We start from the raw sequence: 144179 nt of genomic DNA, 5'->3' as shown, positions 1-144179 counted from the left end.
TGACGCCCTCTATGACAGGGTCCACCTCCTTCCTGCCCCCTGACCCCTTCTATTGACAGGGTGCACCTCCTCGCAGTCCCCCTAAGACCCCCTCTATGACAGGGTTCACCTACTCCCTGCCCCCCGGATCCCCTGTATGACAGGGTTCACTTCCACCATGCCCCCCTGACACCCTCTATGACATAGTCCACGTCCTTCCTGCCCCCCTGATCCCCTCTGTGACAGGGTCCACCTCCTCCCTGCAACCCTGAAACCCTCTGTGACAGGGTCCACCTCATCTCTGCCACCCTGACACTCTCTGTGACAGGGTCCACCTCCTTCCTACCCCCCTGAACCCCTCTATGACAGGGTCCACCTCTTCCTTGCCACCCTGACCCCCTCTATGACAGGGTCCACCTACTCCCTTCCCTCCTGATCCCCTCTATAACAGGTTGCACCTCCTTCCTGCCCACCTGATCCCCTCTATCATAGGGTCCACCTCCTCCCTGACCCCTGATCCCCTCTATGACAGGGTCCACCTCCTCCCTGCCCCCCTGAACCCCTCTATTGACAGGGTTCCCCTCCTCCGTGGCCCCCGGACGCCCTCTATGACAGGCTCCACCTAATCCATGCCTCCCTGATTCGCTCTATTAGAGGGTCCACATAATCCATGCCCCCCTGACCCCCTCTATGACAGGGTCCACCTCCTCCCTGCCCCCCTGAACCCCTCTATGGCAGGGTGCACCTCCTCCCTGCCCCCTGAACCGCTCTATGACAGGGTCCACCTCCTCCCTAACAACCTGATCCCCACTATGCAGGGTCCAACTCCTCCCAGCCACCCTACGACCCCTCGTGACAGGGTCCACCTCCTACCTGCAATCCTGACCCCCTCTATGACACGGTCCACCTCCTCCCTGCCCCCCTGAACCCCATTATGACAGGGTCCACCTTCTCTCTGTACCCTGACCCCCTCTTTGATAGGGTCCACCTCCTCCCTGCCTACCTGACCCCTCTATGACAGGGTCCACTTCCTCCCTGCCCCTCAGACCCCCTCTATGACAGGGCCCACCTACTCCCTTCCCTCCTGATCCCCTCTATAACAGGTTGCACCTCCTCCCTGCCCCCCTGAACCCCTCTGTGACAGGGTCCACCTCTTCCCTGACACCCTGACCCCCTCTATGACAGGGCCCACCTAATCCCTGCCAACCTGACTCTCTATGACACGGTCCACCTCCTCCCTGCCCACTTGATACCCACTCTGACATGGTCCACCTCCACCGTGCCCCGCTGAACCCCTCTATGACAGGGTGCACCTCCTCCTTGCCCCTCTCATCACCTCTATGACAGGGTCCACCTGCTCCCTGCCCCCCTCTATGACAAGGTCCACCTGCTCTCTGCCCCCCTGACCCCCTCTATGACAGGGTCGACCTCCTCACTCCCCCCGATCCGCTCTATGTCAGGGTCCACCTAATCCCTGCCCCCGTGACACCCTCTATGACAGGGTCCACATTATCCCTGCCCCCCTTTCCCCCTCTATGACTGGGTGCACCTCCTCCCTGCCCCCCTGACCCACTCTATGACAGGGTCCACCTCCTCCCTGCCCCCCTGATCCCCTCTATGACAGGGTGCACCTCCTCCCTGACCCCCTGAACTGCTCTATGACAGGGTTCACCTAATCTCTGCCCCCCTGACCCCCTCTATGACAGGCTCAAACTCCTCCCTGCCCCCCGGCCCCCACTATGACAGGGTCCACCTCCTCCCTGCCACCCTGACCCCTCTATGACAGGGTCCACCTCCTCCCTTCCCCCCTGAACCGCTCTGTGACAGGGTTCACCTAATCTCTGCCCCCCTGACCACCTCTATGACAGGATCAAACTCCTCCCTGCCCCCCGACCCCCACTATGACAGTGTCCACCTCCTCCATGTGACCCTGACCCCCTCTCTGACAAGGTCCATCTCCTCCCTGCCCCCTTCTATGTCAGGATCCACCTCCTCGCTGCCCCCCTGACCCCCTCTATGACAGGGTCTAAATAACCCCTGCACCCCTGATCCTCTCTGACAGGATCCGCCTAATCCATGCCTACCTGCCCCCCTCTATTACAGTGTCCACCTCCTGCCTGTACCCCAAAACCCCTCTATGTCAGGGTCCACCTCCTCCCTTCCTCCTATGAACCCCTCTATGACAGGGTCCACCTAATCCCTGCCCCCCTGATCCCCTCTATGACAGGGTCCAACTCCTCCCTTTCCCCCTGTCCCCCTCTGTGACAGGGTTCACCTCCTCCCTGCCCCCCTGACCCCCTCTATGACAGGGTCCACCACGTCCCTACCCCCCTGACCCCCTCTATGACAGGGTCCACCTCTTCCCTGCCCCCCTGATTCCCTCTATGATAGGGTCAAACTCCTACCTGCCCCCCTGATCCACTCTGACAGGGTCCACCTCCTCCCTAACCACCGGATCCCCTCTGTGACAGGGTCCACCTCCTTCCTGCCCACATGACCCTTCTATGACATGGTCTACTTCCTCCCTGCCCCCCTGACCCCCTCTATGACAGGGTCCACCTCCTCCCTGCCCCCCTGACCTGCTCTGTGAGATTCCACTTCCTCTCTCCCCCCCGACCCCCTCTATGACAGGGTCCACCTCCTCCCTGCCGCTCTAACCCCCTATACGACAGGGACCACCTCCTCCCAGGCCGCTGATCCTCTCTAGGAAAGGGTCCACCTCCACCCTGACCCTCTTTATGTCAGGGTCCATCTCCTCTCTGCCCCCTGACCCCATCTATTACCAGTTACACCTCCTCCCTGCCCCCCTGAACCCCTCTATAACACGGTCCACATAATCCGTGCCCCCGATCCCCTCTATGACAGGCTCCACCTCCTCCCTGCCCACCTGAACCCCTCTATGACACGGTCTACATACTCTCTGCCCCCCTGAACCCCTCTATGACATGGTGCACCTCCTCCCTGCCCCCCTGACCCCTCTTTGACAGGGTTCCCCTCCTCCGTGGCCCCCTGACGCCCTCTATGAGAGGGTCCACCTAATCCATGCCTCCCTGATTCGCTCTATTAGAGCATCCACATAATCCATGCCCCCCTGAACCCCTCTGTGACAGGGTCCACCTCTTCCCTGACACCCTGACCCCCTCTATGACATGGTCCACCTCCTCCCTGCCCACTTGATACCCACTCTGACATGGTCCACGTCCACCGTGCCCCGCTGAACCCCTCTATGACAGGGTGCACCTCCTCCTTGCCCCTCTCATCACCTCTATGACAGGGTCCAACTGCTCCCTGCCCCCCTCTATGACAAGGTCCACCTGCTCTCTGCCCCCCTGACCCCCTCTATGACAGGGTCGACCTCCTCACTCCCCCCGATCCGCTCTATGTCAGGGTCCACCTAATCCCTGCCCCCGTGACACCCTCTATGACCGGGTCCACCTCCACCCTGCCCCGCTGACCCCCACTCTGACAAGGTCCACCTGCTCCCTGCCCCCCTGACCCCCTCTCTGACAAGGTCCATCTCCTCCCTGCCCCCCTGACCCCTTCTATGACACGGTCTAAATAATCCCTGCACCCCTGATTCTCTCTATGACAGGATCCGCCTAATCCATGCTTACCTGCCCTGTCCACCTCCTGCCTGCCCCCCAAAACCCCTCTATGTCAGGGTCCACCTCCTCCCTTCCCCCCATGAACCCCTCCATGACACGGTGCACTTCCTCCTTGCCCCCCTGACCCTCTTTATGACAGGGTCCACCTAATCCCTGCACCCCGATCCCCTCTATGACAGAATCCACCTCCTCTCTGCCCCCCTGACTCCCTCTATGACAGGGTCCACCTCCTCCCTGCCACCCTGACCCCTCTATGACTGGGTCCACCTTCTCCCAGCCCCGCTGATCCTGTGACAAGGTCCACCTCCCACCTGACCCCCTCTAAGACAGGGTCCACCTCCTCCCTGCACCCCTCATCCCCTCTATGAGAGGGTCCACCTAAGCCGTGCCCCACTGGCCCCCTCTGTGACAGGGTTCACCTCCTCCCTGCCCCCCTGACCCCCTCTATGACAGGGTCCACCACGTCCCTACCCCCCTGACCCCCTCTGTAACAGGGTCCACCTCCTCCATGCCCCCCGGAACTCCTCTATTGACAGGATCCACCTAATCCCTGCCCCTGGACCCCCTCTATGACAGGGTCCACCTCCTCCCTGTCCCCCTGAACCCCTCTATTGACAGGGTCCACCTCCTCCCTGCCCCCCTGACTCCTCTATGATAGGGTCCACCTTCTCCCTGCCCCCCTGATCCCCTTTATGACAGGGTTCCCTCCTCCGTGGCCCCCTGACGCCCTCTATGACAGGGTCCACCTAATCCATGCCTCCTTGATTTGCTCTATTAGAGGGTCCACATAATCCATGCCCCCCTGACCCCCTCTATGTCAGGGTCCACCTCCTCCCTGCACCCTTGACCCCCTCTATGACAGGGTCCCCCTCCTCCCTGCCCCCCTGACCCCCTCTATGACAGGGTCTGCCACGTCCCTACCCCCCTGACCCCCTCTGTAACAGGGTCCACCTCCTCCATGCCCCCCGGAACTCCTCTATTGACAGGATCCACCTAATCCCTGCCCCTGGACCCCCTCTATGACAGGGTCCACCTTCTCCCTGCCACCCTGACCCACTATATGACAGGGTCCACCTCCTCCCTGCTCCCCTGATCCCCTCTATGACGTGGTCCACCTGCTCCCTGCTCCTCTGACACCCTCTATGATGGGGTCCACCTCCTCTCCGGCCCCTTGAACCCCTCAATGATCAGGTCCACCTACTCTCTGTCCCCCTGAACCCCTCTAGGTCAGGGTCCACCTCCTCTCTGCCCCCCTGATCCCCTCTATGACAGGGTCCACCTCCTTCCTGGCACCCTGACCCCCTCTATGACAGGGTGCACCTCCTCCTTGCACCTCTCATCACCTCTATGACAGGGTCCACCTAATCTCTGCCCCCCTGATCCCCTCTATGACAGGGTCCACTTCCTCCCTTCTCCCGTGATCCCCTCTGTGATAGGGTTCACCTCCTCTCTGGCCCCCTGAGCCCCTCTATGACAGGGTCCACCTGATCCATGTCTCCCTGATTCGTTCTATTAAAGGGTCCACAGAATCCATGCCCCCCTGAACCCCTCTATGACAGGGTCCACCTCCTTCTTGCCCCCTGACCCCCTCTTTGACAGGGTCCACCTCCTCCCTGCCCCCTGAACCCTTCTATGACAGGGTCTACCTCCTCCCTTCCCCCCTGAACCCCTATATGACATGGGCCACCTCCTCCTTGCCCCCCTGACCCCCTCTATGACAGGGTCCACCTAATCCCTGCCCCCCTGATCTGCTCTATGACGTGGTCCCCCTCCTCCCTGCCTCCCTGACCCCCTCTAAGACAGGGTCCACTTTCTCCTTCCCCCCTGACCACCTCTGTGACAGGGTCCATCTCCTCCCTGCCCCCCTGAATCCCTCTATCACAGAGTCTACCTAATCTCTGACCCCCTGACGCCCTCTATGACAGGGTCCACCTCCTTCCTGCCCCCTGACCCCTTCTATTGACAGGGTGCACCTCCTCGCAGTCCCCCTAAGACCCCCTCTATGACAGGGTTCACCTACTCCCTGCCCCCCGGATCCCCTGTATGACAGGGTTCACTTCCACCATGCCCCCCTGACACCCTCTATGACATAGTCCACGTCCTTCCTGCCCCCCTGATCCCCTCTGTGACAGGGTCCACCTCCTCCCTGCAACCCTGAAACCCTCTGTGACAGGGTCCACCTCATCTCTGCCACCCTGACACTCTCTGTGACAGGGTCCACCTCCTTCCTACCCCCCTGAACCCCTCTATGACAGGGTCCACCTCTTCCTTGCCACCCTGACCCCCTCTATGACAGGGTCCACCTACTCCCTTCCCTCCTGATCCCCTCTATAACAGGTTGCACCTCCTTCCTGCCCACCTGATCCCCTCTATCATAGGGTCCACCTCCTCCCTGACCCCTGATCCCCTCTATGACAGGGTCCACCTCCTCCCTGCCCCCCTGAACCCCTCTATTGACAGGGTTCCCCTCCTCCGTGGCCCCCGGACGCCCTCTATGACAGGCTCCACCTAATCCATGCCTCCCTGATTCGCTCTATTAGAGGGTCCACCTAATCCCTGCCCCCGTGACACCCTCTATGACAGGGTCCACATTATCCCTGCCCCCCTTTCCCCCTCTATGACTGGGTGCACCTCCTCCCTGCCCCCCTGACCCACTCTATGACAGGGTCCACCTCCTCTCTGCCCCCCTGATCCCCTCTATGACAGGGTGCACCTCCTCCCTGACCCCCTGAACTGCTCTATGACAGGGTTCACCTAATCTCTGCCCCCCTGACCCCCTCTATGACAGGCTCAAACTCCTCCCTGCCCCCCGGCCCCCACTATGACAGGGTCCACCTCCTCCCTGCCACCCTGACCGCTCTTTGACAGGGTTCCCCTCCTCCGTGGCCCCCTGACGCCCTCTATGACAGGGTCCACCTAATCCATGCCTCCCTGATTCGCTCTATTAGAGCGTCCACATAATCCATGCCCCCCTGACCCCCTCTATGACAGGGTCCACCTCCTCCCAGCTGCCCTAATACCCCCCGTGACAGGGTCCACCTCCTCCCTGCCCCCCTGAACCCCTCTGTGACAGGGTCCACCTCTTCCCTGACACCCTGACCCCCTCTATGACAGGGCCCACCTAATCCCTGCCAACCTGACTCTCTATGACACGGTCCACCTCCTCCCTGCCCACTTGATACCCACTCTGACATGGTCCACCTCCACCGTGCCCCGCTGAATCCCTCTAGGACAGGGTGCACCTCCTCCTTGCCCCTCTCATCACCTCTATGACAGGGTCCAACTGCTCCCTGCCCCCCTCTATGACAAGGTCCACCTGCTCTCTGCCCGCCTGACCCCCTCTATGACAGGGTCGACCTCCTCACTCCCCCCGATCCGCTCTATGTCAGGGTCCACCTAATCCCTGCCCCCGTGACACCCTCTATGACGGGGTCCACCTCCTCTCTGGCCCCTTGAACCCCTCAATGACCAGGTCCACCTACTCTCTGTCCCCCTGAACCCCTCTAGGTCAGGGTCCACCTCCTCTCTGCCCCCCTGACCCCCTCTATGACAGGGTCCACCTCCTTCCTGGCACCCTGACCCCCTCTATGACAGGGTGCACCTCCTCCTTGCACCTCTCATCACCTCTATGACAGGGTCCACCTAATCTCTGCCCCCCTGATCCCCTCTATGACAGGGTCCACTTCCTCCCTTCTCCCGTGATCCCCTCTGTGATAGGGTTCACCTCCTCTCTGGCCCCCTGAGCCCCTCTATGACAGGGTCCACCTGATCCATGTCTCCCTGATTCGTTCTATTAAAGGGTCCACAGAATCCATGCCCCCCTGACCCCCTCTTTGACAGGGTCCACCTCCTCCCTGCCTCCTGACCCCCTCTTTGACAGGGTCCACCTCCTCCCTTCCCCCCTGAACCCCTCTATGACATGGTCCACCTCCTCCTTGCCCCCCTGACCCCCTCTATGACAGGGTCCACGTAATCCCTGCTCCCCTGACTTCCTCTATGACACCGTCCACCTAATCCCTGCCCCCCTGATCTGCTCTATGACGGGGTCCTGCTCCTTCCTGCCCCCCTGACCCCCCTCTATGACATGGTCCCCCTCCTCCCTGCCTCCCTGACCCCCTCTAAGACAGGGTCCACTTTCTCCTTCCCCCCTGACCACCTCTGTGACAGGGTCCATCTCCTCCCTGCCCCCCCGAATCCCTCTATCACAGAGTCTACCTAATCTCTGACCCCCTGACGCCCTCTATGACAGGGTCCACCTCCACCCTGCCCCGCTGACCCCCTCTCTGACAAGGTCCACCTGCTCCCTGCCCCCCTGACCCCCTCTCTGACAAGGTCCATCTCCTCCCTGCCCCCCTGACCCCTTCTATGACACGGTCTAAATAATCCCTGCACCCCTGATTCTCTCTATGACAGGATCTGCCTAATCCATGCCTACCTGCCCCCCTCTATGACAGGGTCCACCTCCTGCCTGCCCCCCCAAACCCCTCTATGTCAGGGTCCACCTCCTCCCTTCCCCCCATGAACCCCTCTATGACACGGTCCACTTCCTCCCTTCCCCCCTGACCCTCTTTATGACAGGGTCCACCTAATCCTTGCACCCCGATCCCCCTATGACAGAATCCACCTCCTCTCTGCCCCCCTGACTCCCTCTATGACAGGGTCCACCTCCTACCTGCACCCCTGACCCCCTCTATGACACGGTCCACCTCTTCCCTGCCCCCCTGAACCCCATTATGACAGGGTCCACCTTCTCTCTGTACCCTGACCCCCTCTTTGATAGGGTCCACCTCCTCCCTGCCCACCTGACCCCCTCTATGACAGGATCCACCTCCTCCCAACCCCCTAAGACCCTTCGTGACAGGGTCCACCTCCTACCTGCAACCCTGACCCCCTCTATGACACGGTCCACCTCCTCCCTGCCCCCCTGAACCCCTTTATGACAGGGTCCACCTTCTCTCTGTACCCTGACCCCCTCTTTGACAGGGTCCACCTCCTCTCTACCCACCTGACCCCTCTATGACAGGGTCCAACTCCTCCCTGCCCCCCTGATCCCCTCTATAACAGGTTGCACCTCCGCCCTGCCCACCTGATCCCCTCTATCATAGGGTCCACCTCCTCCCTGACCCCTGATCCCCTCTATGACAGGGTCCACCTCCTTCATGCCCCCCTGAACCCCTCGATGACAGGGTCCACCTCCTCCCTGCCCCCCTGATCTCCTCTATGACAGGGTGCACCTCCTTCCTGCCCCCCTGAACCGCTGTATGACAGGGTTCACCTATTCTCTGCCCCCCTGACCCCCTCTATGACGGGACCAAACTCCTCCCTGCCCCCCGACCCCCACTGTGACAGGGTCCACCTCTTCCATGCGACCCTGACCACCTCTATGTCAGGGTCCGCCTCCTCCCTGCCACCCTGACCCCTCTATGACTGGGTCCACCTTCTCCCAGCCCCGCTGATCCTGTGACAAGGTCCACCTCCCACCTGACCCCCTCTAAGACAGGGTCCACCTCCTCCCTGCACCCCTCATCCCCTCTATGAGAGGGTCCACCTAAGCCGTGCCCCACTGGCCCCCTCTGTGACAGGGTTCACCTCCTCCCTGCCCCCCTGACCCCCTCTATGACAGGGTCCACCACGTCCCTACCCCCCGACCCCCTCTGTAACAGGGTCCACCTCCTCCATGCCCCCCGGAACTCCTCTATTGACAGGATCCACCTAATCCCTGCCCCTGGACCCCCTCTATGACAGGGTCCACCTCCTCCCTGTCCCCCTGAACCCCTCTATTGACAGGGTCCACCTCCTCCCTGCCCCCCTGACTCCTCTATGATAGGGTCCACCTTCTCCCTGCCCCCCTGATCCCCTTTATGACAGGGTTCCCCTCCTCCGTGGCCCCCTGACGCCCTCTATGACAGGGTCCACCTAATCCATGCCTCCTTGATTTGCTCTATTAGAGGGTCCACATAATCCATGCCCCCCTGACCCCCTCTATGTCAGGGTCCACCTCCTCCCTGCACCCTTGACCCCCTCTATGACAGGGTCCCCCTCCTCCCTGCCCCCCTGACCCCCTCTATGACAGGGTCTGCCACGTCCCTACCCCCCTGACCCCCTCTGTAACAGGGTCCACCTAATCCCTGCCCCCCTGACCCCCTCTATGACAGGGTCCACCTAATCCCTGCCCCCCTGATCTGCTCTATGACATGGTCCCCCTCCTCCCTGCCTCCCTGACCCCCTCTAAGACAGGGTCCACTTTCTCCTTCCCCCCTGACCACCTCTGTGACAGGGTCCATCTCCTCCCTGCCCCCCTGAATCCCTCTATCACAGAGTCTACCTAATCTCTGACCCCCTGACGCCCTCTATGACAGGGTCCACCTCCTTCCTGCCCCCTGACCCCTTCTATTGACAGGGTGCACCTCCTCGCAGTCCCCCTAAGACCCCCTCTATGACAGGGTTCACCTACTCCCTGCCCCCCGGATCCCCTGTATGACAGGGTTCACTTCCACCATGCCCCCCTGACACCCTCTATGACATAGTCCACGTCCTTCCTGCCCCCCTGATCCCCTCTGTGACAGGGTCCACCTCCTCCCAGCTGCCCTAATACTCCCCGTGACAGGGTCCACCTCCTTCCCACCCCCTTGACCCCTTCTATGACAGGGTCCACCTCCTCCCTGCCCCCCGAACCCCTCTATGGCAGGGTGCACCTCCTCCCTGCCCCCCTGACCCCCTCTATGACAGGGTCCACCTCCTCCCTGCCCCCCTGACCTGCTCTGTGAGATTCCACTTCCTCTCTCCCCCCCGACCCCCTCTATGACAGGGTCCACCTCCTCCCTGCCGCTCTAACCCCCTATACGACAGGAACCACCTCCTCCCAGGCCGCTGATCCTCTCTAGGAAAGGGTCCACCTCCACCCTGACCCTCTTTATGTCAGGGTCCATCTCCTCTCTGCCCCCTGACCCCATCTATTACCAGTTACACCTCCTCCCTGCCCCCCTGAACCCCTCTATAACACGGTCCACATAATCCGTGCCCCCGATCCCCTCTATGACAGGCTCCACCTCCTCCCTGCCCACCTGAACCCCTCTATGACACGGTCTACATACTCTCTGCCCCCCTGAACCCCTCTATGACATGGTGCACCTCCTCCCTGCCCCCCTGACTCCTCTATGATAGGGTCCACCTTCTCCCTGCCCCCCTGATCCCCTTTATGACAGGGTTCCCTCCTCCGTGGCCCCCTGACGCCCTCTATGACAGGGTCCACCTAATCCATGCCTCCTTGATTTGCTCTATTAGAGGGTCCACATAATCCATGCCCCCCTGACCCCCTCTATGTCAGGGTCCACCTCCTCCCTGCACCCTTGACCCCCTCTATGACAGGGTCCCCCTCCTCCCTGCCCCCCTGACCCCCTCTATGACAGGGTCTGCCACGTCCCTACCCCCCTGACCCCCTCTGTAACAGGGTCCACCTCCTCCATGCCCCCCGGAACTCCTCTATTGACAGGATCCACCTAATCCCTGCCCCTGGACCCCCTCTATGACAGGGTCCACCTTCTCCCTGCCACCCTGACCCACTATATGACAGGGTCCACCTCCTCCCTGCCCCCCTGAACCCCTCTATGGCAGGGTGCACCTCCTCCCTGCCCCCTGAACCGCTCTATGACAGGGTCCACCTCCTCCCTAACAACCTGATCCCCACTATGCAGGGTCCAACTCCTCCCAGCCACCCTACGACCCCTCGTGACAGGGTCCACCTCCTACCTGCAATCCTGACCCCCTCTATGACACGGTCCACCTCCTCCCTGCCCCCCTGAACCCCATTATGACAGGGTCCACCTTCTCTCTGTACCCTGACCCCCTCTTTGATAGGGTCCACCTCCTCCCTGCCTACCTGACCCCTCTATGACAGGGTCCACTTCCTCCCTGCCCCTCAGACCCCCTCTATGACAGGGCCCACCTACTCCCTTCCCTCCTGATCCCCTCTATAACAGGTTGCACCTCCTCCCTGCCCCACTGAACCCCTCTGTGACAGGGTCCACCTCTTCCCTGACACCCTGACCCCCTCTATGACAGGGCCCACCTAATCCCTGCCAACCTGACTCTCTATGACACGGTCCACCTCCTCCCTGCCCACTTGATACCCACTCTGACATGGTCCACCTCCACCGTGCCCCGCTGAACCCCTCTATGACAGGGTGCACCTCCTCCTTGCCCCTCTCATCACCTCTATGACAGGGTCCACCTGCTCCCTGCCCCCCTCTATGACAAGGTCCACCTGCTCTCTGCCCCCCTGACCCCCTCTATGACAGGGTCGACCTCCTCACTCCCCCCGATCCGCTCTATGTCAGGGTCCACCTAATCCCTGCCCCCGTGACACCCTCTATGACAGGGTCCACATTATCCCTGCCCCCCTTTCCCCCTCTATGACTGGGTGCACCTCCTCCCTGCCCCCCTGACCCACTCTATGACAGGGTCCACCTCCTCCCTGCCCCCCTGATCCCCTCTATGACAGGGTGCACCTCCTCCCTGACCCCCTGAACTGCTCTATGACAGGGTTCACCTAATCTCTGCCCCCCTGACCCCCTCTATGACAGGCTCAAACTCCTCCCTGCCCCCCGGCCCCCACTATGACAGGGTCCACCTCCTCCCTGCCACCCTGACCCCTCTATGACAGGGTCCACCTCCTCCCTTCCCCCCTGAACCGCTCTGTGGCAGGGTTCACCTAATCTCTGCCCCCCTGACCACCTCTATGACAGGATCAAACTCCTCCCTGCCCCCCGACCCCCACTATGACAGTGTCCACCTCCTCCATGTGACCCTGACCCCCTCTCTGACAAGGTCCATCTCCTCCCTGCCCCCTTCTATGTCAGGATCCACCTCCTCGCTGCCCCCCTGACCCCCTCTATGACAGGGTCTAAATAACCCCTGCACCCCTGATCCTCTCTGACAGGATCCGCCTAATCCATGCCTACCTGCCCCCCTCTATTACAGGGTCCACCTCCTGCCTGTACCCCAAAACCCCTCTATGTCAGGGTCCACCTCCTCCCTTCCCCCTATGAACCCCTCTATGACAGGGTCCACCTAATCCCTGCCCCCCTGATCCCCTCTATGACAGGGTCCAACTCCTCCCTTTCCCCCTGTCCCCCTCTGTGACAGGGTTCACCTCCTCCCTGCCCCCCTGACCCCCTCTATGACAGGGTCCACCACGTCCCTACCCCCCTGACCCCCTCTATGACAGGGTCCACCTCTTCCCTGCCCCCCTGATTCCCTCTATGATAGGCTCAAACTCCTACCTGCCCCCCTGATCCACTCTGACAGGGTCCACCTCCTCCCTAACCACCGGATCCCCTCTGTGACAGGGTCCACCTCCTTCCTGCCCACATGACCCTTCTATGACATGGTCTACTTCCTCCCTGCCCCCCTGACCCCCTCTATGACAGGGTCCACCTCCTCCCTGCCCCCCTGACCTGCTCTGTGAGATTCCACTTCCTCTCTCCCCCCCGACCCCCTCTATGACAGGGTCCACCTCCTCCCTGCCGCTCTAACCCCCTATACGACAGGGACCACCTCCTCCCAGGCCGCTGATCCTCTCTAGGAAAGGGTCCACCTCCACCCTGACCCTCTTTATGTCAGGGTCCATCTCCTCTCTGCCCCCTGACCCCATCTATTACCAGTTACACCTCCTCCCTGCCCCCCTGAACCCCTCTATAACACGGTCCACATAATCCGTGCCCCCGATCCCCTCTATGACAGGCTCCACCTCCTCCCTGCCCACCTGAACCCCTCTATGACACGGTCTACATACTCTCTGCCCCCCTGAACCCCTCTATGACATGGTGCACCTCGTCCCTGCCCCCCTGACCCCTCTTTGACAGGGTTCCCCTCCTCCGTGGCCCCCTGACGCCCTCTATGAGAGGGTCCACCTAATCCATGCCTCCCTGATTCGCTCTATTAGAGCATCCACATAATCCATGCCCCCCTGAACCCCTCTGTGACAGGGTCCACCTCTTCCCTGACACCCTGACCCCCTCTATGACATGGTCCACCTCCTCCCTGCCCACTTGATACCCACTCTGACATGGTCCACGTCCACCGTGCCCCGCTGAACCCCTCTATGACAGGGTGCACCTCCTCCTTGCCCCTCTCATCACCTCTATGACAGGGTCCAACTGCTCCCTGCCCCCCTCTATGACAAGGTCCACCTGCTCTCTGCCCCCCTGACCCCCTCTATGACAGGGTCGACCTCCTCACTCCCCCCGATCCGCTCTATGTCAGGGTCCACCTAATCCCTGCCCCCGTGACACCCTCTATGACCGGGTCCACCTCCACCCTGCCCCGCTGACCCCCACTCTGACAAGGTCCACCTGCTCCCTGCCCCCCTGACCCCCTCTCTGACAAGGTCCATCTCCTCCCTGCCCCCCTGACCCCTTCTATGACACGGTCTAAATAATCCCTGCACCCCTGATTCTCTCTATGACAGGATCCACCTAATCCATGCTTACCTGCCCTGTCCACCTCCTGCCTGCCCCCCAAAACCCCTCTATGTCAGGGTCCACCTCCTCCCTTCCCCCCATGAACCCCTCCATGACACGGTGCACTTCCTCCTTGCCCCCCTGACCCTCTTTATGACAGGGTCCACCTAATCCCTGCACCCCGATCCCCTCTATGACAGAATCCACCTCCTCTCTGCCCCCCTGACTCCCTCTATGACAGGGTCCACCTCCTCCCTGCCACCCTGACCCCTCTATGACTGGGTCCACCTTCTCCCAGCCCCGCTGATCCTGTGACAAGGTCCACCTCCCACCTGACCCCCTCTAAGACAGGGTCCACCTCCTCCCTGCACCCCTCATCCCCTCTATGAGAGGGTCCACCTAAGCCGTGCCCCACTGGCCCCCTCTGTGACAGGGTTCACCTCCTCCCTGCCCCCCTGACCCCCTCTATGACAGGGTCCACCACGTCCCTACCCCCCTGACCCCCTCTGTAACAGGGTCCACCTCCTCCATGCCCCCCGGAACTCCTCTATTGACAGGATCCACCTAATCCCTGCCCCTGGACCCCCTCTATGACAGGGTCCACCTCCTCCCTGTCCCCCTGAACCCCTCTATTGACAGGGTCCACCTCCTCCCTGCCCCCCTGACTCCTCTATGATAGGGTCCACCTTCTCCCTGCCCCCCTGATCCCCTTTATGACAGGGTTCCCTCCTCCGTGGCCCCCTGACGCCCTCTATGACAGGGTCCACCTAATCCATGCCTCCTTGATTTGCTCTATTAGAGGGTCCACATAATCCATGCCCCCCTGACCCCCTCTATGTCAGGGTCCACCTCCTCCCTGCACCCTTGACCCCCTCTATGACAGGGTCCCCCTCCTCCCTGCCCCCCTGACCCCCTCTATGACAGGGTCTGCCACGTCCCTACCCCCCTGACCCCCTCTGTAACAGGGTCCACCTCCTCCATGCCCCCCGGAACTCCTCTATTGACAGGATCCACCTAATCCCTGCCCCTGGACCCCCTCTATGACAGGGTCCACCTTCTCCCTGCCACCCTGACCCACTATATGACAGGGTCCACCTCCTCCCTGCCCCCCTGAACCCCTCTATGGCAGGGTGCACCTCCTCCCTGCCCCCTGAACCGCTCTATGACAGGGTCCACCTCCTCCCTAACAACCTGATCCCCACTATGCAGGGTCCAACTCCTCCCAGCCACCCTACGACCCCTCGTGACAGGGTCCACCTCCTACCTGCAATCCTGACCCCCTCTATGACACGGTCCACCTCCTCCCTGCCCCCCTGAACCCCATTATGACAGGGTCCACCTTCTCTCTGTACCCTGACCCCCTCTTTGATAGGGTCCACCTCCTCCCTGCCTACCTGACCCCTCTATGACAGGGTCCACTTCCTCCCTGCCCCTCAGACCCCCTCTATGACAGGGCCCACCTACTCCCTTCCCTCCTGATCCCCTCTATAACAGGTTGCACCTCCTCCCTGCCCCACTGAACCCCTCTGTGACAGGGTCCACCTCTTCCCTGACACCCTGACCCCCTCTATGACAGGGCCCACCTAATCCCTGCCAACCTGACTCTCTATGACACGGTCCACCTCCTCCCTGCCCACTTGATACCCACTCTGACATGGTCCACCTCCACCGTGCCCCGCTGAACCCCTCTATGACAGGGTGCACCTCCTCCTTGCCCCTCTCATCACCTCTATGACAGGGTCCACCTGCTCCCTGCCCCCCTCTATGACAAGGTCCACCTGCTCTCTGCCCCCCTGACCCCCTCTATGACAGGGTCGACCTCCTCACTCCCCCCGATCCGCTCTATGTCAGGGTCCACCTAATCCCTGCCCCCGTGACACCCTCTATGACAGGGTCCACATTATCCCTGCCCCCCTTTCCCCCTCTATGACTGGGTGCACCTCCTCCCTGCCCCCCTGACCCACTCTATGACAGGGTCCACCTCCTCCCTGCCCCCCTGATCCCCTCTATGACAGGGTGCACCTCCTCCCTGACCCCCTGAACTGCTCTATGACAGGGTTCACCTAATCTCTGCCCCCCTGACCCCCTCTATGACAGGCTCAAACTCCTCCCTGCCCCCCGGCCCCCACTATGACAGGGTCCACCTCCTCCCTGCCACCCTGACCGCTCTTTGACAGGGTTCCCCTCCTCCGTGGCCCCCTGACGCCCTCTATGACACGGTCCACCTAATCCATGCCTCCCTGATTCGCTCTATTAGAGCGTCCACATAATCCATGCCCCCCTGACCCCCTCTATGACAGGGTCCACCTCCTCCCAGCTGCCCTAATACCCCCCGTGACAGGGTCCACCTCCTCCCTGCCCCCCTGAACCCCTCTGTGACAGGGTCCACCTCTTCCCTGACACCCTGACCCCCTCTATGACAGGGCCCACCTAATCCCTGCCAACCTGACTCTCTATGACACTTTCCATCTCCTCCCTGCCCACTTGATACCCACTCTGACATGGTCCACCTCCACCGTGCCCCGCTGAATCCCTCTAGGACAGGGTGCACCTCCTCCTTGCCCCTCTCATCACCTCTATGACAGGGTCCAACTGCTCCCTGCCCCCCTCTATGACAAGGTCCACCTGCTCTCTGCCCCCCTGACCCCCTCTATGACAGGGTCGACCTCCTCACTCCCCCCGATCCGCTCTATGTCAGGGTCCACCTAATCCCTGCCCCCGTGACACCCTCTATGACGGGGTCCACCTCCTCTCTGGCCCCTTGAACCCCTCAATGACCAGGTCCACCTACTCTCTGTCCCCCTGAACCCCTCTAGGTCAGGGTCCACCTCCTCTCTGCCCCCCTGACCCCCTCTATGACAGGGTCCACCTCCTTCCTGGCACCCTGACCCCCTCTATGACAGGGTGCACCTCCTCCTTGCACCTCTCATCACCTCTATGACAGGGTCCACCTAATCTCTGCCCCTCTGATCCCCTCTATGACAGGGTCCACTTCCTCCCTTCTCCCGTGATCCCCTCTGTGATAGGGTTCACCTCCTCTCTGGCCCCCTGAGCCCCTCTATGACAGGGTCCACCTGATCCATGTCTCCCTGATTCGTTCTATTAAAGGGTCCACAGAATCCATGCCCCCCTGACCCCCTCTTTGACAGGGTCCACCTTCTCCCTGCCTCCTGACCCCCTCTTTGACAGGGTCCACCTCCTCCCTTCCCCCCTGAACCCCTCTATGACATGGTCCACCTCCTCCTTGCCCCCCTGACCCCCTCTATGACAGGGTCCACGTAATCCCTGCTCCCCTGACTTCCTCTATGACACCGTCCACCTAATCCCTGCCCCCCTGATCTGCTCTATGACGGGGTCCTGCTCCTTCCTGCCCCCCTGACCCCCCTCTATGACATGGTCCCCCTCCTCCCTGACCCCCTCTAAGACAGGGTCCACTTTCTCCTTCCCCCCTGACCACCTCTGTGACAGGGTCCATCTCCTCCCTGCCCCCCCTGAATCCCTCTATCACAGAGTCTACCTAATCTCTGACCCCCTGACGCCCTCTATGACAGGGTCCACCTCCACCCTGCCCCGCTGACCCCCTCTCTGACAAGGTCCACCTGCTCCCTGCCCCCCTGACCCCCTCTCTGACAAGGTCCATCTCCTCCCTGCCCCCCTGACCCCTTCTATGACACGGTCTAAATAATCCCTGCACCCCTGATTCTCTCTATGACAGGATCTGCCTAATCCATGCCTACCTGCCCCCCTCTATGACAGGGTCCACCTCCTGCCTGCCCCCCCAAACCCCTCTATGTCAGGGTCCACCTCCTCCCTTCCCCCCATGAACCCCTCTATGACACGGTCCACTTCCTCCCTTCCCCCCTGACCCTCTTTATGACAGGGTCCACCTAATCCTTGCACCCCGATCCCCCTATGACAGAATCCACCTCCTCTCTGCCCCCCTGACTCCCTCTATGACAGGGTCCACCTCCTACCTGCACCCCTGACCCCCTCTATGACACGGTCCACCTCTTCCCTGCCCCCCTGAACCCCATTATGACAGGGTCCACCTTCTCTCTGTACCCTGACCCCCTCTTTGATAGGGTCCACCTCCTCCCTGCCCACCTGACCCCCTCTATGACAGGATCCACCTCCTCCCAACCCCCTAAGACCCTTCGTGACAGGGTCCACCTCCTACCTGCAACCCTGACCCCCTCTATGACACGGTCCACCTCCTCCCTGCCCCCCTGAACCCCTTTATGACAGGGTCCACCTTCTCTCTGTACCCTGACCCCCTCTTTGACAGGGTCCACCTCCTCTCTACCCACCTGACCCCTCTATGACAGGGTCCAACTCCTCCCTGCCCCCCTGATCCCCTCTATAACAGGTTGCACCTCCGCCCTGCCCACCTGATCCCCTCTATCATAGGGTCCACCTCCTCCCTGACCCCTGATCCCCTCTATGACAGGGTCCACCTCCTTCATGCCCCCCTGAACCCCTCGATGACAGGGTCCACCTCCTCCCTGCCCCCCTGATCTCCTCTATGACAGGGTGCACCTCCTTCCTGCCCCCCTGAACCGCTGTATGACAGGGTTCACCTATTCTCTGCCCCCCTGACCCCCTCTATGACGGGACCAAACTCCTCCCTGCCCCCCGACCCCCACTGTGACAGGGTCCACCTCTTCCATGCGACCCTGACCACCTCTATGTCAGGGTCCGCCTCCTCCCTGCCACCCTGACCCCTCTATGACTGGGTCCACCTTCTCCCAGCCCCGCTGATCCTGTGACAAGGTCCACCTCCCACCTGACCCCCTCTAAGACAGGGTCCACCTCCTCCCTGCACCCCTCATCCCCTCTATGAGAGGGTCCACCTAAGCCGTGCCCCACTGGCCCCCTCTGTGACAGGGTTCACCTCCTCCCTGCCCCACTGACCCCCTCTATGACAGGATCCACCACGTCCCTACCCCCCGACCCCCTCTGTAACAGGGTCCACCTCCTCCATGCCCCCCGGAACTCCTCTATTGACAGGATCCACCTAATCCCTGCCCCTGGACCCCCTCTATGACAGGGTCCACCTCCTCCCTGTCCCCCTGAACCCCTCTATTGACAGGGTCCACCTCCTCCCTGCCCCCCTGACTCCTCTATTGACAGGGTCCACCTTCTCCCTGCCCCCCGATCCCCTTTATGACAGGGTTCCCCTCCTCCGTGGCCCCCTGACGCCCTCTATGACAGGGTCCACCTAATCCATGCCTCCTTGATTTGCTCTATTAGAGGGTCCACATAATCCATGCCCCCCTGACCCCCTCTATGTCAGGGTCCACCTCCTCCCTGCACCCTTGACCCCCTCTATGACAGGGTCCCCCTCCTCCCTGCCCCCCTGACCCCCTCTATGACAGGGTCTGCCACGTCCCTACCCCCCTGACCCCCTCTGTAACAGGGTCCACCTAATCCCTGCCCCCCTGACCCCCTCTATGACAGGGTCCACCTAATCCCTGCCCCCCTGATCTGCTCTATGACATGGTCCCCCTCCTCCCTGCCTCCCTGACCCCCTCTAAGACAGGGTCCACTTTCTCCTTCCCCCCTGACCACCTCTGTGACAGGGTCCATCTCCTCCCTGCCCCCCTGAATCCCTCTATCACAGAGTCTACCTAATCTCTGACCCCCTGACGCCCTCTATGACAGGGTCCACCTCCTTCCTGCCCCCTGACCCCTTCTATTGACAGGGTGCACCTCCTCGCAGTCCCCCTAAGACCCCCTCTATGACAGGGTTCACCTACTCCCTGCCCCCCGGATCCCCTGTATGACAGGGTTCACTTCCACCATGCCCCCCTGACACCCTCTATGACATAGTCCACGTCCTTCCTGCCCCCCTGATCCCCTCTGTGACAGGGTCCACCTCCTCCCAGCTGCCCTAATACCCCCCGTGACAGGGTCCACCTCCTTCCCACCCCCTTGACCCCTTCTATGACAGGGTCCACCTCCTCCCTGCCCCCCGAACCCCTCTATGGCAGGGTGCACCTCCTCCCTGCCCCCCTGACCCCCTCTATGACAGGGTCCACCTCCTCCCTGCCCCCCTGACCTGCTCTGTGAGATTCCACTTCCTCTCTCCCCCCCGACCCCCTCTATGACAGGGTCCACCTCCTCCCTGCCGCTCTAACCCCCTATACGACAGGGACCACCTCCTCCCAGGCCGCTGATACTCTCTAGGAAAGGGTCCACCTCCACCCTGACCCTCTTTATGTCAGGGTCCATCTCCTCTCTGCCCCCTGACCCCATCTATTACCAGTTACACCTCCTCCCTGCCCCCCTGAACCCCTCTATAACACGGTCCACATAATCCGTGCCCCCGATCCCCTCTATGACAGGCTCCACCTCCTCCCTGCCCACCTGAACCCCTCTATGACACGGTCTACATACTCTCTGCCCCCCTGAACCCCTCTATGACATGGTGCACCTCGTCCCTGCCCCCCTGACCCCTCTTTGACAGGGTTCCCCTCCTCCGTGGCCCCCTGACGCCCTCTATGAGAGGGTCCACCTAATCCATGCCTCCCTGATTCGCTCTATTAGAGCATCCACATAATCCATGCCCCCCTGAACCCCTCTGTGACAGGGTCCACCTCTTCCCTGACACCCTGACCCCCTCTATGACATGGTCCACCTCCTCCCTGCCCACTTGATACCCACTCTGACATGGTCCACGTCCACCGTGCCCCGCTGAACCCCTCTATGACAGGGTGCACCTCCTCCTTGCCCCTCTCATCACCTCTATGACAGGGTCCAACTGCTCCCTGCCCCCCTGACCCCCTCTATGACAGGGTCGACCTCCTCACTCCCCCCGATCCGCTCTATGTCAGGGTCCACCTAATCCCTGCCCCCGTGACACCCTCTATGACCGGGTCCACCTCCACCCTGCCCCCCTGACCCCCTCTCTGACAAGGTCCATCTCCTCCCTGCCCCCCTGACCCCTTCTATGACACGGTCTAAATAATCCCTGCACCCCTGATTCTCTCTATGACAGGATCCGCCTAATCCATGCTTACCTGCCCTATCCACCTCCTGCCTGCCCCCCAAAACCCCTCTATGTCAGGGTCCACCTCCTCCCTTCCCCCCATGAACCCCTCCATGACACGGTGCACTTCCTCCTTGCCCCCCTGACCCTCTTTATGACAGGGTCCACCTAATCCCTGCACCCCGATCCCCTCTATGACAGAATCCACCTCCTCTCTGCCCCCCTGACTCCCTCTATGACAGGGTCCACCTCCTCCCTGCCACCCTGACCCCTCTATGACTGGGTCCACCTTCTCCCAGCCCCGCTGATTCTGTGACAAGGTCCACCTCCCACCTGACCCCCTCTAAGACAGGGTCCACCTCCTCCCTGCACCCCTCATCCCCTCTATGAGAGGGTCCACCTAAGCCGTGCCCCACTGGCCCCCTCTGTGACAGGGTTCACCTCCTCCCTGCCCCCCTGACCCCCTCTATGACAGGGTCCACCACGTCCCTACCCCCCTGACCCCCTCTGTAACAGGGTCCACCTCCTCCATGCCCCCCGGAACTCCTCTATTGACAGGATCCACCTAATCCCTGCCCCTGGACCCCCTCTATGACAGGGCCCACCTAATCCCTGCCAACCTGACTCTCTATGACACGGTCCACCTCCTCCCTGCCCACTTGATACCCACTCTGACATGGTCCACCTCCACCGTGCCCCGCTGAACCCCTCTATGACAGGGTGCACCTCCTCCTTGCCCCTCTCATCACCTCTATGACAGGGTCCACCTGCTCCCTGCCCCCCTCTATGACAAGGTCCACCTGCTCTCTGCCCCCCTGACCCCCTCTATGACAGGGTCGACCTCCTCACTCCCCCCGATCCGCTCTATGTCAGGGTCCACCTAATCCCTGCCCCCGTGACACCCTCTATGACAGGGTCCACATTATCCCTGCCCCCCTTTCCCCCTCTATGACTGGGTGCACCTCCTCCCTGCCCCCCTGACCCACTCTATGACAGGGTCCACCTCCTCCCTGCCCCCCGATCCCCTCTATGACAGGGTGCACCTCCTCCCTGACCCCCTGAACTGCTCTATGACAGGGTTCACCTAATCTCTGCCCCCCTGACCCCCTCTATGACAGGCTCAAACTCCTCCCTGCCCCCCGGCCCCCACTATGACAGGGTCCACCTCCTCCCTGCCACCCTGACCCCTCTATGACAGGGTCCACCTCCTCCCTTCCCCCCTGAACCGCTCTGTGACAGGGTTCACCTAATCTCTGCCCCCCTGACCACCTCTATGACAGGATCAAACTCCTCCCTGCCCCCCGACCCCCACTATGACAGTGTCCACCTCCTCCATGTGACCCTGACCCCCTCTCTGACAAGGTCCATCTCCTCCCTGCCCCCTTCTATGTCAGGATCCACCTCCTCGCTGCCCCCCTGACCCCCTCTATGACAGGGTCTAAATAACCCCTGCACCCCTGATCCTCTCTGACAGGATCCGCCTAATCCATGCCTACCTGCCCCCCTCTATTACAGGGTCCACCTCCTGCCTGTACCCCAAAACCCCTCTATGTCAGGGTCCACCTCCTCCCTTCCCCCTATGAACCCCTCTATGACAGGGTCCACCTAATCCCTGCCCCCCTGATCCCCTCTATGACAGGGTCCACCTCCTTCCTACCCCCCTGAACCCCTCTATGACAGGGTCCACCTCTTCCTTGCCACCCTGACCCCCTCTATGACAGGGTCCACCTACTCCCTTCCCTCCTGATCCCCTCTATAACAGGTTGCACCTCCTTCCTGCCCACCTGATCCCCTCTATCATAGGGTCCACCTCCTCCCTGACCCCTGATCCCCTCTATGACAGGGTCCACCTCCTCACTGCCCCCCTGAACCCCTCTATTGACAGGGTTCCCCTCCTCCGTGGCCCCCGGACGCCCTCTATGACAGGCTCCACCTAATCCATGCCTCCCTGATTCGCTCTATTAGAGGGTCCACATAATCCATGCCCCCCTGACCCCCTCTATGACAGGGTCCACCTCCTCCCTGCCCCCCTGAACCCCTCTATGGCAGGGTGCACCTCCTCCCTGCCCCCTGAACCGCTCTATGACAGGGTCCACCTCCTCCCTAACAACCTGATCCCCACTATGCAGGGTCCAACTCCTCCCAGCCACCCTACGACCCCTCGTGACAGGGTCCACCTCCTACCTGCAATCCTGACCCCCTCTATGACACGGTCCACCTCCTCCCTGCCCCCCTGAACCCCATTATGACAGGGTCCACCTTCTCTCTGTACCCTGACCCCCTCTTTGATAGGGTCCACCTCCTCCCTGCCTACCTGACCCCTCTATGACAGGGTCCACTTCCTCCCTGCCCCTCAGACCCCCTCTATGACAGGGCCCACCTACTCCCTTCCCTCCTGATCCCCTCTATAACAGGTTGCACCTCCTCCCTGCCCCCCTGAACCCCTCTGTGACAGGGTCCACCTCTTCCCTGACACCCTGACCCCCTCTATGACAGGGCCCACCTAATCCCTGCCAACCTGACTCTCTATGACACGGTCCACCTCCTCCCTGCCCACTTGATACCCACTCTGACATGGTCCACCTCCACCGTGCCCCGCTGAACCCCTCTATGACAGGGTGCACCTCCTCCTTGCCCCTCTCATCACCTCTATGACAGGGTCCACCTGCTCCCTGCCCCCCTCTATGACAAGGTCCACCTGCTCTCTGCCCCCCTGACCCCCTCTATGACAGGGTCGACCTCCTCACTCCCCCCGATCCGCTCTATGTCAGGGTCCACCTAATCCCTGCCCCCGTGACACCCTCTATGACAGGGTCCACATTATCCCTGCCCCCCTTTCCCCCTCTATGACTGGGTGCACCTCCTCCCTGCCCCCCTGACCCACTCTATGACAGGGTCCACCTCCTCCCTGCCCCCCTGATCCCCTCTATGACAGGGTGCACCTCCTCCCTGACCCCCTGAACTGCTCTATGACAGGGTTCACCTAATCTCTGCCCCCCTGACCCCCTCTATGACAGGCTCAAACTCCTCCCTGCCCCCCGGCCCCCACTATGACAGGGTCCACCTCCTCCCTGCCACCCTGACCGCTCTTTGACAGGGTTCCCCTCCTCCGTGGCCCCCTGACGCCCTCTATGACAGGGTCCACCTAATCCATGCCTCCCTGATTCGCTCTATTAGAGCGTCCACATAATCCATGCCCCCCTGACCCCCTCTATGACAGGGTCCACCTCCTCCCAGCTGCCCTAATACCCCCCGTGACAGGGTCCACCTCCTCCCTGCCCCCCTGAACCCCTCTGTGACAGGGTCCACCTCTTCCCTGACACCCTGACCCCCTCTATGACAGGGCCCACCTAATCCCTGCCAACCTGACTCTCTATGACACTGTCCATCTCCTCCCTGCCCACTTGATACCCACTCTGACATGGTCCACCTCCACCGTGCCCCGCTGAATCCCTCTAGGACAGGGTGCACCTCCTCCTTGCCCCTCTCATCACCTCTATGACAGGGTCCAACTGCTCCCTGCCCCCCTCTATGACAAGGTCCACCTGCTCTCTGCCCCCCTGACCCCCTCTATGACAGGGTCGACCTCCTCACTCCCCCCGATCCGCTCTATGTCAGGGTCCACCTAATCCCTGCCCCCGTGACACCCTCTATGACGGGGTCCACCTCCTCTCTGGCCCCTTGAACCCCTCAATGACCAGGTCCACCTACTCTCTGTCCCCCTGAACCCCTCTAGGTCAGGGTCCACCTCCTCTCTGCCCCCCTGACCCCCTCTATGACAGGGTCCACCTCCTTCCTGGCACCCTGACCCCCTCTATGACAGGGTGCACCTCCTCCTTGCACCTCTCATCACCTCTATGACAGGGTCCACCTAATCTCTGCCCCCCTGATCCCCTCTATGACAGGGTCCACTTCCTCCCTTCTCCCGTGATCCCCTCTGTGATAGGGTTCACCTCCTCTCTGGCCCCCTGAGCCCCTCTATGACAGGGTCCACCTGATCCATGTCTCCCTGATTCGTTCTATTAAAGGGTCCACAGAATCCATGCCCCCCTGACCCCCTCTTTGACAGGGTCCACCTCCTCCCTGCCTCCTGACCCCCTCTTTGACAGGGTCCACCTCCTCCCTTCCCCCCTGAACCCCTCTATGACATGGTCCACCTCCTCCTTGCCCCCCTGACCCCCTCTATGACAGGGTCCACGTAATCCCTGCTCCCCTGACTTCCTCTATGACACCGTCCACCTAATCCCTGCCCCGCTGATCTGCTCTATGACGGGGTCCTGCTCCTTCCTGCCCCCCTGACCCCCCTCTATGACATGGTCCCCCTCCTCCCTGCCTCCCTGACCCCCTCTAAGACAGGGTCCACTTTCTCCTTCCCCCCTGACCACCTCTGTGACAGGGTCCATCTCCTCCCTGCCCCCCCGAATCCCTCTATCACAGAGTCTACCTAATCTCTGACCCCCTGACGCCCTCTATGACAGGGTCCACCTCCACCCTGCCCCGCTGACCCCCTCTCTGACAAGGTCCACCTGCTCCCTGCCCCCCTGACCCCCTCTCTGACAAGGTCCATCTCCTCCCTGCCCCCCTGACCCCTTCTATGACACGGTCTAAATAATCCCTGCACCCCTGATTCTCTCTATGACAGGATCTGCCTAATCCATGCCTACCTGCCCCCCTCTATGACAGGGTCCACCTCCTGCCTGCCCCCCAAACCCCTCTATGTCAGGGTCCACCTCCTCCCTTCCCCCCATGAACCCCTCTATGACACGGTCCACTTCCTCCCTTCCCCCCTGACCCTCTTTATGACAGGGTCCACCTAATCCTTGCACCCCGATCCCCCTATGACAGAATCCACCTCCTCTCTGCCCCCCTGACTCCCTCTATGACAGGGTCCACCTCCTCCCTGACCCCTGATCCCCTCTGTGACAGAGTCCACCTCCTCCATGCCCCCCTGAAACCCTCTATGACAGGGTCCACATTATCCCTGTCCCCCTTTCCCCCTCTATGACTGGGTGCACCTCCTCCCTGCCCCCCTGAACCGCTTTATGACAGGGTTCACCTAATCTCTGCCCCCCTGATCCCCTCTATGACAGGATCAAACTCCTTCCTGCCCCCCAACCCCCACTATGACAGGGTCCACCTCCTCTATGCGACCCTGACCCCCTCTATGTCAGGGTCCACCTCGTCCCAGCCCCCCTGATCCCCTCTATGACAAGGTCCACCTCCCACCAGACCCTTCTCTAAGACAGGGTCCACCTCCTCCCTGCACCCCTGACCCCCTCTATGACAGGGTCCACGTAATCCCTGCTCCCCTAACTTCCTCTATGACAGGGTCTACCCCCTCCCTGCCCCCCTGATCCCCTCTATGACAGGGTCCACCTAATCTCTTCCACCCTGATCCCCTCTGTGACTGGGTCCACCTCCTCCCTGCCACCCTGACCCCCTCTATGACATGGTCCACCTCCTCCCTGCCCCCCTGAACCCCTCTATTGACAGGGTCCACCTCCTCCCTGCCCCCCTGACTCCTCTATGTTAGGGTCCACCTTCTCCCTGCCCCCCTGATCCCCTTTATGACAGGGTTCCCCTCCTCCGTGGCCCCCTGACGCCCTCTATGACAGGGTCCACCTAATCCATGCCTCCCTGATTTGCTCTATTAGAGGGTCCACATAATCCATGCCCCCCTGACCCCCTCTATGACAGGGTCCACCTCCTCCCAGCTGCCCTAATACCCCCGTGACAGGGTCCACCTCCTCCCTGCACCCTTGACCCCCTCTATGACAGGGTCCCCCTCCTCCCTGCCTCCCTGACCCAGTCTATGACAGGGTCCACCTCCTCCCTGCCCCCCTGATCTCCTCTATGACAGGGTGCACCTCCTTCCTGCCCCCCTGAACCGCTGTATGACAGGGTTCACCTATTCTCTGCCCCCCTGACCCCCTCTATGACGGGACCAAACTCCTCCCTGCCCCCCGACCCCCACTGTGACAGGGTCCACCTCTTCCATGCGACCCTGACCACCTCTATGTCAGGGTCCGCCTCCTCCCTGCCACCCTGACCCCTCTATGACTGGGTCCACCTTCTCCCAGCCCCGCTGATCCTGTGACAAGGTCCACCTCCCACCTGACCCCCTCTAAGACAGGGTCCACCTCCTCCCTGCACCCCTCATCCCCTCTATGAGAGGGTCCACCTAAGCCGTGCCCCACTGGCCCCCTCTATGACAGGGTCCACCTCTTCCCTGCTCCCCTGATCCCCTCTATGACGTGGTCCACCTGCTCCCTGCCCCTCTGACACCCTCTATGACGGGGTCCTCCTCCTCTCTGGCCCCTTGAACCCCTCAATGACCAGGTCCACCTACTCTCTGTCCCCCTGAACCCCTCTAGGTCAGGGTCCACCTCCTCTCTGCCCCCCTGAACCCCTCTATGACAGGGTCCACCTGATCCCTGCCCCCTTGACCACCTCTATGACAGGGTCCCCCTCCTCCCTGCCCCCCTGAACCCCTCTGTGACAAGGTCCACCTCTTCCCTGACACCCTGACCCCCTCAATGACAGGGCCCACCTAATCCCTGCCAACCTGACTCTCCCTATGACACGGTCCACCTCCTCCCTGCCCACCTGATACCCACTCTGACATGGTCCACCTCCACCGTGCCCCGCTGACCCCCTCTATGACAGGGTCAATCTCCTTCCTGGTCCCCTGACCCCCTCTATGACAGGGTGCACCTCCTCCTTGCCCCTCTCATCACCTCTATGACAGAGTCCACTTCCTCCCTGCTCCCCTGACCCCCTCTGAGATCATGTCCACCTCCTCCCTGGCCCCCTGAACCCCTCTATGCAGGGTCCACCTAATCTCTGCCCCACTGCCCCCCTCTATGACAAGGTCCACCTGCTCCCTGGCCCCCTGACCACCTCTTTGACAGGGTCGACCTCCTCCCTGCCCCTTTGAACCCCTCTATGACAGGATCGACCTCCTCACTCCCCCCCGATCTGCTCTATGTCAGGGTCCACCTAATCCCTGCCCCCCTGACACCCTCTATGACAGGGTCCAGCTCCACCCTGTCCCGTTGACCCCCTCTATGAGAAGGTCCACCTTCTCCCTGCCCGCCTCTATGACAAGGTCCACCTGCTCCCTGACCCCCTGACCCCCACTATGACAGGGTCAAAATAATCCCTGCACCCCTGAGCCTCTCTATGACAGGATCCGCCTAATCCATGCCTCCCTGCCCCCCTCTATGACAGGGTCCACCTCCTGCCTGCCCCCCAAAACCCCTCTATAATAGGGTCCAACTCCTCCCTGCCCCCCTGACCCACTCCAAGTCAAGGTCCACCTCCTCCCTGCCACCCTGACCTCCTCTTTGACAGGGTCGACCTGATCCCTGCCCCCTTGACCACCTCTACAACAGGGTCCATCTCCTCCCTGCCCATCTGATCCCCTCTATGTCAGGGTCCACCTCCTCCTTGCCCCTCTCATCACCTCTATGACAGGGTCCACCTAATCTCTGCCCCCCTGCTCCCCTCTATGACAGAGTCCACTTCCTCCCTGCTCCCCTGACCCCCTCTGTGATAGGGTCCACCTCCTCTCGCCCCCTGAACCCCTCTATGCAGGGTCCACCTAATCTCTGCCCCCCTGACCACCTCTGTGACAGGGTTCCCCTCCTCCGTGGCCCCCTGACACCCTCTATGACACGGTCCACCTCCTCCCTGCCCACTTGATACCCACTCTGACATGGTCCACCTCCACCGTGCCCCGCTGAACCCCTCTATGACAGGGTGCACCTCCTCCTTGCCCCTCTCATCACCTCTATGACAGGGTCCACCTGCTCCCTGCCCCCCTCTATGACAAGGTCCACCTGCTCTCTGCCCCCCTGACCCCCTCTATGACAGGGTCGACCTCCTCACTCCCCCCGATCCGCTCTATGTCAGGGTCCACCTAATCCCTGCCCCCGTGACACCCTCTATGACAGGGTCCACCTCCTGCCTGCCCCCCAAAACCCCTCTATGTCAGGGTCCACCTCCTCCCTTCCCCCCATGAACCCCTCCATGACACGGTGCACTTCCTCCTTGTCCCCCTGACCCTCTTTATGACAGGGTCCACCTAATCCCTGCACCCCGATCCCCTCTATGACAGAATCCACCTCCTCTCTGCCCCCCGACTCCCTCTATGACAGGGTCCACCTCCTCCCTGCCTCCCTGATCCCCTCTGTGACAGGTTCCACTTCCTCTCTTCCCCGCTGACCCACTCTATGACAAGGTCGACCTCCACCCTGCCACACTGACCCCCTCTATGACAGGGTCCAACTAATCCCAGCCTTCCTGATCCACTGTATGACAGTGTCCACCTCCTCCCTGCTCCCCTGACCACCTCTATGACAGTGTCCACCTCCTCCCTGCCCACCTGACCCCTCTATGACTGGGTCCAATTCCTCCCTGCCCCTCAGACCCACTCTATGACAGGGTCCACCTACTCCCTTCCCCCCTGATCCCCTCTATAACAGGTTGCACCTCCGCCCTGCCCACCTGATCCCCTCTATCATAGGGTCCACCTCCTCCCTGACCCCTGATCCCCTCTATGACAGGGTCCACCTCCTCCATGCCCCCCTGAACCCCTCTATGACAGGGCCCACATTATCCCTGCCCCCCTTTCCCCCTCTATGACAGGGTCCACCTCCTCCCTGCCCCCCGATCTCCTCTATGACAGGGTGCACCTCCTTCCTGCCCCCCTGAACCGCTGTATGACAGGGTTCACCTATTCTCTGCCCCCCTGACCCCCTCTATGACGGGACCAAACTCCTCCCTGCCCCCCGACCCCCACTGTGACAGGGTCCACCTCTTCCATGCGACCCTGACCACCTCTATGTCAGGGTCCGCCTCCTCCCTGCCACCCTGACCCCTCTATGACTGGGTCCACCTTCTCCCAGCCCCGCTGATCCTGTGACAAGGTCCACCTCCCACCTGACCCCCTCTAAGACAGGGTCCACCTCCTCCCTGCACCCCTCATCCCCTCTATGAGAGGGTCCACCTAAGCCGTGCCCCACTGGCCCCCTCTGTGACAGGGTTCACCTCCTCCCTGCCCCCCTGACCCCCTCTATGACAGGGTCCACCACGTCCCTACCCCCCTGACCCCCTCTGTAACAGGGTCCACCTCCTCCATGCCCCCCGGAACTCCTCTATTGACAGGATCCACCTAATCCCTGCCCCTGGACCCCCTCTATGACAGGGTCCACCTCCTCCCTGCTCCCCTGATCCCCTCTATGACGTGGTCCACCTGCTCCCTGCCCCTCTGACACCCTCTATGACAGGGTCCTCCTCCTCTCTGGCCCCTTGAACCCCTCAATGACCAGGTCCACCTACTCTCTGTCCCCCTGAACCCCTCTAGGTCAGGGTCCACCTCCTCTCTGCCCCCCTGAACCCCTCTATGACAGGGTCCACCTGATCCCTGCCCCCTTGACCACCTCTATGACAGGGTCCCCCTCCTCCCTGCCCCCCTGAACCCCTCTGTGACAAGGTCCACCTCTTCCCTGACACCCTGACCCCCTCTATGACAGGGCCCACCTAATCCCTGCCAACCTGACTCTCCCTATGACACGGTCCACCTCCTCCCTGCCCACCTGATACCCACTGTGACATGGTCCACCTCCACCGTGCCCCGCTAACCCCCTCTCTGACAGGGTCCACCTCCTTCCTGGTCCCCTGACCCCCTCTATGACAGGGTGCACCTCCTCCTTGCCCCTCTCATCACCTCTATGACAGAGTCCACTTCCTCCCTGCTCCCCTGACCCCCTCTGAGATAATGTCCACCTCCTCCCTGGCCCCCTGAACCCCTCTATGCAGGGTCCACCTAATCTCTGCCCCACTGCCCCCCTCTATGACAAGGTCCACCTGCTCCCTGGCCCCCTGACCACCTCTTTGACAGGGTCGACCTCCTCCCTGCCCCTTTGAACCCCTCTATGACAGGATCGACCTCCTCACTCCCCCCCGATCTGCTCTATGTCAGGGTCCACCTAATCCCTGCCCCCCTGACACCCTCTATGACAGGGTCCAGCTCCACCCTGTCCCGTTGACCCCCTCTATGGGAAGGTCCACCTGCTCCCTGACCCCCTGACCCCCACTATGACAGGGTCAAAATAATCCCTGCACCCCTGAGCCTCTCTATGACAGGATCCGCCTAATCCATGACTACCTGCCCCCCTCTATGACAGGGTCCACCTCCACCCTGCCCCGCTGACCCCCTCTCTGACAAGGTCCACCTGCTCCCTGCCCCCCTGACCCCCTCTCTGACAAGGTCCATCTCCTCCCTGCCCCCCTGACCCCTTCTATGACACAGTCTAAATAATCCCTGCACCCCTGAGCCTCTCTATGACAGGATCTGCCTAATCCATGCCTACCTGCCCCCCTCTATGACAGGGTCCACCTCCTGCCTGCCCCCCCAAACCCCTCTATGTCAGGGTCCACCTCCTCCCTTCCCCCCATGAACCCCTCTTTGACACGGTCCACTTCCTCCCTTCCCCCCTGACCCTCTTTATGACAGGGTCCACCTAATCCTTGCACCCCGATCCCCCTATGACAGAACCCACCTCCTCTCTGCCCCCCTGACTCCCGCTATGACAGGGTCCACCTCCTACCTGCACCCCTGACCCCCTCTATGACAGGTCCACCTCTTCCCTGCCCCCCTGAACCCCATTATGACAGGGTCCACCTTCTCTCTGTACCCTGACCCCCTCTTTGATAGGGTCCACCTCCTCCCTGCCCACCTGACCCCCTCTATGACAGGGTCCACCTACTCCCTTCCCCCCGATCTCCTCTATAACAGGTTGCACCTCCTCCCGGCCCACCTGATCCCCTCTATCATAGGGTCCACCTCCTCCCTGACCCCTGATCCCCTCTGTGACAGAATCCACCTCCTCCATGCCCCCCTGAAACCCTCTATGACAGGGTCCACATTATCCCTGTCCCCCTTTCCCCCTCTATGACTGGGTGCACCTCCTCCCTGCCCCCCTGAACTGCTTTATGACAGGGTTCACCTAATCTCTGCCCCCCTGATCCCCTCTATGACAGGATCAAACTCCTCCCTGCCCCCCAACCCCCACTATGACAGGGTCCACCTCCTCCATGCGACCCTGACCCCCTCTATGTCAGGGTCCACCTCCTCCCAGCCCCCCTGATCCCCTCTATGACAAGGTCCACCTCCCACCAGACCCCCTCTAAGACAAGGTCCACCTCCTCCCTGCACCCCTGACCCCCTCTATGACGGGGTCCACGTAATCCCTGCTCCCCTAACATCCTCTATGACAGGGTCTACCTCCTCCCTGCCCCCCTGATCCCCTCTATGACAGGGTCCACCTAATCTCTTCCACCCTGATCCCCTCTGTGACTGGGTCCACCTCCTCCCTGCCACCCTGACCCCCTCTATGACATGGTCCACCTGCTCCCTGCCCCCCTGAACCCCTCTATTGACAGGGTCCACCTCCTCCCTGCCCCCCTGACTCCTCTATGATAGGGTCCACCTTCTCCCTGCCCCCCTGATCCCCTCTATGACAGGGTTCCCCTCCTCCGTGGCCCCCTGACGCCCTCTATGACAGGGTCCACCTAATCCATGCCTCCCTGATTTGCTCTTTTAGAGGGTCCACATAATCCATGCCCCCTGACCCCCTCTATGTCAGGGTCCACCTCCTCCCAGCTGCCCTAATACCCCCGTGACAGGGTCCACCTCCTCCCCGCACCCTTGACCCCCTCTATGACAGGGTCCCCCTCTTCCCTGCCCCCCTGACCCCCTCTACGACAGGGTCTGCCACGTCCCTACCCCCCTGACCCCCTCTGTAACAGGGTCCACCTCCTCCATGCCCCCCGGAACTCCTCTATTGACAGGATCCACCTAATCCCTGCCCCTGGACCCCCTCTATGACAGGGTCCACCTTCTCCCTGCCACCCTGACCCACTATATGACAGGGTCCACCTCCTCCCTGCTCCCCTGATCCCCTCTATGACGTGGTCCACCTGCTCCCTGCTCCTCTGACACCCTCTATGACGGGGTCCACCTCCTCTCTGGCCCCTTGAACCCCTCAATGACCAGGTCCACCTACTCTCTGTTCCCCTGAACCCCTCTAGGTCAGGGTCCACCTCCTCTCTGTCCCCCTGACCCCCTCTATGACAGGGTCCACCTCCTTCCTGGCACCCTGACCCCCTCTATGACAGGGTGCACCTCCTCCTTGCACCTCTCATCACCTCTATGACAGGGTCCACCTAATCTCTGCCCCCCTGATCCCCTCTATGACAGGGTCCACTTCCTCCCTTCTCCCGTGATCCCCTCTGTGATAGGGTTCACCTCCTCTCTGGCCCCCTGAGCCCCTCTATGACAGGGTCCACCTGATCCATGTCTCCCTGATTCGTTCTATTAAAGGGTCCACAGAATCCATGCCCCCCTGACCCCCTCTTTGACAGGGTCCACCTCCTCCCTGCCCCCTGACCCCCTCTTTGACAGGGTCCACCTCCTCCCTTCCCCCCTGAACCCTTCTATGACAGGGTCCACCTCCTCCCTGCCCCCCTGAGCCCTTCTCTGACATGGTCCACCTCCTCCTTGCCCCCCTGACCCCCTCTATGACAGGGTCCACGTAATCCCTGCTCCCCTGACTTCCTCTATGACAGCGTCCACCTAATCCCTGCCCCCCTGATATGCTCTATGACATGGTCCCCCTCCTCCCTGCCTCCCTGACCCCCTCTAAGACAGGGTCCACTTTCTCCTTCCCCCCTGACCACCTCTGTGACAGGGTCCATCTCCTCCCTGCCCCCCTGAATCCCTCTATCACAGAGTCTACCTAATCTCTGACCCCCTGACGCCCTCTATGACAGGGTCCACCTCCTTCCTGCCCCCTTGACCCCCTCTATAACATGGTCCACCTTCTCCCTGCCCCCCTGACCCCCTCTAAGACACGGTCCACTTTCTCCTTCCCTCCTGACCACCTCTGTGACAGGGTCCATCTCCTCCCTGCCCCCCTGAATCCCTCTATCACAGAGTCTATCTAATCTCTGCCCCCCTGACACCCTCTATGACAGGGTCCACCTCCTTCCTGCTCCCCTTCTATTTCAGGGTGCACCTCCTCTCATTCCCCTTAAGACCCCCGTGACAGGGTTCACCTGCTCCCTGCACCGCTGACCCCCTCTATGACAGGGTTCACCTCCTCCCTGCCCCCCGGATCCCCTCTATGACAGGGTTCACTTCCACCATGCCCCCCGACACCCTCTATGACATAGTCCACGTACTTCCTGCCCCCCTGATCCCCTCTGTGACAGGGTCCACCTCATCTCTGCCACCCTGTCACTCTCTTTGACAGGGTCCACCTCCTCCCTACACCCCTGAACCCCATTATGACAGGGTCCACCTTCTCTGTACCCTGACCCCCTCTTTGACAGGGTCCACCTCCTCCCTGCCCACCTGACCCCTCTATGACAGGGTCCACCTCCTCCCCACCCCCTTGACCCCCTCTATGACAGTGTCCCCCTCCTCTCTGGCCCCCTGAACCCCTCTATGCAGGGTCCACCTAATCTCTGCCCCCTGACCACCTTTATGACAGGGTCGACCTCCTCACTCCCCCCCGATCCGCTCTATGTCAGGGTCCACCTAATCCCTGCCCCCCTGACACCCTCTATCACAGGGTCCACCTGTTCCCTGCCCCCCTGACACCCTCTCTAACAAGGTCCATCTCCTCCCTGCCCCCATGTCCCCTTCTATGTCAGGATCCACCTCCTCTCTGCCCCCTGACCTCCTCTATAACAGGGTCTAAATAATCCCTGCCACCCTGACCCCCTCTATGACAGGGTCCACCTCTTCCCTGCCCCCCTGACTCCCTCTATGATAGGGTCAACCTCCTACCTGCCCCCCTGACCCACTCTGACAGGGTCCACCTCCTCCCTAACCACATGACCCTTCTATGACAGGGTCTACTTCCTCCCTGCCCCCCTAACCCCCTCTATGACTGGGTCCACCTCTTCCCTTCCCCCCTGACTCCCTCCATGACAGGGTCAACCTCCTCCCAGCCCTCCTGATCCCCTCTATGACAGGGTCTCTCTGCTCCCTGCCCCCCTGACCACCTCTATGACAGGGTCCACCTCCTCCCTGCCCCCCTGACCTCCTCTGTGAGATTCCACTTCCTCTCTCCCCCCGAACCCCCTCTATGACAGGGTCCACCTCCTCCCTGCCGCTCTAACCCCCTCTATGACAGGGACCACCTCCTCCCAGGCCCCTGATCCTCTCTAGGAAAGGGTCCACCTCCACCCTGACCCTCTCTATAACACGGTCCACATAATCCGTGCCCCCGATCCCCTCTATGACAGGCTCCACCTCCTCCCTGCCCACCTGAACCCCTCTATGACACGGTCTACATACTCTCTGCTCCCCTGAACCCCTCTATGACATGGTCCACCTCCTCCCTGCCCCCCTGCACCCCTCTATTGACAGGGTCCACCTCCTCCCTGCCCCCTGATCCCCTCTATGACAGGGTTCCCCTCCTCCGTGGCCCCCTGACGCCCTCTATGACAGGGTCCACCTAATCCATGCCTCCCTGATTCTCTCTATTAGAGGGTCCACATAATCCATGCCCCCCTGACCCCCTCTATGACAGGGTCCACCTCCTCCCAGCTGCCCTAATACCCCCCGTGACAGGGTCCTCCTCCTCCCTGCACCCTTGACCCCCTCTATGACAGGGTCCCCCTCCTCCCTGCCCCCCTGAACCTCTCTGTGACAGGGTCCACCTCTTCCCTGACACCCTGACCCCCTCTATGACAGGGCCCACCTAATCCCTGCCAACCTGACTCTCTCTATGACACGGTCCACCTCCTCCCTGCCCACCTGATACCCACTCTGACATGGTCCACCTCCACCGTGCCCCGCTGAACCCCTCTATGACAGGGTGCACCTCCTCCTTGCCCCTCTCATCACCTCTATGACAGGGTCCACCTAATCTCTGCCCCCCTGACCCCCTCTATGACAGGGTCGACCTCCTCACTCCCCCCCGATCCGCTCTATGTCAGGGTCCACCTAATCCCTGCCCCCGTGACACCCTAACAAGGTCCATCTCCTCCGTGCCCCCCTGACCCCTTCTATGTCAGGATCCACCTCCTCTCTGCCCCCCTGCCCCCCTCTATGACAGGGTCCACCTCCACCCTGCCCCGCTGACCCCCTCTATGACAAGGTCCACCTTCTCCCTGCCCCCCTGACCCCCTAACAAGGTCCATCTCCTCCGTGCCCCCCTGACCCCTTCTATGTCAGGATCCACCTCCTCTCTGCCCCCCTGCCCCCCTCTATGACAGGGTCCACCTCCTTCCTGCCCCCCATGAACCCCTCTATGACACGGTCCACTTCCTCCCTGCCCCCGACCCTCTTTATGACAGGGTCCACCTAATCCCTGCACCCCGATCCCCTCTATGACAGGGTCCACCTCCTCCCTGCTCTGCTGAACCCTTATATGACAGGGTCCACCTCCTTTCTGCCCCCCTGACACCCTCTATGACACGGTCCACCTCCTTCCTGCCACCCTGGCTCCCTCTGTGACAGGGTCCACCTAATCTCTGCCCCCCGATCCCCTCTATGACAGGGTCCACTTTCTCCTTCCCCCCTGACCACCTCTGTGACAGGGTCCATCTCCTCCCTGCCCCCCTGAATCCCTCTATCACAGAGTCTACCTAATCTCTGCCCCCTTAACGCCTTCTATGACAGAGTCCACCTCCTTCCTGCCCCCCTGACCACTTCTATTTCAGGGTGTACCTCCTCGCAGTCCCCCTAAGACCCCCCGTGCCAGGGTCCACCTGCTCCCTGCACCGCTGACCCCCTCTATGACAGGGCTCACCTCCCTGCCCCCCGGATCCCCCTCTATGACAGGGTCCACCTCCTCCCTGCAACCCTGAACCCCTCTGTGACAGGGTCCACCTCATCTCTGCCACCCTGACAGTCTCTGTGACAGGGTCCACCTCCTCCCTACCCCCCTGAACCCCTCTATGAGAGGGTCCACCTCTTCCTTGCCACCCTGACCCCGTCTATGACAGGGTCCACCTCCTCCCTGCCACCCTGACCCCCTGTGTGATAGGTTCCATCTTATCTCTGCCACCCTGACACTCTCTGTGACAGGATCCACCTCCTCCCTACCCCCCTGAACCCCTCTATGACAGGGTCCACCTCTTCCTTGCCACCCTGACCCCCTCTATGACAGGGTCCACCTCTTTCCTGCCCCCCTGACTCCCTCTATGACAGGGTCCACCTCCTCCCTGACCCCTCAACCCCTCTATGATAGGGTCCACCTCCTCCCTCCCACCTGATCCCCTGTATGACAGGGTCCACCTCCTCCCTGCCCACTGGACCCTCTCTATGACAGGGCCCACCTCCTCCCTGCCTCCCTGAACCCCTCTATGACAGGGTCCACCTAATCCTTGCCCCCCTGACCCCCTCTGTGACAGGGTCCACCTCCTCCCTCCCCCGTGCCCCCCTCTATGTCAGAGTCCACCTAATCCATGTCCCCCTGATCCCCTCTGTGACAGGGTCCACCTCCTCCCTTCCCCCTTACCCCCCATGTCAGGATTCACTTCCCCCTCCAATATTTGCCTCATGGGCCTGCAGTTTCATGAACCTGTAGTGCGCCTGGAAATAGCAAACTACTGTTTTCTCCTGACACTGCACTGACGGCTAGCTGCCTTCTGTTAGGAGCTCCCCATGGCCAGGCGAATACATGTGCTCCCATTAGGTGGAATATTCTCCTAGCTTGGTCAGAGGCCCTGAGCCAAGTGCTTTCCAAATCACACCACCTGGTCCTCCAACCATCCTCTTTAAGTCGAGAAATACTGTCTTCCTCGATGGATCAGAATTACTTTCCAGGATTTGAAACCAACCATTTTCATATAAAGCTTCAATATGGAAATGAAATTCCCATTGGAAGAAAATGCTGACCAAGAGCTTTATTAATTTTTGTTGGAGTGTATTTGCTTTACAATATTGTTTTCTGATGTACAGCAAAGTGAGTCAGCTATACATATACATGTATCTCCTCTTTTTTTGGATTTCCTCCCTATTTTGGTCACCACAGAGCACTGAGTTCCCTCAAGAGCTTTAACTCTTAAATTGGGCATGGGCGGGTGGCATGGTCCAGACACTGCTCTCCTTCCTTCTCCTCCTCTTTTTTTAAAAATTGAAGTCTAGGGGCTTCCCTGGTGGCGCAGTGTTTGAGAGTCCACCTGCCGATGCAGGTGACACGGGTTCGTGCCCCGGTCTGGGAGGATCCCACATGCTGCGGAGCGGCTAGGCCTGTGAGCCACGGCCGCTGAGCCTGCGCGTCTGGAGCCTGTGCTCTGCAGTGGGAGATGCCACAGCAGTGAGAGGCCTGCGTAGCGCAAAAAAAAAAAAAAAAAATTGAAGTCTAGTTGAGTTATAATGTGTTAGTTTCAGGTGTACAGCAAAGTGATTCAGTTATACAAATATATGTCTATCCTTTTTCAGATTCTTTTCCCTCATAGTTTATTGCAGAATGTTGAGTATAGCTCCCTGGGCTATACAGTAGGTCCTTGGTAGTTATCTATTTTAATACAGTAGTGTGTACCTGTTACCACTAATTTATCGCTCCCCATCCTTTCAACTTTTGGTAACCATAAATTTGTTTTCTATGTCTGTGAGTCTGTTTCTGTTTTGTAAATAAGTTCCTTTGTATCATTTTTTCAGATTCCACATGTAAGAGATATCATGGTATTTGTCTTTCTCTGATTTCACTTAGTATGATAATCTCTAGGTCCATCCATGTTGCTGCAAATGGCGTTATTTCATTCTTTTTTATGGATGAGTAGTATTCCATTGTATATATGTACCACATCCTCTTTATTCATTCATCTGATAGACGTTTAGGTTGTTTCCACGTCTTGGCTGTTGTAAACAGAGCTTCAGTGGACACTGAGGTGCGTGTATCCTTATGAATTAGAGTTTTTAACTTTTCCAGATTTATGCCCAGGAGTGGGATTGCTGGGTCACATGGTAGTTCTATTTTTAGTTTTTTAAGGAACCTCCATACTGTTCTCCATAGTGGCTGCACCAATTTACATTCCCACCAACAGTGCAAGAGGGTTCCCTTTTCTCCACACCCTCTCCAGCATTTATTGTCTGTAGACTTTTTGATGATGGCCATTCTGACTGGTGTGAGGTGATACCTCATTGTAGTTTTGATTTGCGTTTCTCTAATGATTAGTGATGTTGAGCATTTTTTCATGTGCCTGTTGGACATCCTTTGGCTTCTTTGGAGAAATGTTTATTTAGAACTTCTGCCCATTTTTTAATTGGGTTGTTTATTATTATTTTTGCAATTGAGCTGTATGAGCTCTTGATTTATCAATATTTTGGAAATTAATCCGTTGTTGGTTACGTCATTTGCAAATGATGATGGTATTTGCAAATATTTCTCACATTCTGTAGGTTGTTTTTTTCATGGTTTCCTTTGCTGTGCAAAAGCTTTTAAGTTTAATTAGGTTCCATTTGTTTGTTTTTGTTTTCATTACTCTAGCAGGTGGATCCAAAAAGATACTCTGCTCTTTATGTCCTCTATAAAGTATTCAGTCTTACATTTAGGTCTTTAATCTATTTTGAGTTTATTTTTGTATATGGTGTTAGAGAATGTTGTAATTTCATTCGTTTACATGTAGCTGTCCAGTTTTCCCAGCACCATTTATTGAAGCGGCTGTCTTTTCTCCATTGTATGTTCTTGCCTCCTTTGTCATAGATTAGGTGACCATATATGTGTGGGTATATCTCTGGGATTTCTATCCTGTTCCATTGATCTGTATTTCTGTTTTTGTGCCAGTACCATACTGTCTTGATTACTGTAGCTTGGTAGTATAGTCTGAAGTCAGGGAGCCTGATTCCTCCAGCTCCGTTTTTCTTAAGATTGCTTTGGCTATTCAGGGTCTTTTGTGTCTCCATACAAGCTAAACATTTTTTGTTCTAGTTCTGTGAAAAATGCCATTGGTAATTTGATAGAGATTGCACTGAATCTGTAGATTTCCTTGGATAGTATAGTTATTTTGACAATATTGACAATATTGACTCTTCCAACCCAAGAATATAGTATATCTTTCCATCTGTTTATGTTGTCTTTGATTTCTTTCATCAGCATCTCACAGTTTTCGGAGTACAGGTCTATTTCCTCCTTAGGTAGGTTTATTCCTAGGTATTTCATTCACTTGGATGCCATGGTAAGTGGGATTGTTTCCTTAATTTCTCCTTCTGATCTTCTGTTTTAAGTGTATAGAAATGCAACAGATTTCTGTGTATTAATTTTGTATCTGCAACTTTACTGAATTCATTGATGAACTCTAGTAGTTTTCTGGTTGCATCGTTAGGATTTTCTATGTGTAGTATCATGTCATCTGCAAACAGTGACAGATTTACTTCTTTTCCAATTTGGATTCCCTTTCTTTTTCTTCTCTGATTGCCGTGGCTAGGACTTCCAAAACTATGTTGAGAAAAAGTGGTGAGAGTGGACATCCTTGTCTTGTTCCTGATCTTAGAGGAAATGCTTTCAGCTTTTCACTGTTGACTATGATGTTTGCTGTGGGTTTGTCATATATGGCCTTTATTATGTTGAGGTAGGTTCCCTCTAAGCCCACTTTCTGGAGAGTTGTTATCATCAATGGGTGTTGAAACTTGTCAAAAGGTTTTTCTGCATCTAATGAGATGATCATATGGTTTTTATTCTTCAGTTTCTTGTGGTGTATCATCCTGAGTTATGGATACTGAAAAATCCTGCAGCCTTGGGAATAAATCCCACTTGATCATGGTGTATGATCCTTTTAATGTGTTGTTGGATTCCGTTTGCTAGTATTTTGTTGAGTATTTCTGCATCTATGTTCATCAGTGATATTCACCTATAATCTTCTCTTTTTGTGGTATCTTTGTCTGGTTTTGGTATCAGGGTGATGGTGGCCTCATAGAATGAGTTTGAGAGTGTTCCTTCATCTGCAATTTTTGGAAGAGTTTCTGAAGGATACGTGTTAGCTCTTCTCTAAATGTCTGATAGAATTTGGCTGTGAAGCCGTCTGGTCATGGACTTTTGTTTGGAGTTTTTTAATCAGTTTCAATTTCAGTACTTGTGATTGGTCTGTTCATATTTTCTCTTTCTTCCTGATTCAGTCTTCAGAGATTGTACCTAAGAATTTGTCCATTTCTTCTAGGTTGTTCATTTTATTGGCACATAGTTGCCTGTAGTAGTCTCTTATGATCCTTTGTATTTCTGTGGTATCCATTGTAACTTCTCCCTTTTCATTGCTAATTTTATTGATTTGAGCCCTCTCCCTCTTTTTCTTGATGAGCCTGGCTAAAGGTTTATCAATTTTATCTTCTCAAAGAACCAGCTTTTTAGTTTCATTCATCCTTTCTGTTGTTTTCTTAGTCTCTGTGTCATTTATTTCTAGTCCGATCTTTATGATTTTTCTTCTACTAACTTTAGGTTTTGTTTGTTCTTCTTTCTCTAGGTGCTTTAGGTGTAAGGTTAGGTTGTTTAAGATTTTTCTTCTTTCCTGAGGTAAGGTTGTATTGCTATAAACTTCCCTCTTAGAACTGCGTTTGCTGCACCCCAGAGGTTTTGGATCACTGTGTTTTCATTGTCATTTGTCTCTAGGTATTTCTTGGTTTCCTCTTTGATTTCTTCAGTGATCCATTGGTAGTTTAGTAACATATTGTTTAGCCTCCATGTGTTTGTGTTTAGTTTTTTTCTTGTAGTAGATTTCTAATGTCATAGTGTTGTGGTTGGAAAAGATGCTTGATATGATTTCAATTTTCTTAAATTTACTGAGGCTCGCTTTGTGGCCCAGCATGTGATCAATCCTGGAGAATGTTCTGTGCGCACTTGAGAAGAAAGTGTATTCTGCTTTCAGATGGAAGTTCTGTAAACATCAGTTAAGTACATCTGGTCTAATGTGTCATTTAAGGCCTGTTTCCTTATTAATTTTCTGTCTGGATGATCTGTCCATTGATGAAAGTGGGGTGTTAAAGTCCCCCACTGTTATTGTGTTACTGTCAATTTCTCCTTTTATGGCTGTTAGCATTTGCCTTATATATTAAGGTGCTCCTGTGCTGTGTGCACGTATATTTACAGTTGTTATGTCTTCTTCTTGGATTGATCCCTTGATCATTATGTAGTGTCCTTCCTTGTCTCTGGTAACATTCTTTGTTTTAAAGTCTATTTTGTCTGATATGAGTATTGCTACTCCAGCTTTCTTTTGGTTTCCATTTGTATGGAATGCCTTTTTCCATCCCCTCACTTTCAGTCTGTACGTGTCCCTAGATCTGAAGTGGGTCTCTTGTAGGCAGCATATATACGGTCTTGTTTTTGTATCCATTTAGCCAATCTATTTCTTTTAGTTGAAGCATTTAATCTATTTACTTTTAAGGTGATTATCAATATATATGTTCTTATTGCCATTTTGTTAATTGTTTTGGCTTTGTTTTTGGAGGTGTTTTTTCTTCCCTTCCTCTTTTGTTCTCTTGTGATTTGGTGACCAACTTTAGTGTTGTGTTTGGATTTTTTTCTTTTTTTGTATGTATCATCTACTATAGATTTTAGGTTTGCAGTTACCATGAGGTTTTGATATAGCAGTCTGTAGATAAACAGGATTGTTTTAAGTTGCTGGTCTTTTAATTTCAGATGCATTTCCAATATCCTGTATTTGTGGTCTCCTCTTGTCATGATTGCTAGTTTTGATATATTTGTGTGTGGATGATTTCTTACCTGTACTGTATATTTGCCTTTACCAGTGAACTTTTCCATTCATAGTTTTCTTGTTTCTAGCTGTGTCCTTTTCTTTTGTGCCTAGAGAACTTCCTTTAGCATTTGCTGCAAAGCTGTTCTGGTGGTCCTGAATTCTCTTAGCTTTGGCTTGTCTGTAAATCTTTCGATTTCTCTGTTTAATCTGAATGAGAGCCTTGCTGGTAGAGTATTCTTGGTTTAGGTTCTTCCCTTTCATCACTTTAAATATATCATGCCACTCCTTTCTGGTATGCAGCACTTCTGCTGAGAAATCAGCTGATAACTGATAACCTTATAGGAATTCCCTTGTATGTTACTTGTTGCTTTTACCTTGCTGCTTTTAATATTTTTACTTTGTCTTTAGTTTTTGTCAATTTGATTACTATGTGTCTCAACGTGTTTTCCTCCTTGGGCTTATCCTGCCTGGGACTCTCTGTGCTTCCTGGACTTGGATGACTGTTTCCTTTCCCATGTTAGAGAATTTTTCAGCTATTATCACTTCAAATATTTTCTCAGGTCCTCTCTCTCTTCTCCTGGGACCCCTAAATGCAAATGTTGGTACATTTAATGTTGTCCCAGAGGTGTCTTAAACTGTCCTCTTTTTCATTCTTTTTTTTTTATTCTGTTCTGCAGCACTGATTTCCACCATCCTGTCTTCCAGCACACTTATCCATTCTTCTGCCTCAGTTATTTGCTATTGATTCCTTCTAGTGTATTTTTCATTTCAGTTATTGTACTGTTCGTCTCTGTTTTTTAGTTCTTATAGGTCTTTGTCATACATTTCTTGTATCTTCTCCATCTGTGCCTCCATTCTTTTTCCGAGATCTTGGATCATCTTTACTATCATTTCTTTGACTTCGTTTTCAGGTAGATGGCCTACTTCATCTAGTTGTTCTTCTGGGGTTTTATCTTGTTCCTTCATCTGGGACATATTTCTCTGCCATCTCATTTTGTCTAATTTTCTGTGATGGTGGTTTCTGTTCTGCAGGCTGTAGGGTTGTAGTTCTTGCTTCTGCTGTCTGCCCCATGGTGGAGGAGTCTGTCTAAGGCTTCTGCAGGCTTCCTGGTGCCTCCATTTATATTTAATGTATTATGTTAAGGCTTAAATGTGCCATTTTACTTTTTGTTTTCTGCTTGTCTTTTGTTTCTATTTTTTCCTCCCTTCACGTAGTTTAAATTTAAAAGATAATCTTTTTTTTTTTTTTTTAGAGTTCTATTTGGGCATTTGTACAGATTTTTAGTGGATGCTCCAGGTATTACAGTATGCATACACATAACTTCTCAAAATCTACTGGTGTCAAGTTTTACCAGTTTGGAAACATTACTTTCTTTTACCTCCCATATCTATAATATAGTTATTTTATTTCATTTATATACATTGAAAACCATAAAACTTATGTAATTTTTGCTTCAACCATCAAATATAATTTAGAAAACTTAGGAGAAAGAAAACCCATTATATTTACGCATATTTTTGCTCTTTCTTTGTTCTTTTTTCCTTTCCGATGTCCCAAGTTTCCATATTTTAGTGTTTCCTTTTTGTTTAGAGAATTTTACTTTAGTCATACTTCTAAGGTAGGTCTGCTGGTGAAAACGTTTCAGTTTTACTTCATATGAGAATGTCTTGATTTCCCCTCCTTTATTTTATTTTTTCTTTGCGGTACGTGGGCCTCTCACTGTTGTGGCCTCTCCCATTGCGGAGCACAGGCTCTGGACGCGCAGGCTCAGCGGCCGTGGCTCACGGGCCCAACCGCTCCGCGGCATGTGGGATCTTCCCGGACCAGGGCACGAACCCGTGTCCCCTGCATCGGCAGGTGGACTCTCAACCACTGTGCCACCAGGGAAGCCCTCCCCTCCATTTCTGAAGGGTATTTTCATGGGATATAGAATTCTGGATTGACAGTTCTTTCAGCCCATGAAAAATGTGCCACGTACTTCTGGGGCCCTGGTTTCTGAGGAACTTGCTGCCATTCTGATTGTTTTGAACCTGGAGGTGATGTGTCATTTCCCTCTGGCTACTTTCGAGATTCTTTGCTTACGGCTTTAGTTTTGACTATGATGACTTGGTGTGGATTTCTTTGGTTTTATTTCATTTGGGGTTCACTCAGCATTTTGAATCGGAACCTTTATGCTGCTTTGCCAAATTCAGGAAACTGTCAGCCCTTTTCCTAGGAATATTTTTTTCAGCTCCCCCCTCTCTTCCTTGTTCCATGAGTATATTTTATGAAAACTGTGGGGAAGAAAGTCAAAGGAATGAATTTCAGAGGAACTCTAGATATTCCTATATTCTAGATATAGCAAGTAATGAGGTAAGAGAATTCTGGAGCCTGGGGCTTTGGGACTCTCCCTACCCACACTGCACAGCTGAGCTCCACCAAACTCCCTCCATGCCTATGCTCTTTCCTCAGTGCCTGGCTGTCACTGTTAGTGGTTCCCAAACAAGTCTCCGTTCACCCCCTCTCAGTAAATGGTGTCACTTAGTTCAGGCCCAAATAATGACAACTAAATATAAGAAGGCATCCTGAGTCCTCTCCTTCTCACACCATGCCCACTCTAGCATTGACCTTCAGTTCCAGAATCTTTTGGGGACCTTAGCACAACAAATAAAATAAAACCACAGCTTCCTTGGTCTGACCCCAGAGATTCTGATTGGAAAGACATGTCCAATTAAAAAAATAGATATCCCTAGGAGATTTAGAAGGACAGACAGGCAAGCCTAGTTTACCCTGGTTAGTATGGAAACGAGCACAGTGCCCCTGCTTGATGCTTTTATCCCCTTGGTGTCCTTGCAGCATTTGTCACTACCCCATGGAGCCAACTGACTCGAAAATGTGTAGCTTCAACTTCCTATGTGTTCTTCCATTTGTTATAAAAGGAATTAAAAAACCCTACCAGTGGGCTTCCCTGGTGGCGCAGTGGTTGAGAGTCCGCCTGCCGATGCAGGGGACACGGGTTCATGCCCCGGTCTGGGAAGATCCCACATGCCGCGGAGCGGCTGGGCCCATGAGCCATGGTCGCTGAGCCTGCACGTCTGGAGCCTGTGCTCTGTAACAGGAGAGGCCACAACAGTGAGGCCCGTGTACCGCAAAAAAAAACCCTACCAGTAAGCTCTACCACTAAACCTTGAAAGAATTCTTAGTGAAAATGAAAACTCTCAGTTTCTAGTCCACAGGTCACTAATGACACTTCCTTTTCTCCATCTGCTCCGTGCTTTCAGGGAAGGACACACAATGATTCTAACCCTGGGTGAGACCTGAAAATCTCTCCACACTGCAGTGAACACCGTTTGCACAGATTCAGCCCCAGCAGCACTGAAATGTTTCCACTATCCACTCATCAAGTTACATATTATACCAACCTGGATAGTTACAGAAATTTCTTTAAAATTAAATTCTCTAATGTTTTTCTTGGCCATCCGATGATGCACCATGCAAAGCAGAAAGCCAACCTTTAAAACTGAGAGTTTCAATATTTTATTAAAATAGCATATTTAACCACTGTTAACCAAGAATATGTTAACTTCCCACCCCCACCACGTGCAGCCCAACACAGTAGTGATTGATTTCAAATATCCTGCATTGTGATAACCAACAGAAACATTTCAAAGTCAAGTCTGCAACTAAAAACTAGACCTTGGAAAAATTCTGAATTAGAAGAAACATAAAGCCCTCAAAAACAGAATTTTTTTATCTGCCCGAGAATTAATGCGGGATGCCACCCACCTACCTGACAGTACTGCTGGTCTGCTTTTTTCCCTCTGTGCATAGTATAACGTCTCATTTATTAGTACCCACTTTATAAATAAATCGGCATTTAATCACCCCATTTAATGTTCCTTTTCAGCTTCACAAAGAAACCAGTAAATAAAACTGTCGATGACAGTCACGACATAGGCTCTCACGGCAAGGTAAAAAATTTGAAAATACGCAGAGATGCATCAATGCTATTTTACATAAAAAGACAGATTTAAAAAGTGCAAGGCAAAATCTGCAGTTTTTTAGGGAAGTTTTTAGGCACATCCATTTCTTAAAGCAAGCTTCAGAATGAATTCCAGTTTGTTCTTCATGATACCTGTTTAAGTCTTTCTTTAAAAAAAGAAAAATACATCTCATCAAGTGTGAAACAGGGCCTCTCCCGTCCCGAAAGGCGGGGTTTTCAGCTACGGCGCGTCCGCCCTCTTTTTACTCTTGCGGGCTTTGGTTTGGGGATGTACTGATTATTAGCCTGGTACTCGAGTTCTTTCCGGAAGTAGTGAATTGCTTTGTTTAACCCTTCCTCCAGCGGGACCTATTTAAAGAGAGAGCGAGAATGAGGGCTGCGGCCGGGTCCCCCGAGGCTGCCTGTGCACCCTGACAGAGTGCACTTGAAGGAGCTGCAGCCCCAGAGACCCACACTTCCTCCTGCAGGTTGGGACGCTGTTCCAGTTTGAATCAGTCACAAAAGGCACCCTTAAAATAATGCCCACATGCGCCCTTCCTCTCAGAAGTCTCCATGGAGGAAGACGCGTGGAAGCATCCGTATCCAATCCACATGCCTGATTCTCTGGGTGACACTTACTCTCTGTACTTTCACCCCCGGGAACCTACAAGGGACCCATGACCTGGGAAGCCTCATAATTTAGAGCTGCCCTGCAGCAAACAGAAACCGAATCAGCTGCCCATGTCCTCTCTGCAGACATGACCTCTAGACTGAGACCTGGAGGAAAGGAATGCACCAGCCGCAGTGGGGGGAGACCGTCAGCCTGGGGGACAGGCACCCTGAGCCTGATGGATTTCAAGGGCAACAGAAAGGAGGGGAGGCCCACCGTTACCCCCTCCAGCCTCTCACACTCCCACCCTGCTCCACCTGCGTAGGAACTGGGGTGGGTGAGCCCTGCACGTCCATGACACCCTGGCTGCGTAAAGAGAGGCAAGGCAGGGCTACCTGGGGCCAAGCCATTCCCCGTTAACAGAGGACAAGGGACACAGGCTACAAGCACCATGTGGGTCTGGAGAGAACACTGGTGGGGCCCCCCAGGCCACCCCACGTGGCAGCACCCCCAGGGAACATAGTGCAGGAGTGGAACCACCCCCCACTTACCACGGGCTCCCACCCCAGCATCAGCTTTGCTTTCTTGATGTCTGGTTTCCTTTTCTGGGGGTCATCCTGGGCTTCAGAGAGAAACTGAATTTCACTCCCGCTGCCTGTGTTGTTGAAAAAAGGTGAGAATCAGGAACCACTGGGATGCAGCTCTCCACATACATCGAAGGCAAGGCCCACGAGCGCAGGTACACAGGTGCAGATGGAGGGCTGTGTCCCAAGTCACCTGGCCCCCTCACCCCCACCCCCGGGGACGGTGCTGCTGGCCCACCCGCACAAGTATACAGATGCAGATGGAGTGCTGTGTCCCAAGTCACCATGCCCACCCCCCCCCCCCCCACGGGGACTGCTGGCCCACCAGTGCAGGTACACAGGTGGAGGGCTGTGCCCCAAGTCACCTTGCCCCCCCCCCCAGGGACTGCTGGCCCACCCGCGCAGGTATACAGGTGCAGATGGAGGGCTGTCTCCCAAGTCACCTCCCCCCTCCCCCCGCAGGGAGAGTGCTGCTGGCCCACCAGCACAGGTGTGGTGCTGTGTGCCAAGTCACCTCGACACCCCCCCCCCCCCCCGCGGGGACGGTGCTGCTGGCCCACCCGCACAAGTATATAGATGCAGATGGAGGGCTGTGTCCCACCCGCGCAGGGATACAGGTGCAGATGGAGGGCTGTGTCCCAAGTCACCTTCCCCCGCTGCCAGGGAATGTGCTGCTGGCCCACCAGCGCAGATGTACAGGTGCAGATGGAATGCTGTGTCCCAAGTCACCTGGCCCCACCCCCGGGAACGGTGCTGCTGGCCCACCCGCGCAAGTATACAGGTGCAGATGGAGTGCTGTGTCCCAAGTCACCTTGCCCCCCCCCCCCCCACCGGGGACAGCTAGCCCACCAGCGGAGGTACACAGGTGCAGATGGAGGGCTGTGTCCCAAGTCACCGCCCCCCCCCAGGGAATGTGCTGCTGGCCCACCCGCGCAGGTATACAGGTGCAGATGCAGTGCTGTGTCCCTAGTCACCTCGCCCCCCCTACCCCCAGGGATGGTGCTGCTGGCCCACCAGCGCAGGTACACAGGTGCAGATGGAGTGCTGTGCCCCGAGTCACCTCGCTCCCCCCCCGCCCCGGGACGGTGCTGCTGGCCCACCAGCGCAGGTATACAGGTGTAGATGGAGTGCTGTGCCCCAAGTCACCTTGCCCCCCCCCCCCCCCGGGGAATGTGCTGCTGGTCCACCCTCGCAGGTATACAGCTGCAGCTGGAGGGCTGTGTCCCAAATCACCTTGCCCCCCCCCCCGGGGACTGCTGGCCCACCAGCACAGGTGCAGATGGAGTGCTGTGCCCCAAGTCACCCCGCCCCCCCCCCCCCGGGGACAGTGCTGCTGGCCCACCCGCGCAGGTATACAGGTGCAGATGGAGGGCTGTGTCCCAAGTCACCTCGCCCCCCCCGGGGACAGTGCTGCTGGCCCACCAGCACAGGTGCAGACGGAGGATTGTGTCCAAAGTCACCTCCCCCTGCCGGGAAATGTGCTGCTGGCCCACCAGTGCAGGTACACAGGTGCAGATGAAGGGCTGTGTGCCAGTCACCTCGACCCACCCCCAGGGACAGTTCTGCTGGCCCACCAGCACAGGTACACAGGTGCAGATGGAGTGCTGTGCCCCAAGTCACCTCGCGCCCCCACCCCGCCCGGGAACAGTGCTGCTGGCCCACCAGTGCAGGTACACAGGTGTAGATGGAGTGCTGTGTCCCAAGTCACCTTGCCCCCTCCCCCACCACCGGGGACAGCTAGCCCACCAGCGGAGGTACACAGGTGCAGATGGAGGGCTGTGTCCCAAGTCACCGCCCCCCCCAGGGAATGTGCTGCTGGCCCACCCGCGCAGGTATCCAGGTGCAGATGCAGTGCTGTGTCCCTAGTCACCTCGCGCCCCCACCCCGCCCGGGAACAGTGCTGCTGGCCCACCAGTGCAGGTACACAGGTGTAGATGGAGTGCTGTGCCCCAAGTCACCTTGCCCCCCCCCACCCAGGGGCAGTGCTGCTGGTCCAACAGCGCAGCGATACAGGTGCAGATAGGCTGTGTCCCAAGTCATCTTGCCCGCCACCCCCCCCCCCCGGCAGGGACGGTGCTGCTGGACCACCCGCGCAGGTATACAGCTGCAGATGGAGGGCTGTGTCCCAAGTCACCGCCCCCCCCAGGGAATGTGCTGCTGGCCCACCCGCGCAGGTATACAGGTGCAGATGCAGTGCTGTGTCCCTAGTCACCTCGCCCCCCCCTACCCCCAGGGATGGTGCTGCTGGCCCACCAGCGCAGGTACACAGGTGCAGATGGAGTGCTGTGTCCCAAGTCATCTTGCCTGCCACCCCCCCCGCCCGGGGACTGCTGGCCCACCAGCACAGGTACGCAGGTGCAGATGGAGTGCTGTGCCCCGAGTCACCTCGCTCCCCCCCCGCCCCGGGACGGTGCTGCTGGCCCACCAGCGCAGGTATACAGGTGCAGATGGAGTGCTGTGGCCCAAGTCACCATGCCCACCCCCCCCCCACGGGGACTGCTGGCCCACCAGCGCAGGTACACAGGTGTAGATGGAGTGCTGTGCCCCAAGTCACCTTGCCCCCCCCCCCCGGGGAATGTGCTGCTGGTCCACCCTCGCAGGTATACAGCTGCAGCTGGAGGGCTGTGTCCCAAGTCACCATGCCCACCCCAGCCCCCACGGGGACTGCTGGCCCACCAGTGCAGGTACACAGGTGGAGGGCTGTGTCCCAAATCACCTTGCCCCCCCCCCCCCCCGGGGACTGCTGGCCCACCAGCACAGGTGCAGATGGAGTGCTGTGCCCCAAGTCACCCCGCCCCCCCCCCCCCCGGGGACAGTGCTGCTGGCCCACCAGCACAGGTGTGGTGCTGTGTGCCAAGTCACCTCGACCCCGCCCCCCCCCCCCCCAGGGACGGTGCTGTGGGCCCACCAGCACAGGTACACAGGTGCAGATGGAGGGCTGTGTCCCAAGTCACCTTGCGCCCCCCCCCCCCCCCCGTGGAATGTGGTGCTGGCCCACCAGCGCAGGAACACAGGTGCAGATGGAGTGCTGTGTCCCAAGTCACGTCGGGCCCCCCCCCCCCACGGAATGTGCCGCTGGCCCACCCGCGCAGGTATACAGGTGCAGATAGGCTGTGTCCCAAGTCACCTCGCCCCTCCCCCCCGCGGGGACAGTGCTGCTGGCCCACCAGTGCAGGTACACAGGTGTAGATGGAGGGCTGTGTCCCAAGTCACGTCGCCCCCACCCCCGGGGAATGTGCTGCTGGCCTACCAGTGCAGGTGTACAGGTGCAGATGGAGTGCTGTGTCCCAAGTCACCATGCCCCCCCCGCCCCCCCCGACGGGGACTGCTGGCCCACCAGTGCAGGTACACGGCTGTGTCCCAAATCACCTTGCCCCCCCCCCCCCCCCCCGGGGACTGCTGGCCCACCAGCACAGGTACAGATGGAGTGCTGTGCCCCAAGTCACCTTGTCCCCCCCCCCCCCAGGGACTGCTGGCCCACCCGCGCAGGTATACAGGTGCAGATGGAGGGCTGTGTCCCAAGTCACCTCGCCCCGCCCCGGGGACAGTGCTGCTGGCCCACCAGCACAGGTGCAGACGGAGGATTGTGTCCAAAGTCACCTCCCCCTGCCGGGAAATGTGCTGCTGGCCCACCCGCGCAGGTATACAGGTGCAGATGGAGGGCTGTGTCCCAAGTCACCTCGCCCCCCACCCCCGGGGACAGTTCTGCTGGCCCACCAGTGCAGGTACACAGGTGCAGATGGAGGGCTGTGCCCCAAGTCACCTTGCCCCCTCCCCCCGGGACTGCTGGCCCACCCGCGCAGGGATACAGGTGCAGATGGAGGGCTGTGTCCCAAGTCACCATGCCCACCCCCCCCCCCCACGGGGACTGCTGGCCCACCAGCACAGGTGCAGATGGAGTGCTGTGCCCCAAGTCACCTTGCCCACCACGGGGAGTGCTGCTGGCCCACCAGCACAGGTATACAGGTGCAGATGGAGGGCTGTGTGCCACGTCACCTCCGACCCCCCCCCCCCCCCACCGCAGGGACGGTGCTGCTGGCCCACCAGCGCAGGAACACAGGTGCAGATGGAGTGCTGTGTCCCAAGTCACGTCGCCCCCCCCCCCCCCCCACAGAATGTGCTGCTGGCCCACCCGCGCAGGTGTACAGGTGCAGATAGGCTGTGTCCCAAGTCATCTTGCCCGCCCGGGAACAGTGCTGCTGGCCCACCAGTGCAGGTACACAGGTGTAGATGGAGTGCTGTGCCCCAAGTCACCTTGCCCCCACCCCCCCACCCAGGGGCAGTGCTGCTGGTCCAACAGCGCAGCAATACAGGTGCAGATGGAGGACTGTGCCCCAAGTCACCTTGCCCCCCCCCCCCCGGGGACTGCTGGCCCACCCGCGCAGGTATACAGGTGCAGATGGAGGGCTGTGTCCCAAGTCACCTCGCCCCTCCCCCCGCGGGGACAGTGCTGCTGGCCCACCAGCACAGGTGCAGACGGAGGATTCTGTCCAAAGTCACCTCCCCCTGCCGGGAAATGTGCTGCTGGCCCACCAGCGCAGGTATACACGTGCAGATGGAGAGCTGTGTCCCAAGTCACCTCGCCCCTCCCCCCCGCGGGGACAGTGCTGCTGGCCCACCAGTGCAGGTACACAGGTGTAGATGGAGGGCTGTGTCCCAAGTCACGTCGCCCCCACCCCCGGGGAATGTGCTGCTGGCCTACCAGTGCAGGTGTACAGGTGCAGATGGAGTGCTGTGTCCCAAGTCACCATGCCCCCCCCCCGACGGGGACTGCTGGCCCACCAGTGCAGGTACACGGCTGTGTCCCAAATCACCTTGCCCCCCCCCCCCCCGGGGACTGCTGGCCCACCAGCACAGGTACAGATGGAGTGCTGTGCCCCAAGTCACCTCGCCCCCCCCCCCCCCGGGGACAGTGCTGCTGGCCCACCAGCGCAGGTGCAGACGGAGGGTTGTGTCCAAAGTCACCTCCCCCTGCCAGGAAATGTGCTGCTGGCCCACCAGTGCAGGTACACAGGTGCAGATGGAGGGCTGTGCCCCAAGTCACCTTGTCCCCCCCCCCCCGGGGACTGCTGGCCCACCCGCGCAGGTATACAGGTGCAGATGGAGGGCTGTGTCCCAAGTCACCTCGCCCCCCACCCCCGGGGACAGTTCTGCTGGCCCACCAGTGCAGGTACACAGGTGCAGATGGAGGGCTGTGCCCCAAGTCACCTTGCCCCCTCCCCCCGGGACTGCTGGCCCACCCGCGCAGGGATACAGGTGCAGATGGAGGGCTGTGTCCCAAGTCACCATGCCCACCCCCCCCCCACGGGGACTGCTGGCCCACCAGCACAGGTGCAGATGGAGTGCTGTGCCCCAAGTCACCTTGCCCACCACGGGGAGTGCTGCTGGCCCACCAGCGCAGGTATACAGGTGCAGATGGAGGGCTGTGTGCCACGTCACCTCCGACCCCCCCCCCCCCACCGCAGGGACGGTGCTGCTGGCCCACCAGCGCAGGAACACAGGTGCAGATGGAGTGCTGTGTCCCAAGTCACGTCGCCCCCCCCCCCCCCCCCACAGAATGTGCTGCTGGCCCACCCGCGCAGGTGTACAGGTGCAGATAGGCTGTGTCCCAAGTCATCTTGCCCGCCCGGGAACAGTGCTGCTGGCCCACCAGTGCAGGTACACAGGTGTAGATGGAGTGCTGTGCCCCAAGTCACCTTGCCCCCCCCCCCCACCCAGGGGCAGTGCTGCTGGTCCAACAGCGCAGCGATACAGGTGCAGATGGAGGACTGTGCCCCAAGTCACCTTGCCCCCCCCCCCCGGGGACTGCTGGCCCACCCGCGCAGGTATACAGGTGCAGATGGAGGGCTGTGTCCCAAGTCACCTCGCCCCTCCCCCCGCGGGGACAGTGCTGCTGGCCCACCAGCACAGGTGCAGACGGAGGATTCTGTCCAAAGTCACCTCCCCCTGCCGGGAAATGTGCTGCTGGCCCACCAGCGCAGGTATACACGTGCAGATAGAGAGCTGTGTCCCAAGTCACCTCGCCCCCCACCCCCGGGGACAGTTCTGCTGGCCCACCAGTGCAGATGGAGGGCTGTGCCCCAAGTCACCTTGCCCCCTCCCCACCCCCAGGGACTGCTGGCCCACCCGCACAGGTATACAGGTGCAGATGGAGGGCTGTGTCCCAAGTCACCTCGCCCCCCCCCCTCCCCCCGCGGGGATGGTGCTGCTGGCCCACCAGCGCAGGTACACAGGTGCAGATGAAGGGCTGTGTGCCAGTCACCTCGACCCACCCCCAGGGACAGTTCTGCTGGCCCACCAGCACAGGTACACAGGTGCAGATGGAGTGCTGTGCCCCAAGTCACCTCGCGCCCCCACCCCGCCCGGGAACAGTGCTGCTGGCCCACCAGTGCAGGTACACAGGTGTAGATGGAGTGCTGTGCCCCAAGTCACCTTGCCCCCCCCACCCAGGGGCAGTGCTGCTGGTCCAACAGCACAGCGATACAGGTGCAGATGGAGGGCTGTGTCCCAAGTCACCTTGCCCCCCGGCCCCCGGGGACTGCTGGCCCACCCGCGCAAGTATACAGGTGCAGATAGGCTGTGTCCCAAGTCATCTTGCCCGCCACCCCCCCCCCCCGCAGGGACGGTGCTGCTGGCCCACCAGCGCAGGAACACAGGTGCAGATGGAGTGCTGTGTCCCAAGTCACGTCGCCCCCCCCCCCCCCCCGAATGTGCTGCTGGACCACCCGCGCAGGTATACAGCTGCAGATGGAGGGCTGTGTCCCAAGTCACGTCCCCCCCCCCCCCCCCCGAATGTGCTGCTGGCCCACCAGTGCAGGTACACAGGTGCAGATGGAGGGCTGTGCCCCAAGTCACCTTGCCCCCCCCCCCCCACCACCGGGGACAGCTAGCCCACCAGCGGAGGTACACAGGTGCAGATGGAGGGCTGTGTCCCAAGTCACCGCCCCCCCCAGGGAATGTGCTGCTGGCCCACCCGCGCAGGTATACAGGTGCAGATGCAGTGCTGTGTCCCTAGTCACCTCGCCCCCCCTACCCCCAGGGATGGTGCTGCTGGCCCACCAGCGCAGGTACACAGGTGCAGATGGAGGGCTGTGTCCCAAGTCATCTTGCCTGCCACCCCCCCACCCCGCCCGGGGACTGCTGGCCCACCAGCACAGGTACGCAGGTGCAGATGGAGTGCTGTGCCCCGAGTCACCTCGCTCCCCCCCCCCCCCCCCCGCCCCGGGACGGTGCTGCTGGCCCACCAGCGCAGGTATACAGGTGCAGATGGAGTGCTGTGGCCCAAGTCACCTCCCCCCCGCCCCCAGGGAATGTGCTGCTGGCCACACAGCACTTGGCAAGGGTAGGACACCAGCCTGCGCCACCCGAAGGGAAAGGAGAGGGCAGGCCCAACGCCCACCATCCCCCTCAGCAGCCCAGCTGCGTGCCCACTGCCACCAGGGGGGCTGTGACCCTGATGCCCCGACGAGCCCCCCTCAGGTGTTCACGTCCTGAAGGAGCCCCTCACCTGCAGCCAGGCTCCCTTCAGCCCATCTAATGGGCAGAGTGCCGGGGAGTGACCGTTGGCCAGCCCAGGCTGACACCTTACGAGGCCCTGCTACCTACGCCCTGCCAGAGCCACCCTGAGCCAACAAAGGATGTCCAGCCACCCTGCTGGACAGACCTCAAGCAGAAGGACAGAAGCCCGGCTGCTCCAGCTTCCTAGGACCAACAGATCGAAGCCAGCCCCGTAACCACTGGCCAGGCCTGCAGAGGGAGCCCCCAGCCCTGGTCACAGAATCTGGAGCGAATAAAACAGCTGCCGCCTGAAGCCAGTGGTCTGGGGCAATGTGTTACACAGCCGTCCACCCAGGCTCCAGACAAACTTCCCAACCTCAGCGTGAGCACGAGCGCCTGAGGAGTCACCAAACGCGGATTCTGACCCCGGAGACGCGGGCAGGGTGTGGGACTCTGCATTTCTAACAAGTGCCTGATGGGGACGAAGATGCTGTGGTTTTCATCTCAGGAGGACCATCCCCTGTCCTGTCCGACTGTCCGGGCTGGACAGTGCCAGGAAGGACAACTGCAGAGAATCCAGCCTGCTAAGCGCAGGGTCTAGACGGGCCCACATCACGCTCGCCTGGCCTAGCCAACCCCACTCCAATCTGGTTGTGTCTGGACCCTGACTTCTTGATCAAACCTGGGAAGCAGACACCCCCCAACCCGAGCCCCAGGAACCTGACCCTGTGGCCAAGGGCACAGCCCGCAGACACCGGCAGCCCAGGGCCGGCTGAAAACACACAGACTTCTCAGGGCTTAAGAGCACAGCCTCGCGGGGGCCGCGCCCAGCGTCCACACTGCCTGCGACACCCCGCGGCCAGGTTGGCCCGAGCTGCACCTGGAACGGAAAACTCGCCACCGGATTCCACCAGAATCACACAAGCCCCGGTGTCGCTCTCCCGCTCCCTGAAATCCTGTGCTCGGCCCAGCTGGCGTCCGGAACCAGACAGTGGTCACCTGGGCAGAACTGCCGACCCCAGTCACGTCTCGAGCACAGAGGTCAGACGTACCATTTCTGCTCCACACAGACCTTGTCACAAGGGTGAACAAAGCTGGGCTCCTCCCCGCACCCCTTCATCTTTCCATCACTTAGAATCACAAAACGGTGAGGCCCTCCTGATCAGGTTCTGCTTTTCATCCAATTCGATTAGCGTGTCTTAATTACCCGCCGTCCAGGCGAGGCGTTATTAACCGACAGGGTAAGCGCGGCCGGTCACACGCAGCAAGGCCTCTGTCCTACTTACCAACGAGGTTTTTAATTAGCTGAGCGAATTCCAGGATCGTATGTTCTTCCGGGTTCCCCTAAGGAAGAAAGGTCTCTGGTTAGAGGTGTAAACGCAACGGCGACTCCACGCCCTCCCGCACCACATGCGCGCCGTCCCCGACGCCGGGGGGCGGGGGCGGGGGCAGGGTCAGCAGACGCCCGCCTGTGTAGCAGCGCATCAGGACACTGCGTCCCCTGGCCCAGGCACGGGACGGTTTCCAGACGCAAAGGTACTGTAGGCTCGGTGTCGCTCTACAGGAAAGCCTGGTTCTGTGAGCTCAGCTCTCCCAGGACACTCTTGCTTGCCCCTGGGGGCGCCGTGCTCGCCCCCTCGGTGATGAAGACGCGTGAGCCTGGACAGGAGTCCCAAGAGATGCGAAACGCACTCGCAGGGGGGCCCTGGGCAGCCGATGCGAGAGACAGGATGTGGCTCTATGACGGGCTTACTTTGGGGGGCCTCTGAACGCCCCTCCTCCTCTTCCTGCCATGGTACCTTCCAGCAGCCACGGCCCCTCCCCTCCCCGAGCCTGCTCGTCCCATGAGAGCGCACCATGAAGTCTGGCAACTGTACGTCCCAACACTCTTCATCCCCAATCTCCTGGTTTCGTCTGAGACCAAAGGTAAAAGAGGCAGGAAGGGACCCTAGGCCTAATTATGAGCACCCCGGGGCTACCGGCAGACACACCCCTGAAACAAGACAGGTTTCTACAGGAGTCGGACACTCCAGCACGGCCCTGTGCAAAGAGGCGAGAACGACGCGGCACTAAAGCAGGGAGTGGCTGCTTGGGGCGACCACTAAGACGCACACTTGGGTAAGGGCGGTGAAAGCTCAAGATGAAGTGAGGATTCACGAGACACGGCTTATGCTGTTTAACCACCTGTTCCTTTGAAAATGCATGAAAACAGTGCTGGCTGGGTGCTTGCGGCCGCCGGTACCCATAAATTGGTCAAAGGTCCCACAGGGAGTGACCTCTCCAGGGCCCGTCCTTTGCTGTTGGTAGGAACTCCCGCCTAACCCAGGAGAAATGAACGTTCCAGAGCGTGCTTCAGACTGCTGGTCATCAAGAAAAGTACAAGGAACGCTTTGCAAGTGAAGTGCTTTCAAGAAATTAGCAGGCACACCCACACCTGTGAGCTTAGCCCCTCCTAGGGAGGGGAGGTGGCCGAGGAGACCGAGGTGGTGAGAGGGGAGGGGCTCCCCCAATGAGCGGGGCGGGGGGGGGGGGCTCGGGTCAGCTGCCATCGGCAGAAGTGGGCCGTCTAGAATGACGGGCAGTCTACACTGGACACCTCGCATTTTAAACGGGGTGGAATGAAACCATTCAGGAGACAGTGACCGAAAGAGTCCGAGGGCTCTAGCCCAACGTGATCCCTGGAAGAGCTGGAGAGGAGACTGGGGAAGTCCTGGGGAAGCTGTCACATCACAGGGGCATAGACCAGCTCTGGGCGGGGAGGGGGGGCGGTGCCCACGGAGAAGGCAGGACAGTGGGCGGGCACACACAGGATGAGGTTTTACCTCTAAACAGAAGGAAAAACGTTCTGCCAGGGAGAACCGGCCAAAGACAGGACAAACTGCTCTGCAGAGAAACACATCCTCCAGCACCAAGAGTGAGCGAGGCCGGATCAGAGATCAGGCCAGGCCAGTTCCTGCTCCCTCCCGGGAGCGTCTGCGCTGCAGGAAGTGAGAGAGGAAGCGGCACGAAGGGGGTCTGGGCGCTCGCAGACGTGACAGTGAGGGAAACTGTCTTAGCCACTCCATCTTCTACAGCCCTGGAAAGCAAGCCTTATCGAGCCCAACTGCACGTTCAGTGATGGACAAAGAACACACAGAATGTCACCTACAACCACTGAAGGCTTCACGAATTTCTAGACCTGGCCCTTCCGGTGGATGGAGCGGGGTTAGTTTATCACGTGGCTCAGCCACGTGTCCCAGATCTTCTTTGTGGACTCCTGTTTTGTTCTATTCCGTGGATCTTCCTCTAGTACTGGGCAAGCAACAGACAGGCACGTGCCCTAAGCGTGCTGCCGGCGAATGAGCCAAGCAGGAAGCCGCCTGCTGGGGAGGGAGAGGGAGGGACTCACCAGGTTGACGGGGCTGCTGACATTGCTGTTCATAAGTGCCACGAGGCCGTTCACCAGGTCGCTGGAAGAGAGGGGAGGCTGCTCAGGTGCCCGCCGAGGCCTGCAGGTGCCGAGCATCGGACACAAGCGAGCCACCTCCCGGAAGGAAACCAAAACCCCCATGGGAGACTGGACGTCAAAATAAAACCCGGCACCTAAGAGGGCGCCGAGGATGCTCCAGTGTTTGCAGATGGGATGATGTGGCGTCTGGGATCTGCCTTCTGTGGGAGGGTGTAGGCAGATGGCTGAGCAGGAGATAGGGCTGAGTTCCCTAATTTGTATATTTCTGAAATCCTTCAGCAATTAAAAAATGAAAATAAAGTAGGCACACACCCCAAAAAAGATGGCGTTTATGCAAGTTTCTGAGGAAAGTCCATGTTTAACGGGAACCCAGGTAGTCGGCCCATATGGAAAAGCAGATGGTTTTTTTAAAAATAAGGTCTCCTGCAACGGAAGAACTCCAGTATGTAAGTCTCCTACTGGCAAATCACAGAGAAAGCCAGACAGCCCTGAGTGTTGGAACCAGCTCCCTGGACCTCCGGCCCCTCACCTCCCCCCCAGGAGCCCCCGCACCCGGATGGGACGGGCGGGGGCGTCTGGGTGTTGCAGACGGATGGTGAGCGAGTGGGCCGTGAGGGTGACGGTCAAGAGGCAAATTTTCCGCTTACCAAGGTTTGGTTCTTATTTTCAGAAGCGTTAAAGGGTGGTTCTGTCAAAAAGAAAGTGACTTCATAAAAATGACACCTGGCTACTACGCGAGCGTTTTACTAAAAGTCGCCAGTCACTTTCACCAGCTGTGTCTCACGAGGCTGTGAGGGTTCTTTCTGCTCCGGGGATGCAAATGCGGCCGCCTGGAACCCTCTCCCCTCCTCCACCGTAACCAGCAAGGAGCAGGTTACTGTGCTAAACTTCCAAAAGAAAACCTCAGGTTTTGCTTTCCTTTTCACTGAGAAACAATCTGGGGGTGGGGGGGAGGGTGTTATTTAGCAAACAAATCATTTTCTGGCATTTTATAGGAACACGCCTGAAGTCCGCTCTGCTCTCGCGGATCAAGCACAGATGCAAAGAACCGCTCACTTGAGATGATTCCTCGCTTCTAGAAACTGGCAAAAATCCCTTCATCACTATGGCCGTTAACGACCACATCCCAACACGTCCTCTGACAGCACACATCTCTGCATATTTGGAAAAGACGTTAAAATGTGCCATTCAGTAGCATCCACAAGCATTTTTAATGGGGGGGGTCCATATTAAGCTGGAAGGTGACAGACACTTATGTAGTCATCCTGGGGGGAGGGGCATGCATCTTTTATGCAAAAAAACTGGCAACTTTTAAGGCCAAAAGTGCACAGATCACATCCATTTAACCTGAAGCTCTTTAAAAGTGTCATTTTGACAAAGTGACTTTTTAAGACAACACAGCATGCCTCCGTGATGGGGTGAGGACGTAACCTGGCCACGAGAGCACCAAGCACGGTTATGCCAGGATGTCAGCGCACACGCCACCCAGAGACCGCAACGGTCACCCAGAAACGGTGCAACGCTACCGCAGGGCAACCGTGGATTTTGGAAATGGGTAATTTAGTTCAGTAAGTACAGATCCAAACATCGTGCATTTTTAACTGTGAAGTAAAAGAGCCTCAGTTTCTACAAAATAGCTTGTTTAAAACAGCCCAGCGTTGGTAAGTTAACTCTCTGGGCCAAGCCTTGAACAATGGAGAGCGAAAGCCGGGAAAAGCGCCTTCCCCGAGTCTGGTGAAGTCGGGGAGCCTCAGCACGTCAGAGCCCACGTTAACTCGAGATGTGAGACCAGCAGACGGCGCGGCCTCACGAAGAGAGGGTTTGCCCGAGGGCCCCACACCACTTCTAGTGATACCACTGAGGTCCTTCCAGGGTGCACCCTGGCATCTGGGTTGGTGACGGGGCGTGTGGGCCGTGCAGGCCGGCCAGCGAGGCATGTCCTGTCGGGGATGGAATGCAGCCCGTGCATCGCTCTATGCTTAAAGGATTTTAATCACCAGCAAAAAACAAGCACCTGAGGCTACTTTAAATGAATTTTGTATCTGATGCCTTTGAAATAGTAAAAACGGGTTGTAACTGATGCCCCTTTCGCCGCACAGTCTCTGGAATACTCCACGAGGTGGTATGGCTGGAGGAGTCTGGGGGCCTTGATGAGGCTGTTGGAGAAGATTCAATGTGACTAAGACGTCAAGACCCCTCCCCCCCAACACCTCGAGAAAGTGCGCACACGGGGGCCGGGTGAGGACAGGCGGGGTGGACACGTGTCACGATGAGAAGATGGTACCCGAGCGCAGGATCCCAGGAGCGCGGGCCCCAAACAGACACGGGCCGCAATCGCTTCCTTGCAGCGCACGGCTCCCGAATGAAGTGCTCTGACATGAGAACAGGCCGGCTAGCTCCTGGCTGAACCCCTTCTTAGACGATTTGGGCAACAAAGTGGGCCAGTGACGTGATGGTCCCAGGCTTTTGCCCTGCTAGACAAGAGATACTAACCGATCGGGAGAGAAAAACCACTGTTCATTGTAAGACACTTACTCAGCTTTCTTTTGGACTAAATGTGAAAATCCACACACACTTGCAGGAAAAAAAAAATCTACAGTGGTTGTGTTTAATTTTTTTTTTTCTTTTAAACCAGGCAAAAATTGGTGTGGTTGCTCGGGCCGAGGTGGGGTGGGAGCCCCCCAAGACCTGCCACCACTTCGCCCAACAGCATCCCTGGGGTGGCCGCAGGCCCCAGGGACAGCATTTTCTGATGGACAGGCACTCCAGGGTATTTGTACTGAAAAGTGCAAATACACGGTCCCAAAACATACAACTAGATTTTCCACTGATTTAGGACACCACAAACCTATGCGGGATTCACCACTGTGCCACGTGGGACATATTTTGGTAGATGTAACTGCTCATATAATAACTCTTCTCTCAGAACCCAAACCGCACTTTAAAACTTGCCACCAACTGAACTGGCCGACGACAAACTAGGCTGAGGAGGGCTACCAAGAAATCAGTAAATGTGACCGTTCAACAAAGTTCTTAAAATATTTTTATCTACATTTAGTTTGGGCACAAAATTTGTCAGCATTAGGCCACTTGACCTTCTTAATGATGACAACCTTGTCCACCCCAGAAGGCACATCTAAAGGGTCTGATTTCGGCATCTGCAGGTATGCTGCAAGCCTGAGGCTGTCGCCTCACTGGCCTGAACTGGAGGCCCTGGGTCACCTCGGGGCCGGCAGGTTGGCCGACAAGACACTAGGTGGCAGCAGGAGACCAGCACATCCGACCTCTCTTGGCAGAGAACCGGGATGGGGGGGCACCCAGGGATGAGCAGAACTAACAGTCAACCCAGCTGCTTCACCGGAATGAAAACAGCAAAACGAACAAGTGACCCAGATGGGACTGGATGGCCCTCACCCGCCTGGGGGGTCTTACCTGACGTACTGGAAGGCCCTTGTCTGCGACCCGGATCCGTACACCTGGGGGGAGACCACACGGAGGGTCCCGGAACCGCGGACTGCACGGGAGCCTTCAACCACCAGGGGCGTAGCCTGACCTCAGCCCTGACAACCCCAGGGTCCGGCTGCGCCAGGCCCTCCACCAGGCCCGGGGCCTCACCCAGGGGCACCCTGAGATGCCCTGTGGACAGAGACGCCCCTGGGCACAGTCACGGGCCAAGAGCACAGCGGGAGAGGCCTCTGCAGGCAGGCCCTGAGCCCGAGGCACCAGGGTGTCTGCAGCTCGGGGAGCAGGGTGACCTGAGTCCCGTCCAGGGTCACGGCTCCCGTGTGTTCCCTCCACGCACCGCCCCCTCCCTCCCTCCCTCCCTCCCTCCAAGGGCAGCAGGGACTTCTGACTTCAGGGCAGCCCCCCACACCACACGCCCGCCCGCCACCCACCGTGAGCGGCTCCCCCTGCAGCGCCTGCAGGATGAAGTTGCTGACCACCCGGCCGTCATTCATGTGCATTCGGGGTCCGAAAGTGTTGAAGATCCTGGCCACGCGCACCTCCACGCCTTCCTGCAACACAGAAGAGGGTGAGCCCGGCGCCCCACAGGTACCTCTGCTCTTCCTTCCAGACACAGGTGCTTTTCCGTCCTGATGAGATGCTCTGTTCTCTGTAATCAAATCTGGAGGCTACAAGTTACACCAAACTCACATGAGCCCCGATTCCCACCACCTTGAGGCCCACGGCATGAAACGTGCTGCAGAAGCCTGAGAGACAGTTAAAACAGTGCAAGGGGTTAATGATGGGTATACATTTTTCCCCCAGTAAATAAATATCTACTTTCTTAACTAGGACCGTGCTATGCATCTCTTTCACACAATATTTTGTATAAATTTATCACTCAACGGAGATTTAAATGTTAGTGAATGTTTAATAGCTGATTTGAAGAAAACAAGAGAGCACTTTGTCCTGGGAAAGGAGGGGCAGGTGAGGGTTCCGAAAGGGCTACATTGTACCTACTACATTCCCCAATCTGTTCTGCTGGAAAACTCATCCGTTCAGTGAAAAACCAAAGACAATCTGGCACCTGATACAGGCTATATATAGCTAAACAGCCTGGGAAGATGCCAACGTACCTTGTTTACAAAAACGGGTGCTCCAGACCTTCCCAGACTTTCCCTCTTGTACTTTTAATGTTTCTATTTTTATTACAATAAACATCTCTTACTTTTGTAATTGGGGAAAGCATATTTTCAAACATGCAGTCAAGGAAAGTATATTTTTTTAAACCCCAAAAGCCTTCTGCAAACTATCTTGCTTAATTATCAATTTCACAGACTGCTCTGTCAGTGATCACACTCTGAACTGGCGGACTCCTACAGCAATCCGTCACCCATCAGACAACAGACGCGCATTTCCGGGTGTCAGAGGGCTGGTGGGGTGGGCTGTGAGCCCCAGGGCTCAGTGGCCAGGCCGTGCCGGTCTCTCCTCACCGGGAGAGGGCGGGGCTCGCGTACAAGTCAGCCTCAGCGCAGGCCCGGTGATGACAGCTTAGCTGCTGCCGGGGTCCTGCTAGTCGGTACAGTTCTTTCCTGGCTCTACGTATCAGAGCCGGTACAGGCTGGGAACCTGAGGGACCCGTAGCTGATGGGGCTGATTTAGCACAGAACTTCTCCACCGTAAGTACAGCGAGTGGACCGGCCATGGGCTGCAGCATCCCTAGGGCCCCACCAGGCCTCCCAGTGGCTGGAGCTGCCAGCCACCTCCGCCCCCAGCGGCCTCATCTACGTCTCCACGTGTGCCAACGTGCAGTGGCTGGCAGGTGTGGATCCAGCGCACAGTTAGCTTTCAGAAACCGGAGCTGCCACATTTCTGCCAAGCCCCAGCAATATGCCATCAAGCCTTCCCAAGGGCATTCAGACTCCTAGGCCTAAGATGTGAGCTATGATTCCAGGTCCGGGAATAAACCAACCCTGATCTCTACTGAACTGACCAGGGGGCATTTCAGCAACGGGGGGTGGGGCAGGGACGAGCAGAGATGCTGCTCTCACTAGAAAACAGCTCCCAAGTGTCCGCCTGCATTTACTTGTCAAGATGAGAAAATCCGAAGTGGGTAAAGGTGGCTTTATTCCAAGAGAAGAAAAGCTCAGCACATTCACAGCGGTCAGGCCATGTGCCGGCAGGGCGCTTGGGGGGCTGTGCTTTGCTCCCTCCCCCCGCCCCCAGGAACGCTGGGCTCTGCACACATGAACTGCAGCACAGAGGGACCTGGCTGTGTGACCTGTCCACCTGGGTCCGGGGCCTCAGGGGATGGGCAGCTCCTCCCATCAGGTGCGCTGACGCGTGCTTCCCAGGAGCCCCGGCTCTCAAACTCGTTCACACCCTCTCCGCTGTGCCAGGCCTGCCCTGAGGGAGGCGCCCAGGACACGTTCGCCTGCAGGGAGCAGGACACACAGAGAGCGGGAAGCCCCCAGAGACGGCAGACCCCCAGGAGAAGGACACGCCATCCCTAAAGTAAGGGGGTCACGCAGCCCCGAAGGCTGAAGCACACAGTTCCCCCCGGCCTCTCATAAACATACCTTCGTGGGGTCCGCTCCCCGCCTGGGGATGAGACCGAGGCCATTACAACAGGCAGAGCTCAGCTGAGCAAGATGCCCGAAGGTGCGGGAAGTGTCCGTTCACGCTGGGTGGCGGCAGAGGGAGGCCACACAGGTTTGGGGACAGGGGGATGCCTGCCTGGTAACTGCCCTCAACGGTCCCGCCAGACCCTTAACACTCAGACCAGAGTGGTCACTAGGCCCAGGCCACGCCCAGGCTCAGCGCACGGCCAGCGGGGAGGGGGCACCAGAAACAGGCCTGCACTGGGGGTTCCAGGCCATGGGCTTAATCAGCCCCTTGGGGTGAACCCCGCTCACTGGACATTTGACGTCCTTCAGCCGGTTGCTGAACACTTTGTTAACTGAGGTATAATACACATCCCAGGCATTTAATTTTAAGTATTCTGATGCCAGGAAAAAAAACAAAACCACACCCTCAAGGCCCTGGACTAGAGGGTTTCTGAGTTTCCTGTCTTTCTGCTCTGCGGTCTGTGTTTTTAGGAACGGCGGCCTGGTTCGCAGACCCAGCCCCATGGGGGAGGCTCAGACGCAGGCGGGGCCATGAGCTCCGAAGCGCACAAGCGCCGACCGCAGCCTTCTGGACAAGTCTGCACGTTTACGAAACCACCACGTCCAAGGGCACGGACCAGCCCAATGTAACTTCTTCTCTGACAAGTTCAAAGTGTTCCTGAAAGATGCGATGCCCTTTGATCCCGACTGCCAGCTCAATCCACCCCCTGGAAGAAGAGTCCAGGGAGCTCCTCTTTATGTAGGAAACGTGCCCTGCAATGTACCTGCGATAGATTTTCCTGGGAAATCGAATTCTATTTTGAATACATTTTAGGATATTTAATTCACTACAACAAACCCAGAAGAGAATCCTTTAAGATCTTTTATAAAATGTGTCTTCATCCCTGGATTTATCTTGTTTATATTCTCTATCCTTATATATTAGATTTATTCAGAGAAAGATATATCCACATACCATATACGGTCTTTTCAATAAAATGATGATTTATACTTAAGAGGGGACATGCCTTTATGTATTAAAAAAAATTAAATTAACTAAAAATATGCCAAAGGCATTCTATTCCACCTGGTTCATCATTTTACTGGCCATTATTTTTTCATTTGCCTCCAGATAGCAAAAATTAACACCCAAAGTTTTGAAGCAGGAGAGCTGGAATACTGACCATCAGTTGCTTTGCTGTTTGAACTCCAAAGATGGTCTGATCTGCCCCAGACTGGGCTGTGCCCACAGGGGCCAGCCCAGCGTGGCAGGAGGGGCTCTGACTCACCCCTGCCGCAGCTAATATAAAGTCCCAAGTGAAAGAACTACCCTATTTTTCCCTTCCGTTTATCTCTGAATGGGACCGTGGGTGGTAATATTTTTTCCTTCTTGCTTATCTGTGTTTTCTTATTTTCTATCCTGGCAAAGCAACCTGCAGTACGAGAATCCCGACACCCCTCAACTGTGTGGTGTCTGCCCTGTGGACAGAGAGAGAAGATGCCCACGGCTCCCTCCCCTCAGCACGACTTGGACAAACGAGGGACAGCAAGCACAGGTACACTGTGTAGACCCAGGTGCGGTCACAGTCTCGGACCCACAGCTCTCCCTAGAAGGGAGCACAGTACGTGTAACATGAATAACAAGGCATGCGAGCTTTGAAGCTCACGCTGGGCCTTCTTCAAGGCCACTCAGAACCAGGCGAGACCACAGGGACCTCCACCCAGGCCCAGGCGCCCAGCCCTGCTGTCCCGCATCAGCCCACTGGCCTTGCAGCCACCAGAACCAGAGAGGATGCCGCCAGCCACAGGGCCAGAGGCACGGTCACTCCTGGACCTAAGGGCCAGCCAGCAGGAGTGGGTGAGGGACTGTGGGGAGAGCAGGACCCACACCTGCCTCCAAGGCCACAGGGGCAGGCCTTCCACGGTGCATTTCCAGATGCCCGGACGGCACTGCTCACCTGGGCAGACGGGAGTCCTGGGGCAGGTGTGCTGAGCAGAACCCACAGGTTACACAGTGCTGCTGGCCTAGACCCGAGCTTCACAAAAGGTGCTGAGCCTGTATCCGAAAGCAACCCTCGGACCTGACACTGTGACAGGGAGCAGTCTGTGCACTGTCCCCCTAACCACCGGGTGACTTTTGCACACAGGTGACATCACCTGCTGGGGCCCCTGGTGGGAAGCCCAGGCAGGCGGCCCCCGCAGCAGAGGCATTCTGCAGCGGCGACACCCTCCCGACAGCCACGGCTGGCCGGCTGCACACGGGGCTCCTAGAGGGTACATTACGGGGAGCACCATCTATGCGTGCCTCTCCCGAGACCTATGTGAGCAGAAATGCCAACGCTGACAGTCCCCAGGTATGGAGGGAGCTGTGATCCTGCGCTCACGAGTTGGACAGCACTTACAGATCCCGGGTCAGCACATGCGCAATGGAACCCACACCCTGGGTCCTGGCATCCAGTCAGTGCTCAATAAATGTTGGCCACGCTGTTACTAAACACCATAGTTATCATGAGCTCATACCTTAAGGTAATATGAATACTTACATTATTAAGTTATACTACTTATCACTTAAGAACTAAAAGTTCAATAAACAATGTCCTACTTGCCCGCCAGCTTCACCTACACAAAAACTCACGAAGAAGTACACCCACAGACCGAAAGCAAAACAGCTGAGAACCCTATTGATTTATGTCCTCTCACACACTCGAGTTAGTTTTCTTAGGCACCAACATACACAGAGGCTGTTCTGTGTACCTGGGAGACCATCTTATTCAACTTTTAGGTCAAGATATTCTGGGCTCCAAAACGATACAGTTTGTCTTTTCTAACACTGATTAAAATAAATGGGTACTACAAGGCAACTGCCCAAAGTGGCTTAGGAAAACAACCAGTTCTGCTCCTGGCCAAGAGATAAGGCAGAGAAACCTAAATACCAATGCCTACCTGGCACAGGATCATTCTGTGGGTCGTCAATATTGGTATTTCATTAAAAATATAAGAGAAAAGTCTCTGCCAGCTGCCCTCCGAAAAACAAACAAGGCGCTCAGCGCCCCCAGCCCAGCCATGAGCTCTCAGCACTGGGTACCCAGGCAGGGTCACCCATCACACAAAGCCCGTGGCCAGCTGACCTCCGAGCTGGCCGGCAGGAGGAACCCTCGGCCTGAGAAGGCTGCTCCAGGATATGGACGCCTGCTCGTCTCTGAGTCCCAGAGTGTGGCCGCCACGCCTCTGTCAGCAGCCTGTCCTGGAACCACCCCCATCCACGGTTATTCACTTACACGTCACTCCAAGGGCGTGTCTGTGAGGGTCCTAGAGCTGGTCAAGCACAGTGGATGGCCTGGCTGGGCCCCACCTGGACGTCTGATTGGCCCCTGCACAGCCCACAGGCAGGCAGGACAGGGCCCTGTGACCGAGGGGTCACGTCTCCGGAGTAGACAGTGGGGAGCCAGGTGGGAACCCAGACCCCCGCCTCTCGGCTGTAGGCTCTACCTGCCCCAGCGTGGAGGTGAGCAAATCTGTAACTTGGAAAGATCCACAGGCAAGCCCCAGCACAGCCATGACTAAGGAAGCAGGGAATCAGAGTACGTAAATAACCATCCCTGAAGAGACCTATATTAAAGCCAAAATGAATTATACCCATTAGAAAACAGAAAGAAAGGCAAAAAGAAAAGTTAAAAAAAAAAAAAAAAAAAAATTCCCCAATTCATAGGCTTTGGGAAAACAGAGGAACCTATTAACTGCTGGTGGGTGATCCCAGTCACTCAGGGGCATTCCAAACCTAAGGCTTCATCCCTGCAAAGCATTTTTCAAAAAAGGAGACACATGGGGAAAGCTGCTGATGGCACCATTAACTGATGACAATGGGAAACTGGGGAAACGCCCACCCCCGGGCAGGGTCAGTCACGGCGCTTTATTCCAGCACAGTCCTGGTCTACACCGCCATGTCTACACCGCCAGCCCCAGAGCCGGGTTAGATACCTGCTTCATGTAGGCATAGCACATGGTCTCGGCGACGCGCTTGCCTTCATCGTAGCAGGCTCGGGGTCCTATGGGATTCACGTGGCCCCAGTAATCCTCGGTTTGAGGGTGGACTTCAGGGTCTGCGGGGGGGTGGGGGGAAACAATAAGGAAGTGCTTTCAGAGTCTCCCTTTGTTCACGTTCATACACTTTACGAACAGTGGATACTGATGGTGCAAAAGGGAGCTTGGGAAAGACCAAGGTGAACATCTCACCTGGAGAGATACCTATCAGAGGAGCACCTTCAGCGCCCCTCGGTCCACCTCTAGTCCAGCAGGACATGCTATTCTGACCGCTCGTATCAGTGATGACAGTTTTTACAAGAAAAAAAATTAATTAAAAGAGCAAAGTCTCTCTATTTTAAGTCTCCCCCCTCCCGTAAACTGTTCTTAACTTTTAGATTACTATACAGACTAAATTAAACATCTATGTGAAAAGACATAGGGTCTAATTTCACATTTATAAAATATAGAATTTTATAAAGCATGGATTTATTGAAAACATTTTAAGAGCCTCTCTCTGGAACAGAATGGCTTTCACCTGTGCTGTCACCAGAACCACCTGACGGCCTCAGTGACACACCTGAGGACCTGGTCGGCCCTGGTCCTCTAAGCACGAGAATGAAATGCAAAGAGCTCTTTCCCCAGCACGCATTGTATACTTCCCAATGCCTGTTTTTTTGGTGTGTAAATCAATCACACTTTAAGATGTACCAGAGGAATGGACTATTTAAAGACACCTAGTCACAAATTATTATTTTTAAAAATATTATCTTGACTTTTTTATTTTTGGCTGTGTTGGGTCTTCGTTGCTGTGCGGGGGCTTTCTCTAGCTGCGGCGAGCGGGGGCTACCCTTCCTTGCGGTGCACGGGCTTCTCATTGCAGTGGCTTCTCTTATTGCAGAGCACGGGCTCTAGGCACACGGGCTTCAGTAGTTGTGGCACGTGAGCTCAGTAGTTGTGGCCCATGGGCTCTAGAGCGCAGGCTCAGTAGTTGTGGCTCACGAGCTTAGATGCTCTGCAGCGTGTGGGATCTTCCCGGACCAGGGCTGGAACCCCCGTCCCCTGCATTGGCAGGCAGATTCCTAACCACTGCACCACCAGGGAAGTTCCTAGTTACAAATTCTTTTTTTTTTTTTTTTTTTAACACAAGTGCATTTTTGGAATCAATTAATACCTGATTTATCCGGTACAGCAGGAATTTTACACAACTATGCTATGAAATGCATAAATCTTTGCCAAGAAACCTGGATAAGGTTCACCAGCCCCACGTTACAATTCCTTTCTGCTTATGTCAGAGCTGAAGCTCGTGGGCATGACGGGACGTGAGCCGGGACAGGACAGGACCCAGACCTCTGCAGCTGCCTCTGTGCTTAAAGTTCCCTGAGAAGCAGAACAGCTCAGAGACAAACAGGCCCGGAGAGAAGAAAACCAGCGACGGGACTTCACGTGGATGTGCTGGTGACTCGAGACCTCTTCGGGGATTTCTGCCGAGGGCTGGGCAAGCTGGACTCCCAGAGGGAGACCGTGAACGTGGCAAAGGACCAGAAAGAGAAGGCCCCTCGACTGGTACTGTCCGGGCGGACAAGCCCGAGGTTCACGACACACAAAACCACCTTGCTACGACAGAAGCGAGGGTGCAGGGGGACACCTTGTCTGGACCCTGTGTCTCCTGTTCAGCATTGGGGAGGCCAGCAGACCAGGCACGGAACCCACAGGAGGTGGGTGCCTGCAGACCGGGGCTGGCGGGGCCTCCGTGAGTTACCCCGACGTCACTCACAAGCCCTGAAGACCGCGAGCTGCCGTCAGAGATGCAATGCTGAGTGTGGGGGGGGGGGGGAAGACGTCAGGGGCCTGGACGGGTGCCGCCAGCGCTCTGAGACGGTGACAAGGACGCAGCCCCGACAGCGTCGGCACCAATGCTGTTGGGACGTGTGACACAATGGGCCGCCCAGTGCCACTTGGGGACCCGCTGGGCCTCTGCAGAGGCTGGAAGCAGGGAGCAGGGGGACGGGGAATAAAGGTCCCCCTGTGTGCCCCGCTCCCAGAGCCGAGGGGGAGCAGGTGGGAGGGGGTGGTGGGTGCTCTGCCTTCCCACGGGGGTGGCAAAGAGCAAAACTGCGTCAGTAGAACTACTGCCTCTATGGGTTTTTTCCAGCTGGTTCCCTTATTATTTTATTTTATTTTTTTAAAAAGGCATCTCTTCCCACGTTGCCTTCTCACTTCCTTTCCGCGACAGTAACGCAAGGAGAAAATCGCATCGCGGTAGCATCTGGCTTCTGCCGCGTCAACTAAGCATTTCTCCAGAACCCTGCGCCCAGTGGGCGGGGCTGAGCTGGAAGCCCCATGAGTGGACACGTGGTCCTCAGCCCTCTCCGGACGCTCACTTCCTCAAGGCCTGTGGAGGGCAGAGCAGGTGCCTGGGTTTTCTGGCTCCACCTACTTAAGACTCTTCCAGAACCCATCCTCCTACAGGTGAGGCAACCGGCACACGTCTCCCCAGCGAGCAGGCTCTAAAGCCGACCCCTGAGCTCCCGGCGGGGTTGGGGGACCCTGCTCTCACTGGAGCAAATGCTCCAGCTGAACTGGCAAAGTCCCCAAGGATCTGACTTCTGGGGCACCTGTGGAGCAAAGACACTTTCGTGGATTGGTAAGTGGCGGGTGCTCTCGGGCAAAGTGACACGACACCGTCCTCGGGGTGGTCCTTCAGCAGGAGAGAAAGGCTCGCCCCAGCCGGAGGAGGGAGCCCCTTGCTCCCATCTGCTGGAGAGCAAGAGCCAGCCAGGCCTTCCTGGAAATGGAGTCCAGACTCACTGGTCCCTTCTGCGCCCGAGATGGGATGCAACCGTCCAGGGCGCTGGAGCGACACCCACTCACCTCCGTACACCTCCGAGGTGGAGGCCAGGAGCAGACGGGCTCCGACTCGCTTTGCCAGCCCTGCAGAGAGACAGGACACCGTCACCTTCGGGGAACAGGGAAAACACGTGTGCACACGCTCATTTCTGTAGCCAATTTAAGCATTTTTTTAGTGTTAACTATATCTGATCATCAGTGCATCCTCAGTTACCCACTCTTATTGCATCTACTTTGGAACCAAAATTAAAATAGTAAGGAAAGCACGAATGAACCTCCAGAAGCACAGTATTTAGCTGGACACTTGTAACTATAAGCAGGGCCAAATGCAGAGTCTGTGGGTTTATTCTAAGTCATGACTTGAGGAGTTTCATAAAGATTCCTTCGCCCGAACGTACCACCCAGTATTTCGTCAGGTAACTCCGCCCCACCCCCACAGGGAGAAGGCAAGGCCCCTCGAACCTTAGCGCCCCCCTCACTGTCCCCCTCAATGGCCGGCCTCCTGCCCCCACTCCCCACAGGCCCCAGGCATCTCCAACTGCCCCCGAGCCCATCTCCTGTCCGGGCACCTCCGCCCCGCACCCTCCCTCCCTCCTTTGAGGTCCAGCTTCCAGAGCATCTTTTCCAGAGCAACTGGCCACATCCTCGTCCTGCTCTGAACCGTTCCCGGGTTCACACCCCTCCATGCAGAACAGACTAGAGCATCGTCACCTGCAGTGCTCAGGTAAGTCCTCCAGATGCTCTCACAGTCCCAACACAGCAGGCCCTGCCCCAGAGAAACCCACTGCCTGCACTCAACCCCCTGCTTCCCAAACGACTCCCCCACGGAGCCTCTGTGCACAGACGCCACAGGGCCGGCCGTGCCACTCGCCGGGCACTGCTCAGGGCAGAGGGCCAACTCGGGCCGTCAGGTGCACCGGAGGGAGAGGCTCAGGGCGCACGCCAGCTGTGGGCATCCCGGGGGTGTCGGGAGGCTAGACAGAAGGGTCCCAGCGTGAGTGTATAGGAGCATCTGGCGGAGCCCTGAGGATGCACAGCAAGAACAGAGAAGAGCGCTGGTGAAGGTGCAGACGCCACGACGAGCTCGAGGACAACGGCAAAAGGGCTGCAGCTGAAGTGGAATCTACAGGCTCACGGCACTGCAGGCCCATCTGCCGTGTTCCCACCCCACAGGCGCCGGCCAGATGGACCCCGCCAGACCCACTGCTGCACAGAGACGGTGGGAGTGCCGAAGGATCCTGAGATCTTTTTTTTTTTTTTTTTAATTAAACTTCCAATGTGAGAAAAGCGCAGATTCAAATGCAGTTGTTACAAGTAATCCAGACAGATGCCCTTCACCCGGTTTCCCAACGGTAACAATGTGTAAGAGCAGCACATCATCACAGCCAGGATACTGACAGGGATACAGTCACAGAGCACCCCTCACCACGAGGCCCCCCTCCTGGGGCGAGGCCGGTGTTTGCACTGAAACTGGACAAGGTTTCACCAAGACGCAGCCACGCTCAGGGCCGGCAGGGGGTGACGCCGCAGAGGGAGGGCCCCACAGGCTCAGAACACCCGCCCCAAGTGCGGAAAAGCTAGTGACACTGCACCCAGCTCAGAAAACCGAGTCTCACTGGGTCTCCTTCCAGCCTGGCCACCGTCCCCCTGCAGCCTTTGTCCACGTCGCCCCTGGAAGACCCTTCCCCACACCCCCTTCAGTCCTCCAGGCCGCCTTCACTCGGTTCCAGCCCCAGCCCGAGCCTCCGCCCTGGAGCTGTAAGGGCACTTCAGGGCGCCTGCTCTGGGAGCCTGTCCGTCCCCCGCGGTCGCCAAGCCCCTGAGTGCAATCCTCATCTGAGCACCCCCAGTGGACGGGACGGGTGGGAGGCGAGTCGTCTTTCTAAAGAACTCCGTGCACACGAGGCTGTTCCCGCACTGCGGCTGGCTCTGTGTGGAGGAGGGGCTGGGCGGCTGGAGAGGGGGCAGGCGCTAGCAGTGCCAAGAACGGGGCATCTCCACCAGGCGCACCTGTGAGCACAATCGGGCTCTGTCCATCTGCAGGCCGCCGCCGCCGCCTCTGGATGGGAGGAAGCACCCTTCCCTTCCTGCACAGCCGCTGCCCCGAGGGCTTAGTGTAAGAGACGGAGCGCCCGTCCCACTGCCCTTCACGCCTGTCTCCCAGCTTCACTCCAACTAAAACGCAGGAGAACCTGTCGTAAATGTTCCTTATTAAATCCACCTTTTACTTGACATTTAAACAAGTGGTTCCTCTCTTCCACTTTGCACTTAACCCAAACCTCTGGTTTTCTAAACCTGTGGGAACTGAAGCCCATGTGTACACGGCCCAGACTCTGGGCCTCAGGCCAGCTGTCTGTGGACTTGCACATGCGGCCACCTGGGACGGTGCTCACGCCCTCACCTCCCACTTCCAGGGCGAGTCCTGCGGTCAGTCCAGAGCCAAGAGTTCAGTCTCCACCACCCCATGAGGGGTGCTCTCCCCATCCCCCCAGGGGCAGCACCCAAACTGCGTGGGCTCAGTCCACCCGCCCCGTCCTGGATCAGAGCCGCCGAGGCTCACATGCCACGAGTCCCGGAAAGCGCAGGAGGGGAGGGCGGCCGCTCGGGGGCCAGGGGATGTAACTACCGCCCCCCATGACAAGTTCCGATGGCAAAGCAAGTCACACCGAGGGCACAGACGGAGATGGGGGGTGGGGGGCGCCGGCCGAAGACCAAGATCAAACTGGAACACAACAGTCAGTGACCGACGCTGGACCGAGACACCCCGACAGCAGATGCAAGATAAGGGGGCCACAACTCACCCAGCATGTTGAGCGTCCCGATGGTGTTGGTCTTCAGTGTCTTGATGGGGTTGTACATGTAGCTGGGCGGCGAGGCTGGAGACGCCAGGTGGTAGATCTGGTCCACTGTGGGGGCAAAACCACACCTGTTACGTCCACGGAAAACACTGAACAACTGAACTCCTAAGAATCAGACCGTGTAACACAGGTGTTCGTGTCTTCTGCTGAAATTCTAGTTGTCACGTTTCCTTCTTCTTACAAACTAGTTTATGTGTACAATGGGAAGAACTTTAAACAAAAATAGAAAGTCTCATTAATCTGGAACAGAAACGTGCCGGCCCCTGACGTGGCCTGTTCTCCTCTAATCAGAAACGGTCTGATTACCAAGCTGATTGCTTTCTGAGAAGATCTGTCCCAGATAAAGCTCTCAAATCAGAAGGCAGACTGATTCTTCAGACAGAGTTAAGCATGAATATTAAAATAAACAACACTTTAAATTTATAAAACAAAGCTGACACAAAGTACACAAAAGTCTGGGAGAAGAGGGACTTTTGCTCTGTTTTTATTTATCCTGCTATTATAAACAACAGACCCAGAGGTGACAGTCGGAGGGTGGTTTTTAAGGCCACGAATGGTGAAATGTTTGGATTCTGCACGACTCCCCTGGTGCACACGTAACCGCTCTAATGTCACCAACTGCGACCCTCACTCCCCAGGGTCAGGCGACCCCTGCCCCACAGCAGAGGCCGGCAGGGCCGTGTCCCCTGGGGGAGCCATCCCTGCAGACACAGCATCTGTGATGCCACCCACTGCGCTACAGTCAAGGAAAACCACCCCCACCGAGGCCAGCCAGGGGACGGGGTCCGAGACACCACTGCCAGTGGGACCCCTCCCTCCCACACGGCTCGGCCCCGACATGAGCGCCTGCAGGGACCCTGCCCCTCCACCCCTTGTCCCCGCATCCTCTTCCCAGCCAGGACCACTGCTGTCCTTTGAGGTCAGGGCACCTCAGGAGCCAGGTTTCAGAGATGACGGGTGGAACAGGCAAACTTGAAAAAAAAAAGTTCCCATGATGAATTCTGCAGTATGACGTTCTCAGAGACCAGCCCCCGACCAAACACTGCCCAACCTCCCCACATCACACACCCTTGTCCCCCTGAAAGTCTTCTGTCACCCCCGGGGTCGCGTGGGCATCACTGCAGTGCCATCCGGGACCCGGGGCTGTTTCCCGACACATCCACCCCAGGGTGAGCAGCGGACGACGCTTTCTCATCCTCAGACCAGGAGAGGCTAGTATTCCAGGCAGGGGGCTTGTTCTCCACTCAACTCACCCCAACAATCACGGTCTTTCAAGCCCTAGGGCGTCTGGGGGACGGAGGACACGTGAGCCACCAGGACCCGGATGGTTCTGTGCACACGGCGTCTTTGGGAAGGGGTTCTAGGTGAAGACAGACTCATGGTATAACCTGGTAACTACGGTTTTTCCTATACCAGGACCATACACCACAGGAGGCAAGAACTACATGTGCAAGGCTGCAGGTCCCATCTTCTGGGTGTTTACTGACGTGGCTTCTTGCTTTGCTAAGAGCTTTCCAGCAAACTCCTGATGGGATTTTTATTTTTTTAAGTCTTCTTATTTTAAAAACAATACTCTGCAACATCATCTCCATCAAAATCTCAACAGCCTTTTTTTTTGCAGAAACAGAAAAAAAATTCATCCTAAAATTCATATGGAATCTCAAGAGTCTAATCAAAACAATTTTGAAAAAAAAAAGTTGGACTCCCATTTCCTGATCTCAAAACATATTACAAAGCTACAGTAACAAAACAGTGTGTTACTGGCATCAAGACAAAGACCAATGGAACAGAATAGACAGCCCACAAACAAACCCTTCTGTGTATGATCACACAATCTCTGACAAGGGTGCTGAACCACTCAATGGAGAAAGGACAGTCTCTAGCAAATGATGTTGGGAAAACTAGATATCCACATGCAAAAGAATAAGACTGGACCCTTATCTTACACCACACACAAAAATCAACTCAAAATGGATTAAGTACCCAAGTATAAGACCTAAAGTAATAAAACTCCTAGAAGAAAACATAGTGGGAAAGCTGCATGACACTGAATTTGGCAAAGATTTCTTGGATGTGACACCAAAAGCAAAGGCAACAAACGCAAAAACAGACAAATGAGACTACATCAAACTTAACTTTTCTGCCAAGATCAAAGGGCACAATCAACAAAGCAAAAAGGCAACCTACAGAATGGGAGAAAATACTTGCAAATCACACATGTGATAAGCTAATATCCAGAATATATAAAGAACTCCTACAAACGAACAAAAAATAACCAAATTAAAAAATGGCAAAGCACTAAATATACAGTTCTCCAAAGATGATATACAAATGGCCAACAAGCGTATGAAAAAATGCTCAATGTCACTTATCAGAAACATGCAAATCAAAACCACAATGGGTATTACCTCACACCCATCAGATGACTACTTCAAAAAAATAAAACAGGAACAGAAAGTAACAAACGTTGTTGTCAAGGATGTGGAGAAATTGGAACCCTTGTACGCTGCCAGTGGGAATGTAAATGCTGCAGCCACTGTGGAAGACAGTATGACATTTCCTCAAAATATTAAAAATAGAATTAACATATGATAAGACATTTCGCTTCTGGGTATATAGCCAAAGGAATTAAAAAGCAGAGTCTCAAAGAGATATTTGCACATCCATGTTCACGACAACATCATTCACGACAGCCAAGACATGGAAGCCACCCAAGTGTTCACAGGCAGATGGACTAATAAACAAAATGAGGTAAATCCAAACAGTGGAATATTATCGTCTTAAAGTGGAAGAAAATTCTGACACATGCTACAAGACAGATGAACTTTAAGGACATTACTCCAAGTGAAATAAGCCGGTCACAAGACAAATGCTCTACGACTCTATTACGCACACGAGGTCCCTAGAGCAGTCAGATTCACAGACAGCGAGTACCGACAATTCGCCGGGGCTGGGGGACGGGCTTACTGTTTGGTGGGTACAGGGTTTCAGTTTTGCAGGATGAAAAAGTTCTGGGGCTCTAGTTCACAACAACATACTTCACACTGCTGGTTAGTGCACTTAAACATGGTGACGAAGGTAAAAACAGAAAAAGAGGCTTAGGAGTGGTGAAAGCAAACGCAAAAAGGGGATCAGAGCCTCTACCAAAGTGGAGGTGGAAATGAGTAGTTCTGGTCTGTGCATTTGTTCCCCCACTTTCTACCCCCGACCCTGCCGGCCAACAGAGGATTCTCCTCAGTCCTCGCTCTGCAATCAGAGCCCCCCAGGGAAGCTTCTGAATGAAAGGTGCCCAGACCCCTGGCATCCTGCCGCAGACGCTCCAGGCGGGGAGACTCTGGACCTTTACTTACATGTGTATTATTTATGTATTTTGTAAAACCACGTTTTAAAACTACTGGGTTGATTTAAAAATGGAACCCATGCTGTTCAAAGAATAATCCTTTTTCAAGAAACTAAAAAAACACAAAACCTTTTAAAATGGTTTACAGTCTGTCCAAATGGGAATTCATTGAAGGGGTTGATCTAATTAAGAGGAAAATCCTGTGACTGCTTTCTGACCCCCAGAAGTTTTTCGGAGTTAACACACAGATTAAAAAAAACCCAAACAAACAGAAGTTCTATGCAAATTGTAAATTAACAAGATAGTTCTCACAGAATCCCGCCAACCTCAGCTGACAGCTATCTTTTCCAGCTGACAGCTCTGTAGGTAAGGGGCTGGATCAGTTCCCGCCCACCTGCTAAAAGGCCCAGGGGCTGCAGGGAGTCCCAGCAGCCAGGGACACCTCGTCACTCCCCACCGCTGCCCGAGCAAGTGGGGCTGCGCTGGGCTCCAGATGGGCCTGCAGAGCGAGGGCCACGGCGTGGAGCCTGCTCAGCACCCCTCCCGGTTCACAGACCCCCGGCAGGGCTGCAGACGGCGTCAGTCAAGGCGTGTGGGCTGTGAACTCCTGGCACAAATGATTCACCACTGGTTTCACACTTGAGGCGACAACACATACAGTGGAAAAAAAAAGGAAACGGCATCAAAGAGGAAAAAGGGCAACTTCAGAGAGCGCAGTTCAAATACGAGCATCCTCACGTGCATCCTCACCCACGCCAGTGCTGATCCAGGTCAGGACCTCACGCAGTCACCGCTGGCGGCGCGGACCTCGGGGTCCTAATCCATCCTCCTGACTCAGCGAGGGCTCCACAAGCGTCCTTCCTCACGCTTTATCCGCACACGGCCCCGCTCTCTGCAGGACGGCAGCCTAGAGCACGTGCAAATGTAGATTCCCGGGCAGACCCAGGAAACCTGCAACTGGAAACATCCCCTGCACGGCAAGGCTGACGTGAGAGCAGTGCTCAGTGGGGTCGGCCAGTGTCGAGGTGGGCTGCACACCGGGGACTTATTTCATCTGAAGGCCGTTCCATCTGGTGTGTCGTGTTTTCCATCATTTGACAGCTTAGCCCAGCGGCTGTCCCCACCCACCGCAGCTGGAAGGACCAAGACACTCCCTGTAAGACCATTCCTTACATTGATTTAAGCAGCGCCTCTTTACTACGAGGCTGTCCTGCCTGCAACACTAAGGACAGCAGCTCCAGTGCCCGTCCCAGGAGGACACAGCACCAGTCCCTGACAGAGTCTTCTGGAAGGAATTACGACAAGGAGAGAGCGGCAACTTCAGAACAAGCGTAAATGATCAGCCACAAGAGGTGCTCGGAAAATACGAAGAAACGTTAACAACAGAGCAGCAGGGTGAGCCCTCACAGCCGGGGAAAAGAGCCCTCAAAGCCTGCCAGCTGCACAGCACGAACTGCACCAAAAATGAGCGTGACGTTCAAGCATCCCAGCTGGGGGACGAAGAACGGCACGGCCGTTCGTGCTGGCCGTCGGCCGCCAAGTGACCCTCCGGAGGCCCTGTCCCATTTACAAGGCTGAGTGCAGGAGCCACAGCTGGGGAAAGAGGAACCTTGAGAAATGAGCCTGAAAGAGCTCAAATTAACGAGACTAAACAGTAAAGCAAACACGTGTTCTCCGTTTTCACATAATTTCCTTAAATAGGTTCAAAGCAGCATCCTGGCAGGTCTCGGCATGTAATTTTTATGTTGGGGAGAGGATGGGCCCGGGGTGGGGTGGCCGCAGCACGCTGGCCCCCCTGTGAATTCTGATACAGAAGGATCACCGGGATACAAAAAGCAGAAAATCAACAAGGTTCAGAGCAATATAGAAAATGCTACTTTCTCTACCCACAGGGGAGAATTATGAATACCTAGATGTGTTAACTGGGTCACATAAAGAGACTGCAGATGGGGCTTCCCTGGTGGTTGAGAGTCCGCCTGCCGATGCAGGGGACGCGGGTTCGTGTCCCGGTCCGGGAAGATCCCACATGCCGCGGAGCGGCTGGGCCCGTGAGCCATGGCCGCTGAGCCTGCGCGTCCGGAGCCTGTGCTCCGCAACGGGAGAGGCCACAACAGTGAGAGGCCCGCGTACCGCAAAAAAAAAAAACAAAAAAAAAACTGCAGATGAACAAAGAAATGCTAAGAGCAGTTTCCTAAGGTGAGTTGGGACCTGGGAAGACTGGAGACGGAGGCAAGAGAAAGACCTTTTACGGAATATCTTTTTAATTAAAAAAAAAAATTGAACCATATAATTATACTGCCTATTAAGCATATGTTTAATCTAAAAAAGATCACATTTAAAGAAATGATCGGATGTTAACAAGAACAGAGTATTTCTGGGTATTCCTCCTCTAAAATTCTCTTTTTTATCCTTTTCCAAATTTTCTGTAGCATGCATGTATTACTTTTATCATCAGGAAACAATCGTCTTTTGAAAGAGAAAAAAATTAAGATTCTCTTCCATGTTATTCTTTTTCAAATACATAAACACGAAACCCAGTTCTTTCATTTAGTTCACAATATTTTTAAATTTCTGAGATTTCTTCTTTGACTCGTGTTATTTAGAAGTATGTTGTTTAATCTCCAAATACTTTGTGGTTTTCCATCTATCTTTCTGTTATTGATTTCTAGGTTAATTCCACTGTGATCTGAAAGTACATTTATATAATTTCTATTCAATTGTTTTTTACTCTAGTAACAAACTTAAAAGGTTGTCAAGGTGTACTTTCTGGGCCAGAACGCGGTCAGTCTTGGTAGATGCTCCATGTAGCTTGAGAAGAATGTGTTCTGTCATTGGATGAACTAGTCTGTACAAGTCCATCACATGCCGTTGATCAACGGTGTTGCGAGCGTGTCCTCACTGATCTTCTGCCTGCGGGACCCGTCCATTCTGGTGGGCGTGTCAAAGTCCCCAGCTATGACGGTGGTTCATCCCCTCCTCCGTTCATTCCATCAGCTCTGAGCTCTGTGAAGCGCACATACAGGCAGGACGGTGACGTCCTCCTGGAGAACTGACCCTACATCAGGATGCACTGGCTTTACCGTGATAGCTTGCCTCGCTCTGCGGTCTAGTTGGTCTGAAGTGAAGACGGCGACCCCAGCTTTCTTCTGATTCGTGTCAGCATGCTTCACCTCTCTCCCTCCCCCTTCATCTATCTGTATCTTTATATACAGTGTAGGTTTCCTGCAGAAAACAGAGTTGGGTCCTGTTGTTTTTTAACCTCTATGACGATCTGTTTTTCAACTGGTGTATTTAGAGCGTTCATATTTAAAGTGATTATCAATAGACTTGGATTAATATCTACTGTATTTCTAGCTATTTTCTACTCGTTTCCTTGTTCTTGTCTTCCACTCTTCTGCCCTCTCTCATTTTATCTGAGCATTGCAGATAATCCCGTTCTCTCTCATCTTTTGGCATATCAATTATACCTTCCAAAAAATCCCTTTAGTGGTTGTCCTATAATTTACCATATACGACTGACCTACAGGCAATAAGGTGCCTCATATAACAGAGTACTCCCAACTCCTCCTCTGTCTCTGGTGACACTGCTGTCATTCTTTCATTTATCATGAGCAGTAATCACCCAAGAGCTGCTACTATTATTCTGAACTGTTACCTGTTAGAGTAAGAAAAAGAAAAATGGAAATTTTAATTTTACCATCACTTATTCCTCCTCTAAAATTCCTTCTTTCTTTATGCAGATCCGAGTTTCAGATCTGCATCACTTACCTTCTCTAAAGGACTTCTTGGAACACTTCCTGCAAAGCAGCTCTACAGGGGACAGATTCCTCAAAGTCTTTATTTCTCCTTCACACTCGAAGGATAAGTTCACAGGATGGTGAATTCTAGGTTGGCGGGTTTTTTCCTTCAATTACTTAAATATCTCCCTCCACTCTTCTCTGCACGGCTCCTGAAGGTAAGTCTGTGTGATCGCCATCCTTGTTCTTCTGTGGGTGAGGTGTGACCCGCACCCGTCTCAGCTTCTTTCAAGGTTTTCTGTTCATCAGTAATTCTCTAAAAGTTGAATGCACAGATTTTGGGGGCATATCCTGCCTGGTGTTCTCCAAGCTCCCTCAGCCTCTGGTGTAGTCCGTGTCACTAACTTTGGAAGATTCTCAGCCATCCTTACGTCACACGTTTCTCCCGTTCCCGCCTTTCCTCTCCTTTGGGAATCTCCCTGTGTGTGCGTTACACCTTCTGTAATCTGCCCCCACTTCTTGGATATTCTGCTCTAGATTTTTTTTTTTTTTTTTTTTTTCGGTACACGGGCCTCTCGCTGTTGTGGCCTCTCCCGTTGCGGAGCACAGGCTCCGGACGCGCAGGCTCAGCGGCCATGGCTCACGGGCCCAGCCGCTCCACGGCATGTGGGATCCTCCCGGACCGGGGCATGAACCTGTGTCCCCTGCATCGGCAGACGGACTCTCAACCACTGCGCCACCAGGGAAGCCCCCGGCTCTGGATTTTTATGTTTTCTCTTTGTTCTCAACTTTGGGAAGTTTTCACTGACACACCTTCAAGCTCCCTGTCCTTCTCCTCGGCTGAGACAAGCCCATCGAAGGCCCTCTTCATTTCTCGCACAATGCTTTCTATTTTGGGCATTTCCCTTTCATTCTGAGAGTTTCCACCTCTCAGCTTCCATTACCTACCTATCCCTGCAGAGTCTGCTTTTCCCACCAGCATCCTTTGCACGTTGACCATAGTTACTGAAACGGCCCTCGTGGTAACTCCAAGTCTCTGCCACGTCCGACCGGGTCTGATGTTTGCTCCGCCTCTGCAGGCTGTGTTCGTGCCCTGGAACACGCCTGCAGTTCTTCGCTGAAAGGCACACATGCTGTACCAGGGGTGGGAGATAACGGGCCTCCGGCACGAGGTTCGAGCTCACTGGCTGGACACAGGCTGCGCTTGCTGCCCTGAAGCCCTCGGGGTCAGAGGCTGTACCTCCACCCCGTACCGCTTGGTGTCCCCAGCTGTCCCCGAGTTTCCCTAGAGGCCCCTCCTTACCTGGGCCTGGGCCCATGCTTCCTCTGCTTCTTGTCACCCTCGGGGTCTCCACTGAAGGCCGGGGAGCCCCCCAGTCCCAGGCCCGCGTCTCCTCTTTGTCGGTCAGGCCCTGGGGGAAGTCCCCCTGAGAGGCCTTTGGGGGAAAACAGGGTGCTCTGGGCAGATTTCAGGAAGGCTCGTTTCCCCTCCCCCTGCTGGAAAGCTGATCGTCACTGAGAACCTCGTGGGGCTCCTGGAGGTGAAGCTCACTACAGGGCCCCCAACCCCCAGAACCAGGGCCCGGACTCAAGGCCCATCCATGCTGTCCCTGCCCGCAGGCAGCTCCCACCCGCCCGCAGCTGCTTCCACCCCAGTCGGGGTTCTGTGTCCACCACCATCTCCAGCTCCCAGGTGGCCGTTTGCCCCGCGACCTCCGCCCCCTGCTGGAGCCGAGAAGGCCGCGGGCCATCAGCTTGCCCATCTTCCCCGTCGTGAGGACGGGAAGGACTGTCCCGGGGTCCCGACAGGTCAGAGCAGAGACCTGAAGTCCATCCAGCCACCCGCGAAAACGAAGACGGCTCCTCCCCACTACGCGGTGCTCCGTGCTCCCTTCTGCTCTGACAGCCCAGTCACTGCCCGCTGCCCTGTGCTTCCCCGGGGCCCCCTCCCCAGACAGACGCCCACCCGTGTCCACGGAGCCGTCCTGGGCCGCAGCTCAGCGATCACCACCGTCCCGATGGCCTGGCGTCCACCCCACAGACAACACACACCCTCCACCCGACCCCGGCTTCTCAGAAACCTCCCAGTGTCCTGAATGGGTGGGTGGGAAGAATAGGTAAATCTACCCCTTCCAGAGCCAGCTCGCAGGATGGGTTCAACATTTGAAACTTAAACGCTGTGGTGGGTAAAATCCAGAGTTCTTTTAAAGCAACATGAAATCCGATTAACTTATCTCAATAATTACTTATGATTCCTTCCAAAGCAACGATTTTCTCCCCCAAACATCTAACCCAGACAACACAGAGGCCTCCGTCGTAAGCCCCGTGACAACAATGCTTCCTGTCTGATCGTTTCATAATTAATTACACGAGGGGGCCCCTGGGGTCACAGTGCCATCTCAGCCCCGACGTGAGTTACCGCGCTCACAGCTAATCTTCCACATCGACCACCACATCCTGAGCCCAGACAACAGTCACTTTCCCACTGGAAATACGGAAAGAGAATGAACCACGATGGCTACACTTTGAAAATAACAAGAGGAGGAAGCGTGTGCCTAGTGAAGCTCTGCTGGGGTGCTGCCAGGTCAGGTGGCACCTCTGCTGCCGCGTTAAAACCCACACCTGTCAGCCCGGGAAACAGACCAACACAATCCCGCAGAGCACTTGCCAAAGCAGAAAGACATTCCTGCTGTGCTGTACATATCAGATCCACTAAGGCTGCTTCTGTTAGGAGAAAGGCACCCACAGAGAGTAACACCGAGTGTTTGTACTTTGTTACACACTCTCACCACGCAAAGCAGGGGGGCGGGGAGTGAGTCATTCATGCCATCGAGCTAAGTTCAGCTGTGACTGGGACCTCAGTGGGTAGGACGGATCACCACCTTTGAAAAGCACAACTGTCCCCGAACCATGGCCCTTCCACGCGAGGGGCTCAGAGTCCGGCGGGCATTGTGGGACAGAGCGAGGAGGCCGGGACGGGCGGGAGCAATCTGGCACTTGGAAGAAGCCCGCGCACTACAGGGGGCGGGGGAGTGAGGGGCAGGGAGAGTGAGTGTGTGCGTGTGTGCGCGCGCGCCCTCTACGTGGAGTCCAGCGCCAGAAGCGGCAGAAGTGGCCTAGAACAGCTGTGGTATCAGAGCTCAAAGCACACAGCTGAGTTGCTCTGCGGCTCAGTTTGGTTGTCTACCTACAAGGCAAAAGCCAGAAGGGGCCGGCGGTTTACTGAACAGGCACCAAAGGAGTTAACATCCTTATGATGAAGGACTACCTGGATTTCCTCTGGGAATTAGCATGTTAGAAAGTCTAACCTTTTCAGTAACCAAAAATAGGTACACCAAACCATGGGTTTTCTACCAAATTAACAAACTATGTTTGTTAGTTTAAGGTAGCGCTCAAGGCTACTAACGTATTAGTGAAACAGACACCACCAAACAACGAAGGAGACTTCTTAGTGTTTAGCACAATTCACGTCTGGGCTCTCTACCAAGGATGTAAAACTCGAAGATATTTATAATGAAGCACTGGAGACCTGTAAATACGGGGAAATTTACATAAACTGCGGCGTATCGGCACCAGAGCACTGCTCAGTCAGTACACGAGCTCTGCAAGGTTCCTTCTATGCATGGGGAGGAGGCCCACGATGTGGGGCCGTGGGAAAAGCAGCGCCAGCTACCCCTGCAGTGTGTGTGCGGCCTCACCAGCCCCACAGCTGGGCAGCCGCCTGGCTCCAGGTTGCACGCACCAAGTGCAGGTGGGTGCGGCCTCCCACCCTCAGGGCTGCAGCCAGAGCAGGTGAGGATGCACATGAGGTGCACGTCTTTTGGGGACCACCATGCAACCCACCACCGCCCCCCAAACCTAATTCCTTTAGGGTGGCAGAGTTACCGGAGGGCTCTGAACTCCGACACGGAGCGTTTCGTTATGAGCCCAGCACCCTCCATCAGCTAGCTCCCTGGAGGCTAGAAGTGACTCCCCCCAGCTGGCAGGCATCAGACTGTGAGGCCACCAGGACCGGGGGGCCCTGATCGAGCCCCCTCAACAGCCCACGAGGCTCGAATGCGGGGCTGCCACGTGACAGCGAATCCAGACTCCCCCATCCTGGCTGTTCTCCATCACAGGGGCCAGGGTGGCGCCTGGGACGCGGTGAGACCGTTTCCAAAACAAGACAGGGCCTCCGCATGGCCGAGGCAGCCGGCGTCCCGGGGCCGCCGCCCCGTCGAGCCTGCCCACCTGCCCGCCTGGCACCAACCGGCATGGGGCGGCCCTCGCTCACCTTCGATGTACAGAGGCTCCACCACGTCGTGGTTGATGAGCTCGAAGTTCTCGTGGCCGATCCAGTGCTCCACGTTCCTCTTCCTGCCCGTGAAGAAGTTGTCCACCACGGTCACCTCGTGCCCGTCCATCATGAGCTTGTCTGTGAGGTGGGAACCCACGAAGCCCGCGCCTCCGGTGACCTGTGTGCGGACAGCAGGGGAGGGTGCGGTGAGCACCCGTGCGAGCGAGGGGTCCCGGTGCGGCCTCCACTGAACACAGGAGGGGGCGGGAAGGGAGACCGGGAAGGTTTCAAAGCTCATCTCTTCTCACTCCAGAGCCGGGAGTCGAACCTTCCGGAACTTCTAAGCAGCCTGCAAGTCTACACTGCCGCCACTAGACAGCACAGGAGGACGGCAGTCACGCGTTTCAAAGTCTGACAGTATTAAAGGGCCCCCGTTTCAGTGCAGGGGACACTGAGCATCGCTTACGTGGTTCTAGTACTTTTAGAATCACTTTCTAAAAAAATGATCAGCAACATGCATCTATGCAGTGAACTACCAAAAACAAAGGACGTGATACTGAAGCTGGACTCAAAAATCTCATGAAGGGGGGGGAGGGAGGGAGACGCGAGAGGGAGGAGATATAGGGATATATGTATATGTAGAGCTGATTCACTTTGTTATAAAGCAGAAACTAACACACCATTGTAAAGCAATTATACTCCAATAAAGATGTTAAAAAATAAAACTAAAAAGAAATTTTTTAAAAACTAAAATAAAATGGGGAAATGATGAGTAAAACAGAAAAAAAAACCTCCTGAAGAACTAGTATCTTCCAAATTGTTTATAAGAACAAATTAAGCCAAAGACACTGTGTGCAGACCAAGGCCCTAAATGATTAAGTTCCAGTCTTTGGTTACCTAGTGTCGGCAACCCAGCCAAACAGAAGAAGGCAGCTCGGGGGGGCCCACGAGGGGAAGATCACCACTAATGTGCTTCTAAAACTTAAACCCACCAAATGTGTAAAGGCAGTTATGACTGGAAAATGGAAAAAATTTAAACTAGTAAAAAGACTTTATTCAAATTAAATAGTGTCAGTGGAGGGGGCTAGATAAAGCGTATTTTGTTTTTGGAGGATAGGAGCGAAAAGAAGAAACCCAGAAGACAGACGTGGGATGGGAAACCATATTCTCTGCCTTTCCTGCTCTCCCCTCCCCTCTGCCTTCTGCTCCTTCAAAATTCACATTCACGTCACCCTCCTGTTCCAAACAGAAAGAATTAACAGTAGAGAAAACACCCACTGCTTTTAACCTAAAGAAAAAGCACCTTAACATCTAGGTCTATGGTTTTAAAACATTTAATCTGCCACGAAGTCCTCTGTTCACATAAAATCTGACATGTAATTCCCATGTTTATTGCAGGCAGGAGCAGAGCAGCCTGGGGGAGAAAAGGCAGATTGGGGGAGGGGGTGGGTAAGACCAGCCCAAGAAGAGCCATCCGTCCACCACCACCGAGAGATGTGTGTGCTCAGATGAAAACACAAATACAAACATGGCTGAGAAGCCCTGATGCCCAGCAGTTTCCTATCAGCTGCGTCCATTCTTTATCGGGAGCCTCATTTTCTAAACCCCTTTGCTTTAGGGATGCGAACTGACAGCTGGGGGGGTGGAGTTTTGGGCCAAGATCCCCAGATCACCGGAATGACGCAATCAGCCCAGTCGTCCTAATTTCATATTCTCTCCACCACCTGTCGACTTGTCTGGTGTGTGTTTTATCTTAGCGCTCTTACACTTTTACCTGTACGCCTGAATGATGATTTGAAAAAATAATTTTCTGGAAAAATAACTGGATTTCCAATCTGGCTCACCACTGGTGATTACCTCACGGGGCAAGATTTCATTTTATCTTACCTTTGTTTTATTGCGTTTTCCCACAGTTTTTAAATCAGAAAAATTACATCTTTTTTTTCCTTACAAATTTTATTTTGTATGTCTCAAATTGTGGACGTTATATGAATATTTCTGCAAAAAAATACATCTTTTCAGAAGAAATTTAACCCCTCTTAATGTAACTCTATTATCTATATGCAAACGTTGCCTAAAATAAGATGTTCTGTAGCTTGCTAACTTTATCTCTGCACCTAAAATAACTGGTGAGGCCTGGAGCCAGCAGAAACGCAGGGCATTAAATCATATACGATGGCTGCCAACACTTCACTAGTCTCTGGTGACAAAATGCTGGAAGCACCTTAGCCTTTCTTAAAATAGATTAAAGAAAATTTTTTTTCTTGAATAATTCCTTTCTATCTAAAATACTTAAGATTTATGTAACCTAGCTGGGTAGTTATAAAATGTTTCTCGGGCTTCCCTGGTGGCGCAGTGGTTAAGAATCTGCCTGCCTATGCAGGGGACACGGGTTCGAGCCCTGGTCTGGGAAGATCCCACATGCCGCAGAGCAACTAAGCCCGTGCACCACAACTACTGAGCCTGCGCTCTAGAGCCCGCGAGCCACAACTACTGAGCCCACGTGCCACAACTACTGAAGCCTGCGTGCCTAGAGCCCAAGCTCCGCAACAAGAGAAGCCACCGCAATGAGAAGCCCGCGCACCGTAACGAAGAGTAGCCCCCGCTCGCCGCAACTAGACAAAGCCTGCGTGCAGCAATGAAGACCCAACGCAGCCAAAGATGAAAAGATAGGCAAATAAATTTTAAAAAATTAAAAAAATAAAACCAAAATAAAATAAAATGTTTCTCCTCATCAATTTCAGCCCTTTAGGAAATCATTTCAAAAAGAAACAAAACGGGCAGAAGCTTAGCACTCAGGCAGCCTCCTCAGGAAAACAACCGCTGAACGCAGGCCTTTGAGTAACAGGGAGCGGACGGTGGGAAAGCACACAGGCCTCGTACACGGAACAGATCAGGCCGTGCACAGCTTTGCTTGGCTCTGCGGTCCGTGACCTCTGCCCCGTGTGCTGCTTGCTCTTGTCGGGGCCAACAGGCAGCTAGGGGGTCCAGCTCAGGGCAGCACGCAATCTCATGCCGCCCCGTCCATCAGCAAAAAAAAAGAAAAAGAAAAAAGGATGTCTTTCAGAACAAAACTCTTCTTTGTGCGAAGGCGTCAACAATTATTGAAAAGGCTTTAAGTTTCAGCAACCATATGCCAGCCTTGGGCACCAAATGACTCGGAGACGTGACTTAACCTATGAGGCGGCAGATGAGTCAAAAACACTAGGCTCACGGACTGTGGTTATGCGTGAAGCGAGAAGAATTCGACAGTGCCCAGCATCACAGGAAAACCATCCCACGTGGAAATGACAAGAACTCTAGCAAGGCCGTGCAGGGTTTGTACATTTGCGCAGAGCTTCAGATTTTCTGATCACTCTGACGTGTGGCCGCAGGGAGATTAGGAAAATCAGCTTTTCTCTTCACTGGTGTATTTCTCAATTCATGCCTAAATACTTACACATTTTTGATGTGATGGAAATCACCCAAAAGATGGGTGTACAACTGGCTTTAGAGTCTACTCAGGGTGAGGTTTAGTAGCCACCCCAAAAGGCAAGAGACTTCCTGTAACTTCTACAAGAAAAGGGAGATTTTGGGGGGGAAACAGTTTAACAGATTCACAAGTGTCATTCTGGTGTTTGGGATGCACGATCCCACACTGGAGATGACGGCCAAGGACAGACGCCCCCGGGTCCTAACCACTGACATGCCAAGGTCACAGATATACCAGGAGCTCCACAGACCTGGTGAAACAGGACAACCACAACAGGAGAAAATTAATTCAAAAGCCAATATTTAAGTGTCTGGATTTTGTCCTAAGGGCATACAGCAGATACAGAAACATTTATCCATGAAAATCTGCCAAAATTTAATAAGAACCGTGAGAGTCTGGACACGTGAGCCCCGGCTCACTCTGTCCTTCCACCCTCCACCCAGTGCAGAGCCGGTGAGAGTGTCAGGTGTGGCCAAAAATAGGGGCTCCCAGTGAAAGATGTAGCATCTCCCTAGGAAGGGCAGGGCCCCCACATTCCACATTTCTCGTCCCCTTCGGCCTGGACTCCTGACCCCCGAGCCTGCTGGTCGAGCGCTCCCTTCCCCCAACCAGCTCCCACCCCCGACTCGGAGCAGAAGCTCTGCCCCAGGCATGGAAGTCCGTAACTGATCAGGCGCTACTGATCTCCCTAAAGGAACTGACTTTACTTGGAAGAGACAGTGGGGAAGTTCAAGCATAAGGGAGATCAGGGTGGCAAGCAGTCAGGAGGAGGCTGGCAGCTCTATGATAACAGCTGGTTTAGAAGACAGAACCGGGGAGAGACCCAAGAGCCTTCCCGGGTCACAACAAACCTCCAAGACTGGGCTCAAATCTCCCTCTGCAAAGGGGCCAGAATTTAATTAGGTAAAAGGGAGGAGCAATTTATGATGCAAAGCCCTGACGAAGGACAGATCACCCCACCGGCCAGTTATCAGAGCCTACCACCCAAGGCAGACAGCTCAACAGAGCAATCGGGGAAGGAGACCGTGACAAGGGCCCTGCTGGAACCACCGCCATCCAGGTGACCGTGTCCACTCCCGAGGCTGCAGCCTCTAAGGAGCGGCCACCAGACCTTCACACTCCAGTGGAAACAGACGTCACCAAAGTAGACCAGCCAGGCCACCGAACAAATAAATAAGCAAGCCAAAATAAAACAGGCCTCGGGGAAGGGGGCAATCAGGATCCAGAGCTGCTGCAATGAACTACCCAGAATGTCTAGTTTTCTACCAAAAATGTCGAGATGTGCAAAGCAACAGTTGCATGTGACTCATGCACAGGAAAGCAACCAGGCAACAAAACTGCCTGTGGGACCCAGGTGACGGACTCGACAGTCCCCTAAGCAGCCACCACAAATATACTCACAGAACTGGAGGAAACCAGATTAAGGAAGTAAAGAGACAAAAAAGAGGAAAGTTAAAAGACAGAAACAGATGGAAATTCTATGCTGACAAGCACAGAAACCAAAAAGAAACGACAATCTTCTGGATCTGGAGAAGCACAAATCGGCCAACTTGACGCTGGACCAAAGGGGCTTATGCACCGTGAAGAACAGAGAGAAAGGGCTTCCCTGGTGGCGCAGTGGTTGAGAGTCCGCCTGCCAATGCAGGGGACACGGGTTTGAGCCCTGGTCCAGGAAGATCCCACATGCTGTGGAGCAACTAAGCCCGTGCGCCACAACTACTGAGCCTGTGCGCCTAGAGCCTGTGAGCCACAACGAAGAGAAGCCACCACAGTGAGAAGCCCACGCACCTCAACGAAGAGTAGCCCCCGCTCGCCACAGCTAGAGAAAGCCCGCGCGCAGCAACAAAGACCCAACGCAGCCAACATGTAACGGGAAAAAGGAAGAAAGAGGAACAGAGAAATGCTCAAGGAAACAATGGCTGAAACTCCCCAAACTGAGGAAACACAGTAACCTACACTTCAAGAAGCTCCACTAACTCCACGTAGGAAAATGTAAACACAGGTAGATGCACGCAGACACGTCACACTAAAAATGATGAAAACCAGAGACAAAGATGAAGTCTGAAAGCAGGTGCACTGGGTTGAATACTGTCCTGCAAAATGTATGTCCTCTGGGAACCTCAGAACGTGACCTTATTTGGAAACAGGGCTACTGCAGGTGTAATTAGTTCAGGTGAGGTCAGAGTGGATCAGGGTGGACCGTGAGTCCAGCGTGAGACATGGGGAGAGAAGCGCTTGGTGATGGAGGCAAAGGCTGGGGTGATGCCCCACAAGGCAGGGCTTCAGGGACTACTGGCCGCAACAGAGTGCAGAGAAAGGCTGGGAACGACTCCAGACAGAGCACAGCCCTGCCGACAACTTGGATTTACACTTCCAGCGTCCAGAGCTGGGAGCTCCTGCTGTTCTGAGCTACGGGGTTGGTGGAATTATTACAGCAGCCGCAGGAAACTGAACAACAGGAAAAGAGAATGGCCCCTGAAGCGCAGGGAACCCCAGTGTGACTCACAGCTGACGTTTCATAACAAATGATGGAGAAAGCAGTAGAGAGAAACTACAGCCGAGAATCTACAGACACCAAAGGTAACTTATAGAGATAAAAAACAGGGAGAGGTAAGAAGTGAGAGAATTCATTGGTATCAGACCTGCCATACAAGAAATACTAAATTCTTCAGGCACAAGGCAGACGATACTGGGGGGTGGGGGGAGAATAAAGTAATTGAGTAACTATAAAAGGCAATATAATTGCATTTTTTTCCTTTTCCTCTTAATTGCTTTAAATTTAAAGACCAAACTACTTAGCACAACAATGTGGACACACTTAAAGCCAAAGAACTATACACTTAACAATGATTAATAAATTTTATGTTATATACATTTTACCACAACAAAAAAGAAAAAGCCACTTCAACAAAATTATATAATTATATTATTTATCCTTATAAAATACAGAAATATATTTGACAACAATAGTGCAAAGAAGGTAGGTGAGAGCTAAGTTGTTTGCAGTAAGGAAATGACACCAAAGTTAACTCAAACCCACAGGAACAAATGAAGGTTGATAAAAACGTTATAAAAAGGTTAATGTAACAAATTCCATAAATATATCCTTTCTCTGCTTTATTCACTCAGTTTATTTAAAAGATATAAACTTGTATAAAGTAATAATCGTAACAGTGTGTTGGGTTTGTAACATGGATAGAAGTAATACACAGAACTAATGCGGGGGGCATTTCTACACCTCACTGGACCACAGTATAAACCTGGAGCAGAGTCATGAGTTAGGGCGTATGTGGTGAGCACTAGAGCAACCAGGAACAAAACAAATTTTTGAAATTAAAAAAAAAAAAAATCTTTAAAGGAATTCGAATGTTATACAAGAGAAGATTCACTTAATGCAAAAGAAAACAGTAATGGAGAACAGAGGAACAAAGATGTGAGGCAAACAAAACAAAATGAAGCAGCAAAAATAAAAATCAACTATGTCAAAAATAACATTAAATGTGAATGGATTAAACAATTACTCAAAAGGCAGAACACTAGAAAAAATAAGATCCAACCACACACTGTCTAACGAGGACACTGTCGACTCGAAGATATAACGCGCTGAATGTGAAAATATAAAACACAGCATAGAAACAACAATAAGAAAGACGGAGTGGCTACAATGCTATCAGACAAAATAAACTTTAAAACAAAAAATGTTCACAGATAAAGAGGGGGCATTTTATAAGGATAAAAGGGTCGATCCATCAAGTGGATATAACAGTTACAAACATTTATGCACCTACAACAGAGACCCAAAGTACATGAAGTGAAGTTGAAAGAATCAGAGGGGGAAACAGAATTCAACAACAAAAACGGCAAACATCAATACCTCATCCTCGATACTGGACAGAGCTATGCAGCAGATTAACAAGGGAGTAAAACACTTGAAAAGCATGACAAGCCACCTGGACCGAACAGAGACCTACGGAACACTCCACTCAGCAGCGGCATGGTACACGGTCCCTTTAAGAGCACATGAAATTCTCCAGGAGAGACTATACCCCAGGCCATACAACAAGCCGCAACAAATTCAAAAGGATCCGGGCCACACAAGGTGTGTTCTCTGATACAAGGGAATGAAATTAGGTATCAATAACAAAGGTATCTGAGAAATTCACAAGTATGCAGAAATTAAATGACACACTCCCAAGTAACTAATGGATCAAAGAATAAATTGTAAAGGAAATTAGAAAAGACTTTGAAATGAACGACAATGAAGAAACGGCATTCCCAAAACTTAGGACATGCAGCTAAAGCAGTGAAATTTCTAGAAAGATACAAACTACCAGAAGTAACTCAAGAAGAAACAGAAAACTGCACAGGTTTGTAACAAGAGATTGAATTAAGCCTAAGTGCAGATGGCTTCTCTGGTGAACTTCACCAAACATTTAAAGACGACTTACCGTAGACCTTCAAACAACTCAGGGGTCAGGGGTGCCAAACAACCACACGGTGGGAAATCCAAGATAACTTTACAGTCAGTCCTCCACATCTGTGGTTCCACATCTGCAGATTCAACCAACCACAGATCGTGTAGTACGGACTGCAGTGTGTCTTTTTTTTTTTTAATAAATTTATGTATTTATTTATTTATTTTTCTTGGTTGCACTGGGTCTTCGTTGCTGCGTGTTGGCTTTCTCTAGTTGTGGCGAGCGGGGGCTACTCTTCATTGCGGTGCACAGGCTTCTCACTGTGGTGGCTTCTCTTGTTGCGGAGCACAGGCTCCAGGTGTGTGGGCTTCAGCAGCTGTGGCACGCGGGCTCAGCAGTTGTGTCTTGTGGGCTCTAGAGTGCAGGCTCAGTAGTTGCGGTACACGGGCTTAGTTGCTCCATGGCATGTGGGATCTTCCCAGACCAGGGCTCAAACCCGTGTCCCCTGCATTGGCAGGTGGACTCTTAACCACTGCACCACCAGGAAAGTCCCTGTAGTGTATCTTTACTGAAAAAATCCACATATAAGTGCACTGGCACCGTTCAAACCCATGTTGTTCAAGGGTCAACTGTAATGCCAGATCTTCAAAGTCTTCCCAAAGAGTAGAAGAGGAAAAAACACTGCCCCACTTATCCTACGAGGCCATTATTACTCTGATACAAAAACCAGAAGAAGACCTCATAAGAAAGGTAAATTCTAGACCAATATCTCTTATAAACATAGGCATAAAAATCCTCAACAAAATATTAGCAAATCAAATCCAGCAATATACAAAGAAGGATTATACACGGTAATCAGCTGGGATTTATCACAGGTATGCAAGGGTGGTTGCAAAATGAACAAACTAGGAAGAGAAGGGAACTTCCTCAACCTGATGAAAGGCATCTCTGAAAACCCACAGCTAACACGGCCCTTGATGGTGAAAGGCTGAAACCTTTCCCCTGAGATCAGGAACAAGACAAGGACGTCTGCTCCTCCACTTTTATTCAACACTGTATTAGAGGTTCCAGCCAAGACAATTAGGCAAGAAGGTGAAATACAAAGCATCCATATTGAAAAGGCAAAAGCTAAACCACCTATAATTACAGATAACATGACCTGCATGAAAATCCTACGGAATCCACTTAAAACTATTAGAACTCACCAACGAGTTGAGCAAGGTTGCAGGACATTAAGACAAAAATCAATTGTATTTCTATTTACCAAGAGAATATGCAATATAAAAATGAAACTGGCAAAACAATTCAATTTATACTAGCATCAAAAAGGATAAGACACTTTAGAATAGATTTAACAAATAAAGTACAAAATTTGTATCCTGAAAACTACAAAAAAAAAGTTAAAAGAAACTACTGAAGACCTAAATAAATGGAAAGACACTCCATGTTCAAGAACCGGAAGACAATACTGTTAAGATAGCAATATGGCCCAAACTGACCAACAGATTCCATGCGTCTCTGTAAGAACCTCAGCTGGCTTCTTTGGAGAAACTGACGGGCTGGTCTTAACATTCACAAGGAACTGTAATGGGTCCAGAACAGTCAAAATGATCTTGAAGAACAAAGGTGGAGGACCCACAATTCCCAGTTTCAAAACTTACTGCAAAGCTACAGTAATTAAGGCAGTGTGGTACTGGCACAAGGATAGGCATATAGATCGACAGACAGAACTGAGAGTCCAGAAATAAACATTCACATTTATGGTCAGTTCATCTTTGACAAGGGTGGCAAGACAATTCAACAGGCCATGATTGGTCTTGTCAGCCAACAGTGCTGGACCACTGGCAGCCACAGGCAAAAGGACAGGAGACCCTTATCTAAATCCATGTATAAAAATGAACACAAAATGGATCAGAGACCTAAATGTAAGACACTAAAGCTGTAAAACTCTTAGAAAAAAACATGGCAAATCTTTGTGACCTTGGATTAGGCTATGACTTCTTCCTCTTCTTTTTTTTTTAAAATAAATTTATTTATTTATTTTTGGCTGCTTTGGGTCTTCATTGCTGCCCGCGGGCTTTCTCTAGTTGTGGCGAGTGGGGGCTACTCTTTGTTGCAGTGCACGAGCTTCTCATTGCGGTGGCTTCTCTTTTTGCAGAGCACGGGCTCTAGGTGTGTGGGCTTCAGGAGCTGTGGCACGCGGGCTCAGTAGTTATGGCTCACAGACTCTAGAGCACAGGCTCAGTAGTTGTGGTGCACGGGCTTCTCATTGCGGTGGCTTCTCTTGTTGCGGAGCACAGGCTGTAGGTGCACGGGCTTCAGTAGCTGTGGCGCACAGGCTTAGTTGCTCCATGGCATGTGGGTTCTTCCCAGACCAGGGCTCAAACCCATGTCCCCTGCATCGGCAGGTGGATTCTTAACCACTGCACCAGCAGGGAAGACCCTAGGCTATGACTTCTTAAATGTGACACCAAAGCACAAGGAACAAAAGAAAAAATAACCTTCACTGATATTTAAATCTTCAAAGAATACCATCAAGAAAGCAAAAAGACAACCCACAGAACGGGGAAAAAATACTTGCAAATCAAGTATCTGATAAGAAACTTAGATCTAGGATAAAGAACTCAATAATGAAAAGAAAAAGAACCCAATTTTAAAATGGCCTAAGTGTCTGAGTAGACATTTCTCCATGGAAGATACAGAAATGGCCAATAAGCCCATGAAAAGATGCTCAACATCGTCAGCCATCAGGAAACTCAAATCAAAACCACAATGAGAGCGCACTTCACACCTACAAGCAGGGCTACTCACAAAGACCTATCATGACAAGTGTTGACAAGGATGTAGAGAAATCGGACTCCTCATACACTGCTGCGTGTCATGGGATGTGAAACGGTGCAGCCAATGTGGCAAACAGTCTGGCAGTTCCTCCAAAGTTTAAAGGGCTGCCACATGACTCGTAGGATAAATGGATAAATAAAATGTGTCCTATCCATACCATGGAATATTACTTGGTAATGAAATGATGTGAAGTACAGATAAATGCTGCAACATGAATAAATCTTACAAACATGCTAGCTGGTCACAAAAGGCCAAACAGTGCATTATTGCACCTGTATGAACACCCAGAACTGGCTCATGTCCACAGACAAAGTCAATTCCTGGTTGCCTAGGGGTGGAGGGGCTGCGGAAATGGGGAGTGACTGCTCACAGGCTCAGGGCTTCTTTGGGGACGAAACGTTCTGAAATCGATGATGGTTGCACAACCCTGTGAATGTACTAAAAACGGCTGAACTGTACACTTTAGGGGGTGAGTTGCACAGTACGTGAACTATATCTCAACAAAGCTGGCACTCTTACAAAATGCAAAGGTGCCGATCTCCTTGGACACACTGCTGCACGGCACGCACATGGGGTTCTTTCACAGGTGAATTTGTATTCGCGTTTAACAAGCAGACCACTAGCCGAGGAAGCCCCCAGTGTATTTATCAAGGTGGTGTGTGAACCAGCAAAGGGTTTAAAAACCACTGCTCCGGAAAGTTTCACATTTCCTCAGAAAGTTACACACAGGGTCACCATACGACCTGGTAATTCCTCTCCTAGGTGTACATATACCCAAAAGGAGAGGAAACCTATGTCCACAGAACCTTGTACCCACCCGTTATGTTCACAACAGCATTACTCACAACCTCAAAGGAGAAACAACCAACCCCAAATGCCCAGCAACTGATAACTGGATAACCAAAGTGTGGTACCACCACACAATGGAATATTATTCAGCTCTAAAAAGGAATGAAGTCCAGATTTGTCTACAGCACAGACGAACCTTGGAAACATTGAAGTTTAAGAGAAAGACCACACATTGTATCATTTGAAATGCCCCAAACAGGCAAATCCATAGGACGGAAAGTCGTTCTCGTGGTTGCCAGGAGCTGGGGGGGGCAGGGGGTGGGATGGGAAATGACTGCTGATGGCTATGGGGTTTCTTTGGGTGATAAAATGTTCTGGCATTAGGATGTGGAGCTGGTGCAGGACTTTGTGAACAAACCATAAACCACTGTATACGCTAAACTGTATACACTGTACCGGTGACTTTTATGGGTTGTGAATTACACTTCCATTTAAAAAGCAAATTCCTCAATTACAAATATGAATCAGATGTGTAAACTTACCAAAATTCTTTTACGGTCCTTTTCTGATAAAAATTTTACAGGCGGGTATTTCTGGGTGAAGCTGTATAATATAAAGAGATTATAAAAGAAAGAGTCAAACATCTCATGTGAGTATTTTCTCTACTTGCCACCAAAACAAATGCCGGATTTGAGAACTGTTGCTATCTGCTCCCCTCTCTTCTGCAAAAGAGGGCTGCGGCAACCAAGCAAGCACTGGTTAACCCTGAGCTCAAGACCAACCTGCTCCTTGTTTACAATCACACAGGTGTGACATGCGATGCTATCCCTGGACAGGGAAAACGTCAGGAAGTACCAGCCACCGGCAGCCAGGGCTGAACACAAAACACGGGAGGGGTGGCGTTCTCGAGACGCCATGCCCAGGCCTGGGAGGAAGATATCGGCTGTGTGGGGTCACAGACCCAGCCCTGCCGACTGTACCCCCAGGAGGAAGAGAAGGTGTTAAGACTCTTCCCCTCTTCGGGCAGTTTCACAATTCCAGCCCCCCCTACCCAGCTGGGGGCCCTGGACAAAGCGACTGGGCATCAGCCCTTTCTGCCCACCATGGTCCGTCTGAACCTGTCTGGGGTCTCACCTTATCTTTCAATGCCTCTTGCCCCCATCAAGGTGCCACCAGTCCCCAACCCACACGGATGTTCCAGGGCTGGGGCAGCATAAAAGACATATAAAGTTTCAAAAGAGAGTTGATAAATATAGACTTGAAATATCCACTTTTAAAGTGATTCGGTCAGAAACAAAAGGGCTTTTTAAAAAATGTGGAGAAAGCAGCTCTAGAGTTATTATTTTAACTGCAGATGTGCTGGGCGGGGGCCCTGTCTCCATCCGCCCCACACCCGCAGCCAGGACGTGGAATGCATCTCCTCAGTGGCTGAACTGAACGGCGCAGGACAGGTCCTCAGACAGAAGACCTTGAAGCAGGTGCTTCTCGTCTCCTGAAGGAGTGAAGCTCACTGACAACAGAGCTGGGCGGGTTGGCAGTGCACGTGATCCCCTGTAGGAGCTTCCAGACTCTCAAAAGGTCAAGTTCACCATGCAGACGCCAAACACAGGCAGGCAGCTGGGAGACGCCCAGGGGATGGTGAGAATGCCAGCCTTCCTGTGTCAGTTCTGTGACCCCGTCCACACCCCTGGGGCAAGACCCCCAGGCGCTCTGGGCACCTCGGGTTTCCTGCTCCCTCGAGCCAGAGGGCTGCCCGCAAGCCGTCCTGGGACCCGGCCACCACAGCAAGCACTTGATGAAGCAGGGCCGGGGGGGATGACAAAGCAAGCCCCAGCACTGGCCGGGGCAGCCCTCCCACCTGCCCGGTACCCCGTTCTCCGAGGGCCCGACACCCCTGCTCCAGCCTCAGTCTGAGCTCCCAGCATCCACGGGCCCAGCTGACTCAGCTCCATCCCATCCTCCCCGCGCTGCCCACCAGCCCGCTTCTCCTCCAGGCCGTCCTGACGCCTCCCTTCCCTCACCCAGCCACGGAGGGTTCATCCCCTCCAGGCTGAAGGGTTTTAGAGAGAGTCACGGCGGGGGGGGGGGGGGGCGGCCAGGGCTGCACCCTGGGAATGAAGTGGGCGGAGGGAACACAGGACAAGACTTGTGCATCCAGGAAGAGGTGGCCAATTTGTCCACTGAAACCGATTTTCATCCAAGTGGTGAGCTTGGAACAGTGCCTGCATGAAAGCTTAACGTGAAACCAGATATGCTATTTACACCAGGCAGGAAGAGCAAACTGTTTGCTTATAGGAAATATCCTTAAAAGAAATAAAACCGAAGCAGACACAGCCACCTGACAGTCACCGGTGCAGGATGACTAAGAAAACCGCTTCAAACAGTGTGTGCTAAGAAGCCCTTGATTTAAGAAACGCCACGTTGGCTGCTTTCGTGCCCTGTTTTCCTCCGACGTGTAACAACCAAGTTTCAGATTCCACATGGGTGATCATGTTACTGAACGTTTAAAAAACGATCTCACGGCCCTCGTTCCTTGCTTTGAGGACTCGGGGCACAAAGCTCTAGGCGGGAGCCAGGGTCCTCCTGGGTGTGCACCCCCAGGCTGTGGTGACAGCCGGGTGACCGAGCTGGCCGTGCGACGGGGTGGTGGCTCAGCCCCGAGCCCCAAGCTGGGTGAACAGGGCAAGGGCGAGGTGTGGGCGTCTCTAAGGCCGGGGCCCCTTTAAAATCCTATCCAGGTGTCGCTCACCCACGTATTCGTGTGTTAGGCACCTTTTCTGAAGCACCTGTTCCAGGCCACGCCCTGCGCTGGGGACACAGCAGCCATGGGGCAGGGTCGGGAGGCCACCCACCTGAAGCCTGCATTTCTGAGTAAGAAGCGGCAGGAAGGCAGAACGAAGCGTGAATTCAGTAACGGACCTTTCCTTACCCCCCAGATGGAGCCTACAGTCACTTGTTATCCCATTCCACACTCTAACCTTCCTCTTTGTTAGGAGAGCCTAGGTACTTTTACTTAGAATTTTAATTAGCATTATTACCTGCTATCTATTCAAAGAATGTTTAAAGATGTGGAGATGGAATGAAACAGCATGCAATCCAACTATTAGGAACTGGAGCGTGAGGTCAGGAGGACCAGAAGACCAGAGAGTCACAACACTGTCAATCCACTGTATGTCAATAAAAAGAAAGAAAGAAAGAAAGAAAGAAAGAAAGAAAAGAAATCAAACTTGCCTGTACATTAGAATGACTTGGGGAGATGTGCAAACTCCCAAAGCCCAGTCTGCATGCTAGGCCAATGAGAGCATCATTGCAGGGAGTGGGGCCCAGGTGTCAGTACTCTCTAAAAAAAACAAAACAAAACACAGTAGAGTCCACGACCCAGGCTGCTCGGACGGCACTGACCCCTGTGCCTCCCTGTGTAAATTGGTGCTGACCTGTCAACTGTGTCCTTACTTCTTGGCGCCCCTCTGCCCCCAAGTGACGATCATGTATTTCCTCCCAGTGACATTCTTATGCTGCTGGGGTCAGGATGGCTGTGTGAACATTCCTATCACACAAAGTCAGGAGGAATGAAACTAGACCGAGCTCCTCCAACTTCCGCAAGGTCACGTCCGCACCTGACCTTCTGACTCACCCAGTAACCAGGGCCCAGCTGTCACCTGACTGGCTCGCCCACTGGAGGGACAGAACCCTTTCAGGCTGAGTCACAGCAAAGCAGCCCCGCGGGGCGGGCACTCACCCTCGGTGCCCAGCTTACTGGGAACTCTCACGGTTTCACAGGAATGAGTTACCAGAAAACTATTTCAGATTAGTCATACGTGTGCGTCTCTTCCCGAGTTAAAAGGAACAACAACATCACAGAAGTATCAAAGGGAGTTTGTATAATTCTCATAATTCAAGAGATCCTGTGTGTAAAGCCACTGCCTTAGAAGAGTTACCTAAATGATCCACGTTCTTTTCATAAGAAAGTTAATGCTATTCTCTAAAGAAAATAATCACTGGTGGGCGGATTTTTTCTTTCTTTTTCAGCCAAGGTAAAACTTGTGGTGAGTTACTTCTTACCGTAAACTATTTTTTAAACAGCTTCAATTAAGAGTCCTCAAATTACAGCAGTCCTATCGAAGGCAGGACTTCTGGTTCCCGTCCAATGAAATGTTACAGAAATTACAGCAGTCCTATCGAAGGCAGGACTTCTGGTTCCCGTCCAATGAAATGTTACAGAAATTACAGCAGTCCTATCGAAGGCAGGACTTCTGGTTCCCGTCCAATGAAATGTTACAGAAATTACAGCAGTCCTATCGAAGGCAGGACTTCTGGTTCCCATCCAATGAAATGTTACAGGCAGTGTCATTTCAGCACCGGATAGTGGCAAGATTAAAGCACAAATAACAGCCTTCTATTAGTGATGGAATCAGTTAAAAAAACAAGTAACAATGTTTGCTCCAGGTAAGAGTTAAAATTGATAGCTTGGTGACTGCATATAACCATCAGCTGAGGGCAAGAGAGTGAATGAACACATTTAGTCTGATGAATTTTCTCCATCCTCCTTTCTCCTTGATCATTTAATGAAAACACCGAGATCAAAAAAAATTGCTCTCCATTTCTACCTTCTTATTCTAGACTTGATAACAGGCTCACACAAGGCTAAGCACATTGTCCAAACACGTCCCAGGGGGAAAAAATATATACAAACTTTAATGAATGAATGTCTTTTTTCTTTTTTAAAGCTCTTAAGACCCAACTGTTACTCCAGACACTTGGAAGTTTTCTACACACACTCAAGGGAGAGGTCCCCGTGCCCGAGGCCAAGACAGAGATGGAGCCCAGACAGAGCATGAGCAGGACCCAGGACCTTGCTCTGGAAACCGATTCAAGTAAGAGTGTCCACGACCTAATACCATTCTTCCCTCCCAGCCACTTCGCCTGGACTCAGTTCTGGAAGCTTCCCGATGTATTGGCAGTATGGAGACAAAAGCAAACAAATGACTGAATGGGACGAATCACAGGCTCCCCATCCCTAACGTCCCATGGTGCTTCCATGTGGTCCTGGGTTCCAGGCCCAACAAATGGCATTCCTACTTTGGAATCCTCTGAGATGGTCAGCAGGTGCTAGAAACCATCTGACGGCCTGCTGGAGCCAAAAGAGGGCAGGCGTGGCCTCAAACTGTGTGCCACGAGTTTGCAGGAACTGAGAAATCCGCAGGGCTTGGGAAAGGAAGGTTTCAACACCCCTAGATCCTTCCTTCTACCAACATTCAGACTGTCTGGGAATTTTATTGGCGGGGGGACCAATGACACTGACGTGGACATGTGTCTGCATCGTCACAGGTTGCAGAAATCAAACTGACAGAGGGCCTTAGAGGAAAGGCTTTCGCACAGGATCTGGGGTCGGGCTTTGGGAAGACTCCTGAAAAAAATCAATTAACTTTGTGTCTCCACACAACTAGGGCACCTACCAGGCACCGGTGGGGGACCATGGACACCTAAAGGGGGCGGGAGGAACCCCCAGCGACTGGCTTGCGGGATCTCAGTTCCCAGGCCACAGGCTGGGCCCAAGCTCCTGTGGTGGGAGCTCCGAGTCCAAACCATTGGACTAACACAGAACCTCAGACCCCAGGGATCATCAATCGGAGTGAGGCCTGCCAGAGGATCTCATCTCAGCACCAAGACCCAGCTCTATCCAATTGCCTGCAAACTCCAGTGCTGGACACCTCAGGCCAAACAACCACTAAGACAGGAACACAGCCCCACCCATTAAAAAAATATGTCACAGACGAAGGAGCAAGGTAAAAACCTACAAGACGAATAAATGAAGACAAAATAGGCAACCGACCTGAAAAAGAATTCAGAGCAATGATAGGAAAGACGATCCAAAATCTCAGAAACACAATGCACAAAATACAAGAAACATTTAACAAGGACCTAGAAGAACTAAAGAGCAAACAAACAGTGATGAACAACACAATCACTGAAATTAAAAATACTCTAGGGCTTCCCTGGTGGCGCAGTGGTCGAGAGTCTGCCTGCCAATGCAGGGGATGGGGGTTCACACCCCGATCTGGGAGGATCCCACATGCCACGGAGCAGCTGGGCCCGTGAGCCATGGCCACTGAGCCTATGCATCTGGAGCCTGTGCTCCACAGCGGGAGGGGCCACAACAGCGAGAGGCCCGCGTACTGGAAAAAAAAAAAAAAAACTCTAGAAGAAATCAACAGCAGAATAACTGAGGCAGAAGAACGGATAAGTGAGCTGGAAGATAAAATAGTGGAAATAACTACCGTAGAGCAGAATAAAGACAAAAGAATGAAAAGAATTGAGGACAGTCTCAGAGACCTCTAGGACAATATTAAACGCACCAACATCCGAATTACAGGGGTCCCAGAAGAAGAGAAAAGGAAAGGGTCTGAGAAAATATCTGAAGAGATTATAGTTGAAAACTTCCCTAACATGGGAAAGGAAATAGCCAATCAAGTCCAGGAAGCGCAGAGAGTCCATACAGGATAAACCCAAAGAGAAACACGCCAAGACACATAGTAATCAAACTATCAACAGTTAAACACAAAGAACAGTTATTAAAAGCAGCAAAGGGAAAAGCAACAAATAACACGCAAGCGAATCTCCATAAGGTTAACAGCTATCTTTCAACAAACTCTGCAAGCCAGAAGGGAGTGGCAGGACATAATTAAAGTGATGAAAGGGAACAACCTACAACCAAGATTACTCTACCCAGCAAGGATGCCATTCAGATTTGCAGGAGAAACTAAAACCTTTACAGACAAGGAAAAGTTAAGAGACTTCAGCACCACCAAACCAGCTTTACAACAAATGCTAAAGGAACTTCTCTACACAGGAAACAAAAAAGAAGTAAAAGACCTACAAAAACAAAACCAAAACAATTAAGAAAATGGGAATAGGAACATACATATCAATAATTACCTTTAATGTAAATGGATTAAATGCTCCAACCAAAAGACACAGACTGGCTAAATGGATACAAAAATAAGACCCCTATATATGCTGTTTACAAGAGACCCACTTCAGACCTAGGGACAGACCTAGGGACACATACAGATGGAAGTGAGGGGATGGAAAATGATATTCCATGCAAATGGAAATCAAAAGAAAGCTGGAGTAACAATACTCATATCAGACAAAACAGGCTTTAAAATAAAGACTATTACAAGAGACAAAGAAGGACACTACATAATGATCAAGGGATCAATCCAAGAAGGTATAACAATTGTAAATATTTATGCACCCAACACAGGAGCACCTCAATACATAAGGCAAATGTTAACAGCCATAAAAGGGGAAATCAACACTAACACAATCATAGTAGGGGACTTTAACGCCCCACTTTCACCAATGGAGAGATCATCCAAATAGAAAATAAATAAGGAAAAACAGGCTTCAATTAATTGATATTTATAGGACATTCCATCCAAAAACAACAGAATACACTTTCTTCTCAAGTGCTCATGAAACATTCCCCAGGACAAACCATATCTTGGGTCACAAATCAAGCCTTGGTAAATTTAAGAAAACTGAAATCGTATCAAGTATCTTTTCTGACCACAATGCTATGAGACTAGATATCTATTACAGGAAAAAGAACTGTAAACAATACAAACACATGGAGGTTAAACATTATGCTACTAAATAACCAAGCAATCACTGAGGAGGAAATCAAAAAAATACCTAGAGACAAATGACAATGAAAACATGATGATGCAAAACCTATGGGATGCAGCAAAAGCAGTTCTAAGAGGGAAGTTTATAGCAAACAATCCTACCGCAAGAAATAAGAAAAATAAACCACCTAACCTTACACCTAAAGCAATTAAGAGAAAGAAAAACAAAAAAAACCCAAAAAAATTAGCAGAAGGAAAGAAATCATAAAGATCAGATCAGAAATAAATGAAAAAGAAATGAGGGAAACAATAGCAAAGATCAATAAAAACTAAAAGCTGGTTCTCTGAGAAGATAAACAAAATTGATAAACCATTAGCCAGACTCATCAAGAAAAAAAGGGAGAAGACTCAAATCAATAGAATTAGGAATGAAAAAGGAGAAGTAACAACCAACACTGCAGAAATACAAAGGATCATGAGAGATTACTACAAGCAACTATATGCCAATAAAATGGACAACCTGGAAGAAATGGACAAATCCTTAGAAAAGCACAACCTCCTGAGACAGAACCAGGAAGAAATACAAAATATAAACAGACCAATCACAGCACTGAAACAGAAACTGTGATTAAAAATCTGCCAACAAACAAAAGTCCAGGACCAGATGGCTTCACAGGCAAATTCTATCAAACATTTAGAGAAGAGCTAACGCCTATCCTTCTCAAACTCTTCCAAAATATAGCAGAGGGAGGAACACTTCCAAACTCATTCTACGAGGCCACCATCACCCTGATACCAAAACCAGACAAAGATGTCAGAAAGAAAACTACAGGCCAATATCACTGATGAACATAGATGCAAAAATCCTCAACAAAACACTAGCAAACAGAATCTAACAGCACATTAAAAGGATCATACACCATGATCAAGTGGGGTTTATCCCAGGAATGCAAGGATTCTTTAATATACGCAAATCAATGTGTTACACCATATTAACAAATTGAAGGATAAAAACCATATGATCATCTCAACAGATGCAGAAAAAGCTTAACAAAATTCAACACTCATTTATGATAAAAACTCTCCAGAAAGTGGGCATAGAGGGAACTTACCTCAACATAATAAAGGCCATATATGACAAACCCACAGCCAACATCATCCTCAATGGTGAAAAACAAACCATTTCCTCTAAGATCAGGAACAATGCCAGGCTGTCCACTCTCACCACTCTTAATCAACATAGTTTTGGAAGTTTTAGCCATAGCAATCAGAGAAGAAAAGGAAATAAAAGGAATACAAATCGGAAAAGTAAAACTGTCACTGTTTGCAGATGACATCATACTATACACAGAGAATCCTAAAGATGCTACCAGAAAAGTACTAGAGCTAATCAATGAATTTGGTAAAGTAGCAGGAAACAAAATTAATGCACAGAAATCTCTTGCATTCCTATACACTAATGATGAAAAATCTGAAAGAGAAATGAAGGAAACACTCTCATTTACCACTGCAACAAAAAGAATAAAATATCTAGGAATAAACCTATCTAAGGAGAAAAAAGATCTGTATGCAGAAAACTATATGACACTGATGAAAGAAATGAAAGATGATACAAACAGATAGAGAGATATACCATGTTCTTGGATTGGAAGAACCAACTGTGAAAATGACTCTACTACCCAAAGCAGTCTACAGATTCAATGCAATCCCTATCAAACTACCACTGGCATTTTTCACAGAACTAGAACAAAAAATTTCACAATTTGTATGGAAACACAAAAGACCCCGAAGAGCCAAAGCAATCCTGAGAAAGAAAAATGGAGCTGGAGGAATCAGGCTCCCAGAATTCAGACTATACTACAAAGCTACAGTAATCAAGACAGTATGGTACTGGCACAGAAACAGAAATACAGATCAGTGGAACAGGACAGAAAGGCCAGAGATAAACTCATGCACATATGGTCACCTTATCTTTGATAAAGGAGGCAAGAGTATATAACGGAGAAAAGACAGCCACTTCAACAAATGGTGCTGGGAAAACTGGACAGCTACATGCAAAAGAATGAAATTAGAACACTTCCTAACACCATACACAAAAATAAACTCAAAATGGATTAGAGACCTAAATGTAAGGCCAGACACTATAAAACTCTTAAGAGGAAAACATAGGCAGAACACTCTATGACATAAATAACAGCAAGATCTTTTTTGATCCACCTCCTAGAGTAATGTAAATAAAAACAACAATAAATAAATGGGACCTAATGAAACTTAAAAGCTTTTGCACAGGGGCTTCCCTGATGGCGCAGTGATTGAGAGTCCACCTGCCGATGCAGGGGACATGGGTTCGTGCCCCGGTCCGGGAAGATCCCACATGCTGCGGAGCGGCTAGGCCCGTGAGCCATGGCTGCTGAGCCTGCGTGTCCGGAGCCTGTGCTCTGCAACGGGAGAGGCCACGACAGTGAGAGGCCCGTGTACTGCAAAAAACAAAAACAAAAACAAAAAACAACCCAATCCAAAAATGGGCAGAAGACCTAAATAGACATTTCTCCAAAGAAGATATACAGATTGCCAACAAACACATGAAAGGATGCCCAACATCACTAATCATTAGAGAAATGCAAATCAAAACTACAGTGAGGTATCACCTCACACCTGTCAGAATGGCCATCAACAAAAAATCTACAAATAATAAATGCGGGAGAGAGTGTGGAAAAAAGGGAACCCTCCTGCACTGTTGATGAGAATGTAAATTGATACAGCCACTATAGAGAACAGTATGGAGGTTCCTTAGAAAACTAAAAATAGAACTACCATGTGACCCAGCAATCCCACTACTGGGCACATACCCTGAGAAAACCATCCAAGAGTCACATACCACAATGTTCACTGCAGCACTATTTACAATAGCCAAGACATGCAAGCAACCTAACTGTCCATCAACAGATGAATGGATAAAGAAGATGTGGCACATATATACAATGGAATATTATTCAGCCATAAAAAGAAACGAAATTGAGTTATTTGTAGTGAGGTGGATGGACCTAGAGTCTGTCATACAGAGTGAAGTAAGTCAGAAAGAGAAAAGCAAATACCATACACTAACACATATATATGGAATCTAAAAAATAAAAATGGTTCTGATGAACCTAGGGGCAGGACAGGAATAAAGGACAGAGGCAAGGGGAAGGGTAAGCTGGGACGAAGTGAGAGAGTGGCATGGACATATATATACTACCAAATGTGAAATAGATAGCTAGTGGGAAGCAGCCGCATAGCACAGGGAGGTCAGCTCAGTGCTTTGCGACCACCTAGAAGGGTGGGATAGGGAGGGTGGCAGGGAGACGCAAGAGGGAGGAGATATGGGGATATGCGTATGCATGTAGCTAATTCACTGTTATACAGCAAAAACACAACATTGTAAAGTAATTATACTCCAATACAGATGTTAAAAAAAAATCATTTAAATAATTTTTTTTTCCTGGAGAGAGCCCATAGCTTTCATCAGAAATACTTTTTAATGAGCAAAGGAAAAAAAGATTTAAAAACACTGCATCCGAATTTTAGAGTAAAAATTGACGTTCTCGTGGAAAAGTCCCTGTCTTGAAAGTGCCTTGTATCTTTGAAATTACAGAGTTAATTACTCAGCTGAGATGAACTGACATTAGATATTGACCTTCTAAGGTCAGTAAGATATAAGTATTTTCTTAGACAACAGAAAAAGTACACATACCTTTTTTCCAAATCTCTGATTTTCTCTCTTAGTGGTTCAAGAATCTAAAACGAAAATAGCCAGTATCAGTTTTCAAGCAGAAACCCAGTCCTCTGCCGCTCACCCACTCTGATGTTCCAGAGGGACAGGACGTGGTGTGAAACAGATTTTAATTCCTTCTACGATTCACCTCCAACTTGAGGTTAAGTAAGACCCCGCGACTCACAATCCTAGAATCGAGATACTGAACTGCGTATTGGAATCTCTCGCTCCCGAGATGCCTAAGCCCTCAGGAAATTCACCTTTTTCCTTCCCGACCTCATGGGCAAAGTCAAAGGTGGTTCAGCCTCGTGAAAACAGGTGATCACCACCCCCACTTCTCTTCAGGTGAGAGAGAGGACCCCCGGGGGCTGCCCCCGGTGTGTCGCCTGCCATCAGCACAGCGCCTGCGTCGCAGGCCGTGTGTCCACTGCATTCGCGGGCCAGGGCCGGGGCTGCACAGCACGACCGGTATGTGCCTCCAAATCACAGTGAGCAGCTCCCAGCGCTCCCACGGCCCATATTACAACAGTCAGTCTGCACCGACACTGGACTAAAACACGAGCAATTATTTTAACCAGAAGGTGTGAAGTGGGCTAGAGTTGCCGGCTTTCAGTGAGGCAGGCCGCAGCCTCCCCTCCGCTCGTGCGCCCGCCCTGCTCTGTGTGTCCCCGGGTCCTCGCAAACGAGTCGGGCCGTGTTTCCTGTTGGCACCTGCTCAGGTGAGTGGAGGGCGGCCCCTGCCCCCATCCCTGGTGAAGGTCCTCACTGCCGTTCCTCTAAGGAAGCCTGGTAAGGCTCCCCTGAAAAGTCACATAAGAGCTTAAATCCTTCTTGCCTGGAGGGCAGAATTTAACACACTGCACCTTTACAAATGGACAAATGCTGACACAGAGGTGCGGCCACAGCCTAACAAAGTCCTTCTTAAATGAGGGAATGATTTCCTGCGAGATGGTTTCAGAATCACAGGTCGGCATCAAGCGGCCACGATAAAGATACCAGCGCAAGCAAAGGGACTGAAGTGGACAAATTAGCAGGAAAAGGAGGGGCAAAGTTTGGAAAAGAGACTAACCTCTTCAATCCTGCTTTCAATCTTGAGTTCACCATTTTCCTGGATGGACCTGTTGAGTAGAAAACTACAAAACTGAGACCAACGGAAAGACTTTGTGACTCCCAGGTGTATTTCTGAACAAATCACTGCAACACAGGCCAAAGGGTGCACGTCGCCCCCTCCTCCCCAAGAACCCGTCCCGGGCACCAACCCCCCAGGATGGCGGGGGAGGAGGGGGCTGGGGGTAGCCCCTCAGCGCCGTACCCCAGGCTCACCACCACCTTACGGGGCGCTTCTGTTAAACTAAGACCATCTCACTTTCACATTCCACCCAACACGGGATTGTAAATTAGAGGCAGGAAGCGTGTCTATAGGGAGTACAAGTTTCTCTGCTGGGCTTTCCTGGGATTTAATGCAAAATGGAGTTTTTCCAAGTGCAAAGACAGAGCTCCTTTAATGGGGCCTGAGCAGCCCTCCAGCCACACACAGGGGCCTCTGTCAGGAGACACACACCAGCCCCGGCGGGAGGAATTGGGTCAACACGGCCCCAGCCGCCCTGCAAACCCCACTGGACGTGAAGAGCCCGGTGGGGGCAGAGCGACCCTCCCCGGCTGCCCGCAGCTGCGCTGACTTCCCAAACCTGCTGCCACCGCAGTGCGACTGCTGCTCTTTGACGGTCACACCAAGAAATACAAAGTGGAGGGGATTTTTCTTTAAATGTAAAACTGTACTCACGGCACCAAATTTGTTTTTACAATGAATGCTTATGACTTTCGCTGATTTTTTTTTTTTTTTTTTTTTAAGAATACTGACACAAGGATTTGACTTTTACAAGTGTCCCTCATGCTCTGCTGAGCAACACAAATAATGCTCACTCAGGCCAGAAGGTCGCCGGGCCCTCCCTCCCCTGGGACGGACAGTGGGCTCAAGCATCCACTGGTCTGCTCCTGGGGGTGAGGGCAGCCTCGGTTTCCCTAAGAGGCTTTGGAAAGGTGCCCCTGAGTGCTTTGCTCAAGCCGCCCAGAAATGCCATTTACATTTCAGGAGCCTGAAAGCTCAGGTCCACCCTCTTCTGTCTACAAGGCCAGGAAGGCCTGAGGCGGGCACCACCAACGAGCCGCCACGGCTGCCTCGAGATTCACCGCCACATCTGAGCTGGACTTGGGTCAGCGTGATAACCAGCTGCGTCCTCCAGAACAGCCCAGGAGAGAAGACGAGCTGGAAGTGTGAATACCAAGAAGCTCAGTTCCGCTTTCACATCGTCCTCAATCAGCCCATGACGCCATGGTGTATATGGAACAATGAAATGTATCCTTTCAACCCAAACGTAACAGCCGAGTTATTAAAAACAATTACCTCATATTAACCAAGTTGCCCCAAATAGCTGTAAGAGAAAAAGAAAGGAGCAGTCAATATTTAAGTTCACAACATTCAAGGACTCCAACTAATACAATATTAATTTTTAACCAATATCTTAAAGTTGCCTATGAAAACTATAGCTCATGAAGACAATAAAATGCACACTTTCAAAATAATAAGTCCTGGGACTTCCCTGGCGGTCCAGCGGTTAGGACTCCGTGCTTCCACTGCAGGGGGTGCAGGTTCGATCCCTGGTCGGGGCACTAAGACCCTGCATGCTGCACGGTGCGGCCGAGAATACATACATACGTACCTACATAAATAAAAAGTGCGACTAAACATAAGCGAAAAGATGACCCTATATACCCCTGACTCTGGCATAACCTTCTGGGGCCTGGAGTGCCACGGTGCACGTGCTTTGATACGCAGTACGTCCCCAGCCTTTGAGGAAGAGCCGGTCACGGGAATCAAAGACCTGCAAGAATCAAAGAGATCCCAGGGCTCAGTCCAACCCCTCCCCTCCAATGTCGATGAGACCGAGACTCAGAGAAGTAGAGGATGGCCTGACCCTGTGGCCGTCCTCTCTCTCAGCCCTCACCCAGCTCCCCTACATCACAGCCTCGCCTGCTGGGCCACCTCCCTGACGGCAGACAGCTGAGTAACCGCGTCTAAACCAGTCCGGCTGCCGCAGTGGATTTTACCAGGGGTGACTTTACAGACACACTAGACCACGACACGCACTTGAAGTTACTGACCAGAGGGTACCTCACAGAGAGACGCCCACAGAGAACGGTGTCGCTAAGGCTCTGTCCACATGCCGACACGACCCCCACGTGACCACTCCCCCAGTGACCACTCCCCCAGTGACGCGCACCTCCCGAGGCCAGGAGCGCTCAGGTGCTGCCAGATGCTGGGGAAAGCAGGGAGCAAACACACACACACCCTGGAGTCCGGGGCTGGCAATCCTGTGAGCTTGGGAAGGCCCTGAGGTGAGGGGCGACACTAGGCATGTTCTCACTGCATCTGCCGATACCCAGCAGGGGGGCTAATAAACGTTCACTGCAGAGTTCTCAGTGCCCAAAATCACGCTCCTTGCAAGAGATCCCCATTGTGAACAAGGGGCATGATGAAACCATAAAAGCACAGCCCTCTTCGAATACAAGAAGAAACTATGATCGAAAAGATAAGCAATAAATAAGTAGAAAGTGGCAAGTAAGCAAGAAATGGGAGAAATTAAAATGAAGCTGTACTATATGCATTAATCATTATAAAACAAAGAATGTTTATGCCTTTGGACCATGTGATCCTACTTTTGAGGATTATCCTCAGGAAATAAGTATACACACAAAAAAGCGGCCTTCCCAAGTCACAGCCTTATTTATAATTAAGAAAAAGAGTAAACCAAAATACATTACAATTGGGGAACTATTATATAAATTATGATATAGCCATTCACGTGATGAAATCATAAAGTCATTAAATATGACTAACAATTATCAAAAAAGATAAGCGATAACAGGTGTTGGTGAGGGTGCGGAGAAAAGGGAACCCTGGTTCACTCACTGTTGGTGGGAATGTAAACTGGTGTAGCCGCTACGGAAAATGGTGCAGAGGTTCCTCAAAAAATTAAAAACAGAACTACCACCCGATCCAGCAATTCCACTCCAGGCTATTTACCCAAAGGCAATGAGAACACTAATTCCGAAGGATACATGTACCTCTATGTTCACTGCGGCACTATTCACAACAGCCAGGATACACACGTCAGGCGAGTGTCCACTGACGGATGAATGGGTAAAGAAGATATGGTGTATATACACAATGGAATATGATTCAGCCACAAAAAGATGGAGATCCTGCCATGTGCGGCAACATTGCTGGATCCTCAAGGCATTACACCAAGTGAAATGTCAGAGAAAGACAAATACCGTAGGATCTCACTTACATGTAGAATCTAAAAACAAACAACAAAAACCCAAGCTCACAGGTACAGAGAACAGATCAGTGGTTGCCAGACGTGGGAGGTGGGAGGTGAGGGATGGGTGGTGTGAAATGGGGTTAAAATAAGTCCTGGGGATGTCGTGTACAGCATGTGACTTTAGTTAACAACACTGTCCTAAGTATTTGAAGGAAGCTGCTAAGACAGTGAGTCTTCCAGGATCTCATCACACATGCACACAAATCTGTAACTGTGGGTCTTCCCTGGTGGCGCAGTGGTTGAGAGTCCACCTGCCGATGCAGGGGACACGGGTTTGTGCCCCGGTCCGGGAAGATCCCACATGCCGCGGAGCAGCTGCGCCCGTGAGCCATGGCCGCTAAGCCTGCGCGTCCGGAGCCTGTGCTCCGCAACGGGAGAGGCCACAACAGTGAGAGGCCCGCGTACAGCAAAAAAAAAAAAAAAAAATCTGTAACTGTGTGGTGACGGATGTTAAGTAAACTTATGGTGATCATTTCCCAACACACACGCACATTGAATCATCACATGTACACCTGAAACTAATAAAACGTTATATATCAATTACATCTCAATAAAAATATGGCAACGAAACCATGCTGCAACCTGATAATGCAGGTGTGACGGCCCCAGACAAGAAAATATATCTGCTACTAAAAATTACACAGAAAAAAAAAAGACTGTCTGAAGACACCAAAATACTGAGTCCAGGTGGTGACGTGACTATTTTTTCCTTGTATCTATGTGCTTACCTTGCTTTGTAAAAAGGAGGGAAAAGGTTCTTGAGCCCCTGCTAAGCTGCATGCCCCCTGTCCCCGGTCTCTATCTGGGTCACTGCTCACCTGGGATGCCAGGTGCCCGTGAACCAGGAGGTGCAGACCCTGCGACACTTGTCCTCACTGTGGACCTGAAATGAGTACCTTGTCTCATTCTGGCTTTAGGATTAGCTCCTCATCAAAACAGCCCAGAAGCGTCCCCCTCTCTCTGTGCCAGGGAACTAACTGCGCCTGAGATGACCCGGGCCCTAAGGTGCCTTCCGAGTGGTGACAGCCTTTTGACCGTCTTCCCAAATCATCCCGCGGTTATTAGTTTATTCCGTTTTCTCCTTCTCAACCTCTTCCTGAATCTCTTTAAAATGTCTATTTTGGAGACATTTCTCGGTCCTCCTGCGGTCACCTAGACCACCTGAGAGCAGGTAAGGCTGCCCTCCCTCCCTCCCGGGAAGTAGACACACGGTCTCCCGAGTCATCCCCCCGGCCCCAGCAGGGCTCTGCTTCATCGTCTCCCTCGGGAAGCGCGGGCGGCCCGGGATCTGCAGGGGAAGACGCGCACCTCAGGAGCTTCGCTGCCCTTTACAGACGGATAATGCGGACCCTGGGCGGGAAATGCCCCTTCGCGGCACCCGGACACGCGCCCTCCTCCCCAGCTGCTCTTCCCCGCCCACCCCAGGGCTTCGTGACCCACCACCCCACCATCGGACCCCCTTGCAGCCCCTGCTCCCACAGGACTCCGCACCTCCTCACCCCTTCAGCTGCCTTTACAGGGGTCTCCGGGCACCTCGCCGGGGCACTCCATTCTCGGGACAGCGCCCCGCCCCTGCAGGGTATGCTGTGGCCCCCTGTGTGGCCATGGTGACCACGGCACACCTCTTTTTAACTGGCGGCTTAGGGTGGGTCTCCCTGCAAGAGCAGGAGTGTCCTTATTCACACCCAAAACACCAAGCACGGGCAGGCCAGGCACCGAAACCAGCCAAACGGAGGTCAGGGAATGCTCTTCCTTTCTCACAAACATCACTTGCTTAGTCCTTTTTATCTTCAGAAGCAGAGCCACCTTCTGGGCTCAGCAGGAGATGGATGCCCTGGGAGGAGAAGGGCAACAGAGGTCCCTGGGGAGGGAAGACGAGGCTGCAGGTCAGGGTGGGCCTCAGGGGCTGTGTTCCTGACAAGCTCCCCCGAGGATTCTGCCCATGAACTGAATGCGGGCACCACTGCTTCCCCTTAGGTAGCTGGGCCCTGGTTAGCAGGTGAGCAGCACCACTCAGTGTGGTGAAGGCAGCAGGGTTTCAGCACCAGAGGAAGCAGGGGTGTGAGGGGCAGACGGGCAGGGGAGAAGCAAGCTGAAAGCAGAGGACAGGGTGTCAGGATGGGCCGGGAGGTCAGGGCGAGTGTGACACAGGTTTGTCACAGGCTAAGAGCTGCGGGGCGGCTGCGGGAGGGATAACGGCTGGGACAAACGCACTCTCGCCTCCCTCTCCATCCCACAGTGACGGGGAGGGGAGTCTCATGGGGGGCAGGAACAGACCCTGAACAGATCCGGCCTGGGTCTCAGGACAAGGACAAGGTGGCGCAGGGACTTGGTGGCGCTGGAATGACCCCAGGGCCCTTGCAGGGGCCTTCTGGGCTCACCGTTTCCAAGCCCAAGGTCACGCTGTCACTCCCACGTCACAGCTGAAGACCAGAGCCAAGAGGAGCACCTGTGACTTGTCAGGTCACCCCACAGCCGTGTGACAGGGCCATGCGGGGGCCTCCTTCCCAGGCCTGCATAGCCCGTCTAGGGCCCGGGCTCATCCCCACTCCCACGGAGACAGGTGCCTTGTTTTCCCCAAACTGGCTGCTAAGCTCATTCTCCCCAGACACCCGTGGGACACATGATCAAACCCAAACTGAGCACGGAGACCTCGTGAAATCCTCAAGGCCACGCAGCCCACTGACCGAGAAAGATGCTCCACCTGCGCAGGTAAGAAACGCTTCATCCAGAGGCGGATTCACAATGGAAACCCGTACCGCCCAGGCTCCTGGGCTCATCCGAACCACGCACCGTCTGTGGAGAAAGTTCCAGGACGCTGCAGTGCGGGCGCCTTTCCCCGGCCGCCCCTGCTCCTCTCGGGTCCCGAGACAGGGCTCAGCAGAGGCCAGGCCCAGCCCGTCTGCTGCGCTCCGCAGCGTCAGCGAGATGTTCAGAGAGCGAGACCCTCCCTCGTGCCACAGGTGACACATCCCATCAGAGGAGGGGTCCTGGCCCTCCCCGCAGTCTGGGCAGCCGGTCAGAACCAGCGTGCACGTGGGCCTCAGTTGCTGAAACACCGGATCCTGCAGCCCAGGGCCAGCCGGCAGGACCGCGACCACCTGAGGGCAGACAGGTCACCCACAGGGGCTCCAACAACCACGCCGGCCAAGCTGTCCTCACGGGCAGAATTGCCAGCCGAGTCTCCGGGAAGGGGACCCTCCAGCCCCGCTGTGAGTCCCAACCGTCAGGCTAGATGCCACCAGAGAACAGACTCTGCTTTTCAAATTCCCACCCCACAGACCCATGAGGGTGGTGAAACAGCCGCTGCTCTGTGCCAGCAAGTCCTGAAGGGGTCGGTCACGCAGCAAAACAACCAGAACCAGAGCACAGGCAGGTGCTTTAATCTCCCATCGACCCAGGATCCGGGCAAAGTTCCTCCCGCCTGGGCAGAAAGGGTGGCTGAGGCCCCAGGGGCCCCCATCCCTACCACGCAGGCTGCCTGCCTTGTGTGATCACGGCAGCAAACGCGCCCAGGAAAGAGGAGCCCTGCTCACCTCCCACGAACCCTCACAACTCCGGCCCCCAAGGAACAGATATAGACCCTGCGGTGGCTCAACCGAAGGCCTTCAAAGCAGACATCCTAAACCGATCAGAGGGTTCAAATCACAAGATACTATTCTGTTTAAAGTTCTCCAGATAAGGCAGGGGGCTGTCAGAGGAGGGAGCTTCCCCGCCTCCAGGTCTCCCTAAAACCATCAGGTGGCTAAGGGTCAGGCAGCATCACACACGAAGGGCAGCAGCCACAGAATGGGGAGCCCTCCTGCCCCCCGACCCGAGGGGAGCTGGCCTGTAACCCTGCCCCACGGCCCCCCGACCCGAGGAGAGCTGGCCCGGAACCCTGCCCCACCGGCCGGACCTGCGTTCATGCCAGCGTTACACAGAATGGAAGCTGCTCACATGAGGCAGCCTGGGGAGCCCCGGCAGGCTGGCGACTGGCGTCCTTCCCAGGCCACGCGCAGAGGCCCTGCGCCAGCCCTGCTTCCCTCCCAAGACACCTCCTCCAGGACGGCCTCCAGGACGAGCCCCAGCACAAGCCCTCCAGCTCCCCACCCCGCAGCCTCCAGAGTCCCAGGTGGCGGGTCCCAAAATTCGGCACAGAACCCCTTTAAGTGACTCACACCTCCCCAGAGACTTTCCTAAGAAAGCTGCCCCAACATTTCCATGGGAAAAATTTTTGCCCCAAAGTGGTTAAAAACGCAAGAAACTGTGGGCATTGTAGATAACATCGGTCCCTTTAGAAAGTCTTTACATGTAAAAATGTCACTTATTAACTGAGAAGAGAGACTTAGTAGAATCCATTTCTGCTTGTTCACACTAGACACACGTTTAAAACTTCATGCAGGTGTATTTACGCATAAGACAGTCTGAGAAACACGAGGAAGGCCTTTCTAGGCTCTGGTATCACTGCAATTTCCACAGCCCGCAGGGAGAAAGTCTGAAATAAGTCCCCTAAGGTCTGCAGGGGAGCCGAAGTGTTAGGTCCGTCCAGGTAGGGCAGCACCACACTTGCAAAGTGCAGGATGATCCATGAGATCCCCAAGCCAGTCAGGCAGTAGAGACCCCAAACTCAACTGTCATCTCGAGGACTCCCGCTGTTGGAGGAGCCTGGAGAGGGGACAGCCCCCGGCCCCCTCGACGTAGACAGGGCAGAGGCTCATTCGGGCCAGAGCTACACAGCGTTTCCCCGGAAGCCCGTCGGAAATGCAGATTCTCAGGCCCCGGCAGGGCTCCCCAATCAGAAACTCAGGGGGTGGGGAGCCACCGGGGTTTAACAAGTGCTCCAGCCGATCTCCCCGCAAGCTGAGAGCCCACCTCTGTTCCCCTCCCTGCTCAAGGCCTCCGAAGGCTCCGTGTTCTAAGACAACCGTTAAACAACTTCTTTACAAAACAGCAACAGACTCTCAGACATACAAAATAAACTTAGTTACCAAAGGGGGAAGGGGGGGAGGGATAAATTAGGAGTTTGGGATGAACATATACACACTACTGCATACAAAATCGGTAACCAACAAGGACCTACCACATAGCACAGGGGACTATATTCGATACCTTGTAATAACCTACAATGGAAAAGAATCTTTAAAGGATATATGTATACGTATAACTGAATCACTTTGCTGTACACCTGAAACTAACACAATACTGTAAATCAACTGTACACCAATATAAAATAAAAATTAAACTAAACTAAAAACCAAACCGATGTCACAAGAGCCCGGCCACCTCTCCCTCTGTGATGGGCACAGGTCTGGGCGCCCCTCCCCGCAGGTGGCCGGCAGACCCTCGCGCTCCTGCCCCAGCGAGTCCCTCGAGCCCACGGCCCCGGTCCGGCCCCCTCGTCAGGCTCCGGCCAGTGCAGGACCCGCGCAGCTGCGCTTCCGTGTCCGCCCTCCCACGTGGCACTCCCGCCTTCTCTCCAGGTGACTCGTCCCCGTCCTGCCCCTGCTCCGGATTCCAAGTCTCCACATCACTCCCATCGCCCACTCCGGTGATCGCGCCCTACGCGTATTACACGTACTGTATTATGTTCATTCCACATGGACAAAGGCAGGAAACGGAAGACGATGAAGGGAGACGTGTATGCACACAGGGAAGTTCCAGCGTGCGGGGTTCTGCGGGGTGCCCCCCTCAAAGCCAGCCCCACGGGACACCCCGCCCGCCCCCCGCCCCCCAGGGCTCCGTCTCCGCAGCAGGGCTCCCCCCGCCCCACCAGGCTCACACCTGCCAGCCCACGCCCGGCAGGCAGGAGCCCAGGGAGGGTGCAGAGCTGCGAGCGACACCCGCCACAGGCCCGGGGGTCAACACAGGCGGCGCTTGGCCCCGAGTCTGAACATCTGGGGCAGGTGGATCACATCCTGGCTCCTCAACTGCACGGCTCTCCTCCAACAGCAGCTCCTCTCGCTGAAGGGTTCCCACCCGGGCAGATCTCCAGCCCTGCCTCCTGGCCCCGAGGGCCCCCAGTCCCTGCACCTGTCACCTCCGCCCTGGGCTCCGGGGTCCAACCCCGTGCACCTCTCCACCCGCTGACCCCCGGGCCTCCAGGGCGCCGCGCCCCTCACAGCCCAGGCCTCACCTCCCTCCAAACACCTGGACCACGGTCTTAAGAACCACATGGGGAAATGGAAAAATCGTCCTAAGATGTTTCCACCCCCAGAACACAGCTGACCCCGGGGTGCGGGGTTTCCACACCACCAACCAGCGCTCCGGCCCCCTGGACGCCAACGAGCTGCCCTGAGCGCAGACCCCGCAGGTGAGGGCTCAGGCCCACAGGACGGCACACTTCACCACCACCAGGCCCGGGGCCACCTGTGCTTCTCACAACCAACTGGCTGCAAGTCAGGGCTCCACGACCCCCTCCTCGGGTTTGATAATTTGCTAGAAAGACTCACAGGACTCAGACAGTCTCCTTAGGACAGCCAGTTTATCAGGAAGGACGCAGCTCAGGAACAGACGAATGGATACTCTCGGAGGGACCAGAGCCTCCACAGCCTCTCCGGGCAGCACCCTCCCAGCTCCTCACCCACCGAGGAGCACGCCACACCTCACTGTTGACGACTTTTTACAAAGCTTCCGGAGGTCGCGGGGTGAGGCTGACAGTGACCTGCCCCGTTCCAGGCCAATCTAGGGCCCACCCTGAGTCACCCCCAAGCAAAAACTCAGGGTGATCAAAAGGGGCATCTTAGGAACAATAGAAGACACCCCTATGGCTCAGGAAACCCCAAGGGTTTTAGGAGCTCTGCACCAGGAACAGGGACCAAGACCACAGGTATCTTCCTCGGAACCACTCGAGGCATGAGAAAACAGCTGCAGCTTACCTCACAAAGGACAATTAACACCCCCGATGTGTTAAGAGCTCTTAAAAATGAGGGGAAAGATGACCACAAACTCAACAGAAAAACGGGCAAAAGCTGAACAGTCCTCGGAAAAAGATACATTAGCATCCTTTAACCCTTGGAAAGATGCTTGACGTCACTCCTAGGAAGAGGATGCACACTGAAGCAGGAGACACCACTTCTGCCTGGTGAGCTGTCCACAAGCTCTGACAGGGGTGTTCCGGGGCATGGCTCGGGGGACCACACGCACAAGCTTACTCGCTGCAGCAGTGTTTCCAAGAGCAGAGTGTCTGAAACAAGGAAAACGCCTTGCTCAGGAGCCTGGCCACGGAGAATGCAGGGCACACACACAGGAGAGATACACAGAGCAAAGGTGAGCTCCGCACGCCGATACCAGAGCCTTCCAGGGAATACTGTGCAGGAAAGGAAAAGAGGGCGAACCGTCCATGTGATTCGCTACCTTCTGGTAACGATGAGTAGCAGGTGTGTATATACACACAGCCTAATGCCTGGATTTGCAGAAAGAAACCAACGATGCATAAAATGGACTAATGACAGTGGGAAGAGGGTGGAGGCCAGGGATTGCAGCAAGACACGTCTGCACATAGCTTTTTATTCAGTTTGACTTCTGAACCATGGAAATGGCTTACACACTTTAACAATCAGAAAGAAAAGAGAAATCCTAAAATAAACGGAGCACAAACAGAAAAATAAACCTGACTTGTATCAGGCATAGAAAAACATGTTTCATGGAGCTTTTCAACACAATAACTGTACACCCTGAGTGAGATAGATTCTAAGCACAAAAAGAACTACAGAGAAATTCTGAATTTTCTTAAGCTTGTCGTTGGTACTGGTAACGAGGCAATGATTCTGAAACCGGTATGGCTGGTAGTACAGAGCAAATGAGTTTTTCCTGATGTCAGAAACAAGATTTTCATAGTGGGAGGGAGGAAATAGCAATATGGGAAGTGGGCAGGGGAGGAAGAACCCCGTTATGATTTAAACTGGGGGCATCGGCATAAACTCACAACTGGAAAAAATTCGCCCCTGTCCTGGCTCTGTCCACTGCGAAAGCTGGAAGCAAGGACACCTCGGTGAGTGCTCAGACACTGAGTTCTAATCCATACTCTCCACCGAGAGGAAGCAGGGCTCCTTGTAGAAATGGCTGATTCCAGGTTTGGGGCACAGAAAACACAAGATGAGCCTGGAGCATCTAGAGATCAAGGAAGTGCTCAAAGGTAGAAAGAACCTCTAGTCCATAGTGACTTTAAAAAAAAAAAGGGGGGGCATAAATTGATGGTGGTCCTCAAAATATGTTCACATCCTAATTCCGAGAACCTGGGAATCTGACCTTACTTGGAAAAAGGGTCTTAGCAGGTGTAATGAAGGATCTTGAGACCAAAAGACCACCTTAGATTATCCAGCTGAGCCCTCGAACCCGTGACCAGTGATCTTATAAGGGACGGAGGGACCTGACAGACAGCAGGGAAGGGGCCACGGGACCAGCACCGGGAATGAAGCACCCGCAGCCTGAAGGCGCCTTCAGGGGACCACGGCGGCCCTGCCGACACCTCGACTTCTGACTCCGGCCCCCAGAATCGTGGGAGAATCAATTTCCCTTGTTTTAAAGCTGTCTAGTTCCTAGCAATTTATTACAGCAGCCCCCAGAAAGCTAACAGAGAGAGAGAGAAAGACAGGAGGGAAGGAGGGAAGGAGGGAAGGAGGGAAGGAGGGAAGGAGGGAAGGAGGGAAGGAGGGAAGGAGGGAAGGAGGGAAGGAGGGAAGGAGGGAAGGAGGGAAGGAGGGAAGGAGGGAAGGAGGGAAGGAGGGAAGGAGGGAAGGAGGGAAGGAGGGAAGGAGGGAAGGAGGGAAGGAGGGAAGGAGGGAAGGAGGGAAGGAGGGAAGGAGGGAAGGAGGCCTCGGTCCCTCTGTCCCTCTGTCCAGAAGAACGCCAGTTAATAAACAGAGGAGGATTTACAGAATTAGGAAGTTGCCGCTTTTGTGATCCCCAATATAAAACTGATCCAGGCGAGGACTGGCAATGGATGCTGAGCGCGCTGGCTTGCAAGTCTCCGAGATCCCCTGGCTGGGTCCTGGGAACACGGATCCTGGCAATCAAGTGGCCGGCAGCCAGCCCCTCCCGGCATCAAACTCAGCACTGATAGTGGACAAGCCTGATGTGATGCAAATCGACCAGCGTTATCATAAAAATATTTACCTGAATTTAATCCTGAGGAAACAATCAGGTAAGTCCAGAAGGTTGGACGTTTCTGAAGGACAACCAGCCTGTGCTTTTAAAAGGTAAATGTCATGAAAAAACAAGAGTTAGAGGCATAACAGCGATGTGTAAACCCTGACGGGATCCTAGATTAAAAAAAAAAAAAAAGCAGAAAAGGCTATAAGGACATTTATGGTACCACGGGGGCGGGCGGAGGGAATTCACATATGGACTGCATATCAGATACTATTTATTGTTAATTTTTAGACTATGATAATGGTGATCAGATTACATAGAAAATGCAGATCTTAGGAGACACGTGTTGAAGTATTTAAACATGAAGTATTACTATGTCTACAACTCTCAAATATTTCAACAAAGAAATATATGTAAAAAATGAAAAGAATGAGCAAATGTGGGGGAAAAAAGAACTGGCATATGTAGGCCGAGGGTTATTTAGGTGCTTGCTGAATTGTTTTTTCAATACAATAGAAATCAGGTGTGGAAATTCTTACAGTAGATGTCGAGGGTCAAAACAATTTCCAGGTTGCCCCTCCCGGCCACCAAGAAGGTGGGGGGAGATTTTAGGCTCCTATTTCTGGGCCTGGGGGGACCCTGGGAACTTGCGGTAACAAGCATAGTGACCCCTGGGCTCAGGGGAATCTGGAAGCACCACTTACACAAGTTCACCTGTTTTCCCCTTTTTTTCCCCCTCTTTCCCCCCAGGAGTCCACTGGCATCACCAGCACCTGTCTGCTTAGTGACTTAACGATCGCCAATTATGCAGGGCTAATCAGACCAAGGGGAAAACTACTCTCACAAAAGTCCCAGCTCAGAGAAGCTTGATGTCTGTTATCACACGTGCAGAGCTGACACATGTAAAACATGCTTGCATGTGGTTTTCAGGGGTGATTTAGCATCTTTTTGGTGGAATAACAGGGACAGGATAGGAAAGCACCACAAATACAGTGTCCTCCCAACAAAACCCAGGACACACCCAAACCTAAGTGAGCGCTGTTACTGTCACAACTCGCGTTTTCCAGAGCTGAAGGAGAGCCTCTGAAACGGCAGAAAGCAAGCTTCACCTTTGTTCTGCTGTTTCGGGTATAAACCAAGGTGCACAGGGGGATGGGGACAAGCGCTTTCGGGAGGGGAAGAAGAATGAAGAGGGCAGAGGAACCAAGAGACGGGGAGCGGGGGCGGGTCGCGTGGAGGAGGCTGGAGAAGGGCCCTGCCCGCTGCACCCTGCCGGCTCCAGCCCCGCCCGGTCCGTCTCTGCAGAGGGGAGGGCAGAGGGTCTGCGGCACGGGGCCCCGTCAGCCGGGGGACGATCAGGGTACGACTCAGCCCCGCAGCCCTGCCCCGGGTCCCTGGGATGCCCGGGAGAGCCGGCACCGCCGCCCGGAGGATGCTGAATGCTCCACCAACCAGTGAGGCAGCTGAGGGTCCATGGGGCAGCCGGGGGCCCCCCACCCGCCCAGGATCGATCGTGCAAACAGAGCAGACGGCCCAGCGTCCCGGGAAAGCCTCCAAGGAGAAAGGAAGCCACCGGGGGAAGAGACTCTCCAGGGGAAGAAAAGTGAGCAAACGACCACCGTGCAGAGGAGACCCTGACACAAAGACCACACTCTTTGGTTTTTTAAATTCGGGGAGAAAGAGAACGCTCCTAAATAAAAAATAGTAGCAAACATAAATGTTCTCAATCACTAAAAGAGTTAGACGACAAAGTTTCCAAAAAGTAGGACCAAAGTCTAAAATGACAGAAGAGACGAAAGGAAGAGGAGCAGACCAGGCCACCAAACCCCCGCAGGGTACCGCTCCAAAGGACAGTTCGGAAGGTTCCCAGAACCGCAGAGCGAGGCTCCTGGGCAGCCAGGCTTGGAAGCACCCGGCACATGCGCACACATCACCAGACGGGTGCGCATCCCTGGGCGGGCGGGCACGCAGGTGCCCCTGACCCCGCTGCGGCACAGAGGCCTCACTCTGGGAGGGGGCTCCACATGCCGAACACAGCGGTCCTGAAGGAGGCCAGTTATCAACCGCACGTCCACAAATGCACACTCGGGGCACACCCGAGTATGGAGGGGCCGAGCCGAGGTGTGCCGTGGAGGATGGCGCCAGGGGCAGGAAAAGGGCAGGGCCTGGGATCTCCCGGGAGAAACCAAGTCACAGAGAGACAGGAGCTGGTTTGAGCCTCGGCACCAGGACCCAGAAGGGATGGAGCCTCACCACCCACCTGTCAATTAAATGTGAAGACAGAGAAGACACAGCCAACACCTGCCAATGCTCCTCCCGTGACCTCCAGCTGAAATGAGGCAGTGGCCGTCGGGGGACAGGATCTCCAGGCCAACGGGGCTGAGGCCAGGGGCACGAGGTCCGAAGGCCCCTCCTCAGGGAGCTTGGGAGGCTGCTCAGCGTCTTGGGGGAGAAAGACATGAGCGACAAAGCTTGCAGTCCAACAAGTATAGGGCCTGGAGAGTGGAGTCATTAGCTCCGGGAGAAAGAAAAGGTGAGTTCATAGGGCTCAAGTGAAGAACATTTAGTCATGCGCGTAAACACTAAGTGCTGAGCTACTTAAAATCACACCGCATCTGCGTGGGTTGGTGGGGGAAAGGAGAATAAAGTCTTCTAAAGAAGAAAGCCACTAGGTGGTATCTAGAATTCTACGGCACAAGGACAAACACCAAAATCATCGGCTCAAAGAAGTGAAGTGCTTGCCTCCGGGTAGAGGAAAACAGTGCCTGGGGACACCAACAAACCCGGCGAAGCCTATTTGACTTTTAAACTCTAGCCTGTCAAAAACACTAAAGGTAATTCCAGCTGAGTCTCTGCCTAGGGATCTACCCAGCAGGTTGGCATGACTTTCAGACCTCTGAGCTCTTCCGAGGAGCTAACAGCACTGATCTAAGTGCTACAAGGGCTGAAATCCCCGTTACCCAGAAGAAAACACATGCATGGAGAAGAACCTCAGTGCAGTGCAAGCTGACCCATGCTCAGCCCCTGGGCCTGGACTGAAGAATTATGTGCTAGCAAGGAGGCTGGCCCCGCATGGGCACAAGAGCATTTCCAGAAGGCGCTGTGTGTCATCTGGGAGCAGGGGCGTTTTCTCAAACAAAAGGGAAAGATTATTAACAAGGAGAGCAGAGACTAGACGTCACGGGCATCGTGCCTCACGGACACCTTCAATGTCCTCGGACGCTGTCAGTCGGGAGCCACAATGTCATGCTTTTCCCTGCGAAGTGCCTGGGACTTAACCAACCCTGCTTGTTACTGCCTCCACCCTAGTCTAAAACCTCACAGCTAAATTCACCCGCGTCGGGAGCTGGCACGAGGCCTCCGCCAGGCCTGCCTGCTCCAACCCGCCTGCCAGGGCAGCCTCATAACTGCTTCGTGTCCATACTCCAGCCACACCGCAGTTCTCCACATTCTGAGGACACGCCCTGCTCTTGGCTGCCACAGGACCTCTGCACATGCTGCTCCTTGGGAACCCACGCCCACCCTCCGCCTGCCTAGTCACTCCTACACACACTTCACTTACCAGCACAAGCCCCTGTGCATTCCCTCCCTTCCTTCCTACCTGTTTGTAATTTAACCCTCATTTGGGTGAGCATCTAATTCGTGGCCAACTCAACTCACCTGCTTAGGCCACAGGTTCTAAAGTGGGGTCCCCAGACCACACCAACAGCATCTGAGGTGAAGCTATTAGAAATGCAAATGGCTGGGCCACACCCCAGACCTACTGAATCAGAAACTTGAGGGGGGAGGCGGCAACCTGTGTTCTGAAAACCCTCCAGGTGATTCTGACACACAGAGGAGTTTGAGAAACACTGCCCAGGTGTTTTGCACTCCTTGGGGTCCCCTGGGACTAAGCAGAGACAAGCAGCAATAAGGGCTGGACAGACAAAGGTAAGGGCTCAGGAGGATTTCCTGGTCTACAGAACTGTGAATGACATCCCACAACCCCCTACCTTCAGAAGACCCAAAATCCACAGGGAGCTTGCTGCACACCTGGGTTCTAGCCCCAGCTCCCCGGCAAGCCGGGCTCTGGTCTTGGTCTCCATAGGTTATCATCTGTGTGGTCATCAGTAAACCTGCCTGATTTCTCTTAGCCTTAACAGACTCACCTCTAGAATGGGAATAACGATAGTACCTAGTTCCTAGGATTGCTGACATAGTCACAGGAGACAATGAAACAGGCTCACGCACCTGTGCGGAAGCTCGCAGCCAATTTAGATATAATTATTGTCCTAACAGCAGTTAGACAGCTTCAAGCGGTCTTTCCCCTGGGTTCTCGGCTGTCTCACTCAAGACTGACACACGCTTCAGACTAGCTCTTCCTCCTTCGAAGACTACTCCCAACTAACTGCCCCCAGCTGGGCTGCAGCAGACAGGCTGGGTCTCAATCACCCGCATCTTCCTGGAGCTCAACTGAAATCACTTTGCCGAGCCTCCCTCACCTCGGGAGTCAGATCTTGGTAACGCAACCGGTGAGCAGGTGTTTCGTTTCAGCGTGTTATCACTCTCGTGGCTAGAATTCAAACGAGCTCACCTGGTCCAATTTTGGTACTTGGGGAAGTATTAATAACAGCAATGAAAATACATTCCCATCGAATATATTTTTTTTAAAGGGACAGCTTCTGCCTCTAAGAAACCACAGGGTCTACCCTCTGCCTGAAAAGTGCCCCTCCTGCCCTAGGTCCGGCAGCCGCGGTGAGCGATGACGGGAGAACCACACAAGCTGAAGCGGCGCCGGGATTCCCAGCGCTGCGCCTCCGTGCTGGGCCGACTGGCACCCGCACCCTCCTTTCCTGGGCGAAGAGACCCCTGGGCATCCGAACACCTAGGCGCCAGGACCGCGGGCGCGGACACCTGGGCGGGGGCACCCCCGGGCGTCCAGAAACCTGGGCGCCAAGACCCTGGGCGCGGGGACCCCCCAGGCGTCGGACCCCTGGGCTCGGCCGCGGGCCGGCGGGGTCCGGCGACACTGGGCTCCCCTGCAGCCAAACGCGGAGTAATTTTCCTAAGAGCAGGCAGCCGGCGCGGGGGCTCTGCCAGGCGACAGCATTCGCACCCCCTAGTCCAGCCCGGCGACGCGGCACGCTCGGGAACCGCTGCCCGCAGCCCCGCGTGCGGCGGGGAAGCCGGGCCGAGGGTCCGCGCCTCCTGTCCGGCCGGCGGCCGCGCGCGCAGAGCGGAAGGGAGAGAGGGAGAGAGCAGGCCGCGGGCGGGAAGGAACAGCCGGCGCACTCACAGGCCACGTAGGCGAGCAGCGCGATGCCCAGCAGCAGCTTCATCCTCCTTCGGCTGACGGCGGACGCGAGGCGCAGGAGCGCCTGGCTCAGCATCCCGGGCCGCGCGCTGCGGCCGCTGGGCTACTTGAGCGGCTGAGGCGGGGGCGGCCCGAAGGCCCCGCCCCGCGCCCGCTTCCTGCCGGCGGGGCCCGCGCGCATGCGCCACGTCCGCCACGCCCCGCCCCGCAGGCGCAGTGCGGCGGCCCCGGCGGGCGGCGAGTGCGCGTGCGCGGTCCCAAGCGCTACTCGTGGGCCGCCGTGGGCGGTGTGCTTCAGACCCCTATCCGAGCGCTCGGGGCGGACTCGGGGATGGGCAGGTGTTTGGAGTTCTTTACCGCTTCCCTCTGAAAGCTGACTGTTCTCTCGGCTTCTGTAGCTGGAATAGTGGCAGCGACAACGGTTAGTCCCCTAAACACCGATGAAGTCCAGACCCCGTGCCTTTTCCCTTCTGATAGGCTGGAACATCTTTCTTTTAAAAATAAGGAGTTTACATGCAGCCCAATATCAAAAAACAAACAACCCAATCCAAAAATGGGCAGAACACCTAAACAGACATTTCTCCAAAGAAGACGTGCAGATGGCCAACAAACACATGGAAGGATGCTCAACATCACTAATCATTAGAGAAATGCAAATCAAAACTACAGTGAGGTGTCACCTCACACCGGTCAGAATGGCCATCAACAAAAAATCTACAAACAATAAACGCTGGAGAGGGTGTAGAGGAAAGGGAACCCTCTTGCACTGTCGGTGGGAATGTAAACTGATACAGCCACTATGGAGAGCAGTATGGGGGTTCCTTAAAGAACTAAAAGTAGAGCTACCATACCACCCAGCAATCCCACTACTGGGCATATACCCTGGGCATATCATATACCATAATTCAAAAAGAGACATGTACCAAAATGTTCATTGCAGCGCTATTTACAATAGCCAGGGCATGGACGCGACCTAAGTGTCCATCGACAGATGAATGGATAAAGAAGATGTGGCCCGTATAAACAGTGGAATATTATTCAGCCATAAAAAGAAACGAAATTGAGTTATTTGTAGTGAGGTGGATGGACCTAGAGTCTGTCATACAGAGTGAAGTAAGTCAGAAAGAGAAAAACAAATACCGTATGCTAACACATATATATGAAATCTAAAAAAAAAAGGTTCTGAAGAACGTAGGGACAGGACAGGAATAAAGATGCAGACGTAGAGCATGGACTTGCAGACACGGGGAGGGGGAAGGGTAAGCTGAGACGAAGTGAGAGAGTGGCATGGACATATATACACTACCAAATGTAAAATAGGTAGCTAGCGGGAAGCAGCCGCCCGGGAGAAACAGAGCGGCCGGCAGCGCCTCTCACCTCTGGGAATGACAGGTTCTTTTGCTAAACTTAATCGAATACCCTTCTTCAGCTTTGTTGTAAACTTCCAAGAAGAACAACACAACTAGCAATAAGGCAGTAATTGGTTACAGCCTTTGAACCACTCAGCACAAATGCTGTGACTTTGTGATTCTAATACAACCTTCCCAATCCCAGGTCTGCCCATTAGCTCTGGAGAGTCACTGAGTCGGAGGAAACTTGTTAAGCCCCTCCCTGAGGATGGTGCCCACACCTGGACTGGCCACAAGGCAGGACGCCCAGCCCTCCACCCTCCCCAAACTCCAGCCCCACCCCTGCAGTATCCAAGGAGAATGCCAGGTGACACTACCTTTGGAGGCAGAGAGAGACCCCTGGGTAGGCTGCCAGAGCACACCAGCCTGGGACAAATTGCTTTTTGTCTGGGAGTCTTAGTTTCCTCATAATTAACATCTTGAGTTTGGGTTAAATCTATGATTTCTGCAAAGAAGTGTCTAGAACAGGGAGTGTCCTGAGCTCTTCGGATCCTATGATTCCATGATTTTTCTTTTTTAATTTAATTTATTTATTTTGTGGCCACACCACAAGGCTTGTGAGATCTTAGTTGCCCAACCAGGGATGGAACCTGGGCCCTAGGCAGTGAAACCAAGGAGTCCTAACCACTGGACCGCCAGGAGATTCCCCCATGATTTTGATTTTATTTATTTTTATTTATGACGATCACTTTAATTTTTTTAAATGTTTTATTTTACACTGGAGTACAGTTGATTCACAAGGTTGTGTTAGCCTCAGGCATATGGCAAAGGGCTTTACTTGTACGTATTCACGTATCCAGTCTTTTTCAGATTCTTTTCCCATATAGGTTATTGCAGGGTGTTGAGTAGAGTTTCCTGTGCTGTACAGTAGGAATTTCATGATTTTTAGATAAAAGGTGAGTAGCAGAGATGTGAGAAAAGATTTTGACACTTGCCCTAAGGCAAAATCTGACAGAAGCTCTACGTGGGTTCCAAGCACGTTGGGTTGTAGGTGAGATTTTGTTGGTAGGTAGGTATTAGTTCAAGCAGCCCAGAAAAATGAATGATCTACTTAAAAACGCTTAAAATGATAAATTTCGTGTTATATTTTACCATAAAAAAAGAGGATCACTCCTACTTTCCATCCTCGCTCTACAGTGATGTGGTCGAACTTCTTCAGCTTGTAACTACATAACAGAAATGTTAATCTTCTGATTTGGTATTCTCTCCTGCTTCACTGAATGTATGCTTACGGTAAAAAGTAATAAAGTCACTCGCCCGCATTTCCTTGAATTTTGTATAGAATGATATCCTATGGTATATTCCCTGCTTTGTCTGGCTTTATTTAGCCAAGTTCTTTTGAGATTTATCCGTGAGGTTACCTGGCAGGTCCTTGGCTGTGGAGGAGCGGGTATGAGACATTTCGTGGTGGGCAGAAGGGAGTGATCAGAGAAAAGTTTTGGGGGCCACAGATACGTTCCTTATTTGGACCGTGGTGATGATTTCATGTGTCTATCTCTCACATTGTCTTTAAATATATACAGTTTATTGTATGTCAATTATACCTCAATAAAGCCGCTGAACATTGGGGGGGAGGTAATAAAGTAACACTAAAGTGTCCACCGAAGTCTCTTCAAAGGTGTCCGTCAAAATCTCCCAAGGGAAATTTTTCTGAATTATTTTATCAAGTGGAGATGGTCATTTATTTTTGATTTGCGGAAATGAAAGCAATGTTATAACTATAAAGAAACAAGGGCCTTGTATAACAGACCATAAGACTACAGCACCCCATACACAGTTTGTGTGGGCTGCTTCTTAGAAGTTTGATTTAATTGGCTTAATGATGTTTATGAAGATTCACAGAGTGTAAAGGTCTGTGTGTGTCTGATTAAATTGTGGTCCCTTTCACGGAGGTTCCCCCTGCCATCCTTACCACAGCATCTTTTTTTTTTTTTGAAAATAAGAGACAGGCGTATTATTGACTTATGTCCCAAAGTACAGTAAGTCACAAGTATGAAGCGTGACTACACGATGGCAGCGGTAACCCCAGGATTTTTATGACCTGCGTACTCCTGTGTCCTCTTCTGCTGAGGAGGGAGATGTGACCCAGCAGGTAAGCGTGTTTTATATAACAGAGACCTCGGCAGCCCCAGGCCAAGGACGGCCATAGCCACACCGTGGGCGTGGCGGGAAGGGCCTGATACTGTATTTAGGGCTGGAGGTCGACGACCCCAGGTTCCAGTTCTGGCCTCACCCCTGATGAGACTCTGGATGTATTACTTCACCTCCCTGAGCCTCCGTCTGTACAATGGGTTGAATAACACACACATTTCAGGGTTGCTGTCAGGATTCGGGATAATATATGTAAAATAGAGCAGTGCCTGCAATAGCTGTTACACCAATAAATAGGCACTGGCAAAACGCATGCTTTTTCAAAACGTTTAGATTGATGCTAGATTGAGAGTATCCATAACTAGCCATTAACATTATTGGTTGATTTCAATACATTCCTTCACATCTGGATTTGTTAACTCTTTGAACTTTTCTGATAATCGTCTCTCAATTTTTAGCATTTTCAGAGACAGGAATATCATACAGAAAATGTCATGTGAAGGCCTCTGCTGACAGCTGCCTTCACTAGTGAAGCAAAGGGGAGCTCTGATTCTAAAATGTGTTATGTCACTTTATAAGGACCATCACAAAAGTACGGGTTGTGACTGAGTCGTAGGTGCCCCAGAAAAGTCAGTCGCCAAGAGAAACGTGATGTAGACTCTGGTCACCCCATCAGATTAGGAAGCCTTCAGGGCGGTGTCACTAAAGACGTGCCTCTCTCAGCATTTGAGAAACAGAGGTTTTCACACCATCTGAGGATGCTGACAATTGATGAACGCAGTTTATTGTTAGGAAAGTTGTGTTGCGAATGATGAAAATCAACCCAGTCTGTCCCCAAGAGAAGGATGCTGGAATGGTTCACAAAATCAAAGAGAGGACAATAAAACTGGGGCCTCGCTAACTGTCTCTGATACGCACGCACGCGTGTGCGTGCGCACACACACACACACACACACACACACGTTCTAATTCTCTCTTGTGCTGAACAGAATTCCCCCTGAAGGTGGGTCATGTGGTCCCAGCAGTTCCAGCATTAAAGGACAGGCTCAACCAGCGGCGGCCTGCTGATCTGCTTTTGTGTGGCCTACAAGTGGAGAACGGTTTCACATTTGAAAGGGTTAAAAAAATCAACACTCCCAATCCACAGGAAAGCAAGGGGCAGAAGAATTAGAACATGTAAAACAAAATGTCTCATCAATCAGAATTTCTGCACAAATATGCAATAAGGCTGCCAAGTAAGTTTCCTAATAGCTCATTGGTTAGCTAAGCAAGGACAACTATTTACCAAGGATGAGTTAATTAAATCATATTTTATTGCAGCAGCTAAAGAAATGTGTCCAGAGAAAATAAACATATTTAAAGCTATTCACCTGTTGGTGAGAAATGATTCCTCACGGAGCTGGGGACGTTGGAGGTAACATCAGTAGCCAATTTGTCAAAAAGACAAATGATTTCAAGTGGTTTTCTTTTGCTCTTAAGGAGTCAACAAATGTTACTGGTACGGCTCAGCTGTCGTTTATTAGGAAAATCAATGGTGAGTTTGGGGTAAATGAAGAATCAGCTCCTGTGAATCGTCTGTGTGGAAGAGCCAGGGGTGAGAACATTTCCAAAGAAGTTGAGAAAACACTGACTCAGTAGAGCCCAAATGGGAATCTGTTAAGATGTGTTACATCTTATGGTGGTGTAAACGTGTGGAGCAGAAAAACAGCTTAGCTGGACAAATTTAAAAAGTTTGTGAAAATGTAAAGTGTTTAGAGCCTATGGTTACTCACTGTAGTATTCGTTAGTAGGTACTCGGTGGAAAATTTTGGAACATATGTGTACTGTTGAAGCAATGCTGTCAGCAGAGGACTTTACTCTTGAGCTTAAGCATGATTGGTTTCACGAATTTTTGTCTGAAATAGAAGCTAAATATCCCGAATGGCCCTACTAAAAAGTAGTTCAGTGACTCGGCAGTGGTGAAGTTCTACCGCAGTGTTTTGAGCTCAGGGCTAAGATTGAATTTCTGAACCAAAAAAACCTACACTTAATCCCTATTATCGAACATCGAATATCAGCGGAAAATTAACTTCTGCTGTAGACTTGATTGTGTTTATTAATGAATTCATCCTAAAATTAGAAGGCAAAACAACACTTAACGACAAACAAACCACGGTAAAGCCACTCCGATAACCGATAATGTTTAAATCACACATAACATCAAGCTGCTTTGTACGCTTCTCATGCTGTCAAAAGTTAAAATAAGAAATGAGAAGTGATATCTCTGTTCTCATGTGAATTTGCAGTTCATATATATATTTGAACTCAAATTACACTTTATCACTGTTTATCAGACCTTCCAGAGAGGATAGAGAGAAATGGGCGGAAGTAGTGCTTAAAGAAATCATGTCTCCCTAAAGCTCACCCCTCAGGAGTCACCTAATATTTAAGGCAGTACAGAGATTCATAAAATGGGATGCAATCCCAGTTTATTTTGAACACTATTTAAGCTTGAAAGGGCCTGAAAGTATCCTAGTTTGGGATGCTTGTAGAGGTCACCTGAGGAATCATTTATTTAAAGAAAAAAGAAGAGACCCCCAGCAGACTGATACTAGCTTAAAGGCAAGACCTGCCCTTGCAGCTACTAAACGTCGCTGCACACAGGTTTTTTACAGATCAGTTAAGAAAGGAATAGCGTAATTATTCAAATTACAGAGATCACGTACAGGATGAACGCAAAAACAAGCAACTATCTTAGTTAATGATGAGAACGGATACTTGTGAAGGGGGCTGATTTTTCTGCTGGCAGTGTATATACTGTTCAGAAACTTCCAGATCTCAGTTGAGTCAAGAACTGAAAGTTATGGGCTCTGGGAAATTGTTTTAGAGGCTCAGAATTGACCCTGGTGGTGATAGAGGCAGGTGTGTCGAATACCACATGAAGAGCTTGGATAGAACTGAAGAAATGAAAGGCTGGAAAAATTGTTATCTCTAAAGTTATGTATTATTGAATGTGTTTTATAACACGTATTACAGCTAAATTAATAAGTTAACTATTACGAGTAGACATTTGATCAAATCTACATTTACATCCCTAAAAGTTTCTATACTCAAGTTGCCTACAGGATAAACAAAAGATACTGGGTAAATATGAAAAGAGTTGAGCACAGGACCTGGTTCTTAGCCAGTGGCAATAAATATTTCTTTGTTTTGAATAGAAATCTTGCATCCTCAGACCCACGTACAACCTGGTCTCTGAAGAAGAGAAGAAGAAACACCAGCTCCTGCTTTTTCAGGTGGGCATTACAGTGGCTGCCCCCGGAGCCGTGGTCTTTGACCCTGTGAGCGATGCTTAGTTACTGTTGGCAGATCAGGAGGGGGGGAATTGGAACTTGCAAAACCAGCGTGAAGCCAGGGGCCTGTGAGATGCGCCTCCCCCCGCACCGCAGACGTCCAGGGAAAGAACCGGAGGAAAAAACAAGAACACAATGCAAAGAAGAGGTTTTTGGCCTCTCGATTTCTGCCTTCTCATTCCCAGGGCCTGTTCCCTGCAGGACCTTCCCTCCAAGCAGAGACCTGGCCTGGATCTGAGGTCAGGGGCACAAGGCCGGGGGCCTGGGGGAGCCCTGACTCTGTGTGCCCCTCTCCATCTGACCGCACAAGGACCAGACTGGCACTCATGGCCTTCCTCCAGTCTCTTCTCACCGTGGCCTTAACTGGTGCACAAGGGAGTGGACCATACTATCACCGTTTTACATTTGGAACTTGCTGAGGAGGCGACAACACTGAGAACATACTCAGGGGGTGCAGCCCCCCTCCCCCATGCCTACAAGTCCATTATTGAAGAAACACGCAGCTGGGGCTGGGACTGGGTTTCCTGGGAGTCAGCGTGGGCTGTGAAGCAGTCTGTTCACTCAAGACAACAGGGAGCACCAAACACCCTAGGGATTGGGCAGGGCTGAGAGCCCCAGAGCACAGCTGGGATCACCCCACCAAACCAGACAAGGATCCAGGGGATGGTCCCAACCACAGGGGATAAGTGGGGAAGCTGGTGACAGGGCCAGGAGGGGCCAGAGAGGGCCAGACTGTGAGTGTGTGTCAGGGGATGTAGGAGCGAGTTCTGGGGTGCTTGCCTCGTTCCCTGCTGGTGTCTGAGGTTGGCTTTCATGGGCAAGCAGGGTCCCTGGAGAGTGTGGGCAGAGGCAGACAAAGGGGCCAAGGACCTTGAAGGTTATGGTAGATCTCAGCTTGTTACTGAGTCCAACCTCATCCTGCTCACCACACAAAAGGCTGATACATCGAGAGGCAAGCTATTGGGGCATTGAATGATGACTTTATTCAGAAAGCCAGTGGACTGAGAAGATGGTGGACTAGTGTCCCAAAGAACCATCTTCTCTGAGTTGGAATTCAGGCTTCTTTTATATCAAAAGGGGAGGGGTGTGGCTGGCTGTTGCAGACTTCTTGGTGTTGGAATCCTTTGTTCTTGCAGCTGTCCATGTAGGTCAGGTCACGATGTTCCTGTAAACCTCCAGCAGGACAAATGTTATTCTCTGTTCTGCAACTTTTTATCTCTCTATGAATGGAAAAGTGTTGTAGCTTTTTAAAGTCAGAGCCTTGAGAATGGGCTATGCTGTATATTTCAGGCTACAGGCAACGTTCTTAACTTGTAGCAAAAGCAATAGGATACAAAGGTTGAAGTAAAAGAAACAGATCCAACATGAGGTCAGATTTGTTCTTCCCCATTACAATGTGACAGCTTTTCTGGTCGGCACCTCCCTGGTCCACCTGGCTGACTGCCCGGGAGCATCTGAACAGAGGGTTTCACTGGCAATCAGCTAAGACCAGGTTGAGAAGTAGACCACCCTGCTGTGACTAGTAATTTCTGAAGTGCTTAATTCCAGGTTTCTGTAGAACTTGAAGGATCTGCAAGGAGAAAATACAAGGACCTGTGTGTTGAGCTATTTTTGGTGAGCAGTGGAGGAGAGAGAAAGAAGCTGCCTTCCGTTACTCCTTAAGGCTCTCCCTCTGCATCCTTTTGCTTCACGGAAGCATAAACTGTGATTCGTGTATCCGACCGGTAACGTGGTCTCTCTGCTAGGGCCACATTTCTGATGAGCAGGTGATAAATTCCAGTTGCTAATGTGGGTGCCAGCTGGAGTGTGAATGCCCAGTGAATACTTATCGACCAACTGACTCCGGGGAAGTGGGTGATACAGGCAAATTACGTTTTCAGTTTGTTATTTTGTGAAGTTTGCATTAGCCGTTAAAGAGGTTGATTTCTTTGGGGTGTGTTGAGTAATTAACTTCCCATCAGCGAAGAAAAAAGTAGCTGTCGGATGTACAACATCACGATTCACCAAGTCTGCTTCTGACAATGGTTATTATCAGGCAACTGAGAGGCAGACGCCTTGCCTTTTAAACAGGCACCTCATCTACTATAAATCTGTTCATTATTAGAAGTCCAATTAATTTTTTTTTTTTTTTAATTTTTTTGTTCTGTACGCGGGCCTCTCACTGCCGTGGCCTCTCCCGCTGCGGAGCACAGGCTCCGGACGCGCAGGCTCAGCGGCCATGGCTCACGGGCCCAGCCGCTCGGCTGCATGTGGGATCCTCCCGGACTGGGGCACGAACCCGCGTCCCCTGCATCGGCAGGCGGACTCTCAACCGCTGCGCCACCAGGGAAGCCCCCAATTAATTTTTAATCACTCTAACTACACGGTTACATAGTGATACCAGATGATTTTAAGAGTGAAACCTCAAAAGCCTTGCAAAAAAAAAAAAAAGTTAATAGCCCGTCTTTGGTTCTTCCTTTCCCAGGAGGAGAAGTGAAACCTATTTGAAATGGAAAGAAGATTTCTGTAGCTGTTTGGAAAAGATGTTGGAAAAGATGGTGCATTACCTAGCCTCTTAATCAGTATCTAAATTGCAAATTAGTATCATATATCACCCTTTATTGGGGGGGACAGCCTTGTAAACTATGCTTGGCCAAGTGGATTTGCATAATGTCTGCCTCTCTTCTTTCCTTTAGCCAAATACCAATTATGTTTGGAGTGGGCTGCTGAAAACGTGCTTCAGGACGTCACTTCGGCTCACCTAGACACAATTTTGCTTTTTAAATTAAAAACAATTTTTAAAAAAGAAAAGCTGTTGGGAAATTTACTGTGCACAGGGCAATACTTTCAATACTTTCCTCAGGATAGGTAGAAACAATACTGCCGTTTTCTTTAGTGATCGCCTCAGTGTTTTAAAGCAAGATAGAGCACTTTGATGAGCAGAGATGGCACATCTGTTGGTGGACTGTTTAAAGTGGCGGAGGAATGGTCCCCACTTGCCCACGATCGTGCAGGAACTGGCATCAGAATCACCTTCCTGCTGCGTCCTACTTAATCAGTCCTGGTCACCGAGGGATGATGCAGAGAAAACAGCCTCCTCTCCAGGAAAACCTCAGCTCCTTGGACAGGCTGAGCTGGAAAAAGCACAAAACCTCAACAAGGGGAAATGAATTCATGGAAACCAGGCATTTGAGAACCGGAGGGGGTCATCCTGAGTCATCCAAGAGAAGGGATTAACCTGATCGTAAAAGGATTCTTCAAGAGATGAGTTTTGAGTTGGAATTTAAAAAAAAATTACAGGACATAGTATGACTGAAAGGACAGGGGGAAGGAGGAGGCACTTTAACTTTTTTTTTTTTTTTGGCCACGCAGCGTGGCTTGTGGGATCCCAGTTCCCCAACCAGGGATTAAACCCTGGCCCTCGATAGTGAAAGCATAGAGTCCTAACTGGATGGCCAGGGAATTCCCCGGAGGCACTTTCGAATGTGATACAAAGCTATGCAGAGCTGGAATGTACACTGGCTCTTCTTTCCCTGGGATCTCTGCTAAAAGAAATTGCAAATAATTTTAGACCTTTAAATCAAAACCTTTAAAAGAATTCCAGTCAGGAGTCATCCATCATCTCCCAGGAGGAACCGTTCGCATGCTCTGTCAGCTTCCCTCTCTGTTCTCCTACACAGATGCTGCAAGCACGGGCGTGCTCCATGATGCTGATGGCTTGTTCCTACCTGTTTGTATTTGGGGGAACACAGGGATACCTTGTCCCCTAGTTTTGCTGTAAATGTTTTCTATGGGTTTCTCATTTTGATATCTAGTTGCTCTGTGTCTATGACCACCGTCCTTCTCCCACCCTCACCCCATTTAAGGAACTAGCTCACCACCCCCCTCAGGGGGCAAGTAAGGGCACCTGTCACTTGTTTTCTCTCCCTGGTGCTGCGGCTCGAGTCCCAGTAAAGCCTTGCCTGCGTTATACTCATCTAGTCTCAATTTCTCTTGATTTAAGGGTCAAGGACCCAGGTTGGTAACACTTTGCTTTGTAGTAAGTGTTGAAATTGAGGAGTGTTAAGTCCTCCTACTTTGTTCTTTTAAAAGATTATTTTGGCTATACTGGATCCATTGCCATTCCATAAGAATTTTAGAATCAGTTTATCAATTCTACAAGAAGTCAGCCAAGATTCTGACAGGACTTGCATTTAACCTGTAAATCAGTTTGAGGAATATTGCCGTCTTAACAAGTCTTTGGATCCAAGAACAGGGGATGTTTCCCCAATGATTTAGATAATGTTACTTAATTTGCTTCATAGTTTTTAGCATATAAGTTTGTACTTCTTTTTAAAAAATTATTTCTAAGTATTCTTTCTGTTATTCTCTTTGATGCTATTGTAAATGAAAGTTTTTTTTTTTCAATTTTATTTTTGGATTGTCCTGAAAATTCTTCAAAAATGCTTTTTGTTATTGCAAATTTCGAACGTGTGCAAAAGTTCATCAAAAGCTTCAGCAATGATCAAGTCATGGTTGATCTCCTTTCATTTTTATCCCACACACTCTTTCCACCCTTAATTTCAGAGCATATTCTAGACATGGTAGCGTTTCATTTACAAATATTTCAGACTGTATCTTTCAAAGATAAAGATCTTTGAAAAATCACTACAATATTATAACACTTAAAATATTAACATTAATCTCTGTATATCATTATACATCTACGCGGTTAATTCTCTCTCTTTTTCCCTCTAAGAGCACCTTCATCCTTATATATGTATTTTTTTCTGTTTCACTACATAATTAACTGAAAACTGCTTAAGGAAAAGTATTGTGTGATTAAATGTCTGTTGAAAGAATGCTTCACAGAGTTTTCATTCACTTTTGAAATTTGCTTAGAATTTACCAACCAACCCATCAATCAACCGACTCAGGAGTAAAAAGAGTGAAAGAAGTCAATGACCTGAGGCCACATCTATTTTAACCCCACACATTTTGTTAGAAATTCCATCAGATTAACTGCCCAAAATATACAGGAAAACCACCAGGCTGTTTGGGGGGGGGATGGCCTATATGATTTTAAATTAAAGAAATACTCCCCCCCCCAAGTTGTCCTATAAGATGATTTAGCCCAGGAGAAAATATAGCTGCATCTTGGTACAATTTCTGTAGATTTGGATCATACGTTACTACTCAGGTCTTCTGAAGTCAAGGACTTTCATAAGTGACTTGTTTTTGTTTTGAGAATGAATCAGAATCGCGTATTACAAGGTTGTTTGTAAGTTTCCATTTCCTCCACTTTGTGCCTGGTTCCTGCGTCCGACACAATCAAATTATGTCTAGACAAAATATTAAATTATGTCTGACTCGGCTTCCTTTGGCCCGAGTTTTGTCTAAGGTTTGAGTGCATTGTCGTGGCGAGATTACACGGAAGATTGTATAAACTCAACCCAGAGGTGTGGATCCCTTCTAAACATTTTCATGGGAGCGTCAAAACTGCAGTGATGCTTCGCTCATGATCTGAGGGTCCCGTTGATGATGCCGCTGCTGAGATATTAACAGATCTTCCTGCAAACCTCCAATCTTACTAACGCTGGGAACATTTCTTAGATACCAAGTATATATCATCTTTGAAGTGTGAGAAAAGAACTGATTTCACCATTCCTCTGGGAGTCAAAATTTGGGGTGTTCTTATCTTTCTCTTGTATAGAAAACTCAGGAAGAATTTCGAGCTGAGGTGAGGGGGCGACAGTTCACAGTGGGGAGAGGAGATTCTGCCTTCCTAGGGATGGATCACATTATTCTTCATGAAGCACCTACTGTGAACCCCCGGGACTTGCAGAATACAGAAGAGGACAGAACTCAGCAATTCTGTGCTTTCTGTTAGTCTCTAATTATTTTTACTTGATTGCTCAGTTGTCCCTTGCAGCTCCTCGGCTTACTGGTTCTGCCGTAACTCGCGCTAGCCTCATGTTGTATTTACTGTGACAGTCTGTATGTCAAAGCCCCAACAGATTCTGCGAGAAAATCCCCAGTTGACAGGCGCGTACTTTCCTTTTCTTCCAGCTTTTCTGTGGCGTAATTGACATCACACGTGGGTTCATCAACCGAGGGGCGGGAATTCGGAGCACTGCAGACTCCCAACCAGTCCCCTCTGTGGTCTCCCCACCTCAGCCAGGCGGCCCAGGACCCGGAAGGACGGTGGACAGGCCGCTCCCCCGACTGGTCCCTACCCCAGAGTGAGTTCCAGGCCCACTGGGTAAAGTAGAGGAGGTCAGCAGAGGGCAGAGGCCGAGGAAGGAAGAAGGAATCAGAGCCGCTGGGCAGACGGGCTGGTGAGCTCTCTCGGCCCTTCCCTCTCGGTGGGGAGGGCTAAGTGCCCCAAATCCAACCCCAACAAGCAGGGTTCCCTTGGTCCTTTCTGTTCCTGGGAGGCCCTCTCCCCGATGGCACAAGACTCTAAGAGGAAAGTGTGGACTTGGACACAGAAGGCCTGGGGTCCAATCCTGACCCACTGTTTGGAGCAGCCTGGCCTCGGGCAACGTACTGCACATCCCCGAGCTTCAGTGACAGCTCCACAAGGGAATGCGGAGAAGATTACGGGGCCCAGTGCCCAGCGCCCTGGTGCAGGCCCAGGGGCTTCTCAGGACAGCAAAAAGCAGCAGGAGTCTCTGCCCGACGTCTAGACCCCCTGAGCTCTGTGGATCAGACACACAGACAACAATTTGTGACCCTCGGACTGCCCGGCACACAAGGGGACCCCCACGGTCGGTGCTGAAGGGACACAGCTGTCAAACCAGCCGCGAAGGCGATGTGACCAGCCAGCCGTGCGCCCGTGCTGGGACTCCAGCCGCTGCGGTCGCTCTGTGCCAGCACGGCTGGTCCATCGAGCCTCTGCCCCGGGCACGGTAGCTGCTGCTTCTGTTTGTACGAGGAGCATAGAGAACACGCTCAGTGACAGTGTTGTGGACTGAATTGTGTCCCCCGTCACACTCAGATGTGGAAGCCCTAGCCCCCGGCACCTCAGAACGTGACTGTATTTGGTTATAAGGCCTCTAAGGGGCGATTAAGTTAAAATGAGGTCATTAGTGACTACGGTTAACGATACTATATTTTATACCTGGAAGTTGCTAACAGAGTAGATTTTTCTTTTAAGGATTTAAATTTTTTTTAATTTTTATTTTTTAAAATTAATGTATTAATTAATTAATTAATTTTGGGCCACGTTGGGTCTTCGTTGCGGTGCGCGGGCTTCTCACTGAGGTGGCTTCTCTTGTCGCGGAGCACGGGCTCTAGGCGTGTGGGCTTCAGTAGTTGTGGTTCACGGGCTCAGTAGTTGTGGCTCGTGGGCTCTAGAACGCAGGCTCAGTAGTTGTGGTGCACGGGCTTAGTTGCTCTGCGGCATGTGTGATCTTCCCGGACCAGGGCTCGAACCCATGTCCCCTGCATTGGCAGGTGGATTCTCAACCACTGCACCACCAGGGAAGCTCCATTTCTTGCTCTGGATCTGGCAACAGTAACACCCTAACCTGCTAATTCCATCTCCAAAGTCTGCAAAGTGTCCTAAACTGCCCAGTCACCGAATCACCCCGATCACATCATGTGTTCAAATACAGGGAAAAGCGAAATACAATATTTTGTTCACTCTTCTCAAAATAGCAGCAGAATAAGCCCACTCCCCCAGATAAGTGCCTTTAATAATGCCTTAAAGAGACTACAGGATTAAACATTTAGCTGCTACTCTCTGGCCAACTCTTAAAACAAAAACGCACACACTGTGCGGGATTTCATTTCCTCCCATTTCCCCACGTCTGACTCTATCCCACTGCAAGCATCAGGTGGGTGATGTCAGATGGATGAATAGTTCCAGGCAGTTATGGGGGCGGCAGCGATGAGCGAGGCTGGAGCTGGGCACAGTGGTTGAGCTCTTCCAAGAAAATCAGCATAAAATATAAGGCAGTGAGTTGCTCAGCAACCAGAGAAGATCACAGGAGCGTCTGACAGCTTCTCCTGCTCAGAAATTGCTGCACAGCTGGGGTGACTGGCGCCGAGCCCCTCGGGGGTCTCCTGGGGTCATGCTTGCCTCCCACCCTGGTCTGGGGAGATTTTCCCAAGTTCAATGTGTGCGGCATTTCAGAACTGGTTCCAACAACTAGAGGGATTTAAGACAACCTGAAATCAGCAGAGTAAATTAGCATTCCTCATAAATGGAGTCGCTTAGCTAAGCCCCACGTCACCAAACTGAGACCTCATTACAGTTTCCACTCTCCCAGAAATGGAATCTTAACGCTGTGGGTCAGGAACCGCCTGACCAGCGCTGGTCAGCTGCCTGGTAGACTCCTGCTGTCCTTCCCCTACAGGAAAGTGACCCTGTAATAACCAACCCTCTCTGTCCAGCGTCACTTCCTTGTCCCTGCTCCCTTCTGACAATAAAAGTCCTTCATCTGTCCATCTCCTCGAGGCTCCTCTCTATCTGCAGATGGGACGCTGCCCAATTCATGAACCGTTGAATAAAGCCAATAAGATCATTAACACTTAGTTGAATTTTTAACACTCAATATAGACAGACATGTAGACAGGTAGAGAGGATGGATGGATGGATGGATGGATGGATGGATGGATGGAGAGATGATAGATCGATAGACAGACAGACAGGACGGGCTGTACGTGTAAACCTTCAGATCACCATGGGCTGGGGAGGAGAAAGGAAGGGAGTGGAAGACATTAGAGAAGCATGAGGAGGAGGTGGGAAAACGACTGGGTGTGAAGCAGGTCCTGTGAACTGCTGGCTGCCGTGGGATTTAGTAAAAACACTGAGGTCTACTTCAATCATCAGACATTATGTTTTACTCAACAACGTAGCTTTCTCTAGTTAATAGCAAATATCTCGATTCCACAAGACATACAGACTTGGAGGACCGATAGAATAAACATCCATCCTGAGGTTATGAAACAAAATGGCACAAAGACAGTGGGCTCTGGAACCCACTGCGTTGTGCTCCTCTGAGCTGCGTTTCACTCCTTCCCCGGCCCCTCTGAGCTCCACTGGCCGCTCTCTGGAATCCAGTGTTTATAACTGCGCGTCCTTACTCCTCAGTACTTTTCTACGTGTCCATATACAATGTAGAGTGTTCTCCTGCATGTTTTCAGGCCTTGGCATGAATAATATACTTCATGCCTTCTTCTGCAACATTTCATCTTATTTCAGCATATAATTGGGATTTATTCATGCTTCTTTTGTCTCGCTGTGGCTCATTATTTTCATGGATGTGTATGTAGCATCACACAAGATGAATGAACCACAGTTATTTATTCTCCTGCTGATGGCAACTTGGGTCGTTTCCATATTTTAAGCTCTTGTAAACATTGTTGAAATAAACATTCTTCCATATAGTTCTGTTAGCATATGTGTGAACAGTTCTCCAGGGTAGGAAAGCAGGACTGGAATTTCTGGGTCGAATAACAACATAATTTTCCTATTCTCTCCTTGTGGTAATTCTCTTGATTGATCTGTATATCAAGCAAAAAAAGATTGTTATGGAACAGAGATAAAAAATGTCTAATTCAACAGTTCATTTAATTCATTATAGAGACTGCCCAACCTTGTTTCCATGTGAAGAACTGTGAGACTTATAAAGTCTACTAGGACTCGATTGAACTATACTGTGTTTCTTGGATACAAGGTAAAACATGAAACCCTCCTATGCATTTTTATTGTCTGACACACGTAAGCCAATCATTTTATTCCCGGCCAAGCTG

The 144179-nt window shown here is 53.3% G+C and overlaps 1 protein-coding gene across 13 annotated transcripts; it reads right to left on the bottom strand.

Annotated features, from left to right (window-relative positions):
• Window positions 1-46244: 46244 nt before the first annotated feature.
• Window positions 46245-127789, bottom strand: UXS1 (UDP-glucuronate decarboxylase 1). 13 transcript variants are annotated; one of them, XM_022599008.2, is made up of 15 exons: window positions 127610-127787; window positions 111282-111309; window positions 109947-110010; window positions 108857-108900; window positions 98035-98095; window positions 85973-86153; window positions 74566-74670; window positions 71789-71848; window positions 68873-68994; window positions 62741-62860; window positions 62277-62320; window positions 58785-58845; window positions 56683-56740; window positions 47867-47970; window positions 46245-47074 (listed from the first exon to the last, which is right to left on the bottom strand). In XM_022599008.2, exons 1-15 carry the CDS (start codon window positions 127701-127703, stop codon window positions 46943-46945), a joined length of 1278 nt encoding a protein of 425 aa, XP_022454716.1. In that variant the 5' UTR covers window positions 127704-127787; the 3' UTR covers window positions 46245-46942. The 13 variants fall into 13 exon arrangements, with proteins under 13 accessions (XP_022454716.1, XP_022454717.1, XP_089778663.1 ...); XM_022599009.2 differs by having other exon boundaries at window positions 109947-109995; window positions 127610-127786; XM_089922537.1 differs by lacking the exon at window positions 127610-127787 and adding an exon at window positions 111450-114665 and having other exon boundaries at window positions 109947-109995.
• Window positions 127790-144179: the final 16390 nt, after the last annotated feature.

This window comes from Delphinapterus leucas, chromosome 13, assembly GCF_059928025.1.
Source record: "Delphinapterus leucas isolate spDelLeu-1000000601 "Yukka" chromosome 13, BTC_Dleu_Yukka2, whole genome shotgun sequence".
NCBI lineage: Eukaryota > Metazoa > Chordata > Mammalia > Artiodactyla > Monodontidae > Delphinapterus > Delphinapterus leucas.
Note: the sequence above shows the minus strand (reverse complement) of the source record. Positions and strands in the feature narration are given on the sequence as shown.

Excerpts from the sequence above, each read along its gene's own strand:
- UXS1 (XM_022599008.2), bottom strand. The coding sequence starts at position 127,703 with ATGCTGAGCCAGGCGCTCCTGCGCCTCGCGTCCGCCGTCAGCCGAAGG. Across the intron at positions 56,741-58,784 it reads TCAGCAGCCCCGTCAACCTG|GGGAACCCGGAAGAACATAC; the intron begins GTGAGTCCCTCC and ends TTTCTTCCTTAG. Across the intron at positions 47,075-47,866 it reads TGCTGGGGTGGGAGCCCGTG|GTCCCGCTGGAGGAAGGGTT; the intron begins GTAAGTGGGGGG and ends CTCTTTAAATAG.